At 47.2% G+C, this 118,147-nt stretch overlaps 1 protein-coding gene across 4 annotated transcripts; it reads right to left on the reverse strand.

Annotated features, from left to right (window-relative positions):
- Positions 1-3,351: 3,351 nt before the first annotated feature.
- Positions 3,352-73,874, reverse strand: Syk (spleen associated tyrosine kinase). 4 transcript variants are annotated; one of them, XM_075969631.1, is made up of 14 exons: positions 73,741-73,874; positions 48,078-48,534; positions 46,729-46,889; positions 29,663-29,801; positions 28,166-28,247; positions 27,657-27,688; positions 26,100-26,165; positions 18,615-18,702; positions 17,403-17,580; positions 12,495-12,704; positions 9,373-9,562; positions 8,344-8,484; positions 6,963-7,075; positions 3,352-6,259 (listed from the first exon to the last, which is right to left on the reverse strand). In XM_075969631.1, the coding sequence occupies exons 2-14, from the start codon at positions 48,489-48,491 to the stop codon at positions 6,187-6,189; spliced, it is 1,887 nt and encodes a 628-aa protein (XP_075825746.1). In that variant the 5' UTR covers positions 48,492-48,534; positions 73,741-73,874; the 3' UTR covers positions 3,352-6,186. The 4 variants fall into 4 exon arrangements, with proteins under 4 accessions (XP_075825746.1, XP_075825745.1, XP_075825747.1 ...); XM_075969630.1 differs by lacking the exon at positions 73,741-73,874 and adding an exon at positions 60,047-60,211; XM_075969632.1 differs by having other exon boundaries at positions 6,055-6,259; positions 73,737-73,755.
- Between the last annotated feature and the right edge of the window lie 44,273 nt (positions 73,875-118,147).

Consider the following 118,147-nt stretch of genomic DNA (forward strand, 5'->3'; position numbering starts at 1 on the left):
CTACAAGGTGAAGAAGTAGCCATCCACATCTCCCAAGGGGCAAGGCAAGGTCTCCCTGAGCTTCCTGGGGTAGAGTCCCCCCATTTTGAATGAGGGTAATTGCTCTTGTAAATGATCAAGCAAAATTGACCTGAATTCTGTGGGGCTACAGTCAGGGTTTCTTGTGAGGTCATGGTCTCTCATGATGTCCTGCTTCCTGTGATTGCACGGGTGTGTAGGACAGAGTCAGCTGTAGGTGGTCCGGGACTGGGGTGCTAGCATCGGCCAGACTCTATGTGGGAGGAGAGTTATTGCCATGAAGCCATCCTCAGGATGATTCCATGGATTAGAAGATGGAGTTATTATGGTCCATAGGAGAATTAATGTCAGGTCGGGAGTTTCAGGAACCCAGGATCTGAGGTCAAGGGGTAAAGACTCCTATGCAACAGTTCCCAGGCCCCACGCATGTAGGAATACACTCCCTAAGAAGGAGATATGTGAGCCACACAAACATACACGACACATAGATGTACACACATGTCACATTCACAACATATGCATATAGACACACACAGATGCATATGTCAGGACACTCCACTGCACACAGATACACACACACAGAGACACACACCACACATAGGTAAACCCATATACACAAACATGCATACTACATGGATAACACAGATACACATCTCACACAGACACGCACACACAGGATCACATACCACATACATAGGGGGCCCTTTCACAGCCATCCACATACAAAGACAAGCACACCAAAATAGATACACACAAAGCACACTACAAAAGAACAAAGGCCCAGCATCCCTCTTTAGACAGCAGCATCTCCACATCTCGTGGGCAGAAGCGCAAGTTCCAGCTGTGCAGGTGCATCAGGCCAAACGTAGCCCCACTGCACAGGTCTTGTGTAGGAGGCTGGCTACTGTTTGGGGGTGTCGTGTGACAACTATTTCCAGGGGAAATATGAGCAAACATCTACTCGCCCCAGATAGGGACTCAATGACAAACCATACCACTAAAATTCAGCTTTGTGAACCAAAAGTTTACTGGCACTCCTAGCAGGGTTATGGTAGCATGTATGGGGAAGGGGTTAGTTACGGGGGCAGGGATGACGCAAAGGCAGCTGCAATACCTGGAAGCCCACCCTAGAATGGGTGATGGCTTGCGACAGCTGGAGGCTTGAAGCTCACAGCTCACAACAGCTGGAGGCTTGGAGCTCACAACACAATTCCCAGGCAGCTCCACAGGTTGGAAGAATGTTCTAGGCAGCTTAGCTCCTATGGTCTCTCAGCAGTTCATAGTGCATCTATCAACTAGAAGAGGGAGGGGCCTAGTGTATTTGGTCAGTTTCTGGGACTTCCTGAAGCTTTTGAGCCATCACTTCCTGAATCTTAAGACACTTCCCTGCCAGAGGGAATGTTTTATCAGGGAGGGAATGATGGACGCACATGAGAATGGTGTGATGGGAAGACACCGAGAGAATGAGTCTCCTGAGGAAACACTGGCATGGGGTGTCTGATGAACTTCAAGGGAAATGCATTCTGGAGTGGACATTTGTCTAAACGTTTTCATGGCAGGAAAAACTATCATCCAAGGTGCTTGTGCCATGTTCCTGGGGCTCCATCTCCCAAGACCTGCCTTCCTCCCTGTCGGGAGGCTTGCTTAGCTTCTGGTGCCCACTCTGTGGTGGGCCCCTGCAGTGCTTACAGGGATTGTGGGGGACACAGCAGAGGATGCTAGGGTAGCTATATAAGCAAGTACCGCCTCAGTCTCTTCTCTGTTCTTCACAGCTGAATATCAAAGAAAACAAGAAGAGGGGTGACCATTGTGTGTGTTGGGGGGGCGGACAGTGTGTGAACATGACCTGTCTGGAAGTTTTACAACTGGGAGGAGCCTGCCTGCCCGAAATGCTCCATGAACCTCCAGGTTCATCCTAGAACCAAAACTATGCAGTTTGGTGCGGCGATGCCACCGACTGCCCTGCTTGGGAAAGTTACTTCCGGTCTGGCAGTGTGCTTTTCTAAGTGGTCCCCTCTGCTTCCTCACCTGCTCCACACCCTCTAGGGTGGGGGCCTTTCTGTCCTGCATAAGGGACATTGGGACACGAGGAATTTGAGAACCTGGTCCCAGGCAGCCAAGTCTTCAAGGCCTGTAATCCAAAGGTTTCGTCAACCCCGGTGATTTATAGAAATTGATGGTGTCATCTGATAGGAGGTGTGGGGAAGAAGCTGTCCCAGACACTGGTTCTTTATTTTCCATGAGTGAGGGAGAGTTGTTTATGAGTAGTCTGCATTTTGAACTCTTTGTTCCACGGCTTGATGACAGCCACGGTGGATTGAGTCACCCACAGACAGAGGAGACGGAGCCCCAAAGCCCAAAGCCAGTGACTAATGGCTTAGCGCAACATGCTTAGCCGAGAGAGAGAGAGAGAGAGAGAGAGAGAGAGAGAGAGAGAGAGAGAGAGAGAGAGAGAGAGAGAAAGCAAAGAGCTCTGCAGGCTTCAGGCTTCAAGCTCTGGTGACTCAAACTGGGCGGTGGCAGTAGCTGGTACATCCCAGGGACTATTTTCTGGGTTTGGCAGTGGCGATTCTGGAAGTGTGCTTTCTCCCTGTGGGTTCATTTTGTAAAGTTAAAAACAAGTGGCTGGAAATAAAGTTGAAACGAGTTGTCAAAGTCGGCTCACTAGCACCCTCTGCTGTATACAAATGGTATCAATTTTTTCTCTTTGAAAGAACTGCGGGTTTTATTGCTCTGGGATGTGTCAGAGAGAAGGGAGAGAGGCAGAGAGGCAGAGAGAGGCAATGCCTGAGGTCCTGCTGTGAGGTGATGAGACTTTTAGGAGGCAGGCCTCTGTAGCTGGAGGGATTCGGTGGTTAGGAGCATTTGCTGCTCTTCTAGACTCCCAGAGTTCATTTCCCAGCACTCACGTTGGATGGCTCAAAACCACCTGTAACTAGCGCCTGGGATCCAACACTCTCTCCTGGCCTCTGTAGGAACCCTTTCACACATGACTCACATGCAAACACACCTACACACATGCACAGGCACACACAAATGAAAAATGAAATAATAAACTTGAAGAGATAGGACCAAGTGGAAGCAAAGTCGTTCGCTGGGAAGGGCTTTGAAGGAGTCATTGGGATACAGATGTTCTCTGACAAGATCGGGCCCTTCTTGCAGGCTTCCTCCCGTGTCCGGACTTCACTGTGAGCTCTGGGCTCTGTTCCCACCCACGGGTAGCAGTGTGGGCAAGCACTCAACATTGCGCAAGCAGGCTGCACTCAGGAAGATGCTGGCCAACTCCGGTGGAAGGTTTAGCCCATTGTACCCTACCCACTTCCATAAAAGTCGTTGCAAAACTAATAGTAGATCTTTATTCAAAACAATTTCTGGAATAAACAGGAAACATTCTGTACTGCTACTGGGAGCGCTTGCTGGCACTGACAACCAGGGCTTCACTCTGCAGGGAGCATTGCAATCACAGGGGCTGACAGCCCCATGGAGTCACTGTCTGGCACGCGAAGCAGGGCTGGGTGCAGGGAGGACATGTCCCGGTACACACACAGACAATTTGAAGGATTAGCCGGATTGGGTGTTTACTGGAGAGACATTCAGTTCCACATGAGGTATCTGGTATTTGTGGTCAGTGGGGTGCGGTGAGGCAGCTTGGGAGGCTCCTTGTCCTCTGTTGGCAAAGGGCCATAGGTAAAAGGCACTCACTGAGCCCCGCTGCCAGGCGGAAGGGGTTGCAGTCATCAGAGGAAGCTTGTGAAGAGAGGCCCAGCCAAGGATCTTGGCTGGTTTCTGATCTTGCAAATTGTGAGTATCCACGTAGTCTAAATCATCCAGGGAGGATCTTCTCCCTGTCCGCCTGCCTCTGTGGCCTCAGCGGGAAGAATCAGTCTTGATAGCAAGACATGGTTTTCACCAGATGAGAGCGTCGACCACTGGCCACAGTGCAACTTCTGCACACAAGAGCCTGTTTTGGCCTAGAGGAAGGCAAAGCCTCTGCCTCCATCCTGCTCAGTTATATCTAGACAATGATCAGAAGGAGAGACACTGCTAGGGAGGCCAGAAGGAATCCAGAGACTTTTACAGTGTTCTCACCCGTGTGCTCCCCAACCTGCGAGGTGACCTTTTTTATAGCCCCACCCTGGGGGTAGGGGATAGCGGGAGCAGAGAACTTGCTCAGATGTGGTTTGGAGGGTCCTGTCTCCATAATCAATACTTTGGCTTCTTCCTTTCCCGACTCTAAATCTGCAGGTGGCCTGACCCATGGGACTTCATCAGCAATTCTGTGTTCTGCGGGTCTGCTCAGTGAGCCCAGCATACAGGGATTCCCTCTTTAATAAGATGACTGGCCGTCAGCGTAATTCCAAACACAGTGATGGTGTCTAAGCACTTCTTAGCGATCCTTTAAGAGGCTCCTGCATTGATAGTCTGAAAGGCACTGGAGGGGCCCTCTCGTCCCTCACCCGCCCCCAGTGGGGCTTCCCGCACCAACCCTGCCTGTTTATGTCACAGTGTCTCCGAGGTGGAGATGGCAATTGTGTATATTCGCAGACACAGAATGAAGACTATGCAGCCTTTGCAATTTTAGGGTCCTCAGCGAAAGTGCTAAGAAGGGGTGACACCTTGTGTGTGATCAAACGGCAAGCCACGCATAAGGAGGACAGAGTGAAAATCTCGGGTCGCGTGTCCTCGGCTCGGAATTGTACTTAGCCAGGCTTCTTTGTGGAGAAGATCAAATCTCTGGTTTTATTCTGGATTAAAATTACATTCTTGAGAGGGTCTTGGGCACCATGTTGCCCTCTGCTCCGGTATGAACGTGTCCTCTCAGGGTCCATGTTTAAAGGTTCAGTACCAAGACTTACTAGCACGGTGTTTGGAGATGGGGCCTCTGGGGCATGAGGTGGGGTCCTGAAGGGGACCCTAGGATGGGATCCGGGCTTTCCTAAGAGGAGGGCAGCTGAGATGGCTCACCTGCTCGTCAGGAAGGCCCGTGCCTCATGCTGCACCTCATGGGTGGAAGTTCAGAAGGGACACACACACATCTCACAGATACCTTTCTCTTCTTTATCCATAACCCTTCTAGGTGTTCAGTTATAGCAACAGGAAATGGGTGGATCCTGTTGTGGTTTGAATGTGAAATGCCTCTCCCCACTCCCCAAGGCTCACATATTTGAACACCTGGCCCCCAGCTGGTAGCACTGACTGCCTAGGAAGCTTGTGGAACCTTTGGGAGGCGGGATCTTGGTGAAGGAAGTGGGTCACTGGGGTGGTGGTGGCTTTGAGGCCTTGTAGCCTGGCTCCACTTTCTGTTCATTCTTTGCTTCCCGAGTGTGGATGCCATGTCCTTCCAGCTTCCTGCTCAGACCACCAAGTCTTTCCTTCCGGGTGTAATGTCTTTTCAGTCATGATGGCCTTTCCCCACTGTGAGCCCAAACTGATCCCTCCTCCCTTAAATTTGTCTGTCAGGTCTTTTGTGGCAGCAACGAGAAAAGAACCTAATAGACACGGATGCCATCACGGACTCAGAAGGGATCCTGGCTGCATTCCCTCTGCAGAGGGGAGGGAGTCTGACCCACGCCTGACAGACTGTGCTCAGTGGCAGAGAGGATCAAGGGAGCCCACCTGCCCTGGCAGCCTCCCTCAGCAAGCACACAGGGACGGACTTCAGGCCATTCTGCAGGAAGGCAGGCAGACACCAGGGCCAGGTCGGCCAAGTCGGTGTGTCTCATGCGTGTGGTATTTCTGTCTCCAGCGTGAGAGCAAAACCAGGGTCCAGGCGTGTTGCTTTCCTTACGCGCCTGCGTGATTGCCAGCTGCACTGCTGAGTTTTCTCTGTATTTGCCTCGGGGCACTTTTCCGATCTTCAGGGGAACATTGCAATCCCGGACCCAGAGGAACAGAATGATGAGAAGATGATTTGGAAACAGTTCCCGATTGTGACCATAAGGAAAACCACACAGAGGGCAACAAGAACCAGACAGATGAATCCATGGGCCCTGAGGATTGGCCGCTGCTCTGTTTTGGAGGACCAGACCAGCTGTGAAGGTAAGTCCTAACTTTTCTTAGCTCTCACCCTGGGCAGAGGGAGATGAAACTCTGGAAGCCAGTTCATCTGAATGAAGTTTCTGTGATCGCTCGAGGATCCAAGGCGGCCGGTAACAGGTGCCAGAGCTGTTAGTTAACCACGTCGTAGTAGTAATTGCGAAGTCGCAGCTCCACGGCTGTGAATCCCGGTCTGTTCTCTACCCTGGAGGAGGAAGAGATGTGTTACTCTTTTGTAGGTAGAGGGGTGGAAACATGATTAACTCACTGTGCCCCCTAGTGGTGAATGTCAATCACTGCACCCTGCACCAGTGTGGTCTGAAGTCCCTTCCCAATCCCAACCTGCAGAACTCAAGCCTGCATTTTACAAGATCAGGAGGATCTGTGTCCTTGTGAGCTAGAAGGATTTTGTACTATGTTACAGAGGTTAGTTGTCTCAACAACTAACTTGTCCCTGCGTTGTAGATGCATCAGTTCTTGTGTGTTAACACAGTCTGGAACCACTTGGGAAGGCAGTCTCAGTGAGGGACTGCTGTCTAGAACAGGCCAGCCTGTCAGGGAATTGTCTTGATCATGCTATTTGATACGAAGACCCAGCCTGCCGTGGGTTACCATTCTTGGACTTTCTCAAGGAGGAGAAAGTGAGCTGAGCACAGAAGGATGTACGACATCTTTTCTCTCAGTTTTCCACTGTGACGATGTGACCAAATGTTTTCAGTTAGGGCCACCTTGACCGCCTTGTGACCATGGACTGTAATCTGGAGTTCTGAGCTAAAATAAATCCTTTGCCCCTATGTTAGCTTTTGGCCAAAACATTTTATCACGGCAACAGACATAATTAGGACGCTAGCCACGCCGTCTGCTTCTACAAACATCCAGGCCAATGGAAGGCAGGGTTGAGTACTCACTCATAGGTCCAACAAAGGTTCATCAGGTCATACATCTCTCGGGGGCATCCTGGAGGGCACCCCATACGCTCTCCTTTCTCCAGCATGGTGCTCACCTCGCTCCCCTTCATCCCCTGAGACATGAACATGCACACAAGCTTTTAAACCACCTGCCAACAAACAAAGGATCTCACCCCCCCCCCAGACAGAGGGACACAGACACAGGCTGTGCAACACCAAGTGACATCAGTCACAATGCTAGGGGCTTTTCCTCGGAATCCTACAGTCAGAAGTGGCTGCCTGGTGAGAAGGGTTGGATGTCTTGGGGAGAAGGGGGGCTTTGGGGTTCCTGCTCTGATTCCTTATTTAGGGCCTGGCCTTGTGGGATGTAGGGCCTTCATGTGTGGCAATCTACTGAGTGGCACCATCCAGGAAAACACACACACACACACACACACACTAGTTTCGTCTGCAAAGTGCTACCTTGCAAGCACGAGGACCTGAGTCCAATCCCCAAAGCCCGTGTAAACAGTCAAGAGTGGCAGTGAATGCTTGTAATCCCAGTGCTGGGGGCAGAGAGACAGGCAGATCCCTGGGGTTTGCTGGCCAGCTAGCCTGGCCTATTGGATGAACTCAGGCTAAGAAAGAGACTACCACAAACAGCAAGGCAAGTAGTCCCTGAGGAATGATGTCTCAACACATACATATGCACACACATGAGAACACAAGTGCATATGCATACACATGAGAATGCACACAATATGTATACATGAGAATACACACACATATCCATACATGAGAATGCACAGACATATGCACACACATAAGAACACACGTGCATATGCATACATATGAGAATGCACACACATATGCATATGCACACGCGAGAATGCACAGACATATGCAAACACACCAGAATGCACACGTATATGCACACACATGCATATGCATACATACGAGAATGCACAGACATATGCACACACACAAGAACACACACATATGCATACACACGAGAACACTCATGAGAATGCACACACATATGCACACATATAAGAACACAGGAGAATGCACATGCATATGCACACACACGAGAATGCATATAACAACAGCTAACGTAGTTGATGCTGTCAGTGTCACCATTTCTATTATAACTCTCAAGAAGGATGGTCTGGGGCTGTGTCTGGTAAGTGTGTATGTAACACACAGTGAAAACATGTTCACTTAGCACCAAGTGTCATTTCCAGGTTACTGTAAGCTAAGGTTGCACTAGCTGCCCACTGTTAGAGGCTGATGAGCAACCCCAGGGTGTCCCCAGGTTCTTGCGGCAATAGCCCAACACCGAGTGATGTTTTCCCAAGGCCACAAGGCTGAGACATGAAACACACAGCTGAGCGTGGCTCACCCGATAAGGCTTCTGCCCGTAGGAGAACGCTTCCCACATCAGGACTCCGAAGCTCCAGACGTCACTCTTGCTGGAGAACTTGTAGTAGTTGATGCATTCGGGGGCGTACCACTTCACGGGCCACTTCCCGTGGGTCTGGGCCTGGGAGCAGAGCGAAGTCAGGTGTGAACGTGTCAATGCAAGCAGGAGTTGGGTGGGAGAAGCAGGGCAGAGAAAAACCTCTGCTGAAACCCGTAGTGTCAGCTCGAAGGAAAGGGAGTCAGAAAAATCTTCCAAGATCAACCAGTTCTGAGGCTGAGGACCTGGTTTAGTCAATAGTGGGCATTCATGAAGCCCTCAGTTTGAGCCCTCGTACAGTGTAACCCAATCATGGTGGTGCGTGACTATAAACCTACTCAGTACCTGTGAAACCAGCCTGGGTTGCATGAAAGCATGTCTAAAAAATAAAATCAACTTGTTTGACTTGTATTTATGAAAGTAAGTTAGCACAAGCATTCTATCCTTTTTTTCAAAACTCAAAATTCAGGGCTACCAAGGTGGTTCAGTGGGTAAGGTGCCTGCTGCTGAGCATGAAGATCTGAGTTCAATTCCTGGGACAGACACGGTGGAAGGAGAGAATCAACTCCTGTAAGTTTTCTTCCAGTCTCTATTGGTACATTGTGGCACACATGCCTACAAACACACCACAAGATAAATAAATGTGAGAAAAAAGAAAGAAACAGAAGATGCTAGTCTGAGTAAGTCTTCAGCTGAGATATGTTAAGTACTTTTGGATTTCGTTTCTTGATCAACAGAATTAATCTTAAGACTACTTTCTCATTGCTGAGTGTTGATGGCTCACACCTTTAACTCCAGCACTCGGGAGGCAGAGGCAGGCAAATTTCTGTGAGTTCGAGGCCAGCCTGGTCTTCAAGAGCTAGTTCCAAGGTTACTGGTGAGCTTTCCACAATAATAAAACACAGAGAGCATACACTTATCTTTCAATACTGTTATGACCTCCTGTCACGAGCCTGCACTGAGCTGTCCTACCTTGTAGTAGTTCTCGTCCGCACGAAGGGCTTTGGAAAGACCGAAATCGCTGATCTTGGCATAATGTTGGGTGACCAGAAGCACATTCCTTGCAGCCAGATCTCTGTGCACGAAATTGGACTCTTCCAAATACTTCATCCCCATGGAAACCTGATGAACCAACTCGATGATGTTCTTATCCTTGATGTGCCTAGAACCACAGGCTGCTGTTAGTAAGAGTAGGCAGTGGTCATGGCAAACACACAGCTGTGTTCCCTGTGTACATGTATAAAGAGGGAAGATGGATCAGTGTAAGAACACTTGCTGCATGAGATGAGGACCTAAATTTTGATTCCCAGAAGCCATGTGAAAAAGCTGGATGTGGCCACCTGTGCCTGTAATCCCAACACTGGCAGGGGGTGGAGTTAGGAAGATCCTGAGGTTTGCTGGCTACCAGCATAGCCAAAACAAAACAAAACAAAACAAAACAAAAAAACCTAAACAAAATAGCAAAACTTCCTGTTTTTTGGTTTTGTTTTTTGTTTGTTTGGTTAGTTGGTTGGTTTTTGGTTTTTTGGGTTGTTTTTTTTTTGTTTTTTGTTTTTGTTTTTTTTTTTTTGAGATAGAGCATCACTGTGTGGTTCAAAATAGCCTGGATCTTGCTATGTAGATCAGCAGGCTGGTTCCAAACTCACAGAGACCCACCAAGCTCTGTCTCTCTGGTGTTGTAATTAAAGACAAGTGCTACCTACCATACCGGCTGTGTCTTCAGGGAGCAAAGCAGAAAGTAGTAGAGGACACAGTGTTCTGGCCTCTGCATGTATGCATGGGCATGCACACCCATGCACGTGTGTATGCACACACATTTGCTAGGCACAGACATGAAAAAACAATCACGGGAGGCATGGGTAGTGATGTTTTATTTATGTTTTAATAAATAAAGCTCACCTAAAGATCAGAAGGGCAAAGCTAAGCCACTAGAGGTCATGCAGTGGCGGCTCACAAAGAAGACTCAGCAGACTCAGCCCCTCTCTCCTCCCATTTTCCATTCCCTCTAGTGCTGGGATTAAAGGTGTAAGGCACCATCACCTGGATTTGTTTCTGCATTGATCTTGTGGAGACTGGGGTGGCCTTGAACTCGCAAAGATCCGTCTGCCTCTGTCTCCCAAGTCCTGGGATTAAAGGTGTGTGCCACCACTGTCTGACTCTAGTGCCTTAGCGTCGCCCTTCTGACTTTTAGGCAAGCTTTATTTGTTAAAGCATAAGCAAAGCATCACTGCAGGCCTTAGTGTGGCAGGTCATGTCTCTGCTGCACAGCCATTCCAGACTGAACACCGTTCTCACGATGCTCAATGTGTTTCACTTTTACACATGTACAGAAAGTCATACAGGGCTGCGGAGACAGCTTAGTCGGCAAAGTGCTCATCTTGCAAGCATGAGGACCCGAGTTTGATGCCCAGAGTCTGTGTGAAAATAAAGCCAGGTATAGGGGCCCATGCTTGCAGTTTGAACGCTGGGGAAGTGAAGCTGGTGGATTCTTGGGGCTCGCTGCCCAACCTGTCTGGCATAATCGATGAACTCCAGCCAATGAGAGACCCCTGTCTCAAAGGAGACAGGCAATATTCCAGGGTCCCGGACCTGCTCTAGGTTGACCTCTGGCCTCCACCGCTTGCACCTGCACAGACACTCATAGTCACACACATATACTGGAAATAGTAAAGAACGGGTGTATAAAGTGAGAAGTGGTCATCCTTGGCTCAGAGGAGTCAGAGATGACTCTAAATCCCTGTTTCAAACTGGATAGGTTACAAATTGTGTATTCGGCGTAATAACCAGGCTAGCTTAATATGAAACAGCAAATTTTAATGAAGGGATAGCTTACAACACCAGGGATCCAGTGATAGGCAGGAAATAGAAAAAGGGACCGGCAGGACTCACACACACCAGACGTAAACATTAGCCCGAGGCGAAAACGCGCCCCCCCATTGGGCTGGGCTTACCCTATAAAATTGGCTCTGTGTTTCCATTCCTGCCTGTAAAGAAGGGTTCACACCCTCTTTCCACAGAGTCGAAGGCAACAGCTAAAGTACAAACAATGCCGCAACAGTGTGATGAGCTAAGCCACTGAGTTTGGTTCCTTCTAGGAGTTTCTCTGTGTTGACCACAGCCTTAGAGCAGCTGTGCCTAGACCACTGATGAGCAATCAGTGAACAGCAGCCTGCTCCTGAGATGCAGGTACTCAGGAGGTCAGCAAGAGGAGACAAGACTGGTACCCCAGGAAGATGCTCATTCACGGTGTTTACCTAGGAAGAATGTTCTGCCTGTTGCAGAAGGTGTCCTGCCCACACACCTCGAGGATTTTATCACTGGGCAGAGAATCAAGACCAAATGATAGTGAGAGTTGTTTTTTTGCCAGGGCTAGGGAGATGCTTCAGTTGGTAAAGTGTCTGATGCACAAGGATGAAAGAAGACCTGAGTTGGGGATTCCCAGCACTCAGATAAAAGCCAGGCATGGCAGTAGGAACCTGGAATCCCTGGGGCTCCAGAGCCAGCCCAGTTTGTCTGAATCGGTGCGCTCCAGAGTCAGTGAGACCCTGTCTCAAAAGATCAGGTGGAGATTCTAAGTGATAGCTCAGTGGTTAAGAATGCGTGCTGTTCTTGTATAGGGCCTGAACTTGGCTGGGAGGCTCACAACTGCCTGTAACTCCAGCTCCAAGGGATCTGACACTCTTTTCTGGCCTCTGTGAGTATCTGCATTCATGTGGCACACACTCACACAGGCATATGCTCATAAATAAACAATAATAGGAGGGAGAGTGATAGAGGAGAGAGAATGACATCCTACATTGACCTCTGACCCCCCATACATTCACTTAGGTGTCCAACAGATGTATACACAGGAGAGAGAGAGAGAGAGAGAGAGAGAGAGAGAGAGAGAGAGAGAGAGAGAGAGAGAGAACTGGATCTAAAGGCTGCATCTCCCCTCATTCCATGAGGTTTCTCAATTCCCTGAGCATGGAACAATGTAGGAATGTAGGAAGTGGGGAGGGGAGAGAGAGAGAGAGCTTCCCACAGAAATCAGGACCCAGCACAGCCCAAGGGGGGCCAGCGCACAGCTCCTGTGCACCTGAGCTCCACGGCACCTGTTCTGCTGCAGGTACTTGTTGAGGGGCCCCAGCTCCGCCATCTCCATCACCAGCATCCAGGACTCGGCCTCACAGATTCCGATCATGCGCACAATGTAGGGGTTGTCCAGCTGCTGCATGACGTTTGCCTCTGCTAACAGCTCATCCTTCAGAGCGGGGTCGTTGGCCTCGTTCTTCAAGATTTTCACAGCCACTGTCTTCACAACTCTGTAATACAGATTGTAGCTCATGAGAAACTTTCCAAACTGCCTAGAAGTTCTCTTCCGTGAGGCATGATGCCCGGGTGTGGCTGGGGTCGTGGAATGCACAATGCCAGGGGTTGACCAGGGTGGGGAAATGCTGACACACTCGCTACAGAATGAGAGTCTCTTAAAGCCATCCAGAAAGTGGCCACAGGCTGGGGGGACAGCTCAGTGTGTAAGGTGCTTGCCATGTAAGAGTGAGGACCTGAGTTCAGGTCCTCAGGCCCCACAGGAAGTTGGATATAGCAGCATAAGACTGTAATGGCAGCACTTCTAAGGCAGAAGACACGGGAGAATCCACGGACACCAAGGGGTCAGCCGTGAACCCCAAGAGTCTCTGTTTCAAGCAAGATAGAAAAGTAAGAAGTGACACCCAGGATTGTCCTTTGACCTCTATATTGGTGCTGTGGCAGGAGCACCTGCATGCACCGTGGACACACATACACCTAAGTACACACACACATGCACACACACTTAAAAATGGCTAGTACCATTTTTCTCATTCTTGCAGAAATTTTATCACAGGTGTAGTTTCTCAAATCACACATAGTTAATGCTTGTTCTTTCATTTAAACCACATTTTGTTAGAAAATTTTCAAGAGTTTGGCATGATCCATGTAATATTTTAATGTGAAAATGAAAAATCTATATTTTGTGGAAATGAGGGTGTCTTCTCTTGACCCTAGCTTTCCTTTTCCTTCCTTCCTTCCTTCCTTCCTTCCTTCCTTCCTTCCTTCTTCTCCTTCCTTCCTTCCTTCCTTCTTCTCCTTCCTTCCTTCCTTCCTTCCTTCCTTCCTTCCTTCCTTCCTTCCTTCCTTCCTTCCTTCTTCTCCTTCCTCCTTCCTTCCTTTCTTTCTTTTCTCTCTCCTTCCTTCCCTCCTTCCTCCTTTCTTTCTTTTCTCTCTCCTTCCTTCCTTCCTTTTCTCCTTCCTCCTTTCTTCCTTTCTTTTTCTCCTTCCTCCTTCCTTCCTTTCTTTCTTTTCTCTCTCCTTCCTTCCTTCCTTAAAAGAAAAATTTAAAAAAAAAGAAAAAAAATCTATATTTTGGAAACATGTTGGGACTTGCTTCAATCCAACAAAGCCCAATGGGAGAGACTTTCTTTATCTTTAACTCTGAGGTTTAACAATGTGTGAGTTTTGAACTGGGCATGGTAGTGCACACCCGTGGCCCTCAGCACCCCAGCACCCCAGAGGTAGAGATGGGAGGCCCCGAACTTTAAGGTCATCTTTAATCCCCTCTAAATACAACAGCTGTCATTTCTATCAGATCAGCTATGTCTTTTGCAAGAGAGCAGCAAGACCAGCATTGTCTGTCACTGCTTCCTCCTAGGAAGAAAGGGTGGGGATGACCACTGGATTGTCACCTGGATTCCTGCAGCTCTCTCTGGCACCTCCCAGACGTCTCTATGAGATTCTGTCCTAACTGAACAAAGACTCACGGTCTTGGGAGGTGCTAGTGCACACAGACCGTGAAGCTTAGCAGGAGTGTGTGAGGTCATATGTGGGGGGACTGTGGTGGGTTGAAAGAAAATGGCCCCCAAAGGGAGTGATACTACAGCTTTGTTGGAGGAGGTGTGGTTTTGTTGAACAAAGTGTGTCACTGTGGAGGTGGGCTTTGAGGTCTCATAAATGCTCAAGAGACCATCTAATGTCTCAGACCACTTCTTGTTGCACACAAGTCAAAATGTAGGACTCTTAGCTACTTCTTTACCACCAAGTCTGCCTGCATGCTACCACGTCGCACCATGACGATAATGGACATCTGAAAATAGAAGCCACCCCATTAAATGTTTTCCTTCATGGTGTCTCTTCACAGCAATAGAAACCCTACCTAAGACAGGGACTATACACATCCCTGTGGAAGCCAGACTTCTCGGTGGTGCAGTTCCCGTAAGCAACCCTCATACATGCTCTGAAGTCAGCCTGATAACTCACTAGTCCCCCATGGTGAACTCTGGGGGATTGTACTCTGTAAGTAGACACTTGTTTACATCTGCCAGGGTTAGCCTCTGTAGTAGCCAGGTTTCCAATCTATCGCTCTTTGGTAGACAGAGGAACAATGTCCCACTATCTGTAAACAAGGGTAGCAGACAGTGATACAGAGTATTCCAAGCTGAGGAAAGTCCCCAATTGAAAAATACTAACACAGCTTCTATAAGGTTCACCAGCTATGCCATACATATAGCTTCCAGCAACATCATGTGATTTACTGGCTAGGCTATGTCTATATGCATATGTGAATACATTTGTGGTATTGAAAATGGGTGTCTGGGCCCAGATTTAAGAGCATATATTGTTTTACTTTTTTGTTTGTTTGTTTCTTTTTGAGACAGGGTTTTATGTAATCCATTCTGGTCTCAAGCTTGCTGTAAGTGGCGGTTGACTTTAAACTTCTGGTCCTCCTGCCTCTACCTCTGGGGTGCTGAGGATCACAGGTGGTGCCACCATGCCCAGTTCAAAGCTCACACAATGTTAAAGATTAAAGGCACACTTCTCTCCCAGTGGGCGCTGTTAAATTTAAGCAGCCCTCAAGGTGTTTCCAAAATATATATATTTTTCATTTTCTCATAAAAAATATCACATGAATCATACTGAACTCTTGAAAATATTATAGCAAAATGTGGTTTAAATCAAAGAACAAATATTAGCTATGTATGACTTGAAAAACTATACTTGTGATAAAATATCTACAAGAATGAGAGTGCTTCTTTTGCTGAACCTTCAAACTGGAGAATAAAAACAGTCAGTTAAGGGGCCGTGAGAGATTCTGTAGGTAAAGGTGCATGCTGCCAAGCTTGAGGACTGAAGTTTGATCCCTCAATCCCCATATCTGCATGCGTGTATACACACACACACACACACACACACACACTACAGCCACACACATACACACACCTAAAAAAATAGAATGCATCAAATAACAGAATAAGTGGGATAGACACACCAGAAAAGCACACACGCTAGTGTTGTACTAATTTGGGATGCAGTCCATGGTCTTTACAAGTGCATTGAGACAGTTCAGTTCCTGAGGAGACTCTCTGGGTCCTCTTGGAACCATGAGAGGTTCCATTCTGTCATCTCTAGCCACCTACTTTGACTTTTATATTTAGGTTTCTTGTTGCATCTATGGTGTGAGGTAGGGGTCCAAATTTATGTTTTTAAAAAAAGTCTCAATTCCTCTAAATATTACAAAAGAAAATACCACCTTTTCTAGAGAAGTCCAAGAGAAAGTGATGACCCACTAATTTCATGAGACTGCCATTGTTCTGGTGTCCAAACATTTGTTTATGTTGGCTCAGGAAGAGACTTTCTGAGGCTCCTCATTTTCCAACATTTGGGCTCTTTTACAGACAAGAGAATAAGACCTTATTATAGGAATGTAAGAAAGCAATTGATAACTTTACAGGGTGGTTTGAATGAGAATAGTAGGTACACATATTCAGTTTTTCAAAAGGTTTGTTTTAAATTTTGTATCTAAGTGTGTGTCTGCGTTGGTATATGCATGTTGAGTGCAGGTACCCTCAGCGATGTGGGAATTCCTTCTGTGTGTTGCTTGTTTTGGTTAATGAATAATGAAACTTCCTTGGCCTGAGGGGGCAGAACTTACATAGGTAGAGAAGACAGAACTGAATTCTGGGAGGAAGAAAGCAGAGTCAGAGAGATGCCACGGACCCACTGTTGGAGATAGATGTTCTGAGACTTTGTTGGTAGGCCACGAACGCGTGGTGATATACATTAATAGAAATGGGTTAAACTAATACGTAAGAGTTAGCCAATAAGAAGTTAGAGCTAATGGGCCAAGCAGTGATTTAATTAATACAGTTTCTGTGTGGTTATTTCAGGGCTAAGCTAGCCTGGCAGCCAGGACAAACAAGCGGGCCTTCCTCCTACACCCTCAGAGTCCAGAAGAGGGCATCAGAGTCCTTGGAGCTGGAGTTAAGGGCAGATGTGAGCCATCTGACCTGGGTACAGCAGAGTGAGTTTAGGTCCCATGGAAGAGCAGTATACCCTCTTAACCTCTGAGTCATCTCTCTCTCTCTCTTAATATTCAACTTTAAAAGTGACTGTGATTTAAATACATCTATTTAAAAATGGCCTCTGTGCTTGTACACAGGACGCAAGGCACCAGAAACCAAAGTTTTACAAACATATAAAGATCCAGCAAATGCCTATACCAGGGTTAGTTGCAGGTAGTCATGTTTCGGAGGTACAACATGGTCATATTTTCTTATGAATTTGCTTATTTCTATGTGGCACATACACTAACACAAACATTTCATTACTGTGACTACAGTTAGCACACACAAAGGGTGCTTTCTTTACAAAACAGTCGGAAATGAAGGTGGGCAAAAGGGAAGAGTTGATTACAGAGCTTGCTGCCAAGCCTGATGACCTGAGTTTAGTTCCTGGAACCCAGGTGAGAAAGAGAGGACCAACTTACCTGTCCAGTGACCACATGAGATGAATGTTGGGACATATGTGCACATACACAATAAGACATAATTTCAAAATGAATACATATAATGCTAGTGAAAAAGTACTAAGCCATGCTAGGCTAAACTTCACATCTGGGATTAGATGAACATTCTCAGTGCATTTCTTGAAGTTTTCCATGCTGCCTGCTCACATGAGGGTGACTGACAGTAACACAATGGGTAACTTACTTTTTCATTTGGTAGTATCCCTTTTTCACGGTCCCGAAGTTACCAGAGCCCAGTTCATTGTCCTCCAGGGTTAGCAGGCTTCTGTCTAGGTAGACCTCTTTGGGCCGGATCTCTTCAGGGTCGGCGTAAGGGCTCTCATACACCTCTGTGTCCATGGGCAGGGCCTCTCTCTGAAGGCCTGCAAGGCAATTAGGTAACACATAACTCCAGAAAGGGCGCCTATGACCCCTGCCCTCCACTCCTATGGTCTTATGGGGCATTTACAGGCAAGTGAGAACTGAAGCAAGGGGAGATGGGTCTTCTACACCAGTAGGCTTTAAGAACATTCTTTGTGACCCTTTGTGAACAGTCTTTGACATCCTCCTGTGAAGAGGTGCCACCGAGGACATGATCCTTGCTGTTTTTTTTTATAATTGAACCATGATGCATGTGCTCTCCAAGGCAAGGCTATGAAAAGCCAAAATGCTTAATATTTGAGATGCTAAGGATGGCGTCCCGCTGTCCTGAGGCTCCCAAACTGTGAGAAGGACCGTGAAACTCAACATCTATCCAACAATAGCCTTGATGACATGTGGGACACTGTACCTGACTTTTGCAGTGCTGGGAAAGAAACCCAGGGCTCCCGTACATGCCAGACAAGACCTCTACCGTGAGCCACATCTCCAGCCACAAGGAATAAATTAAGAGAGAGAATTACCTCTTGCTGCTTTAAGCCGCTGGAGGCAATTTATAGCAATAAACAAACCTCAAGCTCACTTCAAAAAAAAATAACAACATAGATACACTCATGAACCCAAGAAAACCAACCAGAGGTCTCAATTCTGGGAGTAAGTCACCTCTGTGGCCTCCCAGTCATCGTGACTGTGAGTCATATCTTCTGTCAAGACCACATGCTCCTCCAAGAAAGGCAACTGGTCTATGGAGTGTGACAGACACAGGATTTGAAGCAGAAGCATGGTGCTGTCAGTGGTGACAACTGTTGGGATCTTGTTGCTTGTTTTAATTGTAAAAGACCATTTTCACTTGACAGACTGCTTATTTTATGGATAAGGGGAGTCTTCTGCCTGTGACTGGACATTGCTGCTGCCTAGTGTTGACCTCACCATAAGGGAGATTTGGAACAGTGCTCTGAATTTGTAAGCTGACTCCACACATTGACAAGCATGTGTACACCTGCTCTGAAGGTTTACTGAGTAAAAGCACATCTCTCACCTCTGTCCGGGGCCCAGGACCCTCCTGTTGGCTCATAGGGGTTGAAGGTCACGGTACTCTCAGGACGACTCCCTTGGGGTGTGGCAGTCTGGGGCACAGGAATGACAGTATGTTATCATTTCTGCACGGATGCCATTATTCTCAAATGATCACTGGTTAGCTTATGCAGGAGACAGAGGAAGAGTTAAGAAGAGGTCAGAAGGCTTATCTCAGTCTTCAGGCAACTGTTTGGACCTGAGAAGGTTAGAGAGGCTCATGCCTTACAGCACCCACCCCTGACATGGCCTCAGAACTGGAGGGAGAGAATCCATTCTGCTCATTCCAGTAGAACTTCCTTCCCAATTATGTGCCCTCTCTGTGTGTTTCCCACCTCCCCGAAGATGGGAAAACCTCGTACGTTCCCCACGGATTTATTTCTGCCTAATTTCATGTGGAAGTTATTTAAAAAGCAAAGTCGAGCTGTGTCCACCTGTTTCCCTTCCATACAGATTTAGACACAAGGCATTGATGCCACAGGGTAGCCCAGGCCACTTAGCTACAAGCCCCAAAGAAGGATGCATCCTGCCGAATCCCCACCCCCACCCTGTGCACTGCTGCCATTGATGATAACGATAAAGTTAGTGAGGACAGGCAGCAGGCACGTGCCGTGCCACAAGACAGCGATGATTGCAGCAGGCATGTGCCAGGCCACAAGAGAAGTTCTCTTTGCCTTCCTGAAGAAGAGGAACTCCTCCTTTTTACCTGTGACTGGTCATTGAGGCAGAAGCTGAAGGAAAGCCTCACTGGCTTGTAGACATTTATATATAGGCGAGGGGATTCTCACTCACTCCATTAAAAGCGATTTGCCCTGTGAAGCAGGTGGAGGGGAAACTCTCCTTGTATTCCTATGGATTTTCCATTTGAAACATTTTTCTCTTCTTCTGACCCATCTCAACCCACAGATTAAAACAAGATGATGGCTACTAAACTTATCTCACCAGCAAACCACTGTTCGGCTTTAACTCTCCTCCCCTCCCCCCATTTTTGTTTATCGTGCACATCTATTTACCTTATCAGATCCACATATTGCCATGAAGAAATGAGACAGCACCAGGTTTGGGGGGATTTAAAGAAACAGAGACACTCAGCTAACATTACACAGCCACTGTCTTGAAGCTCACATTCAATTCTCTTGTCTCACTAACATGACATTCTCACACATCAAAATTTAACAACAGAGTCACACTGTGTCATTACGAGCACAGGGACATGTGTCTCAAGATACATTGACTTCCCAGCTACACAGTGTTTGCCGTGAGATAGAGGCTGGCAATGCCTGCGGCAAAGGACCTTTCCATGAAGTCAGAGGACGTCTGGTTTCAGATGCCATGGAGATGCCACTGGATTCACTTTCTTGTGGTTTGTCCAAACACTCCTGCTGGGTTGTATAACAGGACTAACCACGACAACAGAGCAGAAGTTATGCAAAGGTAGGCTTTAAATCAAAGCTCAGCAGCTGGGCCATGCTGTAACGGGGGCTTAGGAAAAACACACAACACAAGCATGTGAAAGAATGGGTGTTGGGTGAATAGGTGGGTGAATGAATGTGTGTACGTAAGCATGTATGTATGTATGTGTGTATGTATGTGTTTATGTATGTATGTATGTGTGTGTGTATGTATGTATAGATGGATAGAGAGGTGTGTGGGTGTGTGGATGGATGAGTGGATGGATAAGTGGATGGACAGACAGATAAACAGATGGATAGTTGAACAGACGGATGAATGGATGGATGGATGGATGGATGGATGGATGGATGGATGGATGGATAATGGACGGTTTGACAGAGAGATTTAAAAGTAACTTTTCATTAGTGGGAAATGTGAAATGTAAACATGTACAGTTTCAAATGAGTTCTCTCTTGAGTCTCTGCACTCAGAGAGGGAACTAGGTCCAGGTAAATCTCTTATGACCCTCTTAAACTTTTACATATGACTTCAGTAGTGTTAGGTGTTGCTTGGATCCCTCTTATCACTTATACTACCATTGCCCTGGCTAAGGACAACTCTCTTAGCTCATACTTAGTAATTCCTACCATATCTATCCTTCCCACCCTGCTACTCTCCCTCTATAAACAAACTCCAGCCACAAAGAGTCTTTAAAAATGTTTTCAGGTTAGCACAATGACAATTTTAAGTGTTTTTTTAAATTTTTCTTTGTACACAGGAAAATTCTGAGATTCCCAAGACACACTCTGGCCCACCATGGAGTTAAAGGATACCCCAAGATGGCGAAAACAGGTCTATCCCTTCCTATGGCTAGAAGAGTTCCTGCCCTCTGCCCTTCAGTGCCTCGTTCCTGGGCTGCACACAGCCTCTCTAGAATAGTCTCCAAGGCAAGAGGACTTCAAATGGCTTGTTACAATAAACCAGCACCCACAATTTCCTAACAAAATCTGCTAGGGATGTTTTTAAAGCAGAGTTTAGGGACTTAGAAAAATCACTGGAAAAATGGCAGTGTATCAGAAGCAAGTGGGAATGGGTGGCAAGGGACCCAGATCATCCAAGCTCCTGCAGGGAGTTCATATCCACACTGACAGGTGCTATCCCTGTGTCTGTCTGATAGACACAGGAAAGGGCTTTGGAGAGTCGGCTTCCACTTATATGGGTGTAGCACAAGGCCTCATTTCTATTCGACCCATCACAAAGCACCCTATGAGAATGAGCATTCCTGATCCAGAAACAGAGACCCCCAAGACCCTCCAAGGGATACATAACTTTTCTCATCTGGATGTCTCAGCCCTCAGCAGGTCCCCACCACCTTCTGCCTCATGCACAGGCAGAGACCTATTGGATTGGGGCAATAACAGCATCCAACTTGGGGCACGTTCTGTAGAAGGAATGGGTGGTTTTCCACTGGGATAGTTAAAAGAGCAGTTGGCTGCTTTGTGACATAGATGAAGACACAAAGCCACACTTCCAGCTTTCCCACAGTACTTGAGAACAGGCCTTTGCTGGGACCACTGTCATCACTAAACGCCCTGGAAGCAAAGCCTCCAGGACTATGGCTCTTTTAAAGGAAGGAACACAAAGGCACAATGACAACCAACCAAGTATGGGCCAGTGTTAAAACGGAGGGAAATGTGAACTGCAGTGAGGAGCGCACTGCGGGTAGGCAGCCCTGACCTGCATCATCAGTCTCTCCACTTTGTGTTTGGTGGTCTGTCCCGTCTCGGGCATCATCTTTTCTGCATCGAGAACAGCTGACAGCCTCACCTCGCTGCTACTTCCCACCAACTCACGCCTTCTAGGTGTCTCTAGATGGTGTCAGCTACCCAACCTTTGGTAGACAGTTTTCAAGTGCAAACTACTCTGCCTCAGTGCATGAAAATGAGTGATGCATTTGATCTGTGTGCGCATGCATGATATTGTGTGTGTGGCTGAGCAGTTATGTGTGTGTGCTTGTGGGGGAGGGGGCAGAAGTAAACCTTAGGAACCATCCACCCTAGTATTTGATACTGTGTCTCCATGGCTGGGTGGCTGGTTAGTATGCCCCAGAGATCTGCCGGACTCTACCTCTCTGGCCTGTAATTGTCAGAGCTCTCCATCACATGCAGCTTTTTATGTGGATACAGGGGATCAAACTCAGGCCCTCACAGTTGTGTGGTGAGTACTTTATTGACTGCTCTCTCTCCTCTCTCTCTCTCTCTCTCTCTCTCTCTCTCTCTCTCTCTCTCTCCTCTGTCTGTCTGTCTGTCTGTCTATTATATCTATCTATCTATCTATCTATCTATCTATCTATCTATCTATCTATCTATCTATCATCTATCTATCTATCTATCTATCTATCTATCTATCTTTGACTTTGAAATGATTTGAAGAGAAAAGCACACTGCCCTGTGGAGCTGATGGTCTCAGCCCAGCATCCTGCTTCCATAGCCTGTGTTTTAATTCTCAGACCCTGGCTTTTGCTCCCAGCTCCATGCAAGTAGTTTCAGGTTAGACAGCAGCGGCACTGTGGGTGGTAACACTCCCCAGAAACCAAAAGCCTGCAGGCTTCAGGACATGGGCTGCAATCAGCTGGCTGTGGCTTCCAGTCTCAGGAGCTCAGGCCAAGGAGGAGCGAGAACACCCGGATGAGGGCAGACTCTGCTAGAAGGTGGGCTATGGGTAGGCTTGCCTGAAGAGAAGCACATGACCTATATGATTATTATTTCATCCAAATATTCAAAGATCCAAGACCTGGCCCATTCGGGTTACACTTTTTCAAAACCCCGGCCATCAAAATTTATGTTGAATAAAACAAGAAATCCAAGGATGAGTTTCTGTTTAATGGTCTTAGGGAGAGTGTGTGACCCTGGGAAGCCTCTTCATGGGTACGACTGTGGACAGAGGTAACCAACACAACAGCAGGGGTGTTGTGCTCTTACTTCTTAGCTAAGTGTGGTTACATTCTCAGAATATAAAACACATTGCTGTTTTCCAAATTTAAATTCACCTGTCTTGAGGCTGGAGAGGCAGCTCAGTGGCTAAGACCACATAACACCCTTGCTGCTTGCAGATGACCTAAGTTCGGTTCCCAGCATCCACACTGGGCTGCTCGCAGCCATTTGTAACTCTAGCTCCAGGGGATCCAATGTTTTTTCTGCTGTCTGAAGGCAGCTTTACACATGCAGCATATACTCACCCAGTATGCACATGCATACATGAATAAAAATTAATTAAGAAATTGTACTTGACTTTCAGAGTATTTCTCCGTCCTGGTGCTAGAGACCAATTCCAGGCCCTTATGGGTGATAGACACGTACTCTATGACTGAGCAAAATCCACACCCTAGTTTCATTTCTAGTGAAAGTTTCAAACTGATAATCCTAAAAATCAAAGCATATGTTTCCTGGACTCTCAAACTCCTAGAATTCATTCAAGGTGTGGCTGACAGGCTTTGCTGGTGTTGGCTTTTTTTCCATGTGTGGTGCATGTGTGTGTGCACTTCTCTGTGTGTGTGTGCATGTGTGTGTGCACACTCCTCTGTGTGTGCACTCCTCTGTGTGTGCATGTGTGTAGTGTGTGTTTGTGCATGTGTGTACATGTGTGTGTGCACTTCTCTGTGTGTGTGCGCACTCCTCTGTGTGTGCATTGTGTGGTGTGTATTTGTGCATGTGTGTACATGTGTGTGTACATTCAGGGGCCAGAGGCTATACCAGGTATCTTTTTCAATCACTTCTGCACCTTATTTTTTGAGACAGGGTCTCTCACTGAACCTGGAACTTGACTAATTGACGGCCAACCAAGGGATCCTCCTGCCTCTGTCTTCTTTGCACTGCGATGACTGGCAGGCATGTGCCACTGTTCCTGGGCTCTTTCACATGGATGACAGGAACCTGAACTTGGGTGCTCAAGCTTGAATGACTAGAACTTTACCGACTGGGCCATCTCTTCCAGCTGCGGCACTGGCTTTTCAATATGCCATCTGGCCTATCCGAGTGGCCATCACTGAATCATGTGGCAGTCCCAGAGTGAGGCAGTGCTGCTGCTGAGAAGGGGTTCTGCCGATGGAATTACAGTCCCCAGTCAGCTGACTTATGTCATGGAGATTATCCCCCATGGGCCTGGCTCTATCAGGTGAGAATCCTTAGATGCAAGTTTAGACTTTCTGAAGAAAGAAAGGGGTAAGGGAAAGCTAACCGACCCCTACCACGTGGCAGCTTTAACCATGCCACTGAATTTGCACATGGCTCTAGACCTCCCCGTTTGACAATCTCCCCCACTAACATTGTACTTGCTTATCTAGTCTGGTAACTGCATAAGATAAGTTCTTGTAATAAATTTGTGTTTAGATATATGCAGGTAATACATCTGCATGTGTGAGCACCAATATATGCACACAAAAATATACACATTCGACATATGCATGGATGTGCATATATAATGTAACTATAATATACAAATATATACACACAAGCACAGATTTTCCATGCATGGATGCATATATGAGTGTATCATATATATGTTTATGTGTGCTCGTGCACATACGGCATCTCTGGCTGATCCGTCTCTGGTGGGACTCAAGAGACAAAACATGAGATGCTAGGATGTAAGTGTCTCTTGCCAAAACTGTGCAGAGCTGGGGGCTGTGAGTTGGCAACAGGCCTTGGATTAGGCAAGTGGAATGACATACAGGGTGTGGTTGGAAGCTCAGGAGGAGTCAAGCCGAAGAGGAGGAGACACAGGCTTACTCGCTGCCCCACAGAGTTCTGTGAGGGTTGGTAAGTACGGTGTCACATTCAGGACTATGGTGTCTGTGAGTCTAACACCGACCCACAGTGCTGTAGCTGTTGGCCTGAGTGGCCTTTATAACTGACACCTTTGAAAAGCTCCTTAAGCTGGAGAATATTAAGTACCTCAGCTCGTGAGGTACTATGCTCCCTGCTGTCCACTGAGCTCGCTGGATACGAGCATCCCCAGTTCCAATGGGACCCTCCACATGGAGAGTGAGTCAGAATCTGGGCGAGGCTCAGGCTGTGGAGCCAGGGCAGCTGCAGAACATTCTCCAGCATTAACCGTCACTGACAGCGCAGAGCACAGGACGGTCTCCTTTCTCTTTGGCCATCATGTTACTCTCTCTCCTGTGATCTGGTCAACAGCATTAAGATCCTCTAGCGAATGATCAATATAGAGGATAATTACTGAGCAAAATATCTGGGCCTTTATGCCTTTGTTAATCATCTCTGTGTGTCTCTGCATAGCCATGTGCCCACGTGCTTGGAAAAACATCGATACAAAATGAAAACAGCTGTTGATAGAATCAGCTAAGTGCTGGGACATAGCTCAGTGGTAAAGCACTTGAGTTTGATTCCCAAACCCTGAAGAAACATTTTACATTTACTTCTTTAGTATGTGCCTGGGTCACAGCACACACATGGGGTCAGAGGACAACTTACAGGAATTAGTCCTCTCCTTCCTCCATGTGGGTTCTAGAAATCAAACCCAGGCTGTCTGGCTTGGTGGCAGGTGCCTTTAGCATCTGAGCCGTCTTGCCCTCAAGGTTTTCTTTTTATTGTCCCTCGAAATTCAGTCTGATGTCTTTGGGGGCAGAGCACCTCCAGAGACCTCAGTTCCCGCTATTGTGAAGAGCGTCATGTGACAGAGGTGCTAATGCTGCAACATGTGACTCTAGACAACAAGGATGAGCTGACCGTGCAGCCTCTGATGTGAGAGTCAGCGGGCACTGGTTGTCTTCACTGAAATGACTGAATTTATGTGTTGGCAGAGAACAAGGCAACATGGTCTGGCTATGCAGCAGCAGCGATGGAGAAGCTGCACACAAAGCATGGAATGCGCTGTGCAAGGGCGGCTCGGCTCAGCAGGTGCACTCAAAAGCGGGCAGGCGGTGGAGGCATGGAGGCAGAGCTCTGCTGGGTGAAGGGGAGAGGGAGCCAAGCATGGTCTGCGTGGGGGTCTATCCTACCACTTAGTCAGGGGCAGTAAGCAGGGGACGCTTTAGCACCTTTTTGCCAGGCTTTGGGAAGGAGTAGGATTTGATTCTTGAGATTATTCCACCAGGTGACCAAGTCTAGAAACCACAATGGCAGAGAGGAATAGAGCGTTTAGTTTCAGAAAAAACATGCAAGATATTCTTTGTCATGACAAGCTACCTGGCTTTGCTTCTGCAAGTGCACAGTCCAGCCCCTTCACCAGCCCCAGCGAGATTTCCTGCATGCAAATCTGGACCATTTGAGATGCTGCCATTGGGGCAGGGATGTCTAGAATATTCAGTAAATAGTTTCCACTGAAGGCGGCAAAATTAAAGCTGAGACAGGAAGCTGCCATGTTGTCTATGGAAATCTCGTGTGTCAGGCTCCACTAGAGACTCTAGTCACTCATGGTTCAGGGGTGTCTCTGTTCAGTGGCACTGGTTGCAGATGACATTGTCATCTACAAGTCCTGGGACATATGTAGCCCCTTAGGCCACAAGCTGGACATGCCTGAGATGAGAGGGCCAACAGATCTGTTTCAAGGGCACCAAATGATAAATACCAGAGCCATGAGAAACATGGGAAGCCCATGCAAGTGGGGACCCTGGTAGCACTGTATTTTATAGGACCCTCAAGTTCACTGGTGTTTTAGCCAATTCAAGGTCTCTCAGTTTGGTAGAAGGCATTAACCCTGGATCAACAGTGTCAGTACTGAGTGGCCACCTGTCCCCACTGGAGACAGAACACATTTCTGGCTTTTGGTCAGTTTTGTTGTTTAGGAGTTAGCAGGACATAAATCAAGAATCATTCCCCAATTAGTGCTAATGGTCTGGGATGTTCACGCTGGAGTCCCCAAGATATGAGAAGACCAACATCTGCAGAGTAACCAAGTACTAGCTCTGACATCCCAGATGAGAAGTGATTTGAGATCCTTCTCTGTTTGTGGGCAGGGTGATGAAAGGGGTATGCCAACACAGAGACGTCAGGGGTGCAGTCTCATCTAGTGACATGGAGTGGTATGTTGTCTCTGGCCAAGACTCCCAGATTCTTTCCTTCTCTGGACCTTTCTCTTGAGTTCTTACCAAGCATACCCTCCCTACCTTAATCATTGGCCAAACCGGTTTACCCAGGAGGTCAAATCTCTAGTAATTCTGTGTTAATTGATTTGGTCAAAGGAGTTGAGTAGCTAAACTCAAGGAGATACCAGTCTGCCAGCCCTGTCCTACTGACATGCTTGTCAGCAGGCCTGTGGAAGGCTCACACATGTTCATATTGACAGTGCAAGGCTGAGCTTGAACAATATGCCCCCTTTTGCTGCATCTGACAGGAGACCTTTCTGATCTAACAGTGGGTTTCTTCCTCGCTCTGTATACTTCTCTAAAGGACGAAGAGAAAATAAGCCAGTCATGAAACCACAAAAACAGGCTAGCTGAGTAGTGGCCACAGGCAGGTGCCTCCCCAGACTCGCTGGAGTTCCAAGGTCTTCAGGGCTGAGCTTGGAGTCCAGAAGCTGTGCTAACTAAAACGGGACTCCCTGAGTACGTAAATACAACTGCTTCCTCAGCACAGACACCTGTAATAACACTTACCACAGGGTGAGCATTTGAACTTGGTGGGTGACCTGCAAGAAGAATATGCCATGGTTGCGGTTAGACAATTACTGTTGTGTTCTTGCAAACCATCTACTTGTCAGATCAATCGATACGACTGGAACAAACTGAGGAGACAGTAAACTTTCTGTATCAATACTTTGCTCTTTTACTGAATTTTTCACACATTCAATTAAGTAAGATTTTATTTTTTGAGACAGAGTCTCACTATACAGACCAGACTGGCCTGGAACTCACACAGATTGCCTACCTCTGTCTCCTATGCTGGGGTTAAAGGTTTGTGCTACCATCTCTGGCAACACATGCAATTAAATATAGTGATTAATTATCCTTCAACTAATGATTCCTAGAATTGGAATGACATCAAGTTTAATCACATGGTAAAATCAAAGCCTCAGCCTGCTTTAGTTTGGAATAGACAAATCTGACACCCCGCTGATAGTGACCAATGTCCCCCAAACCAGACCCGATGTGTCCCAATCACTCACCTATCTGTGCACCGATCTTCTGACATGGTACAGTGAGGACTCTTAACAGCCCATCCGGCTTGTAGGAGTAATGTTCCACTAGCTGCAAGAGAAGCAGGGAAGAAAGTGTAAGGGTAATGTTCCACCAGCTACAAGAGAAGTAGGGAAGAAAGTGGTCAGTAGAAGGAGAGAAATGGAGACAGTGACAGAGTCATGCCATCACAGACTTTAAAGCCATGGAAACCCCAGACAGTCTTTCCCACAAAGCCCTCGGGGGATAGGCTAAGGATGTCCTTGTGTAGAGCCAACAAACTTTTTTAGCCTTGAAACTGTGAGTCGCATCCAGAATCAAGAATGGAGAGTGATGAATGCATGTTTGCTTACTGTTTAGCTAACATTCTCCACTCTTGCACAGACCAGGACTCCAACCCAGGGAATGGTACCACCCACCACAGCCTGGTCTTCTCACATCAGTGAATGCAATCAGAACAGTCCCCACTGACATGTTCGCGCTCTAATCTTGTCTACACAATCCTTCATTGGGCTCTCTTCTCAGGCCAGTTAGAGTGTGACAAATTGGCCATTAAAACAAACCATCACAGCCAGGTGATGATACACTAGGAATCCATACCATCTCCATCAGCTAGACCTTTATCAGCTTGTTTGTTTGCTGAGACAGGATTTTGCTATGTAGTCCAGGCTGGCCTTGAATTTACTATGTACCTGAGGCTGGCCTTCAACTTTTGTTACTTCTGTCTCCATAGTTAATGCAGCTGCGATCCCAAATTAAGGAAGAAAAATGTGCTTAGTAGCAATTGTGGGGAGTAGGGTGAACAGTGTCAGGGTGCTTCTGCAGGCTTGAGTTGTCTCTAGGTTTACTGACAGCTTGGTTGAGAATGAACCCTTTGCAGAGCAGGCCTGCAGTGTTTCTAGACAGGCAGCTGCCTGGAGCTTAGGAAGTATAAATTTGTTTCCCAAGCTGCTTTGACTTCCCACAGGGACTCTGCTATGAGGATAAGTCCAGATGGTTTATCTACCCTGATGTCACCCTGGCATCTCTCAGTTCCAGGAGCAGCTGGGTCACAAGTCCTTGGTTCTTTCTTTGGTCACCTATGACTGTGTGTGTGTGTGTGTGTGTGTGTGTGTGTGTGTGTGTGTGTGTTATTCCATGTTGTTCTAGACCCAGATGGCAGGGACATTCTGCTAAATTCTGAGCAATGCCCTGAATCACATGATCTTGAAGCACCAAGAACTTAATAGCTCGAGAAAAATGATGGGAATCTCTGTAGCCTCACTGACTTGATAATGGCCTCTATCAACATGTCTCAAACAAGTCATCGGAAATCAGAGAGTGGATTGAGGGAGTATCTGGGGCAGACTGCCTTGTCCCTTCTCTTGCTAGCAGTCCCATGGACCTGCATTGTGCCCTTCAGAGGGGAGAGAGGCAGAGACAAAGACACAGAGACAGACACACAGAGACAGAAAGAGACAGGCACACACAGATATATATATACACACCTGCCAGAGGGTGTCGAACTTCTTCCCCTCGGGGATGGAGAGCTTCCCTGTCTTGTCCTTGTCGATGCGATAATGCAAAACTTTCCCTTCATGCAGCAGGCACAGCGCATAGGAGCCATTGTTGTCTCGGGCCCTGATCCTGGAGAGAGAACAGACCGTATCACCCCATATTCTGACCTTCTGACCCAGGAACCAGTACTCTAGCCACTGTCGGCAACAGGTGCTCACCAGAACCAGCAAGTGGGCATGTGATTGGCAGGCAGCACCCAGACCTCTGGTCCAGGTAAGCTCAGTACCAGAGTCAGCAAGACAGAAAAAAAGAAAGGTCAAGAGAAGGAGCTGGACTGTGGCAAAGGTCCAGCAGGGCTGTGAAGTTCTGGAGATCAGGAACAGAGCTTGGGATCTGTGTAGCTCAGGGCAACAGGCACAGGCTTTGGGTATCTATGGAGCCCCTAGACTCATCTCCATTTTTTTAACCACAGGTGCAGGTGTGGTGTGGATGGGGAATCCAGTGGGCATTTTAACAGTATCTTCTGGAGCACACATGAAAGATTATAAATGCTTCTACTCCCCAAGGTCTTCTTTACTCTCTCACCCTCTCCTGAATACCAGGGCCAGGCTTAAACACTATTTGATATTATCAGATGGCATTGACATCCTGTGCCTGAGAAGGGAATGGTAGCCATGTGAGATGAACCCACAGAACAGCCTGAGGCCCAGCAGGACCTGCAGATGACCTGAGGACTCCATTTTCACTGGTCTCATGAGCTACATGTAGTATTCCAGGCCCCCATGCCAAGTGACAACACACAAGTGCACTCTTGAACCGAGACATGTGAACAGGACAGTCCAGACACTATAGGAGGAAGTGGTACTTCAAAACCTTAGGCCCCAGCCAGGCTGTGTTCCAGGCTGACGTGGCATGAAGGGATGTGACTCTTCCAGATCAGAGCCTCATTTCTCCCCAGCCATGCCATTCCCCGCTTTCTAGTAGCTCATGCCTTCTGATCACGTGATCTGGGCAGGGTGAGTCCCTGGGACACCTCCGTGGCCTCTGCATTTGCTAAAACAAGGAAGATGAGTTCTCTGAGCATTCAACAACACCCAAATGCATTGAGCTTGAGAAGAGCTCAGTCAGGCTAGCAGCCAGGAGTCTATCTGCAAACTGGGGCGATTTGTGCTGCTTTCTCCGGTTACAAGATGTCAAGACCACAACCACAGTTCAGGCTAAGTTGGACCTTGGAACCAGTGACTACACTTCCCTTTCTCCTTCCAGGCAGCCCATCTCTTGGAAGTGGGGGGGAGGTTGCAACTTTAAAATCTATTTCCTTTTGAAATGGTGTTTGGTTGGTGCAGTGGCCAGGGCTCCCTCCAAGCCCCTGCTTGAAGCTCAGGGCAGCTGGCAAGATACACGAATGCAGCTGGTGGAAGATGCACAACCAAACCCTTCCTGGCCTTTGCAGATGGTTATTCCGAAGTTTCGCCTCTATGGAAACAGCCCCTCCAACCTACAGTGAGTCACCAGCATCCTGAGGTGCCAACTCCTTTCAGACAGTCATGTGGCTGATGAAAACCTTGTTGGTTACTGGGCAATGCCCAACCATGCCATAAAACACCATATATGGACAGAGAGTTGGGCCTGTTTTTAGGGAAGCCATCCACAGTGTGTGCTGGCTCTATTTTACAGATGCCAGAGGCTTGCAGAAAGGATGGATAACGTGTATACAAACATACATGTGAGAGGCTGGGTATGTGACTTAGTGGGTAAGAGCACTTGCTGTAAAGCAAACTGGACACAGGCACCTGCACGTGTAAGCCCAGTGTTGGAGGGTGTAGACAGGCAGATTCAGACGCTTTAGGGCTGACCAGCTCAGCTGCAGCAGTGAGTCAGGTCCAGTGACAGAGCCTGTCTCAAAGGAACAAGGTGCACATCCACACACAAAAACAGGCATAAAACACAGTGATGGGGGGAGGGGAGAGTGAGGAGAAAAGAGAAGAAAGGACAAAGGGAGAGGGGAAGGGGAGGAGGAGATGTACACCTACCATCCCTCCAAGAGGAAGTAGAGGCTGGAGGGTCAGTAGCTCAAGACCATCTCCATTATACAGTGAGTTGGGGGCTAGCCTTGGGTACAGGAGACACTGTCTCAAGGAAAACAAAACCAAAACAGAAGCACACAGGTGTCATCTCATGAAGAATTGGTGCATATATTTATAAAAGTTGTTTGGGGAGAAAGATGATCAAAAGACACATCTCGATGTCATTTTCCTGACTGAGAGCCCCTCATGCCTGAGATCCCAAAGTCATGGAAAGAAAAGATGGGGTCTGAAGTCCAATTTCTAAATCCACATTGAACTTGCTAACTAACCCACCTTCTTGCCTCAGGCCTTGGTTGGTTTTCTCTGGCTAAAGTTGACAAGAAAGCTCCAGGCTCTGTGTGGTGCCTACCTCTCACATGCTGGGGTAGAAGGGTCGATGGGAGCCAGGAATTTAGGGCTAGCCTGAGCAACACAGCAATGCTTCTCTGCTAAACAAACAAATCCAATACAGCAGACCACAGGTACTCAGTGAGGCAGAGGTCTAGAGAGATGGTACAACGGACGCTGTGAGAGATCTGGACACTCCAAATTAAGTTCAGAAGAAACACCATGGCACTGTGGACCCCAGCAGTCGTGTAAACAATGAGTAATGCAAATGTTTCCGGGATGGAGCGACTCTTGCCCCTCTGCTGCCAATGGGAGCACACATCAGTGCCGCTGCTTTGGAAAAGCACCTGGATGGGCTCCAGCCACGACTCACGCCACAGGATCAACAGTTCCACCTCCAGGTGTGAGAAACGTGCGGTCAGTAGAGTGAAAAGTCGATACAGCAAACCGAGCCCTGTTTCCTGCCCTTCCTCCTTCCCAAGATGTTTGTTCCACCATCCTCCCAAGGAGCCCGTCCAGTCTCGGAAACTTGCACCTCATGCTCCGTCAAATTTTGTTATTGTTTAAATGCTTTTCCACTTCACACTCTCTACCTGGAGCTGCCGATTCTAAATGCCGGGGATAGCCTTGTAATAATGACTCCTTCTCCATGTGCACCCCCCTTGCCGTGGCTGCTCAGGGTACTTTGGATAATGAGACTTTTTAATAGATTTCATAGAGGTTGGGCAAACATTGGCTAGGAGTCCCGGGGGAAAAGGAAACTGTTTTAAGGCACAGGAAAACATCAACAGAGAATTTGAGCTTACAGCCTCCTTTGTGCCTGTTTGGAGGAAAAACATAAAATAACCTAAGGAAAGTCATTACAAGCTCACCGAAGCAACAGCCCCCACTTCTTCTTCTTCTTTTTTTAATGCACTCAAGAAAGTAAGAAAAAAGTGTATTGGATCCATTATATTTTCTAACCACCCCTTTCTTCCTTTTTTTGTCCATTGAAATGTGTAGGACCCCTGTGATGAAAGAAACAGGAAGTACATGATTTAAAAAAATTCTGACAAATCACAAGGAAAGGGATCCTCTGCTGAATCACAGGTGTGTTTGACCCCAGAAGGTGTTAGAAAGACCGACTGGCTCTCTGTGCTTCTCAGAAGCTGCCCACATTCCCAATGTTCACAAGTTACCGCACAAACTGTCAAGTCCTTCAGCAAATCTATGCATACGATAGAAGGGGCTGTAAAACCCAAGTGAACAAGGGTGCTACACAGGGCACTAAGAAGTGTCACAAACAGGAAACGCACTGAGGTGGGGGCAGGGGGGAGGCTCCACTGGCAAACACCTGCCACACAAGCAGGAAGCCCTGAGTTCGGATCCCCAGGACTCACAATTCCAGGTGTGGGTGGGTGTCTGTAGCTCAGAGCTGAGCAGGTGGGGACAGGAGGATCCTGGGAGCTCACAGCGTACTCAGCCTGTTTGAATTGGTGAGCTCCAGGTTCAGTGAGGGGTTCTGTCTCAAAAGACCAGGAGAGTGACCTTTGGGAAGACAGCCAGTGCCAGCTTCTGGCCTCTGCAAACACCTGCCCCTCCCCAGCACGTGTGCATCTCAGGTACACATACATGTACATACTGCCCCTCCGAACCACACACGAGGAAGCTACTCCTCGATTCCACATACGTGAAGTTCCAGAAGGGCAAAAGCGAAAGATTGTGTTTAGAGATGTAGAGATGTATATATCTTGGTGGTAAAATTGAAAAAGAAAGGAAGGAAGGAAGGAAAAAAGAAAGAAAAAGAGAAAGAGAGAGAGAGAGAGAAAGAAAGAAAGAAAGAAAGAAAGAAAGAAAGAAAGAAAGAAAGAAAGAAAGAAAGAAAATATGACTATTTTGTGAGCATATGTCCCCTGGGGATGGGGTGGGGTTGAGACGGGGGAGGGGCTTCTGCAACTTGGTTCTAGTTCACTTCTTGGCTTAGCTGGTGTTTGCTTGATGGTTATAGTCATTAGACTGGCCCTGCCTAGCTCTGCTGAACTTAGTGTCTCGCTGGAAAAGCAGCATGGAAGATATGGGAGGAAATGGAGCCGGCGGCCTCTTGCTCTTGGACAAGTCTTTCTGCTAAGGCCCCTCTTCTTGTAGCCTCCCCAAGGGGCTATGCATAAGTGACCCTCCGTACTGGAGGCTAAGCCCTCAGGCGGCAGGTAGCCGGTAGCTGTGGTTACCGCCTGGACACACGGCCTGAGCAGTGCCCATGGCAGCTGGGAGGAAATGAAGGCAGAGACGGGAAACCCACAGACTTAACATCTATAAGCGACAAAGACCAGAAGGGCTGACCTCACCAACGGCCAGGCAGCTTGAGGTATCTATCTGCAGGCTGCAGGCAGAGCCTGGCTGGGATTATTTTGAACTCAAAACAGGAGAACTAGTGAGAAAGCTGCTCTCTGGCTTCTGTCTTGGCCGTCTCCTGCTTCTAAAAATCCTGGCAGGTTTCATGGGCAACACCTGGGCCTCTGGTCTATGGACAGAACCCCGAGGTTAATCTTCAGGTTCTACTGGCTCTCGATTGTTCCTAGACACCCTTGACCAATGTTTAACACTGTGTGTGTGTGTGTGTGTAGTGCGTATGTGTGTATGTTATGCAGGTGTGTACAAGGTGTCACACTGAAGTCTGAGGGTGACATTGGGGTCTTCTTTTATGACTCTTCCCCTTACGTTTTTGAGACAGGGTCTCTAGCTGACCATGGCCAGCAAGATCCCGAAAGCCTCCTATCCTGTCCTCAGTGTTAGCATGCCAAGCACGTATGTGAATTCTAGGGACTGAACACAGGTCCTCAAGCTTATAAGAAAATCACCTCGCTAACTTTGCTACCTCCCTAGCTCAACATTTGACGATTTACATCCAACATTTTCCTTTCAATAAGTAAATGAGCGGATTTTTAGTTTGCCCTTATGAAGTCTTGGGGTGATTCCCTGAGGATTATGCTGGGATTTTGTGCTGTCTTTACAAGAGTCCTTGTTCTTCCTTGGCATGCTCTTCCAGAGGCTTGATTAAACACACAGACCTTGTTCCTGCCTTTCCCAGAGGGGAGAGGGGAGGGTGTTACTTTTGCCAGAAGGATCTGACCCCTTTATCCATTCTCGTTTGCCTTCAGGGCAGGAGAATGTGGGGGGGGAGGGGGGGAGGCCAGGCACTGAGCAGAAGACCTGGGAGGTGATGAGACCCTGTAGGCTGTCTCCCTAAGACTCTGCGGATATGGTTTGCATCTGCTGCAAACAGAACAGAGCAGCAGGTGCATGTCCCAGCCCTTGGACCATTCAGTCTCTGTTCAGGGAACCTGTTCATTCCGGGGAATCTGTGAGGGGCCATCAGAGTCAGAGGAAGGAAGGATGTCTGGGTGGGCAGGGGAAGAGAGGAGAGAGGAAAGAAGAAGAGAGGGGAAGAGAGGGGAGGGGAGGAGAGGGACTACGAGGTAAGAGAAAAGGATCCTTACTCAGAGCTAAGAATGCAGTGGCTTTTCCAGGTGGGCTAAGGAAAGAGGGAGAGAGGGATGCAGGAGTAAGTGACACTCTGAACAGAAATATCATGTCCGCCAACACCTTGTACTAGCAACACAGAGGCCCCTGGGTGTCCTCTGTGCAGACCTGAGAGCAAGATGAGTTCCTAAAACAACATATCTGGGGCACACCAAGCATGCGTTCTCCACAGTGTGTCTTTTAGAACATTTCTTCACAAATGTCTCTCCCTGCAGTGTGGAGGTGGTGCACTAGGGAAAGCGCTCGGCATGGACCATGATGCCCTGAGTTCAATCCTCAGAATCCCTATTAAAACAATCAGCAGCCAAGTGTAATAATTTGTGTTTGTAATCCCTGCACTAGGGAGGCAGACACAGGTGGATCTCTGGGACTTGCAGGGTCATTGGACTAGACCAGTGACGCCAGCAAGCCCTAGGTCTGAGTGAGAGACCTTGTCTCAGCAACTAGGTGGATTGATCCAGAGGAATAACTCCTGAGGTTGACCTCTGGCCTTTACACACACTCACTGTGTGGGCATGCACTCATCCACACACCGAATGCTTCTGTGTCCTGGTCTCTCTGCTCCAGCTCCTGAAGGTAGAATTTCTTTCTGTGGCTTCTCCTCCAGCTTCCCAGGACCTCTGAGCAGCAGCAGTGAGCTGATACTGACATCAGTCCACAGCTGTCTTTGAACTTTTCCTTCAGAAAAGCTATGATACTTTTTTTTTTGCTGACCCTACAGGCAAAGCCAAACAGATCAAATGAATGACCTGGCTTTGATCCTGCATGGCAGTGTGGGCAGACTGATTGAACTTGGCTTTCACTGCGGCATAGGAGGCTCGCAACAGTCATGGTTTCATTTATTAATGAACAAAGAGAGGGGTTTCTTTGATGCCTACAATATAATTTTATAATGCATGTATAGAACACAAAATGAGCTGAAACTTGAGGAGGCAAAATTGTTCAGCAAATAAAAGCAAAACCATGGGGCTGGGGAAGACAGTTAAGTCAGTAAAATACATGCTGAACAAGCACGAGGACCTGAATTCAATCCCAGGACTCACATAAATAACTGACATTAGGGGCACATCCTTTAAATCCCAGCACTGGGGAGGTGGAGAGAGGCAGATTCTTGAGACTTGCTGGCCAGACAACCTAGTCTAATTGATGACCTCGAGGTCCTAGTGGATGGCCCCCGAGAGCCACATAAGGTTGACCTCTGGCCTCTATACGCATACACTCACACGTACACCTACGCACAAGTGCATGCACACACACACACACACGAATTGGGTAAAGTCAAACACTACTACCAGCACAGCACTGCAATGGGCTGGAGCTGACTTACAGGCCAGCAACAACATCTCAAAGCCCGGAGAAAAACATTTCCAGTGCAGGACACTCAGCCTCCCCACAGATGAGTATCAACCAATCATGAGCTCAAAAAGATCACCCCAAAAGGAAATAAGCATGAGTTATAATAAAAGAGGCTTTGAATAAGAACAACAACAAGAAGAATAGGACATTATATACCCAGACCTGCTTGATATTAAAACCACAAAGTATGGACTATAATAAACTAGCGATTCCGGGAACCAATGTGGCACAGAAGGGGAGGCAGTGGACATAAAGCGGGCTAGAGAGGATACTGTGAGGAAGTCTGGCATGCTTTCTCTGATGGGAGAACTAGTCTGTGAGTAAAGAGGGGTGGCAAAGGGAAAGCAGGCATTGCTGATGGAGAGATCAATGGGTGTAGGAAGCACAGGAACAACACAACCACCAGCTCATCTCTGAACACGACCCAGTTCATATCACAGCTCAGGGTGGAACAGGACTGCAGACAACGTCATCTATGAGGAACACTCACCACGCCTCCTCCATCTATAGGGAGCACTCACTATGCCTCCTCCACCTACAGGGAGCACTCACCATGCCTCCTCCATGTACAGGGAACACTCACCACGCCTCCTCCATCTACAGGGAGCACTCACCACACCTCCTCCACCTACAGGGAGCACTCACCACGCCTCCCTGAAGATGACTGACACTACCATGTAGCAAACCAAGTACCATATCAAGCACAGCTTCTCTTGGGCATCATTACTCTTCCTCTTGGGCCATTACTAAGCAAAATAATGGCTGTAACTCACAGGAAGGGCAGGAACCAATAATCAGGATGGCTGTGGTGTTGCTGGTGGGTGGGTGGTATTACAGGGTGGGCACACAGGACAGAGGATAATTCTCATCCCAGGATAGAGGATTTCCACCTGGTGCCACATGGGATGGGACAGGATAACACAGGAGGCCATCAAGCTACTCAGTGTGAGTGCATCTAAAACTTCTGAGCTGTTTCTGGAAATTTCCACCTAGCAATTGCAAACTTAGCTTATGGCAGGCAACGGGAACCTGGAAAGTTAAACCACAGATAAAAGGGACTACCGTATTCCTGTTACCTTATTGCTAGGTAAAACAAGGCTCAGAGATTATGCCTCAAGAGGGCTGTCTGCAGCACGGAGCTCATGGTAGCAGGAGAGTCTGGTTTGGTGCCTAGGTGCCTACGTTGCTTACTGGTCTCTCAAGTTTCCCTCAGTTAGAACAGATGTAACATTGACTTTTTTCATTTTTCTCCAACTTACAATTTTTTTTCAAAAGGATTTCTTTTTATTATTGTCACTTATGTGTATGTGTGTCTGTGTGGTGAATGCCACATGTATAAAAGTGGCCTCAGAAGCCAGAAGAGGGCACCAGATGCCCCAGAGCTGAAGTTACACGAGGTTGTGAGCTGCCTGCTGTGGGTACTAAGAACCAAATCCCAGTCCTCTGGAAGAGCAGCAAGAGCCCATGACCACTAGCCATCTCTCCAGTGCCTAATTTCCTCTTTAATACATAGTTAAGTTTTGCCTTCCAAACTTGGTGGTTCACTTTTCTTTTTAGTAGCTTATTGGCTGGGATGGGTGTTGATTTCAGGGCCCCGTACACACTGGGCAAATGTTCTATTACTGGTCCTTAGCCCCTCTAGCAGGTGTTTTTGCAGGTCCCTTAGACAGTCTCATGTGGAAGCATCATACACACTGAAGGTTCATTCTCTCTCCCAGTCAAATACCAGAGCACTTGGATGTGCTGTAGGAATCTCTCCCCGACTATGGTTACAGACCTATAGAGATCTCGTGATGTAGCCTGCCTAGGCATCAGGTGTCTCTTCAGACTCAGGCAAGGCTGTCTGACCACCACAATCACCACAGCCATCATCAGTGCTTTTGGGAACTTGGAAATATGGACTTCTAAGTTGTAATTAACAGCTCAGGGGCTGGGGACCCTCCATACACACCTGCTAAACTTTCAGTAACACACACACATTCATATACAGAGAAACATATTTAGACACTCCCTCGAATTGTGTGTGCACTCTGCTCTGAATACATAAAACAAGGGTTTCTTGGGACTTAACTGAGGCACTAATAAGCTATTATGGAAAGGGAACACGTGGGAGTCCTTTCCAATCACACACACTGATAAAGACCGAAGTGCCAAGGGCCATCCCAACAGCAAGTGACAGGGATGATCTGGAGCTCCCAGGCCAGCTAAGCCCACAGGATGTAGCTCCCATCTTCCTTATCCAGTAACCACACGGGTGCCTTTCTCTGATGAACTTTCTCAAATTCCCCACCTCAATCCCCCCTCCATCACTCAGATATCACAAACGGCATCCTTCTCACCCCCTGAAGACATCTGGATGGGCCCATCTCAGACCTGGTCTCCAACTCCACTTCTCAGGGGTCCCTCAAAGTGTCCCCTCCCAGCAAGCGATCACAAGACAATGGTGGGACCACCTGTTCTTCCACCCAGCTAATCTGCCATCACCTGGGGGCATCTCTTCTACCCATGGTGCTCTGCTCTCCTGGGACCTCCCTCAGTCTTCTCCAAGTCCTCTCCCCCAGTGAGGGAAGCCTGGGCGTCATCAGAATGCTGTGTCCACCTATTTGCTGTGACGGCTGTGACTGCAATCGTCTGTCCTCACAGGGCACTCTCTCCGGCATCTGTCTGCTGAGCTTCCCACCTCTCTGGCTGGAATCCAGGCCTTACCAGGTCACCCCACTCCTGCCACCTCCTTGGACTCCTAATTCACCACCCTGATGTCCGCTCCACTCAGTAGGACCTCAACCCCGGATGGCGATTGAAGTAGCTGCTAAGTTCCACCATTGCCCCACAGGATAACCAGCCAGGCTGTGTAACTTCCTTCCTCCCTGCTCCCTGCCTCCCCCACCTCTCCTTTCCCAGCCTCTCCTCCCACTGTCTCTCCTCCCCTCTGTCCTTCCTCCCCTCCTCCCCTCCCCTTCAGGTAGCAGTCCTTTTGCTCTCTGAAAATGTCATATGGTCAGTCACTTCACAGAAGCTTCTTCTCTGGTCTGGCCACCTCCTTTCCCACGGCTGGTCACATGCAACATGTAGGTCCCTAGGGCTCTCACAGATACTCCTTCTGCTAGGATGCTCCCCCCCAGCTAACCACCTCTTCCTCTCTCAGAGCCGTTTGAAAGTCCCTTGCCTCAGAGTTCCTCCCACTGAGGAATTGTTGTACACGCTAAGATTGTAGCTGTTGAAGACAAGAGCCCAGTCCTTGCTCCCAAGGCACCTAGAATGAGTGGGAATGAGGAGAAGTAGATGTATACACAGATGCAGCAACCAGAATGTGGGGGCAGAAACAGTGTCACTAAATCCTAGAAGACAATAAGCTAGGGAGATGGCTCCCATAAAGTGTGGAGTATACAAGTGTGAAGACGTGAGTTCAATCCCTAGGTGTAATAGTGTGTACTTGCAATCCCAGCAAGTACAGGGGAGACAGAAACAAGGGAATGCCATGGACTTGCTGGCCAGCTGACCTAGCAGAATCAGTGAGCACCAGATTCAATGAGAGACCCTGCCTCCAAACACAAGGTGGAAAGCAATAGAGAGACATTGATTGCTGACTGCTGACCCCACCCAACATATACGTATGTAGATACATGCTCCTAAATATGTATATACATAGACACATATTGGTGAGATACCATGGCAGGGAGTGGCATGTTTTTGTGTTCCGGGCTCTGTAGCATGTGGACATGAATGACATGGTGAGGTGGGAGGGAAGGCCTGTGTCTGTGGTCACCGAAACCCAGATCCCACCGTGCTGCTTGCCGCTCATCCAGTCAGACACATGACTCTCTTGTTGAATGAATAACTGCTTCTGTGCTCTTTTTTTTTTTTTTTTTGGTTTGCACAATGTATGTCCCAAGTCAGAAAATAGGAACTATGGCTCAAACAGCAGTTTAGTGACTTCCTGGATGGATGACTCCACAAATATGACATTTATGGCTCTTGGGATTACAACAGTAGCCTGCCGTCTCCACAGCTGCCCTGGGGATTCCTGTATGTTGTGAGGTTTTGTCAAGAGCTCCTGCAGATTCTGGCTGAAGGCCTGGAGCTTTTATCTACTCATGGATTCTTTGATGGGGAGGACCGTGGGGATGAAGGATGGTGTGAAGAGTCTGGCCTGTCACAGTGGCATACACCAGGGTGGACTCAGCTCCTAGGGCAGCATGGCCATCCTCAAGCTCCAGCCCAGCCCAGATGGCTGGGAGCACAGGGTGTGTGGGGGCAGGGCTATGTGCTTTCTTTAGTGTGAAGAGAGCTTTGGTGGTCTACTCTCGTTGTTTGGGTCTTCCCAGTCATTCTCTGCAGGTAGCTGAGAGATTAGGGTGGGAAGCTAATGGAGTGAGGAAGGAAAGAGGAGGTGGGGAAGGCTTTCAAGTCCCATGCTTACACCTGAGAGAAAGTGGGACTTTACGCTGGTAGCAATGAACATTGTCCTAAGACAGAGGACTTGCTCCCTTGCTACACTGGCTCATGAACATATCTGAATGAGATCAAGGTTGTAATCTTCTGCTTCCACCAATTACTGTGGGCTGCCTGGGCCTTCACCTTGTTTCAGCGGGTACCGAGAGTAAGGGAGGGCAGTGGAGACAAACCATTCTCTGTGCACTAAGTTTCCACACAGCAAGTATTTGTGAACAGAAATGACAGAGACCCCGCCACCGAGTACTGCACAAAGGGATGGAGGAAGGAGGAAGACTTGGGGTCCGTCTTTCTATGAGCAGGGTAGAAGCTGGCACACAGAGCGAGTTGTGCATCCTGTATTGTGCTCTGGGGTCCCCACAGCACAGCCACACACAGGCTACCTTGCCCTCCAGCAAGCATTAAATGCAGCATCTGTACTCATGCATAAGAGGGCAGGATCCTGCAGCCGTGATACCAACTATTCAGTACCTGGGTTGGCATCTAGGAGCTCAGAGCAACGGTTTGCCCTGTTCACCATAACCTATTCAGGACACTAGAGACAGACAGGCCCCACTGAATATCAGGCAGGCCTGGATCTTCCCACACAGGAGGACTGTGAGCCTTCACCACCCTCTTCCTCCATCTCATGCTTCTCATGCTGCACTGGCTATGGTAGGGCTGGCCCGCTGGCCTGTTCCCAACTCAAGGCACTCGCATGTGCTGTTCCCTGGGCAGGTGGCTCCTTGCGCATAGCCTCTAATCCCGTCAGCACAGTGAGGTGGGCATGAAACAGAACTACGACCCAGCCCGGCATGTTCTATGCCTTCACACATCCCTCAGTAAAAGTCAGTGCTCTGTATCTGTGGGCTCCATATCCATGGAGCCACCACTACAGACTGAAATATTTGCAGAGAAAATTCATGCCTGGACTGAACACATGCAGATTTTTTTCTTGTCATTGTTCTCTCGTTCTAAAGACTAACTTTGTTCTGAATTTTGTGTGTGTGATGCAGGCAGCAGAAGACAATGTCAGATCCCCTGTAACTGGAATTAAAGGCAGTAGTGAGCCGCCCAAATTGGGTGTTGGAAACTGAACCCTGGTCCTCTGTCAATGCTCTTAAGTTCTGTCTCTCTCGATCCAGATCCATTATCATTCTCTAAACAAACGGTATGACAACCATTTGGTGGCACTGGCATCGTATTAGATATGTTTAGAGGGGACTCATGGTCCATGGAGAATTCTCATTCTGCCTCTGTGTGCAGAGCTTCCGCAACTGTTTGGAAACAAAACCCGAGGCTGCAGGTGACAGACTACAGGGTCTTCATGACTCAGCCCCCCCCCCTTGCTCAAACATTGTGTGTATGAGGGTAGACTCTTGCAGAACTGACTTCTGCAGTCCAGTGGCCATGACAGGGCCGGGAGCTCTGTTCCTTGTGTATGAAGACTCTACTTATGTTCATCTAGGAGGGATGGGCACACGGAGTGATTAGCAAGTGACAGAAGACACATTCTTTAGGAAAACATGAACAAAAAGAAAAATCTGCCTGAAAAGGAAACAGAGAAGGAAGAAGCCAACAGCTGCCTTAGACCCTTGGCTGTTCCAGGCAGTGCAGGCACTCCTGGGTGACATGCCCTTTCTGAGGACAGCCAGCTGTAAGTGTAATCCAGTTTTGACTTTACAAACTCTATGCCCTGGATGTTCATTAAAAGTAAGGGACATTTTACGAGTGAACTGTAAGTGGGTTAGCTTTGGGTTATTCAATCAAGTTCAAGATCTCCTTAAACTTTGGCTCACTGCCACTGGGGAAACAGGACAGATGCCTGCTATGGATTGGGAGTCCGGGCTGGTTTGCAAGAGTTCTCGGGAGCCTTTGACTCTGTTTCCCATAACATGTGAATACTTGTGTGGAGGAAGGAAGATGGAGCAAGGTTGGGGCAACCTGGGTTCACTGGGGCCCAGGAGTCCCAGTGGATGGTGTCCCACAGGCTACATGCCCTGTTCACACACCAGACAAAAGAAGAGAGTGAGAGACCCATGCCAGAAACAGCTGAGCTCATGAGGTTCTGTAGGAAGCCAGGAAGCACGAGACAGTTACCGAGTCTCAAGAATGCTGCCTTCTATTTCCTCTGTTTAAAGATCCCCTAGATTCCCTCATGAGGGGAATGGCCTGATGCTAAGGGTGGAGAAACCACACAGTCACAGAGAGGAAACTCAGTCCCATGCTGACCACACACTGGGTTGTGAGCTCACATGCACCTTATTTCTCAAGGGCAGTGATGCAGAGCTAGGGATGTGGGTAAGTGGGCAGAGAATTTGTTTGGTATTCATGAAGCTCTGGGTTCAGTTCCCAGTCCTGTGGAAACTAGGTATAATGGTGCACACTGGGAGCTCTTAGGGGGATTAGGCAGGGGACCACACACTCAAGGACAGCCTGGACACACAGTGAATTCAAAGCCGGTCTGTGACCTTGGAAAGCTAGAGGGAGGGAGGGAGGGAGGGAGGGAGGGAGGGAGGGAAGGAGGAATGGAGGGAGAGAGAGAGAGAGAGAGACAGAGACAGAGACAGAGAGACAGAGTTTCAATTAGTAAGACCAGACTTAGAGAATTCGTCCTGGAGAAGATAGTCCCTTAGACTTGGATCCTATAACTGACCTGAAGGGGGGTCTGAAAAAGGGCCCCACTTCTCCATGCATGACTATCACCCTACCTGACGTGAAGCCTTAGCTGAAGTTCCACATATCCAGCCAAGGGCAAACCCTGCAGGTGGAGCAGTAGTAGTCTGGGAAAGACTAGGGCTGGCTTTTTGGCAAGGCAAAGGTAGAAAGGGCAGTGTCTGAAAGGTTTGTGTCTACAGGGGACATTTAGGACAGATGAAAGACCCACTCCTAAAGGGATTTGAGCATGCTGTGGAAACACAGCCACCCAGGTAGGGCCCTGGTCTGTGAGGCCTCTGCATTTTTTTTGAGCTCTGATACTAACTGATAAGGACACATGCAAGCTTTGAGAGTGCCCTGCATAAACTACAAGCCCAGTGTTGGGGTGGAATGTGGCATGAAGAGGCGTGGGATGTCTGTGCAAATGACTGACAGACTGCTGGAGGACCTTCTGCCTTCTGCGTGGGCTTATATATGTCCCTGGGGGAAACATAGGAGTGCAGAACATGGGCAATCTGTGGCCCCAGTACTTCCCCAAAGAGCTTGAGAACAACAGCTCTAGGCAGCAAGAGGGCAACAGCTTTCTGGGGGTCAGCATGTCTTCTGGGTGCTCAACATGGCACAATGCTGCCTGCTACCCTAGGGTATTTGTGCCAGAAACTATTGCTCAAAGATGCGAAGCAGCCGGATCTCAGGAAAGTGCTGTGTTGTGCATCTACACAAGGGGAAGCTGTCTTCCTCCTCCTCCAGCCTCGCTGTGATGCGGCTTCTGTCCCACAGAGCATCACATTCCCGCCACCAGGGTCTGTTGATCTCACCTATTGATTTATTTCTTTTTAAGAAGTGGTTAAGATCATCTAAAACAACTTTCATTTTACTATTTGTTATGTCTATGAATGTTTTGCCAGCATGTATGTCTGTACACCACACGCATGCCTAGTTCATGCAGAAGCCAGAAGAAGGTGGTGAATCCCCTGGGACGGGAGTTACAGACAGTTGTGAGCCCCCACCTGGGTGCTGGGAATTGAACCCAGGTGTTTTGGAAGAGTAGTCAGTGATCTAAGACATTGAGCCATCTCTTCAGCCCCTAAAAAAAATTTTTTTTTAACATCAGAAGTAAGAGGTAGCTAGATGCAAATGCAGAGAAAACACCCTCGATTCTAGGAAGACAGCCTGGTGCTGATCAATGCACCTGACCATGATGTGACATCATTGGTTCAGGAAGGAATAGGGGTGGTTTTTTAGAACCCCAAAAGCCTCTGTGTGGGGACACTGAATGACACCAAACACAGGCATTGCCACAGAATCACCTTGGCAGGCGCATCTTTAGAAGAAAAGGCAAACCCACACAAAGACGGCTCCTTGCCTCTCTGGACCACAGACCCTGCCTAGTTGGACCACGGCCCCAGGACCTTCTGAATTTTGAGCTACTGAACTGGCCAGGCTGAAGCCCATAGACCCATTTCTGCTCAGACAACCACACCCACATTTGATATGAGCAGCTCCCAGGGGTTTGCTCTTGGATGTCTGCATTAGCACGCAGTTCCAAGCACAAACAGAAGTCCAAAATCCGGGGCAGATCTCTGTGAGCAAACTGTGCTGCCTGACTTTTGTTCCGTCACCACATGGTGTCCAGCCTGCCTGCCATTGGAAACAGAATTTGGGTTGAGCAACCCTACTCTGACAACACTAAAAAGATCATGGGAAAAATTACCTTGATGCTAGGGGCCTGGGACGATGGCTCAGTGGGTAAGGTGCTTATCACACAAGCATGGGGTCCCCAGATGATCCCAAGAACCCATGTAAAAATCTGGGTGTGCCAGTGGGTGCCTGTAATTTCAGTCCTGGAGAGGGACAGACAGGAGGAGTCCTGGGGGCTTCTGGCCAGTCAGCATCGACAAAGCAGCAAGCTCCAAGTTCAGTGAGGGACTGTTTCTCAAAAAATGAGTCAGGAAGGGAGGGCCAGAAAACAAATTCATTGGGTAAATATGGTTGCCCCCAATCCCGAAGGCCTGAGTTCAATACTTGGAACTCATGTAAAGGTGTAAAGGAAGAATCAGCTCCATGGACATTGTCTTTGACCTCCACACACACACTATATGGCACAGGTATTTCCCCCACTGACATGCACACACAATAATAATAATGATGATGATGATGATGGGATATTAAGATAAATAAATAAGGTGGAAATAAATAAGATACCAATGTCCACCTCTGACCTCCACATGCATGCATACACACTTGCATTACACACTTACATGCATGAGCAGGTAAACCTACACACACAAGACATTTCATAATCATAAAGTGTTTCTAAAGGTCAATGACTTTCTAGTGCAGGCTTGGGTAAGATCTCATGACATCTCTTTACATATGTGCAAATATATCCTGTATCCAAAACATTCCCAATCCAAAGCACTTCTGGTTCTACCATGTTGGATACCAAACTCAACCCTCATGTGGCTGAACACCGTTTTCTTTAAGCACAATGTCACACTTTATGGTCAGACTAGATAAAAACACATGCTGGGTCACAAACGACAACAACTCCCATACTGGCAGATGGGAAGGTGTGACACCTTCGTGGGCCCACCTGGGTTCTACTCATGGGGAAGCTGTTACCGCTAGGTGAGCGGCCCTGGTGGTAGGAGGAAGGGAGATGGCAGGATACTCACAGGAATTTTCCGTTGATCTTTGATCCTATGAGGACTGTCTGCTCCGACTCATCTCTGGAGATGTTGCCATGGAACCAGGGCATCTTCTCATGGGCAGTGGTAGCGATCAGCTTTTCCAGCTGGGGCTTCTGGCTGATGATGGCTTGTTCCAGAGCCTGGCCCTGCAGTGAACAGAGGGAGAGTGAGCCGGCCAGGTACAGAGAAGATAGACCTGTGTTCCAGGTTCTGCGCAGCAAATCAGGACCAAAGTCTACTCTATCCCTCGCTCATCCTCCTCTCGTGCACTGCCTAAAATAAGGGAACCAGCAGGTCCTTGTAATATTACTTGCATGTCTTCAAGTGTATAAACGAAGGGATATGTTTTGGACTGAAGAGATGGGCCCTTCAGAAAAAAAATTGCATATGTAGGTCATATACCCCTGGAGTCAGAGAATGGATCCTCCAAAGACAGCTAAGCTATATATTCCACCCAGGTTCTGGGTGAAAACACAGTCATTTCCTAATAGGTAAGAAGCCTTGAGATGTGTGTGAGGTTGGGGAAAGTGCGGTAGCTCAGCAGGTGAAGACGCTTGTTGCTGAGACTGACTGTCTTGAGTTTGGTTCCTGGGACTGACCTGGTGGAAAGAGAGGCCGACCCCTGCAAGTTGTCTGCCCTCCACATGCGTGTCATAGCACCTGTACCCTCCTCCCCTGTGTACACACACACACACACACACACACACACACACACACACTACACACGCATGCACGCACATGTGCGTGCATGCTAAAATAATTGGAACCAAAGAAAAATGTTTTAAAGAAGATGCATGTGAGGAAGGCATCTGTGGCTTTCTGTCTGTCAGGGTTCAGCTTTTTCCTCACTCCCATCCTGCCCCTCCCCACCTGCAGGAAATGTCACCAGAGGAGTCACAGGTGAGTGGCCTGGACCACGTGGAAACAAGGTGAAAATAAAAAGAGTCGCCTTAAGAGCTGAGGGGACTGATTTCCTTATCTTTCCCAGTGAGGAAAAAAAATTACCTTCTTGGTAATGAATAGCCAGAGTTTGGTTACTGACAAGTTAAAAAAGAAAACAAAAGCGAATGAACAAACAAACAAAAAGGACAGAATGAAAACTCAGCCTTCTCACATGTGGAGAAAGGAGAACAGAGTGCAGAGGGAATGTGAATATGAGGCTCTGACCACACGTAAGGATGGAGTGGGAACAATGGCCCAGAGAGGCGTGGCCACGCAGGCATCCGGACCGTAGCAGAAGCTGGAAAATCCACTCAAACGACGCAAAGGATTCTGGGTGATTCCGGGACAGGGCTCCACGGTCTCAGGGAGCAGTGGCCACCAGCCAGACTCACCTGAAGGTTCCATGTCTGCTTTACATATTCCCGGATGAGGTTCTCCTTCAGGTCCTCAAAGGGTCCGGTCTTGGGTTGTACCCCCGGCGGCCGGTTGAAGGGCTTCTTGAGGAGGCAGATGAGGCCATCAGGTTCCTGGGAGTGGTAGTGGCAGAGGTCCGCCGGGCTGGCATGGGTCCTGCCGCCGGAGATGGCATAGGTGCCATTAAGTTCCCTCTCGATGGTGTAGTGGTGTGCCTTCCTGTTGTGTGCCACCGATAAGGCGAAACCACCCAAGTAATTGCGACTTTGGCGCAGCAGGTAGAGCCCATCGGTCATGCCTCCCTGGACCAGGTAGTCCTCAGCCTCCTCCCGGGTGATGTTGCCAAAAAAGTAGGGCAGGTGGTTAGCGCTGTCTGCCGCATTGCCTGCCATGTCTGCACCCCTTCAGAATTCCAGGAGGTATGGAGGGAAGTACCTGGGGATAACAGAGATGGGTTAGCCACAGTGAGGAACCCAAACAGTAAGGGGCACTGGCTAAACCCACCAGAACCTACTCCACAGGGACATAAGCCTTTCTAGTTTAGAATGAGCACACTGCCCTGTTCGGCACGGGGGTTCTGTTACTTAATTTCCAGTTTCCCAGAATGCACTGTGGTTAGTTAACCAAATCCATGACCTTTAACAAAGGTGACCCAATTCACCATGATTTTTTTTCTAGTGGAAAAAAAAAAAGAATTCTAAAAAGATACAATGTGATGGTTTGAAAGAAAATGGTCCCCAAGGGGAGAGGCACTATTTGGAGGAGAAGCCTTGCTGGAGTAGGTGCGGCCTTGTTGGAGGAAGGGTGTCACTGTGCGGGCGGGCTTTGAGATTTTTCCTCACACTTCACTCAGTGGGACAGTCAGTAGACTTCCTGTTGCCTGCAGGATGTAGGACTCAGCTCCAGCGCCATGTCTGCCTGCACACCATCATGCTCCGCGCCATAACAATGGACTGAACCTCTAAAACTGTAAGTGAGCCACTTCAATTAAACGTTTTCTTTATAAGAGTTGCCATGGACATGGTGTCTCTACACAGCAACACAAATCCAAAATAAGATAGACAGAAAAGAGAAGTGTATAGTAGTCTTTTGACACAGTGCTCAAGGCACACACACCCTGCATGTGGATGGTGGTACATGGGACAGAATCAGCAAGGACTGCTGACCTAATTCTGGGAGCTCACTGTTACTCCATCTGCTTTGACTAGCCTCTCCCTGTCCCCACCATGGCCCACAGCCTCAGGGAATCACCACTCTACATGGCAATGCAGCCTCCTTCCCTAGTAGGCAGCCCCTTTAATTTTCAGTGGGAAGGAAAAAGGATGGTGTTGGCACTCTCCTTGCCAAGAAGCCATCTTCATTTTGACCTGACTTCTGACACGGCAAGTAATGCATGTGCTGGCTGGAGGGAGGAAGTGCCATGCTGAAATGACAGACAGCAGCTGCTCCTGGCCTGGCCTGGGCTCTAACCTGGAGCATGGATAGCTTCAGTACCTGCCCCCACATGTATATCTCTCCAAGGCTGGCACTCCTCGTGCCCACTCGGGATCTCATCCTGGTCCATCCTCCTCTTAACCAGGCTACCATGCAGTTCTCACGGCTGGATATGGGTCTCGACTCTGCAAGCATTAGCTTGTGCCTACCATGCCAAACTCACAAATTCAGCTTTTTGTGTGGCATGTGGTATACGCTGCCTGTGATTCCAGCTTCGGAAGAGGTCGCTGCAGGTTGGAGGACAGCCTGGGCTACATAGTGATATTCAGCCTCGTTTGGACTACAGAGTGAGACTCTCTGATAAGTAAAATATATAAGTAAATGTAACAGATCACAATAAAAAGACAGAGCAAAGCAACTGTGCTAGTTAGTTTTAACTGTCACCTTGACACAACCTGGAAAGAGTTTTGGTTGAGGAAGTGTCTAGAACAGGCTGGGCCTTTGGGCAGGTATAGGGGGGATTGTACCTGTTTGTTATTCAAAGTAGGAAGACTCGTTCCAAATGTGGGTAGCAGCACTTCACTCCTGGGCCCTGAACTGTCTGTGTGAAGAAAGCTAACTGAACATAAGCAGCAAACAGCCGGTGAGCAAGCATGGGTCCACTCATTCTCTCTGCTCTTAATTGGGTGTGAAGCTTTAAGTTCTTGCCTTGACTTCCCCATGATGGTGAGCAGCAACCTGGAATTATAAGCCATATAAACTCTTTCCCTCCCTAAACTGTTTTTTTTTTGTCAAAATATTATATTATGGCAACAGAAATGAGACTGGGGTACTGTAGTGGTTTGAATAAAAGTGGACCCCATAGATCCATAGGAAACAGCATTATTAGGAGGCGTGGCCTTGTTGGAGGAAGTATGTCACTGGGGGCTGGGCTTTGAGGTCTCAGAACCTCAAGCCAGTTCACCTCCTGCTGCCTGCTGATCCTGATGTAGAACCCTCAGCTCCCTCTCCAGCACCGTGTCTGCCTGCACGCTGCCATGCTTCCCACCATGACGATAACAGACTGAACCTCTGAAACAGTAAGCCAGGCCCCATTGAATGTTCTCCTTTATTTGATTTGTCACGGTCATGGTGTCTTTTCACAGCAATGGAAACCCAACTAAGACAGATATCAACCAAACAAATTCCCAAAGGACCTCAAACAAAAACGAAGAGACTGAGCTTTTCACTTAGTCTTGGCCACAGAAGTGGCACTTTCATAATCCCCACCCCTTGAAGAGTCACCATTACCTGACACATGTGCTCTTCCGGGTGCCACTGAACTCATCACACCTACCACTGTGGCTTTCATGTCCTGTCTGGACTCTCGTCCTCTGACTGCAGGGAGAGTCCACAGCCCGAGATCATTTCAACACCCTCAACAGTATTGAGAACTCTCGCGTTCTTTCTCAGTTCAACACTACATTTTCTTAGTTTGACATTAACAAGTGTGTGAGGCCACTGTATAAAAGCATGAACTTGAGAAAGATTAAAGACCCCAGTCCTAACAAATCACCCCCTCGTTCCTCCTTAGTTCAGCTCTGCCCAGAGTTAGCCTGTACTTACTTCTGTACACTCCTGTCTACGTTGCTCTACAGTAGTGAGGTGTGTGTGGGGGGTGCCTGTCAGAACACAGCAAATCTCTCACTCTCTTGGGGACTTTAGGAGGTAAGTTATACACAAGGCTTTAGAAGTAAAGAAACGTGTGTACACATGCATGTTCATGTGGATGCTCGTGTACATGTATAATAAGTAGGCCAGAGGTCAACATTGGGGTTGTTTTTGAATCATTCCTCACCTCATTCTTTTTGAAACAGGCCTCTCACTGAACCTGGAACTTGTCAGACGGGCTAGACTGGGTGGCCAGCAAGCCCCAGAATCCTCCTGTCTCTGCCTCTGTGCCACCAAGCATGGCTGTTCTGCAGGGGTTCTGACCAATCAGCTCAATCCTGTGCTTGCAAGGCAAGCACCTTACTGACTGAGCTAGCACCCAGACTGAGGGGATGGTTTTTAACATGAAGTAATATTTTGGGATTTCCTTGACTGTTTGTCTCCCCTCCTTCACTTCAATTGTCTCTATGGTCCATCATCACAGGGTAAGATCCCTTTAACACATTAGCAGGGCTGGCTGGGAGGGGCTTGAAAGGGACTGCCCTGTCCCCATGCCTGGGAAGCTCTTGGTGTTTGGTGGAGGGTTATAAAAACAAATACATGAATACTTGATGATTAATGGACATCCAGCCTTACTAGTGAGTCCCTCACTGTGTGTTGGTTGTGTTGGTTGACCCAAGCTCCTTTTTTTTTTTTGGATTTTTCGAGACAGGGTTTCTCCGTAGTTTTTTTGGTACCTGTCCTGGAACTAGCTTTTGTAGACCAGGCTGGCCTCGAACTCACAGAGATCCTCCTCCCGAGTACTGGGATTAAAAGCGTGTGCCACCACTGCCTGGCCCCAAGCTCCTTTTTGATACCCAAGAAATAGCTTGACCTTCCTAGATCCACTCACACTGACCCTGTGTTTTGAGGGCCCATCATATTTCTCCCCACTCTAATGGAAATGACAGCCACTGCAACAGCCAGTCAAGACAGTGCTAAAGGCCTTCTGGAGCCTTCCTTCTCTCCCTTCCTCTATAGTTCATCCCCAGAGTCATGAAAGACTTTGCTCTCCAAGAATGGGCACACACTGGAGCAGAGTTGTCCTAATCTTCACTGATGTGGCCAAGGGGTGAAGGATCTAAAGGGAGGTTCATTGAGCCAGTTTCTAGGGTCCATCTAAGCAGCAGATTTCACAAATAGAATCTCGAGCCACTTGCGCTCCTCACCCACTCCCATCACTGCCTGGGGTGTCCACCACCTCTGAGTCTAACCTGGTTCTCCCCATTGAGCCTCATTCTTAGTCCATTTCCTTCTAGGTAAACACAGTGCACTCAAGATGGCCATATCCACAGCACATCCTAAACCTTCCCCAGCCTACAAGGCCCTCCTCGACCCGACTCCAGTCCACCCAGCTGTGTTCCACACATGGCTTCTATGCCTCACATGCTGGACGCATAATGTCTGGGTTACAGCATTTTCCCTAGTGACTTTCCTCCTTCCCGGGCCTGTGGTCTAAGTTCCTGCCATCCCCTCACATGTTCTGATGATCTGATTGTTAGGTGTCTGTCTTTGTCTGCCATTGCTCCCCACCAACACATTCTTATTGAAATTCATGTAAGTGTATTTCTCTTATACACAGCTCCCACCCTTCCCTTATGCAAAACTGTAAGCTTCAAAGGTCTGGGCGGTTCAGCCAGCTTGATCAAGGTTTACCAGATGGCCACAAAACATGCGCTTAGTGTGAATGTGCCCCTCTTTCATTTTGGAGACTTTACTGCTAGTTTCCTAAATGAAAATGTTTAAAGTCTAAGTTGTCTGAGTCCAGAGGACCCTGAAGCCCAACACCTCAGCTGGCCAGAGGCCCAGCCCTGTGTTTGTGTTGATGCAGCTCACTCCTGTCCTGCATGAGCTCACAGCTTCTTGTGGGAAGGAACCTTCTGTCACATGCTCCATACTTCAAGCAGGAAATGCTGTCTCATCAGATTCCCTGCCTCTTCTCCTCAGCCCTGCTCTTCCTGATACTCCTAGGACACCACGCCTGCTGCTCCCTAATTCCTCAAGGGCCTGCCTGCAGGGGACGTCCTGCCAACGCATTCTTCCTACTCGTCAGTATTTCTAAGGTGCCCATGTCTCCCTAATTCTCCCACATGGCTTCATGTTGGACAAGCCCCTTTCAAATGCACCACTGACTTCCATGTTGCTTTTTTGATCTTCTTGGTCTGGGCCAGAGGTCCACGAACACAGCCATGGATGGCCCCAGCTGTCTATCATCTGCCTGGGGCTTCTGGAGAATGAGCAGTTTCTCTTCCACATGTGGTCATGAGGGCCTTCCTGCCCTCTATTTACATATGAAGACAGCTGCATTGGCACGCTATAACACCCATTAATTTCTCCAGAGCATTTTACAGTTTCATCTCAGAGCTGCTCAGCCCGCACAGTCTTGATGGAGGGGCTGGACGAGTCTTTGGTATGTGTGCTTATGGTAGTAGGGGCTTCTCTTCCACCTGAGCTGATTTAGCAGCATCCCGCCGCCCACACACTGGGTGTCTAGAGCAGTTCATTCCCCAATCATGCAAACCAAAAACCATCTTCAGGCATCGCCAGGTCTTCTCTGGGGCATAGGTGCCCTTGACTGGAAACCACTAGCTTGGTTGCTATGTCATGACCACAAATCTTATATGGCCTGTCTTTGTGTCTTTGGTTTCACCAATACATTAAATAACCAAACATTCCCTTATCTATTTGATGATCATTCTCAACAATGAGCAGACATTGTGGAAATTCCACCTAAAGGGGAAACATAAACAACATTTTCCTCTTCCTCATGAGGGCCCAAAGAATTTTGAGTTCACCAAAATTCACCGTAGAGGACCAATGAGTTCATTAGGCTTAGTTACAGAACATGGGTGAGGGTTTTATGGACAGGAGCATGGATGACCCTAAAGCAACTGCACTGGAAGATCAGTACCCAGCAAAGACGATGGCTTTGTCCACGCCTACATAGTTAGAATATCTATTCTCTAGTCTTCCCCAGCCTACATGCTCCAGCCCCTGCCTGAGATCCTACACCACATGCAACTAGGGCACAACTGCATACAAATGACAAGAAGGAGTGTCTATAGTCAGTCTCACCTGAGGGTTCAATGGCCCCTCCCCACTACCTCTCCTTCTCTGAGGTTGGGTCATGGTTCCCAGATTGGCTTCTGATGCAAGCTGGAACAGCTAATCTGAGGAGGAGGACAGGAGGCCTAGAAGGCCACTTACACATGATGCCCTCCAAACCTAGAAGGCAGCAAGGATAGGATGCAGAACAGAGAGGAAAGCAAGCTCTGCAGGAGTCCCTCCTGGTCCTGCATGACCCTGACACCCGTGCACCTCAGCAGTTCTCCTGCAGCCACGGAAGACACAGTGTCTCATTAACCCTGGAGCTTCCTGACTTGGCTTGCCTGACTGGCTAGGGAGCTCCAGAGATCTGTCTATTTTTCTCTGCTTCCCTAGCCCTGGGATTACAACGCCTGTCACACCCGCCTTTTACATGGGAGCTTAGAAGGTGAACTCATGTCCCCAGGCTGGCAGCACAAGTCCTTGGCTAACTGACAGACTTCTGAACTTCCTTTCCCGTTAGACAATGACACGCCAATTCTCCAGTCCCAGGACTAAGGTGGACTGTGTGACCTTTGTCCTTTCATAGGCCTCTGTGTAATGATATCTTATCAACATCAACATTTCCATAGAGACTGAGCAATAGCTGCACCCGCCCTTGCAGGTACAGTGTTTCTGATAGCCACTGAGCTAATTAAGCAATCACATTTCTCAGGGTGGTCACCGGCAGCTCCTTAGATCCCGGAAAGCATGTATGAAAAATCAGACTGCAGAAGCAGCCAGCACCTGGAAATATCTGAATTAACAAACACCTGGGCAGTGAGTAAGGCTTAAGGTCTGGGTTCCACAGTCAGGAGAAGGCTTTCCGGTGCCCAGAATTTGAGAGAGGAGGAAAACTCACACAAAGAAAATCATCGTAAATGAAGACAGCTCATTCGTTTCCCAACCACCCAGACCTGAATAATCAACAGAAACTATATTAATTACAACAGTTTGGCCAATAGCTTAGGCATATTGCTAGCTAACTCTTATATCTTAAATTAACCGATTCCTATCATTTTATATTTTACCACGAGGCTTATGGTTTGTTACCTCTTGCTCCTTGAGCAGCTACACGGCATCTGTCTTCTTTGGCAGCTACATGATGTCTCCTTGACTCCGCCTACTCTTTCCATATATCATCTCTGTTCAGATTTCCTGCCTGGCTTTACTCTGCTGAGCCATTAGCCGAAACAGCTTTATTCATTAGCCAATAAAAGCAACACATATACCACAGAAGGACTTCCCACATCAAGAAATGCTGACATACACACGCCTGAGGTGTGTTCCAGGATGCTATGAGCCCGCCACATCTTCACTCATTTTCTCTATCTGTGCACACAGACTGGAGGCCAGGGCGCTCTGCCTGGGTTCTGTGAGGCAGGACCATCTGAGCCAAGGACTTGCTGTCTACTGTGTTTGGGATCAGAGACAACTTCAGTGTTCTGGTTAGTTCACTATCACAGGCATCACAGCTCACACGTCCTCACAGTGTCGTGTCTCTCTCTTTTCTCCTCTCTCTATCCCATCCATATTCCTGCCCTTGTCCCTACTTTCTTCCCCTTATGCACGAAACTAAATACAGTTACTTCCTGTGAAGCACAGTAGGTTCTTTCCACAGAGGTGCCCTGAGCATGGAGCTTACAAATTTTCAGACAATGTTTCTCAGGAAACTTTGAAGGTTAAATCCTGGAGATTCCCTGGCTATGTTTCTATCAGCCAGACTACGCACACACAGCCTGGTAGCCGACATGTGTCCATTCAACGAAACAGTTCATATTCATTGTCAATGCCTCGGCACTGACCCGTAGGCAGCATTCCCATGCGTGTGAGAAGCTCACCGAACACGGAGGCTTACTTAATGAAGCGCACTACAGCCTTATTATGCTCAGAGACACTAGGCAGGGCTCATGTTTTCAACCATTTTCAATAGGGATGGCCCCACAAAAACCACTATTAAAAAGTGGCCCTAAAGAGATCAAGAAAACGGGTCTGTTTATGCTGTGAGACAAGAAGAGGACCAATGTCCTGTGATTGTCACCTTGACAGCCTGGAGTCATCTGAGAGGAGGAGCCTCAGTTGAGGGGAGGTCTGGGTCCATGTCTGTGAGAGACTGTCTTCATTGATGACTTATGTGGGAAGGCCCACCCCCCTGACAGGCAGCGCAATCCCTAAGCAAGCAGTCCCAGGCTGGACAAGAAGGCAAGCTACGCCTGAGTCTGAGTGTGAGCCAACAACAGTAATCTTACACATTTTCTGTTTCAAGTTCCTGCTTAAGTACCCACCCTGACTCCTCTCAAGACAGACTGTGACCTGGAAGTGTAAACCAAACCCGCAAGCTGTTTTTTGCCAGAGTGGTTTTTTTTTTTTTTTCACAGAAAAAGAATAAAATCACTTAGTGCATGTCCGCAAATAATGGCAAGGCTGCCATGAATGACTGGGGTTGCAAATACATCTTAGTGAATAAAGTGCTTGTTTGTGCACGTGTGCGTGCATGCATGCACATGAGTGTGTGTGTGTGTGTGTGTGTGTGGACTCACCAAAGGTTAGCCTTAGCTGTTGTTCCTCAGACTCCATCCATCTCGTTTTCTGGGACAGGCGCTCTTACTGGCTTAGACCTTTCCAGACAGGCTAGACTGGCCAGTCAGCCACAGGGATCCACCTGTTCCTACCTCCCAAGAGAAGTGTGAGCCACCACACCTGCTGCTATTGGCATTGTCTTTTTATAAGTGTGCTGGTGTCCCCGTCACTTGGCCACAAAAGCCCCTGGTGTAATGTGAACTGTGGCTGGAGGAAAAACATCACCCAAGGGTAACTTTTGCCCAATCTGGGCTACACAGAGAAACAAAATCAGGAAGATGCAAATACAGGCTTATGACACTTGAAACCACATGGCCACCCTGAGGCAAAACAGTCCCACTGAGTGTACCTGGGAAATTTCCTTGCAGCTTTAAGTTGAGTAAGTTAAGTGCCAGAACTTCATTAAAAAGAAAAACTTCCTCCAGGGGTTAGGGTAATTTTCATAAAAAAGAGGAATGAACCCAGCCTAGAGGGAGAGTCAGTCTCGCTAAGCTAGTCAGGCTGGTTAGTGAGCGAGAAATAACGAAGGAAAAGGAGGTGCCACAGGCCCACCCCACAGCACCGGGCTCTGCAGCTAACTGCCCACGACTCCTCTTCCCGGAGCTGTGAGCATTCACATGGCTTCTCTGTGGGATCTTACCATGCAGAAAACACATGGGCACAGGCTGGGGCCTGAGCAGGGGAGAATGGACCCCAGAGGATACTGGGCCTGAACTGCTCAGGCCAGCTGCTATGGCTTCATTGGCAGTTAGGGGCTTATCCTCTGGGATGCTACCCTGTGGGGGTCTGTCCCCCCAGCCTTCCTGTACCCTGCCTGGATGTCACCATGCACAGATACCTAGCCTCTCAAGGAGGAGCCACACCTCTCAGAGGAGCACCCCCCCCCCGCCCCGTTCTGTTCTGGCAGAAAGCATAGGAATTTTCTCAGAATGCAGAGGCCTGCACTTCAGAGAGAGGGGACACACACACAGCCAAGGCTGGCCTGCAGAGCGTCCACCACTGTTCAGAAATAGAGAGACAATAAAAGGAAAACCCAGAGTGGTGTGAGGCAGCTCCATAGCAGAGAACCCCAGAAACACGCCTGACAAAGGCAGACATCTCGGCAGGCCCATGGTCACTTTCAGAGTCCACAGGCAAGTTCCCTAAGCTGGTCTGTATGCCCACCTTGACGCCGTTAGCACAAGTCCCAGAGGATACCTGTGGTTCACAGACTATTAACTGTTTGCTTACAAACAAGCAGCCAGCCCACCTTATTAACCAGCACTTAATAGGTGTACATACTCTTGTACATGGGGGTGTGCATATGTGTAGAAGCCGGAGAGTGATCCCAGGGTTGTCCCTCGGGGGTCACCACCTTGTATTTTGAGCCCTAGGATTCTGCCTTTCTCCACACTTCCTCGGCACCCTAATTACCCAGTGCCAGCCATTCAGCTTTTTAAAATCTGAGAGCTGGGGACTGAATTCAGGTCTCTGTTCTTGCTTGACAAGCGCCTTACCAACTAAGCCATCTCCCCAGCCTCTGGTGCACTTAATTTTCTAATCTAAATCGCAGCCCTGTCGGATCAACCCGTTGAACGGATACCACAAGCTCATCAGCAAGTGCTGTGCCAGAGAGAACACGCATGCACTTGTTTCCCTGACAACATGAAGGGAGAAGAAAGTTCTGGAATAAAAGGTGCCATAGCCAGGACTACACATACTCTGGTTCTTGAGTGTACTTTTTGCACCTCGTGGCAACTGGCTGACAGGACCTGCAGGTGACAGACACTCCTGGAACAAGGAAGAGAGTGCTCTCAGGCGGAGCTTCTAAGTTCTCAGGGTGTCAGATCCACACACGCTTTTGAATAGCAAAGACTCAGCAAGGAGGCCAAAGAATGGGAAATTGATACAAATGTCTCTCTTGGAGATTTTTAAACAGAAAACTTGTAAACTTCTGCTAGAAGCCAGCATTTTCCTCCTTAACTTGACATTGCCAGTGAGGGAAGCAGGTAGACCATATTCTCCCTGGACTGGCCAGGCAGGTAGAGCAAATGAACAGCCCTTGGCACAGCAGAGAAACCAACCATCCAAGTCCCTCCTCACTTGCATGGAAGCAATATCATTAGTCCCGGTGCCTTACTGTAAAATGAAGGTAGAGACAGGAGAAATCCCTGAAGCTCGTGGGCCAGTAAGACTATATACACAGCACTGAACAACAGAGAGGCTGGTGTCCACTTGGGGTTGTGTTCTGACATTCATACACCATGGCATGTGTGTGTCAGTACACACACACACAGACAGACACAATATATATATTTATATATATATATGCACGCACATATACATATATATCCACTATATGCACATATATACATTCACCTCTCTCACACATACGCACGCACACATACACTATACATATAGGCATATAAATGTCCACATATATACATACCACATAACTCACACAAAAAATACCTATCAGACATTTCATGATAAAAATGTCTTCTAGCTTTCACTGCCACCATCTTAGGGCAAAGTAACCAGGACAGGTGAATAGCCAAGTTAGAGTATTCCCTTGGTTCCCACCTCAAGCCCCAAGAAGCCCTATCCCAGACAACCCCAGCTAGGAGGCCAGGGTGGAGGCCACAGTGGGCACTGTGACCAGCAGGCGCCATTTCTGTTTAGGACGTGGGGGCTTGGCTGAAGCCACTGGAGTCTAGGCACTATTTTTACTTCCCCATCTGCCCACCTCATAAAAACAATCTACACAGGCCTTCAAGGCCTCTACAGAAGCCGAATAACCTAAGTTAGACACAAAGGACACGCGATACCTGCTTAAGGAAACCCAGGTTTTTCTGAAGTTCATGACTATAAAATATTCCAGGAAATTATGATGGATTCCTGAGATTTCATGATTGTATCTAAATACACAAATTACCCCCGAAGCTCAAAGAAAGCTGCAAAGGTTTTGTGTACAGGCGAGAAATACAGTTTTGTCACATGAGAATTACAGTAATTGTCAAGTCCTTCAAAGCTTAAGATGAACGAACATAGTCAGGGTATGGTGTTGGCAGGGAAGCGCGCGCGCACACACACACACTCCGATACTGATGTGTTCCTCCCATGCCAGTGCATGGCGCAGAGCCCTGAGGTCACACTGTTGATCGCTGCAGATCTGACTTACCTTCCTGGACTCACAGAAGGCCTGGGCTCCCAGGCTCCAGGCGGCATGGAGTGTGGACCGCACGAAGCTGGCAGGCTTAAAAACGGGGATGGCTGTAATGGAGAACAGGCCGAGGAGAACAGTGGAGGTTTCCTGCTGTTGACTGGTGTCTGTAACTAGGGAAGTGGCTTTTCCTCAAAGTGTCAGTAAGCAAGACAAGACAGAAAGCAGAAGTGAGAGGCCCCAGGACAGGCTGTTAATTTCATAGTCAAAATGAAGCTCGAGTCGGAAGGCAGGGATCCCGTACAAACACCCGCCAGTAGAGGAGGGTCAGCGGACACGCAGTTCCCGGTCAGGATGGGCATACAGTTTCCCACACTTTCTCCACACATGGTTAAAGCCATGTGCCAAATTTAGGGTATATCAAATTTTTGTCTCTCTCTTTTTTTTTATTGTAAACCATGTTTGATGATTTAATAATTCTGTTGATAATTTTGAGGGCTTGAAGAGGGTTTTGTTAATTTTTGTCTACAGTTTCCTATTTCTGATTATAAAGTTTTCGCCATTGTGGTTTAGGATTAATTTACGAGAATTCCCCAGAGCACCCTTGCCTAAGATTACAGGCAACTGACTTGATGCACTTCTTTTATCTGCTGTATCATCGCGGCGTGGGTGTGCCGCTCAAAGGTATGTTGGAAGGTTGGTCAGGGTGTGGCAGGACTTGTAAGAAGTGGGGTCTGGTCTGAGAGGCCACTGGGTCACCATCCTTGGGAAAGATTAACGGCTACCGAGGGGACTAAGTTAAGTCTCAGAGGACTGGGTCACTTCACCAGCTTGGTCCCACTTACACCAGAACCCCACCATGTTCTTCTGCCACTCGGTGTCACTTGCCAGGATGGCATGACTGAGGCGCTCACCTGAAGGGGCTGCCGGAACGTGGGTTTTTAATGCCCTAAACTATTAGCCAAATTAAACTCCTTTTCTTTATAAGGTACTTCGTCTCGGGAATTCTGTTATAGCCATGGACTTAGATTCAGGAAGTTTCCCCTAGCACTACTCTGGGCATATTCTTAAAATGTTGGTAACCTGTTTTTTAGAAAAGTATTATTTTATGTGTATGAACACTTTTCCTCCATATTGTATGTGCAGCGCACATGTGAAGGAAAAGTATTCACCTGGCTTTTTGAATTTAAACTTAACAGATTCTCTAAGCAAGAGAATTTTATCTCAGTAAATATTCCACGTGAGCGTGAGAGCAATGCATTCTTCTGTTGTAAGACGAAGCATCTCACAGATACCAGGTGGATGAACAGTGTTGCTCTGGCCTCTTCATTACTATCGATTTTCTATTTGATCTATCTATTATAGAAAGGGGAAAACCGAAACTGCAAATCATAATATTGGCATCTTCTCTTTATGTCTTTGACCTTGTTAGGGTTTACCTTATGTATGTTGATGCCCTGTTGATCTGCGTGTGCAGGTTGAGGGTTGCTATGTCTCCTTCTCTTATTGCCTTGAAGCCTTGACCCCTGTTTGCTGCAGAGGTTTTTGCCCTGTAAGGGATTCAGTGAGCGAGGAGAGCTCTGAAAGGAGAAATCCACTTGAGAACTCTCAGCTGGGTGTGGCTCTGATGATGTGTTTTGTCTTGGAGAGTTTGGGTGCTTTCCAAACTTACTGTTCGCTCCCTCCCTGGCCTCTTTCTCAGATCTTCGCTGTGGGAACCGAGTGAGGTGTGTGTGTTAACTACAGCTTTTTTTTACTGTCTTTACCTTCTGGTGTTTTGATAGTAGGGACTTGCTGCTATTAGGGGTATATCCATCCCAGCACTGAGCAATCTTCAGAGAAAGTGTAAACAAATCAACCCAAAGTCCACCTCGAACGGCGGCCTTTATCAGGCTCTCATATGCTGACCTGCTTTTCCTCTGCTCTGATCCCTCTACAGAAGCAGGCGATGAGGGAAGACCCTCTTCCAGAGCCTGACATCACTTTGTAAACCAGTCAGCCCTGGGCCTGCTCGGCTCTGCCTCCTCTTACCCTCTGCAGGAAGCATAGGAAGGCTCTGCTCTGCCGCCCCTTATGTCCTCTGGACTCACCCCTGTGATGTTTCTCCACGGGGCCCTCCAAGGCACAGAGTATCTCTTGTTCTGAGAGATCTGTGAGCACCGATGATCTCCCTGTGATAGTCTGGGTTTGATGTCCTGCTACATCCATGATTCATTTCAAAGATGAGCCCACTGGGAGTCTACGTAGCTACTCAAAGGAAATCAAAGGCGAGAAGCCACAGGAAAAACTAACAGCCGATGGAGAATGTTTGCCCAAGCATGAGCACTACACAGATAGCCAAAGAAGGTAGCTGACCAAAGTTTTAAACTGCAGTTGTCTGTGAGGGGAAAGAGGGGCAGGAATAGAAAGGCACTGGGGACCAACTGACTGAGGTTGTATGTGGAGGGATAAAGATCAGGAAGTAAATAGTAGGTATTGTTCTGAGCAGCAAATAGGACAGATGTTGAGTCTGCAGGGAACCCATGCACGGAGGCAAGAGTGTGAGAAAAAGGATGCGGAACTTAAAAAATTCTAAAAGGCAAAGAAGATCCAAGGTAAAAAACACTGATGTCCCCGAATACAGAATTAAATAAGGAGGCAAAACTCATGTTTTAGTTAGATGTACATTTTCAGAAACAAAAGAGGCCTCATCCCTATGGTAAAAGAAACGTCTTAGCTCCAAAACTAAAGGAAAATCAAATCACCTGACCTCGGCTGAAAATAGGACCCACCTTCTACTTCTGGGCATGCGTCTCAGGGATTTGAAATCACAATGTGGAAAAAACAGTAGCAAGTTTGTTGTTCACTGAAATACTACTCACAATAGCCAGGAGGCAGAACCAGCCTAGGGACCGGCCCACCCGTGGATGAGAGGATAAAGCAATATGGTCAGCATAGACTGTCATGTACTATGTAGGAATGAAAAGGAAGTGAACTCTGCCATTTGTAACAACAAATACATGGACCTTGAGGACATGAAATAGAGAAACAAGACACATCATCACTTAGATGTCATGCAATTCCTTCCTCAGAACTGAGATGCTCCCCTCCACCCGGGGGGAAGTGGGGAGAGGCTCAGAAACTCAAGGGAAGGAAAGCTGGGGAAAGGACACTCCTCTTGGGAGCTGCCAGCAAGCTGGGCAGGGGTCAGAGATGCAGCCTTGGTGATATTTTAGGTGAAAGTGGCTGCCTTTGAGCCACTTGTGTTCCTATTGGCCACCCCCATCCTGCTCCCAGGGTGCCAATAAACTCACTAATTCACCAAGCTAGACTTGGTCCAACTGGTTTCTTTGAGGTGAACAGACATTTGCTCATATCTCCCCAAGAAAGGTCAATGAAACAGAAGTGAAGTCTAGAACACCGAAACTCAAAGAAATGAGATATACTGTGGTTACCAGTCAGGGATGTGACCAGAAGGCAGGGAGTGGTGGTCTTGGGACCTGAGGAATACTTGAGTCTTTGAGGTCATGAATATGATAATTAGCTTGATCTGGTCACTCCTGGCTGCTTAGACACAGCATAACACCACAGGCTTCTCATCTACCAGACCTCAATCTCAGAAGGCAGTGAGCAGTGTCTACAAACAGCCCAGGACATGCTGATCCAGCTAAGCTCAGGGCTGGGCAGAAAGGAACTTTAGAGCTTGGAATAAACTGTATATCTTTATCTTTATTAGGGGATGAAAACGGGCAGAGGAGGGCTGTCTACTGATGCTTCTGATGGTTCTTAGAAATTCAGAGAGCCCAGTGCAGTCTGCAGAAGCAGTCTAGAACCACCTATGCCTGCCAGTGATGCTGGGGACAGCTCCTTGGCACCAGCCAGTTCAGCCACAAGAACAGTTCTGCTCTACCAGGTGTCAGGGTTCTGGCACTTTCCCTACCGTACCAGTGAAGGATCCCAAGCCCCTCAGGATCTTCAAATCTTGGGACTGGACCCAGAAATCAGATTTTCTGTAGCTCTCAGGTGAGGCCCGCAGGCAGCCTGGATAGAGAGTACCTCATTCTGGCGCTCTGGTCTCCATTAGGAGGTTGGGGCTCTGAGCTGACTCCCGAAATTATAGAGCAGACACACAGCTTCTGACTGCAGGGGGAACTGTTCACATTTCCCCTGGGGTTCTAAGGAAGTCCTGTGGAAGCCCAGCATTCAGAGAAACAGTTGAGGTGCTCCATCTTGACTGACAACTTGGTGGACTAGGAGTCACCATGGAAACAAATCTCTGGCACCAGCTGTGAGGGATTCTCTAGATTAGGCTAAGGGGAGAGGATCCATCCTTACCACCGGCAGTACACAGTACCATTCCATGGGCTGGGGTCCCCGACTAAATAAAAAGGAGAAAGCAGGCTGAGGGCCAGCATCTGTTGGTCCCTGGTTCCTGAATGAAGATGCAATGTGGCCTAAAGCTCCTGCTGCCAAGTTCTCCCTGCCATGATGGACTGGATCCTTAAACTGTGAGCCAGAATAAGCCGTTCCCTTTTCAAGTTGCATTTTTTTGGAGGGGGCGGGTGTTTTTGTCACAGCACTGAGAAAAATAACCAATATACCCTTTCAGTTAAAATCCCTCCACAAGGAATCCTTTAGACACGTGGGTCTTGTGAGAGGCTCATTATGGAAGCTGTGCTGGAAGCTGTCACCAGAGCCCTGCGATGGCTGGGGGGGGGGGTGGAGGCAGCCCAGGCAGCTGTACTTCCTGATGCCAGGCTGATTCATGGGAGGGAGGAAGTCTCCTAATCTGCAGGGCCCCTCGGAGCAACACCTCTTGTGGTGTTTTCTCCTCTCCCAAATTACACAGCACAGAAATCCTAGACTCAGGTGATTCAGTCTCTCCTTAGACTCCAAGTAAGCAGGCAGAGGGGCTGGATCCTGAGGAGACTCACAGGGCCCAGTGGGAGGGGTCCCCAGTTCTCCACTCACTTCTGTCCACCAAAAGGACCTAACGATGCTCTGGCCTGTTGCTGGCCTCAGGGGCCCTTCCAGTTCTCTCAGAGCTCATGGTAGTTCTGTCCCAGCAAATAATCTCACTTTTCTGTATTCAGAAGAGCAGAATGAGGGAACTTGCTCAACACGGCCTTTACAGTTTGTCCCCACAAGGGACATGATCCCTCTTAGCACTACATCATTGACTCTCTCACTGGCTTGGTCACTTTGTGTATGTGGCGGGGGGGAGATGCCTGTGTGTGTGTGTGTGTGTGTGTGTGTGTGTCTGTATGGTGTGCATGTGGCATGTGTGTACTACCAGGGATTAAAAACCCGGGCCTCACACATTTTAGGAATGCACTTTACCACCAAGTTCCAACCCAGACCCCAGACCTTGATTATTCTTTTAAAGCTGCATAAAACTGAACAAAATACCAAGAATCTCCCAAACCCCACATCCTCCTAAACAAAACAAAAAATTAAGCTTTGTGAGTGTTCACCTCTAAATGGGGCCCTTATGTCATCATTGTACCCTGTCCCAAAGGCCAGGGAACACCAAGGAAGAGAGGAGGGAAAGAACATAAGAGCAGGGGGATGGGCAGAAACGCTGTGAAACGCGGTCTTCTGGACATGCCATGGCGATCGCATGCAAGAACTCACATCAGATGTGGGTACCTATGGAACCTGCACAGGACCGAGTCATTCAACTTTCCAGTAGTGATGGAGGGATAGTGGGGGCCCGTGCCTTGCTGAGAAGTCACTGGCAGTTGATAGTAAACTGAGGGATGGAAACTTTTCCTTAGGTTGCCCATGCTCTGGTGCCCAGCTCTGCATCCTCGTGTGAACTGGCAACCCTGATGGGTCTCAGTGGGTTACTAAAGGAAGGGGAGTAGGAGATGGAGGAAAGGAGGGTAGTGAGGAGGTGAAGGGGAAGGAGGAAGAGGAGATAGAGGTAGGAGGGGCTTGTTGAGTCAGGGAAATGATGGATGAATACAATCAGAATATATTATATAAACAAGTCAGAAATTCTCAAGGTATAAATAAAAATCCTATTTAAAAATGATACTTCAGAAGCTAAGTCCTGCATAGTATCTGCAAAGGACTGGTTCACAGGCACCCCACCTCACGTAGTACCCAGATCTGCAGCTGCTCGAGTCCTTAGCCGTGTGAAGAACATGCCTGTTGTGTTGGTTACTCTTCCATTGCTGCAAAGAGACACCGTGGCCAAGGCAACTTAGAAAAGAGAACAGTTATTGGAGCCTTCAGTGCCAGAAGGTTAAGTGCTGGTTACAGTGGGGAACATGGCAGCAGGCGGGCAGGGCACTGGAGCAGTAGCTGAGAGCTTGCATTTTGATCCACAAGTAGGAGTGCTCACATAGTCCCCTCAATGGCACGCCTTTCCTGAGCTGGTCCCAGTGGTTGCCTCGCTGATGTCTTACAAATAAGGACCTCACCGCTGAGAATTGTAATAAACCCTCACTTTCTCACCTTCAACAGTGGAGTTGGTTCAGTTAACATGCAGCTTCCTGAAGATGCACCCAGCCTCAGACAGTAGTCAAAGACAGCCACTGTGTCTGTATTGAATATGTGCACATTGTCCTTCATGCCCTAGTTCCCTGACAGTACCATGTATCCAGACATGCGTGTGTGTCAGGTGTCACGGGCAATCTAGAGAAGGATAAGGTGTGTGTGTGAAGATGGGTGTGATGGCTTGAATAAAAATGGCCCCCATAGGCTCCTATGTTTGAATAGTTGGTCCCCAGTCGGCAGAACTATTTGGGAAGGATTACAGTTGTCTGGTTTTGTAGGAGGTCGTATGCTCATTGAAGGTGAGCTTTGGGTTTCCAAAGTTCATACTGTTTCCACTTAGTTTCTCTTTTTTTTTCTCTCTCTCTCTACCTAGTCTTTCTCTCTGTAGTCTCACCCTTCGCTTGTGTGTGTGTGTGTGTGTGTGTGTGTGTGTGTAGAGGAAGCTACTGTGTTAAAGTGGCAAGAATTATGCCTCTGGGTCCCTTCTGATCTGTACTCTGATCTCAGGTCTCTTTGAGAGAGTGACTTAATTACCTTTAATTCTCAACCTGACACACTTGTATTGCACATACATACCACACACACACACACACACACACACACACACAACTTGCTGATGATAAACACAATCATCTTTAATGTGTTGAAAGCTTGCTTCAGAAATGAGGTGATGCTCTTGGGTAAGAGCCACTCTGTATTCATGACCCTCCCACAAGGCCTTGCAAAGTCATTCTGCTTGTAAAAAGATGCTTTTCTCAGTCTCCAGGTGACCAGCAGCATTTTATCCTTGGTTCCAGCTCTCTCCCATTAACGCTTGCAGGGGGTTCATTCTCTGAGACCAGCAGCTCAGATTTGCACAGCACAGCTGTGAGACTGGAAGGGGCTCCAGGGAAGGGGGAGCCCAGCATCACTTTGTACATGAGATAACATAAACCTAAGTAATTGAAAGAAATGGTGGAGTCGGGATCCTGGGTGCCTCTGTCAACTATGCTGCCCTGGGAGGGCCTAGGAAACCACCATGTAGAACTGGACAGTGGCTGATCAAAGCCACAGTCCCAGAGTTCTCATCAGAATGGGTGTGTGACATGTCCTGGGGCTCTCTGTGGTCAGAGCAGCAGTGCAGATAGACACATCTGGACCGAGCAAGTGACCGCACACACAGTCGGCCCATGGCTCACACAGAGCTACCTTCAGGTCACCCTCGGCTGCAGCCTGAAAGGCTCAGCTGTCAAGCCACAGTCACCCAGAAACCATAGCCCAAGCTCTCAACCAGAAGAAAAGCAGCTTGTGTTCCTCATGAGAAAAAAAAAAGCCAGGTCACAGAAGCAGGCACAGAACCAACTGTGTGATCGCAAAGTACTGAACGGACTAAGAATACTGTGAGAAAAGAATCACGAAGATAGAAACCGCTCCAACCAACTTGTGTGGAAGTGGGTGCAGGCGGGTACACGCTTTCTCTCCCTGAGAGTTATTTTATATGTTTTCATCTTTTGTGAGTCGTCTCAGAATAGACTGACATTCACAAACACTCGAACACCGGAAAATTCCAAGACTGGCAGAGTTTATGAACACAAACACCTGTGTACAGAGGGAAGCTGGTTGCCCGATCCCTCCCCCACTGCTCTCTGTCTCTGTTTCTGGCTCTTTCTCTCTCACACATCAAATGGGGAGTGAACTTTCGGGACCACCCAGTCTTTGCAACTAACACACAGAGCAGCCATTATTTATACCCAGCACATTCACCAATTCCCATGCAGTTGAAACTCCCTGGCCTTCAAGTCCGTGCTATTTATCCTGTGAGCCATTCTAAAACAGCAATCTCTCCTGTTTCTCTCCAGTGGCTCCAGGCAGAACAGGGCAGAAGGCCACACCCCAGACCTCTTAGCATCTCAAGATGGACCCGAGCATCAGGGGCCGAGACTGCACATGTGGTAGTGCACAAACCCCTTTGAAAACTGTGTCTGCATGACCTTGGGCCATCCTCAATCTCTGGAAGCTTTGGCCCTCACTTGGGGCCAGAATTTTCCCAGCTGTTGTGACAAATGTCATTGATTCAAAATTAGTTTCCTTCCTGGTCCACTCACTGCCCATTCTTCCAATGAAACCTCTCTTTGTTGTTATTCTCCTAACTTGAAAAAGGTTCGCTTCTAGCCATGTCAGGTTTACACACTCAGAGAAGCAAGCCGAATGACAATGGCTATTTCTCCATGTCCTTCAGATGAGTTCTGCTTGCTAAACTTCATCCTTCTCATGTCTTCCGCATTGGTTCAAAGACAGTTTTCTGAAGGTGGTATTCACAGCCCATGATGGTCACCTTAGTACAGTTAAGAGAACTGACAGGAAGGCCAGGCCTGGGCTTTCCAGAGAGACCACCATTTCTCTCTCTCAGATAAGCGCACCAGTGATTTAGAATGTAGATATCTAACCGCTGCATTGGAAGTGAAAACAATCTCTCACATAGCATGACTGAAAAATACATTCAGATGGAAGAAACCATAGAAATTCTTCTGAAAGTAAAAAAAGTAAGCAACCACAGAGATAAAAAGATTATGGGAACTGTGGTCAGCAATTATGATAACAGATTATGGTAATACCATGTATCTACTCACTGACCTGGATGTTTTTAGGATCTATACAAAGGCCTCCAAGATCCAAAACAGAATTCAGTGAGTACCAAGAAATATATTTCATCAAAAAACTCCTTAAGGACCTTCTTCAGCTCTTAACATATGTTCTGCCAGACTGAAGAACATCTGTCAGTCTGGAGCAAGACAGGAGATAGCTCCAGGGGGGGTTAAAAAAAAAAGAAGAAGAAAAAAATGGAACTGAGAGATAACATGGTGTATTTTTGACTATGTGGAAACTTGTGTCAAATGAGGTTTCAGTTTTATGTCATAAGTTGAGAAGAAAATTGTATTAGGTTCTGTGCAAACTAAAAACAAACAAACAAACAACAACAAAAAAAAAAACCCGCCAAAACAAAGTTTTGCCCTAGGAGAGCAGAGGGGACAAGGGAAGAACGAGAAAGGAAATGGCAGCGCACAACGGCCTCTCTGCTTCTTGTTGCTATGAAAATAATACCTGAAGCCCAGTACTTGGTAGAAGTTTATCAGGCTTGCATTTTTGGGAGCCCAGGACAGGGTAATCCCATCTGTTCTACCGTTGGTATGGCTCTGTGAGCCACAGAATGACATGGCAGAAGGTATTCTGGGAGGGGTCACGAGTGAGGAAGAGATCCCATGTAGAGACAGGAGCCAAAGAAATCAGTAGCCTGGCTAGCTGTTTCACTCAGGGTCCCTGAAGACCTGTGCTCATCTTCCTCTGAGGACATTACTCTCACCCCAGCTAGGACCCACTTCTCAAGGGTACAATTGTCTTTCAACACCCACTCAGGGTTTAACCCAAGCACACAGACCTTCTCAGGGGCCATAGGCAAACTATTCAAACCTCAGACTACCCAAGGGGTCCTAGCGCTTGTAGCTGGCGAGGCTGCCAACCCCGAGGGCTACACAGGAGCACTGAAGAGGGAACACACTGGGGAAGGCCAGTGGACTCTGGCTGGGTCGTCAGAATGGAGATGCTATGACAAAGAAGAGACTCATGAATGGCAGTAAACAGCATCAGTAAACACTTGCTGTAAACTGTTAGACACAAACCACAGACCGATTACCGTCAGAAGGTATGGGCATCTGGCTTCCCCACTCCTCATTCTCAGACACACTCTGAAACTGAATCATGAAATAAACTCATCGGAGAAATAAACTCTTGTGCTTGCAAGAGGAAAGGAACAGCTTCCAAAATGAAAAGCCTACTTCTTGGAAGCGGGACTATGGGGCAGAAAGACAGGATGCTGAGTCTGAAGGAGGAAATTTTTCAGTTAAATTAAAATGAAGTAAAAAGACAAAATTAACCCGGGTCACACTAAGACATTTCCATGGCAACGCCACAGGAACTGTCAAGTGCATTCACATGAGGCTGCTGTAGCTAGAACAAAGGTCCATTGGTGAAGCTAAACCTACAGAGAAAGGCGGCAGTAAGCGCCACAGCGGGTATTTCAACACTTTCTATAGGCATGCTGAATCCACCTAAGTTCATCGATATTGAGATTATGGATTTCCCTAACTGTGCTGAGCCCTTCTTTCTCTCTGCACTTGGCACCCAGATCTGCCAACCCGGGCGTCTGTCCTGCCTCTCCTAGCTGACCTCCTCCAGCAGGGTCAGTCTTCCCCACACCTGTGTTGCCACCCAAGCCTGAAAGCTGACCCAGAAGTGCGGGCACACCACAGCTTCCAGAGTCAGGACTCTATATGGGGGAGCAAGGGGTTCTTCTGTTCTTCCCTCCTTGCATCTCTCTCTCCCCATCCCAAGCAGCCAGGACAGCATCCCAACTCCCGCACGCACCCCAAGTTTCCATGAAATGAAGGGCGAAGAAGGGCCACTTTGGTCTATTAAACTGATCGCAACATAAATGAAATATGCTTTTTTTCACAGCTTTGGTTTTAACCATATTTCATGGTATTTAATATTTAAATTCAGTCAATGAGTTTTAAAGAATACAGAGCAAAAGTTACATAGTTTTATTTTTATTTACTCATTTTTTTTATGAGACAGGGTCTCATGCAGCTCAGGCTGGATTCAAACTGGGAACATACTAGAGGATATCCTTGGCCTTTTGATCCTATCACCATCAAGTGTTAGGATTATAAGTCTGTGTTATCACATATGATCTATTTGATATTGGGGATTTTATGCACACTAGACAAGTATTCTATTGACCAACTTACAACCCTTGCTACTTCGTGGTATATTGTTTTCTTATTAAAAACAATGTCTTCTTTAGGCTGGTCTCAGTCTTGCTATATAGTCGAGGATGACCTTGAACTTTTGATCCTTCTGCCTTTGACTCTCAAGTGTTATGGTTACAGAAGTATCACCACACCTGCCTACATAATTGATTCTTTTCTAAAAGTTTGTTTAATTGTGTGTGCGTGTGTGTGTGTGTGTGTACATTTGTGCCTAATTACGCAGTGCCTGTGGAGGCCAGTAGGGGGAGCTGGAGCCCCCAGGGGCTGGAGTTACAGATGGTTGTCAGCCTCATTCAGGGTAGATGCTGGGAAAGGCACCCACCCCAGTCCTCTGCAAAAGCAGTTAAGTGTTCTTACCAGAGGAACCACCTCTCTCCCGTAATTGATTCTTAAAAGAAAATATGTAATATGTATAAAAAACTAAAGCCAAAACAAAGAATCCTCAAACAGATCCAAGCTAACATTTTTGTCAAAGTTATAATCAAATGAAAATTGTGCCTAAAATATATCAAAATTCGGAAATCTTCATAAAATCCAATCAACCTAGTTATTATTTTAGTCTTTATGCAGCGTTTCCGTATGAAAATCTCTTTTGCCTAGTGTTCAAACACAAGGGTAAAGATTGTGGCGATACCTATCCAACTGAGTAAGCAGCAATTGAATTACATCTTTGTTAGGACTCTGCCTTCTAACATAAAAAGAAAAAAATCCAACCTGTGTTTTTTTCCCCCCACCCAGTTGTCACGACACCAATCCAAAAACAAAGAAAATGGCCAAAGGCTGCAGACGAGGGTAAAGGGGCAGCTGGGGTAACTGGGGTAGCTGGGGCAGTGGGGCAGCTGGGGTAGCTGGGGTAGCTGGGGCAGCTGGAAACAGGTCCATACAGCGAAAGCTGAGAGACTGTACACTGACTTGGGCAAAGAGAACAGACACAAAGGTTCAATAATAGTGGGAGCAGGAAATCTGTCTTCCAAGAACTGCAGCTGTGGGGGATGACCACGCCCCTTCCTGGAGTGACTTTTGCTCTCTCCCGAAGTCGCAGGATGATGCGACTTTATCTCTATCTTTGAAACTTTAACTCTAAAGGATGAACCGCCTGTTACTTGGGTGACTAAATGCGTGGACGTTTGGTGGACCCTTGCTGTTTCACGCGCCCCAACAGAGGGGAACTGCCCACTGAGTACTGGAAGGGGTGAGATGTCCTGCTGCAAAAGCACTCAACTTTCTCAAAAGCACGCGATAGTTTGAGGAGTCCAATAAGGCCCCAGTCCTTGAGCCCCCGCTATGAAAAACAAAGCTTGTTTTTCCTTCCTCTCTCTAAGTTTTAAGGAACCTCATCGAACGACACCACCTGGTCTAAACTGACAGAAGCTATTTATAGTTGGTATCTATTCCCCTCAGAATACAGACACTTCTGTGGGAAGAAAGAATGAAGCCTGGGATAACAAAACACTGCCCAACAGTGCCGGAGTGGTCACAAGCAGCGGTGTTTCTGTATACAAATACCCTTCGGAAGTCTAAATGTAAACCTTAACTTTTGAAAACTCCTAAATCCCAAACACACCTTGAATGATGAGGGACAGTTTGCTGGGTAAGTAAAACCAAACCACAGGGATAATGCCTACATGTAGAATATTAAATACGGCCCTGAAAGGACCAAATAACTGTCTCATGCAAGCCTAGCAACAAAATAAAACTTTCTATCAGTTTCACCTTCCAGATGTGAAATATGTTTCAACATATATTCCCCATTTATTATCCTAACTTAAAACATTTTTCAAAAAAAATTTCGTTTTTAAGACTTATTTTTAATCTGATATATTTAAGCATTTCAAATACAGAATACAAATAAATTTCTGTTTGACTGTAAAATTTTCCTAAGTTTATTAAAACCAAATTATTCATTTGGATAGAACAAAATGACTTGGTGAAATAATCCGAGTGAAAAAAATTGTCACTTAAAACACCTGATATTGTGTAAGTATTTAAATATTTTTAAATATATATATATATATATATATATATATATATATATATATATATATATATATAGAGAGAGAGAGAGAGAGAGAGAGAGAGAGAGAGAAGATACCAAGGAAAAGAAAAATACCCATCGTGGAGAATTTTACTTAAATTTGAACACAATTTTGGTCAGGCAGGCAAAACTCAAAAAACCCTTCCAAGAAAAAGGCAAGCTGACCGACCTTCCCAATTCTTTTTACTCCTCAGACTTTGAAAGAAGTGAGTCTCTTTTCAATGACTTTTAGGTGAGGTTAAGTTTTAGGAGCCTTACTGATATACATTCAAATGTACACTTTAGTGCCTAAAAGAGTTTCCAAGGATTTGGAGTCCGCCAAGCAGAGAGAGCTTGTTGGTTTGGGTAGGGGTTCAGAGTTTGGTGAAACTGCTCTTGCTCTCACCTACCGCATTTCAGAGGCTCTGGGACTCTGCATCGCTTGGGGGCGCGCACAGTGTCAGTCCCGGGGTTCGCCGAGTCGCCCGACGAAGTGCGCAGCCGAGAGGCGGAGCTCCCGGCTCGGCCCCGCTGCCAGCCGCGCTCCCTGCCCCACGCGCGCGCGCGCGTGCTCGCCGGAGTCCGGTGCCGAGTGTTGGGGTCGAGTGGGTCGGCGCTCAGCAGCAGATGGTGGAGCCAATCCGAGGTCCAGCCTGGGCTAGCCAAGGTCTGTCGCCTAGGGGAGGCCGAGGCCCTGCTCTAAAGCGCGGCGGGGCGGAGTGGCTTCTACCTGGGCAGGTGGCCTCGTCCTTCAACCCCTTCTCCTCCTCCCCACTCCTGTTTCTCTTCCTGCTCCTCCTCCCGCCTGGTGCACGCGGGTCCCCGGTTCTTCCCGCTGCCCGGCTCGCCGCTTCTTCCTCAGGGGAACTTCCTCAAAGCGCCCGGGTAGCGCCCGGGCAGCGTCCGCGCTTCCTCCGCCACCCTGAACACCCCGCCCAGAACCCAGCAGAGCTGGGCAGCGCCCCGAACAGAGCCGCTGTAGGAAGTACCCCAAGATCCAGCGTAGTTAACACCCAAAGCCCGAGCTAGAACAAAACAGCTCGCTGAACCGTGCCTGAAACAATTAAGACCCCGAACGTGGACGGGGCAGTACCCCTAACCGAGCCTGAGATGAGCAGTACCTTGAACCCAGTCAAGTAGCACCCGAACCTGAAGCCCAGATCCCCAAGCCAAGCTTCAACCAATTATCACCCTGAACCTGAGCTGAGCAGGGCAGCATCACAAACAGAGCTAGTCAGCGCCGTTGATCCTGAGCTGGGCACCATCACAAACTGAACTGGGGCCAGGCAGCAACCCTAGACAACTGGCCTTCAGTCCCCTGGCACGACATATCCAGAGGAATAGACCATTCTCCAGATCTGGAAGTCCCAGGAACCAAGGCCACTCTTTGCAGAAAGGAGGGTTTCCCAAGCTCAAGCTTCTCCCTCCACCACAGCCCTGCTCATCAAGCCCAAGGCTGAGACTGCTTATGGAATGATGTGTTTAATGTCAAAGGACCAAGATGCTCCTGCCAACATCATTGTGATCTGAAAGGTGGCCCCAGAGGCTTTTGCCTGCAAAAACCCTGTTTCTGAGGGCGTTACCTATTGCCCACAGTCTCCTTTATCCTGGTCTGAAGTTCTTGACATGTTTTTGGTTTTGTTAGTCTGTTAATAAATAGCATCAGAATCGAAACAGTCACTTTTGAGCAAACTCTAACCAACGATAAATAAATACAATGAGTATTTAGATACAGTAAATAAACAAATACAATGAGACAAAAAGATGCTGTTTGTGGGGAATTGAAACGAGCGGCATCCTGTCGAAGATTTCCTGGAAGCACTGATTATTTAAGTGCCTATTAAAAACTGTTCCCTAAGCCCAAGCAAAGACTGTAATCACCACCAAAGAAAATGCAGGGATGCGGGCTGTTTATACTCACTGGGAGCCCCTCTGCCCTTTGTGCTTAAAATGTTCATAGGTTTCCATTTCTATTCACTTTTCACCTTTAAATATTTTAACTTGAATGGAGGATTTTTGTTGCTCATCATTTATTATGGTTAATAATTTGTCAATCATTAGACTTAATTTTGTTTCAGTGAACCAGCAGAATAGCCATTTCTCTTGAAGGAGGCTGCAGAGTCCATAGGTGTTTTCAAGGGTATGGATTTTTAATGATAGCTCTCTAGGGAGAGATGAACAAACATCTACTCACCCCAGATAGGGAATCAATAACAGACCCAAACAGCCACACCATCAATATCAAGTTTGGTGAACCAGTTGTTTATTGGGGTTACTTTTACGGGTGACGGGAGCAGTAATGAACAAAGACATCTTCATAATACAGAGCCCAGCCCAGGAAGCTAAAACTCTGCAGCTTACTTTATGACTGACCTGTAGCTCACTCAGCAAGTCCAAGAGTCTCTCTTCTAGGCAACTTGTCTGGTCTGCAAGTGTCTCGCAACACTCTTTGTTGCTTATATAACCTTAGGGGGAGGGAAGGGAACAAGTGTATCTGGTCAGTTTCAGGAACTTCTTAAGGATTCTGAATTTACTTCCCAAGTCTTAGTGAGCTTCCCTTTAGGACACTGTGCATCCCTCAAAGACTGAATGTTTTAGCTCAGAGGACTTTGCAATCACAGCAGTAAAAAGGTGGAACATGGGACTTGGAGCTGTGCGTGCAGAATAAATTCAATCTTTTTCAACTGGCCAAGTCTCTCTGGAGTTTCACTGAGAGCACAGACAAGGTGACATAAGGGTCCTTCCCACTTCTGAGTCTTCTTCAGTGTTAACTGCCACTGAAGTTGATCACACACATACCTAAAAAACCAAAATCTTCTTGACAGTCAACCTTTGCCCAGTGTTTCTACACCCAATAGGCTTCCCCCTTACACACCTGCATTCTTGTGTGTGAGTATGCTGGCCCTGAGAGCCATCTGATAATCTCTACACCCGGGACTTCCCAGCACCGTGACTTAAAAAAAATCATCTGTTTTTTTACTTTAGGGTCTTTAATAAAGCTTTAAAAATAGCACATGCAGTATAGCTGTTTTCAATGCAAATTCTGACTCATGAAGTCTTTCCATGTCTGGTTATTTTGTGTGAGTATTTCGGCTGTTTCTTGCTCATGGCACCTTCCCTTCTTGTGATCTCAGTGGTAGTTGATGGTGAGCTACTCATCACCCCTGAAAAATTGTTTGCGGGAAACGGGTGAAGCCAGAAAGAAGGCATTTTCATTCAATAAGAAAGAGCTTTTGTCTCTGACAGAAACCTATGTTCTTACTAGTCCCCTAACAGTTTTAAGGTACATGTTCATCTTACGTGTTTTTAGTAGGCAGGGGATAAGACTTTGGATGGTAAATATGAGAACAATTTCCTTTGACTTATGGGCTACAGTTTCTCGGAGAGCTATTTGTTTATTTATTTATTTTTTTGAGACAGGGTTTTTCTGTGTAGTCCTGGCTGTCCTGGAACTCACTCTGTAGATCAGGCTGGCCTTGAACTCACAGAGATCTGCCTGTCTCTGCCTCCCAAGTGCTGGAATTAAAGGTGTACATCACCACTGCCTTGGATGCACTAGGCCTTACAAGTTCATGTTTCTGTCTTTCCAACTGTGGTGACAGATGTTAATTTGTTTAGTTATGGCAATTACTTCAGAAACACCACATTGCGCACTGAAAATGTACATCATTTTTGTCAATTAAACTTCAATAAACCTGAAATTTTTTAAAATAAAATTTCACAGACAAAATTTAACATTTAAGTGCTGGAGAGACAGTTTGGCAGTTAAGAATGCTTGCTGTTCATGGCAGAGGACCAGGATTTGGGTTCCCAGCACCTACACCATGGCTCACAACAGTCTTTAGCTTTAGTTCCAGAGGTCTCTATGGGTACTGCATGCAAGCAAAAGACCCATATACATTAAAAGTAATCTAAAAATAATTTAACCTTCCCATAAAAGTAAAATAAACAAAATGCCTTGCCCAGATAGTCTTTCATTTCCTTCTAATAGTTCTTTTTATATTTAGATTCTTCTTCCTTGAGATTTATTTTAATTTAACTTAGTATATGATATGATATGATTGGTATGATATGGTATGATATGTAAAACTAACAGTTGTCTTCAAAATGAAGAAATAATGAAACCATTTGGTTTTTAACCCCCTTTCTCTCTCTCATGTGTGTGTGTGAGAGAGAGAGAGGGAGAGAGAGAGAGAGAGAGAGAGAGAGAGAGAGAGAGAGAGAGGATGTGTTCATGGGCACACACAGTGTATATGTGGGATCAGTTCTCTCCTTCCACTTGTATTATTTGGGGGGATGAAACTCAGGCATGTGGGGCAAGTGCCAAGTGCTTTTACACACCGAGCCTTCTCACTGGCCCAATAATATCAGTTGTAATCAACAATCCTGCCCTGAGCTGAGAATGCTGGTTTTCCCCCACACAAACTTTAGTATTCCTACACTGAGTCTATTTCTAGGTTTGTTGCATTGATCAATCAATGTTTTTTTTTTAAAATAAAAATGCATGGTTTCTAAAATAGTTACTTGTTGAACGACAGCATCAAGAGAATGAGAGGAGAAACAAACCAGGAACAAGATCCAAAAAGACAAGAGCAGACAGTGCTGCTGTGCAAAATGTACAAAGAGCTGAAGACATTGGTAGGCAGAAGTTTCTGTTCTGCCCACTAGTTCCCAAATAACCGATACAGAGGCTTAATATTAATTATAAATACTCGGCTGATAGTTCAGGCTCATTTCTAACTAACTATAATACATGTAACTCTCATTACATAACTAACTCTTATAATTTAAATCAATCCATTTCTATTAATCTACATTCTCCCACATGGATGTTACTTCTATCCCATTTTTGTGTGTCTGACTTGTTCTGCTTCTGATTGGCTGCTCATTTGACTCTGCCCTTCTTCATTTCAACCTCCTTAGTTTGGTCGTCCTGCCTATACTTTCTTCCTGGCTACTGGCCAATCAGCTTTTTATTAAACCAATCTGAGCGACAAATCTTCAGTGTCCAAATGATTATTCCACAGCACACAACAGTAAACTCAGACTCTGATTTCAAAGGGTCAGGAAAACTTCAGTCACCTCACCAAGGAAGATGTAGAGATGGAGAAGAACAAAATGGGAAGATGCCCCCCCTCATTTGTAAACACAGATGCAGAGTAAGGCAGTGATGAGCATCCGCTGTGGGCTATTGGACTGTCCAATATGCAGATGCTGACACTACCAAATGCTGGCCAGGGTGTGAAGCCACAGGAGCTCTGTCAGTGCTGGCGAGAGCAAACTGGGGAAGTCACTTTGGGGACAGACTTTATTTGCCTAGATATCAGTTTTTCTGAGTGCCTAGAACTGCTCAAAAAGTTGCCTCCAATTTTGCTAGAATTCCTGGAGTAAACAAAAGTACAGAGAAAATAGAAAGACTCCAGACTCAAGACATTTACCTAGGTGACTCTTGTAGTTTGTTCTCAAAAGCTTGTGTTTGAATACTTGGTCTCCAGCCCATGCCCTACAAGTTAGGAGGTAGAGTCTCCCTAGAGTGGGTCCTTTACTGTGTGGTGGGGGAAGTGGGGAGGGGAAGGAAGGGGGGCAGGCTTGAGGACTTAGAGTTGGGACTTCTTTTTGTCTTCTCTCTGCTTCCTGGTCACTTCACACTCCTGTCACCACAGCCACAGGCCGTTCTTGCTGTCACACCTTCCCCAACACATTGATCTGTAGTTTCTCAGAATGAACCCTCCTCCCTTCAGCTGCTCTTGTCAAGTCTGCGTTCACGGCCATGAGAGCAGTAATAGAGACAATGACCACAGAGTTCTCTTCCCATGTAGACCCTTGGCAACAGCCTTGCTTTAACTAGAACACTCCCCTATCTATCCTTGTATAAAATATAACAGTTGAGCTTAGCAGGATAAACATATAAGATGTGCTGATTGTACAGATATGACTGTCATAAATAAGCTGTTGTTTTGAATTATCTCACTACACTTAAAGGAAAAGAAGCAGCTTTAGCCCTTTTGTTGGGCAGTCAGCTGGAATTTTAGAGTTAATTCCTCTGTCAGACTTGCAATAAGTACCTCTACCATGCTGCTGCTACCTGATACCCCCCCCCCCCACACATACCCTGTGATGCTTCTGAATGAGTTTTAGATCCCCAACCTCTCTGTTTTCAGCGACAACCCCTCAGCTGTTTATTCTTAGCTCTGGAGTTCAGGGACTCTGTTAACTTCAGGGTCTTTTCACCAGTGTCTCTGTGAGGAGTTAGCAGGGAATAAATAGGCAGCTGGGGAAGAGACGGGAGGGAGAGATAAGGTTCCCACACAGTAGCTTAAACTGTGAAGAGAGATGACACTCCCCCCCCCCCCACTGCTCTCAAGTCTCCTTACTCACTGTGGTTTTATCTTCCTGGGCCAAGGACAGTCTGAAGGAGGAGGTGACAGAATAGAAGAGAAGAGGAGGGAAGTGAGAAGGAAAAGAGGGGATAAAAGAGAGGGGACCAGCCTAGACCACTAGTTCACTGGTCTGGCAGTTCTGGGGATTCCCACACTTCCTAATGGGGTGACTTCTGCTTCAGTAAATGCCTGTTGTTACCTTTTCTGGGCCTTGACTTTCATTGTTTCTGGGTGTCCAATTCTTTCTTTGTCCACCTCTAGGAAGAACCCCAACTTCTGGGCAGCCACTCCACAGCCCTGACACTCATGATACAATAATTCCCATGTCTAATCTCCTTATCTGTTCCACCACTGATCCCACCTTGGATGCCCCAATCTTCTCAGGTTTCGGGGTGCTGGTGTGTTGCCATCCGTGTGAGGAGGAATGGCAGCAAAGGCGGGACTAACTGAGTCCCTTGCTCTGAGCTTGGAACACTGAGTGTTGTTTTGAAGAAAGCTGAAAATAACCAGTCTTCTAATTCCTTACAACTTGCTTTTTTATTCTGTTTTCTGCCAATGTAACCAGATACCTAAGACTGCGAAATTACTTGATAAATTATTTAGTTATTTATTTGTTTTGAGACAACCTGACCTCAAACTCATTGTCCCCCTGCTTCAGGCCGAGTCCTGAAATTATAGCGGTGCACCACCGCACCCCACGAAAATAGTTGCATTTGCTCATATTTTTGTTGACTGGAAGTCCTACTGGTCCAGCCTTGGACATGGGCCTCATGGAATCACAACTGTGGTGGTGTATACACAAGAAAGGCAGAGACAGGAACCCAGAGAGAAGCTTGAAGCCACGCTTACCTTTTCCATAATATTCTGCTCTCATAAAAATTAACCAGAGTCCTAGAGACTTTATTAATTCCCTTCTGATGGCTGCTTTCCAATGACCTAACTATTCCCTCCTCTACAAGGCTGCACCAACTCAGTGCCTTTGGGGACTGGGCCCCTAGCACATGGACCTTTGAAGTGCATACAAACGACACGCAAGCCAGCGCAGGTGTGATGGCTGGAACTCTCCCTTTACACACATCTGAGCAGCTGCCATTTTACTGTCCCGCTGTCAGAAATGATAAGGGCAGGTACAAGTCACAGCTTCGTGGCTGTTCTCAGGGTTTTTGAGTGAGATTAAAATGCTGGACTCACAGAAGAGGGCGGGAAGCCATCTGACCTCACCCTATCCTCTCATACGTACTTCTCCTTTTCATGGGAGCTGCGGACTTCAAGCTATAACTCGCTGACACTTCTCGTTGGCTTATTTTCTCCGTTCTCCTTCTTTTCATGGGGTAGATAATTAGAAAAGGGGGGGGGGAGCTCTTCATGGTACTCTATGGCTATTTTGCTACTCTTATCCAGAATTTAACAGCATGTCTTTTTACTATAGGGTCTCACTGCATTTTTAATTCCCCTCTCCCTCCCTCCTCCCTCCCTCCCTCCCCCCCCTCCTTCCCTCCCTCCCTCCCTCCCTCCCTCCCTCCCTCCCTCCCTCCCTCTCTCTCTCTCTCTCTCTCTGTGCAGGCGCATGCGTACCATTGTCTGACTTGTCTCTCACCTCACCTTTGTCTTGAGGCAGAGTCTCTCGTGTCTCTGCCATCAGTGGTGTAGCCCCCACTAGCTGGCCGGCAAGCTTCGAGGGAGCAGTCCTCACAGCTTGCTGCTGGACAGTCTGGACATTCCTGTAGTTCCACAGCTCAGTCTTCTCCTCCAGCTGCCGACTACTCCTTTCCACGCTACTTAGGAAGAGCTGTGAGTCACTTTCAGTCGGCTCTCACAGACCTGCACCCTTTTGTTTACGCCTGCCCTCCTATCATAGCTCACTGCCATTCTGTTTCCCCTTCACCTTCTCTGCATTGCCGCTCTCTCTTCGGGTGTATTTCCCATAGTATTCCAGAGAAAACCCAGGAACTAAGGGATATGACTCACAAATAGATGTTGTGTGTTGTGTGTTGGGGGGGTGTTAGAGAGATGGTTCAGTGGTTAAGAGCACTCGCTGATCTTCAGAGACCTTAAGTTCAGTTCCTCGCACCCACACGGAGCTCACAACCTTCTTTAACTCCAGTTCAGGGAGTTCTGACGCCCTCTTCTGGCCTCCACGGGTACTGCATACACGAGGCATACAGCTGTATAGGCGAAACACCGATACACAGAAAATGAAAAAAATATGGATATGAGCAGGGGATTTGCATAGAGAGTGAAGCTCGATATGTTGAGTCACCGCGGTGGGTCCTAGTTTTATAAGCAGCTGGGTCACGTTTTTACAGTGCACACTGAGGGATTTTTTATGAACTCCTGCTTAGATATTGCTTTAAAATACTACAAAGAAGAGCGTGTGTGCAATAGTGTGTGTGTGTGCATGTGTGTGTGTGCATGTGAGAGTGTGTGTCTGTATGTGTGTGCATGCATGTGTGTAAGTGTGTGTGTGTATGTGTGTATGCATGTGAGTGTATGTGTGCCTGTGTGTGCCTCTGTGTGTGTATGTGTGCCTGTGTGTGTGCGTGTCTGTATGTGTGTGCGTGCATGTGTGTAAGTGTGTGTGTAAGAGTGTGTGTGTGTGTTTGTATGTGTGTGCATGCATGTGTGTGAGTGTATGTGTGTCTGTGTGTGTCAGAGAGAGAGCTTGTGTGCGCGCATGCATGCATATGTGACAGCCAGCAATTGACACTGAATGTCTTCCTCAATTGCTCTCCACCTTATTCTTGGCTCTGGTGATCCACACTCAAGTCCTATGATTTGGCAGTGAGTACTTCACCTAGGAAGTTATTTCTCCAGCCCTGGCAGGCAGAGATTAAAATTAGGTTTTATGGGTGTTGTTAACTGTTCATTCTGGGAATGGGAACATGGACATTCATTTTATAGACCACACACATCATAAGGTACTGTTAATCCCACTGTGTGAGAATAAGACCACTGCCACAATTTTTGAGCCACATTTAAGCATGCGTCATTAAATACTGGCCAGAATGACGGATATTAGCCAGGTCCATACCTGGGATTCTCAAGAATGGCCACAAGATATTTAGTCAGGTGCTTATAAAGGCAAAACCCACAAGGCTATGTACTTCCTGCCTTCGTCCAATCAGAGACAAGCATACATCCTGACATACTTCCTGCCTATGTACCTCCCTCCTGTGGTCAAGCACATCCTGTGCAGCTGCAACAACTGACCTTGTTTACAGAAGTGAAGACACTGGGTTTGTTATCTCACGTGAGCATCAGCCCCCAACACTGCAGGAAGTTGTCTGTCCGTGGGCAAGTGGGACTCACAGGCTAGAGGCGTTTTTGTTTTATAGCTTTCTTAAGCACAGTAATTAAAACTTAAAGCATAACTTCAGCCCTCACAGTATTTCAACACGTTTGTTTGGGGCCAGATAGATGGCTCAATGGTAGCCAAGTCTGAGGACTGATTTTAATCCTTGGGTCCCACATGGTGGGAGGAGAGAAGCAACTTCCCAAAGGTATCCTCTGAACCTCTGTACCCATGCAGTAGCATGCCCACCCTTGCATTCATGTGGACCTGCACACTCACACATAAATACATATAATTTTAAGATTTAAGTGGATGTTTCAAGACACTAGGATTGGGAGTGAAGTCTTACAAAGATACCCAAGAATAAACAAGTCAGACCGCAGTAATGTGCAGGTACTCCTCGGCTAGATGGACATGTGGGTCTTGGTCCAAAAACCAAGATTAAATGTCTATGGAACATTGTTTTATTTTGTCCTGCTTGTGTTTGTTGTGTATGTCCTTCCAAGTGTGCATACAAATTGCTAGCATGGCCCTTATGGCTCATCTTTGCATAGCATTGCCTACACTGTGTTTACACACACACAGAAATAGGGCAGCATCTAACTTGTACTCAGAATCTCCACAATTGCAGTTAGTGTTTTGAGGCTCCAGGGTGCATGGGTGTTTCGTTCTTTCCAGAGCAACAGACTCGCCCTGCGGCACTAGCTTTACATTGTGTTTTGTTTTGTGAGCCAATGAGTTTACTAGTTGGTCATAGGCTCACGGGTGAGGGGTTACCTCTAGGAGCATAGGTGTCACTGGGGGTGGGCTTGGAGGTTTCAGGAGTTCAAGCCAGGCCCGGTGTCACTCTCTATAGCTGCTGCCTGCCCATCTAGATGTAGAACTCTCAGTTACCTCCCCAGCATCATGTCTGCCTGTGTGCTGCTGTGTTCCCCATGATGATGTTAATGAACTAAACTTCTTAACTGTAAGCTAGCCCCATTTAAATATTTTTTCATAAGAGTTGCCATAGTCATGATTTCTCTTCACAGCAATAAAACCTTAACTAACACAATGGGTGAGGAATAACTCATAGGAGTATGGATGAGGAACTACAGAGACGTGTGTGAGAGGTAACTCACAGGGGCGTGGATGAGGGTTTCCAGGGGCGTAGGTGAGGGGTTCCGGGGGCGTGGCTGAGAGGTAACTTACAGGGGCATGGATGAGGGGTTCCAGGGGTGTGAGTGAGAGGTAACTCACAGGGGCGTGGATGAGGGTTTCCAGGGGCGTGGGTGAGGGGTTCCGGGGGCGTGGCTGAGAAGTAACTTACAGGGGCATGGATGAGGGGTTCCAGGGGTGTGAGTGAGAGGGAACTCACAGGGGCATGGGTGAGGAGTTCCAGGGGCATGGGTGAGGGATTTCAGGGCCATGGGTGAGGCGTTCCAGGGGCATGGGTGAGGGGTTACTGGGGCGTGGACTTCCCTCTCTGGCCACTGAGAGCACCCGACAAACACCAGCTCTCATTTTGTTTTTACGCTAAGGGTCACAATTCAAGGGCGACCCCTGCCAGCAATGAGTAGCAGCTAAACTCAGTTCCTCCTTTCAGGGCTCAGTTCCCCTTTCCCAGCTTAACTGGCAGCGTTCTTCCCTCCTTCTTCTGTGTAGAGCCCCCAGCAGACTTTGCTCGGAAGAGACACTAAGTAGACGTTTAGGAGAGCTCCAAACACCTTTATTTAATCCCTTTACATGGGCAACCTGGTTTTCTCTGGTTCTGGTCTGTGAAGTAGGAACGGTTACCTTCTGTTTCACAGGTGGAGGAGCCAAGGGAGAAGAGGTTCTTTGTCCTGAGTGACACAGGAAGTTAGAGAATCATGATTTGAACGCAGCTCTCCAGGTCTCTAGAGCTCTGGACTCCAGAGTGCTCTACTGTTCCTGAGAGTGTAGACGCATGGCGCAGGAGTCCTGTGAAAAGTCTCCAGGTGCATGCATATATATGTTTAGACTAACCACATGCCAGCTCAACATATAACAAGATTGCCACTGTCCTTTCCAAACAATAAGAAGAGAGACAAGAATACAACCAGGAGCCTGTGACCACACTTGCTGTTGTTACACGCTCAGAGTCTACTGTTGCTGGGGAGTTCGCCAACTGGGAAACACCCTGGTTCATAGGACGCTGGGCAGCCGGATCATGACCTTCTTTGACCTAAGGCAAAAACCAGAAATGATCCTTGGGCCCAGGAGGGTGTGGTATGAGAGTAACTGTGAGAAGGGAGATGATTCTTCTCAGGGACATTAGAGAAATTCAGAATCAAAATGATTTCCATGCTATTCTCTCATGCTCCACAGCTGTTTCCGTGGAGCTGCACAGAAACCGTGCCGGGGAACCAGTTTTCTGATGCACCCTCCAAACCTGGAGGCGCCATCTCTGCACTGGGGGCGCCATCTCTGCCGTGGGGTACTCACACTGCTGACAGGCTGTTGTTCTCAGTGGCATCTGTAACCTTGTCGCTGGGTGTTCCTGATCCTCTAGCTATTGAGCTGAGTTAAAATGATATCAGATAATCTACTAGCTAACTTTTCTAGATAAACCCATGTCAATCAAACACTTTTAATTTCATTCATGTATTTAGATCCTGGGTCTCACTGTGTATCCCGGGCTATCCTGGAGCTCATAGCAAACTGCCTGCCTCTGCCTCACAAGTGCTGGGAATAAAGATGGGCTCTGTTATGCCTTGAGTTTTTGTTTTATTTTTCTTTTCACTTTTTAAAAATCTTTAGTTAAAAAAACATTTCAAGTGCAACTGATCTTTAGTACAACCAAGGCTTGTTTCTTTATCTTAATATAGAAGAATCAGAAGTTCAAGGTCACGCTCAGCTGCAGAGAGTTTGAGGTCAGACCTGTATACTTGAAACCCTATAAACAAATAAATAAATAATAAATATATAAAGAAAAAAGGAAGGAAGAAAGGAAGAAAGAAAAAGAGAAAGAAAGAAAGAAAGAAAGAAAGAAAGAAAGAAAGAAAGAAAGAAAGAAAGATGGAGGTGATGCTGTTTATAAATTTTGGCCATTTTTTTTTTTTTTGGTCAAAAATGGCAGCCAGAGACACTCTCTTGGACAGAAGGTTGCAGAGGCAGAGTGAACCATCGAATGCCATATGCACTAAATTACTCTTAGGGACACAACTTTACAGAGAATTTTGAGAGAAGAAACTTCCAGTTGAAAATACCAAACTGAAAAAAGTGAGGAACTCTCAAAGCAGAGAGAAGCCCACGCTGCTCTCACCTGGCACTCATTGCAAGGCTGCTGAGTCTACACTACCAGCAGCTTTCTCCACGGGCCCCAGACAATGGGTTAAAGGGATGGAAGGAGGAGAAAGGCAGGAGAAGTAGAGAGTGGTAAAGGCAGGAGGTGGGGAGACACCTCGCCATCAGCAGCACTGAGTGCGGAGAGGTTTGCACATGGGGTCTGGATCTTTGAGCTGATCACCTCATTCCACCCCACAGCAGATTCTCTGCATAGAGAAGTGGGTGTCAAAAAAGCTGCTCTGAGAACAGTTGTCGCCAGGCTGGTGAACGGTGTTCCCACGGACCAGATGCAAAATCAGATGGTGAATTACTCAGTTACCCAAAACCTGCAAAGGTGTGGCGACGACTTGCTGACGGGGAAGTAGAAATCCTGGCTCCACCTATGGGCTTGTCTTCCTTGGGACAGGTGGCCTTTGACTCTTTTCCTGGAGAGCCTGATGAGATGATCAATCCCAACAAAATCTTGAGCTGATCACCCGGGCCTGTGCACCAAGGAAAGTGTGTGGCTGCGTACAAAGGGGCTCTTCGGAGGTTGGAAGGGCGGGGAGTTGGCAGGGCTCAAACCACAACCAGCAGCAGAATAGAGCAAGAAGAAACACTTCGGAAGTGAAGTGTATTGGAGAAAGCTTCAAAAACGATTTTTAAAAAGAGCCTTGTTTTTCACCTATCAAAAGAAGAAACTCCCTGTAGGGAATCAGGCCTGCTTGCAAAAATTTATATCAAAAGTTTTGTAAATGCCAAACTTTGGATCATCGTATATACTTCATGGTAACAAGCAGTGAGAAGCTGACCCTACACCCTGTGCTAGGTGTATTGCCAATCAACCTGTTCTACGTGTGGAGTGCCTACAGACCTCAGGCTGTGTTAAAGCTTTGGTGCTATCATCCAGAAGGTCTCTGTCCTTCTGACGCTGGCAGCCTGATGGGCAGAGGGGCAACCCACCGTGACTTTTCAGGTAGAGGTAACGCGCAAAGAACCGTGGCGTGAGAATGGCAAGCAGACAGGGAGGTGTCTGAAGAAAACCCAGCTGTGATGGAAAGGAGTGAAAAAGCTAATACGTTAGTGATCCTCAGAAAGCTATGGAGAGAGAGTATTCCAGAGAGAAGGCTGGCCGCCAATGGCTGCTGATTCGATCAGTCATGTGTAAGTGATATAAAAGAAGCAAAATCAATCTGCCCGCACAATTCCCTTTAATGAGGCTTATTGCAAGGAAACAATCTCATGGCCACAATTGGGTCTCAAGGTGAGAGGGAGAGCTAGACTGAGGCACACAATATACAGTGATCTTAGCAAGATAGGGCCTTGAGGGAGGGACTAGCTCCCATTTAAGTCTGGGGAGGAGCTTCATTAAGAGTGAGAACAGAGAGCCACCATGAAAGAGCTGTGGGGCGGAGCAGGGGGAAGGGGGCGTTAAAGCCTCTTCAGAGAGCCCACCTAAACAGTCCTCCCCAGGATTCTTCAGACCCAAATCCCCTGAACCAAGGAAATATCCGACTCTTAGGAGCTTTCAGTGTTGGCAGGAAGTGTAGTATCACATGATTTAGGCCCTAGAGTAAACCTGGCAAAGGGCATGGAAGGGCAGGGTGCCATGGTTGAGGGCTTCCAGTTCCAGCACAGAAGCACAGACAGCTTCTTAATTCTGTCCAAGAGAGCTTCAGCGAGGTGTGGCCCGATTCAGATGTGGGATCTATCCTAAAGGTGCAGGCCTCAAGGGGACCTCTGTGGACGTCTCAAGGCCAGGGTTTGGAGCAATTCTGGGTTAGTGAGCATGTGGGATATTTGGATGATAGAGACCAAGCTGGGACCTCCACTGTCTTCTATACACCTCTGGCTGTTCAGCTATGTAACAAATTTCATAATAAATGCCAAATGTTTTCCCAGAGTTCTGTGATTTACCGTTTTCAGTCATGTAACTCAAGCTGAGGTGTGATGGCAGGGACTTATTTTGTAGCAAGTTGATCAGAAGTGTAGGTCCCAACATAAGGTTTGTGAGTCAGTCTCCAGGGTCTCTGCCCCGACCTGTATGTGGGATATTCTTTAGGTAGCTGGTGTTGAATAAATTGAACTGTAAGATACCTGGCTTGGTGTGGGACACTGTTCCCGCAGATGGACACATGTTGAGTTGCTAAGTTTACTTGTTTTTCTACTACAGTTGTGTGTGTGTGCTGAGTCTGTGAATGTGTTTGTGTATTGTGTATATATTTTTGTATTGTATGTATGTATGCAGTGCATTGTGAGTAATCTATGTTTGTGTCTTTGTGCATGTGTTTATGTGTATGGTACATGTTATACTTTGTGTGTGTATATGCATGTGCTTGTGTATTGCATGTATATCATGTATATGTTGTGTGTAATGTGTATGTATTGTGCATGTTGTGCGCATGCGTGCACACATAGTTCATACATCTGTGTTGAAGCTGCTTCTTATTTAAGGAGTGGGAGTGAAGCTAGTATGAGCATTCTTATGTGGATCTTATAAACGTGCTGTAACACGTGCTGTAACAACTCTCTTGGTTGAGAGCCTGGGATATGCAAACACACCTGCTGAGTCACAGGAAACTGCCCAAGGCTCCAAAGGGCTTGTACCAGCTCCTAGTCAGGAACTGCCGAGCAGGAGGGCCCAGCGCTTCCTGTCCCAGCCTCTATTAGCAGGAGGGCCAGCCCTTCCTGCCCTTCCTCCATCTTCAGCTGTTCTATTTAGGTTGGAGTGCCACCACACTGAGGTGTGGGTTGCCTTGATGGCCAATTGAGCTGAACATATCCTGTATACTTACAGAGTTGTCTATTCTTTTTACGGAGCGTATCTAATGGTGTGAGAGGTCCTTTTGTCTATGTGTTGCTTTTATTGGTTAATGAATAAAAGATCTGCTTTGAGCCTATAGCAGAGCTATAGGGGAACAGAACTAAACGGGGAAAAACTAAATGGAATGCTGGGAGGAAGAAGGCTGAGTCGGAGAGATGCCATGGAGCCGCGACCAGAGTCAGACATGCCAAAACTTTGCTGGTCAGCCACTGCCATGTGGCCTTACACAGATTAATGGAGATGAGTTAAATCAAAATGTAAGAGCTAGCAGATAAGAAGTTAGAGCTAATGGGCCAAGCAGTGTTTTAACTAATATGGTTTCTGTGTTATTATTTTGGATTTAAGCTAGCTGGATGGCTGGTAAAAAACAAGAGGGCCTTCCTCCAACAATCTAATATGCTGCCCAATATTTTCCTCAATAATTTCTATAAAAATTATCCTTGGGTTTTGGGTTTTGACTTGTGTTTGTCTACTTTGAATTATCTTTTGGTTATTACTAGTTTTGGAGCTGCAGGCTGGATCAAAGCCTGTTGCCAGGCACACAGGGCAAGTTGTTCCCTCCCAAGTCTTTGCTCTTGTCTTATTCTTGCCTTTTAATGAGCAGAAGCTTAAATTTAGTAAGAGATGAGAAAGGAATGGTAGTGGTCATGACTTTGTGACCTCTCTTTTTTAGTTCTTTAAAAAAAGCCCATTTGTCCATTGTAATAAAACGAATATATGTTCTTCCTTTCTTTTCTATATTAGGCTAAATATTTAATGAATAGAAAGTAATTAGTATGGTTTTTTTTTTTTGAGACAGGGTTTCTTTGTAGCTTGGGAGTCTGTCCTGGAACTAGCTCTAGTAGACCAGGCTGTCCTCGAACTCACAGAGATCCACCAGCCTCTGTCTCCTGAGTGCTGGGATTAAAGGCGTGTGCCATCACCACCTGACTTTAGTATGAATATTTTTACATGCATTCTTGTGTGTGTGAAGTGAACTACACAGAGTCCATTGCATGGGTTTTTATTAACTGTGAAATACCAATGGCCACCGTTCATAGAACAGCCATGGTCTTTATCTCTACTACTATCCCTAATTTTTGCAACAGTTCACAAACTTTGTACTCCTGTTCCCAAGGTCCAAGGAAGACTGATGGGCAGATTCTATTAAGAGATGCAAGGCAGTGCGAGGGCCAAACTTCAGTTGTTCTGGAGTTCCACCAGCAATGGTGATACGGATCTGTACCTCCCTGGCACTGTGTGGTAACACCTCCACACTCTACACCAGAGACATCAGAAGGGTCTTCATTGATGCCCACCCAGAACATGTCATTCCCTTCAGAATGTATGGGATGTTGGTGACCAGAAACTCTCAGTGTGAGCCTTCCACCTGCTCAAACTGTTTACTGGAGGGACTGCATGCTCGGCAAGGTCTTCTGAAAATGCCTTTGCATGGCGTTGGTCACACAGCCTTGGGAGCGTGACGAACCTCAAGAAAGAGGAACAGGTCCACCCAGCAGGTGCTAGAGGGCATGACAGCCTGACAAAGGCTACTGACAGACAGGGGTCAGAGGCCACTGACAGACAGGAACCAGAGGCCACATACTTTGCTCTTCTTTGGCATGGGGGTCAAGAGGTTATGCTCAGTCTGTGCAATGTCCACTAATTACTTGGGAATGAGTGAACAAATGAAAATGAATGAATGAATGAACTTCCAGTAATATGTTTTATAGCTCATGGGTTCATGGCTTCTCTGCTGGGATCTCTGCTCCATGACTGGCCTGCTACTTCTCGGCTGGTATCAGAATGATTTTCTTTCCTCACTTTGAAAGCTCCTGGATCTCCATTCTGTTCCTGGCCCCTTTCTGATAAACTGCTCTGCTGGGGAGAGCATTAGGCCCAGTCCAAGTTACCTGGTGTAAGGCTATTGAGATTAGTCAGCCAAAAGACCCAGCAGAAGGCTCCTCTATGATGAGCACCGGCTTGGGACAAGGGTTAGGGAAGTTCTTCAGAAGCCAGGACACCCAGAGCAAAGTGGAGACTGCAGCCTGGGCTTCATCCCTTCTCTAACCCTGAACAGACCTCGGCTCCCTTACCTGAGGTTTTCAGCCTCTGCAGCTTTAAGATGGAGGTTGGAGAAATGATGGCGACCAGCGTTTGTTGAAGACTATCTTAGTTAGTGTTCTATTGCTGTGAAGAGACACCATGACTACAGCAACTCCTATAAAGGAAAGCATTTCATTGGGGCTGGCTTACAGTGAGAGGTTGGGTCCATTATCATCATGGTGGGAAGCGTGGCAGCAGGCAGACATAGTGCTGGAAAAGCAGCTGAGTGTCCCATATCTTGATCTGCAGGCATCATATGCTCAATATGGACCATATTGAGGAGAGTCTGAGTGTAGACTATACGAGACCTCAAAGCCCACCCCCATAGCAACATGTCAACAAGGCCACACCTCCTTAATAGTGTCATTTTCTATGGGCCAAGCATTCCAATGCATGAGTCTATGGGGGCCATTCCTATTCAAACCACCACAATGGCTAAGTGAAACCCTGTCAACAATTTACATGAATTCCCATTTATAATCCTCGAGTCTCCAACCCTTGAAGTAGACAGGACTGGACCTGTAAGCCTAGGGCCTCTATCTGAACTCTTTATAGCTCTATACTTCATGGTCTCTACGGTATCTCCAACTTCAAATGTTTTCAGATATCCCAGGTTTGTCTCTGGATAGTTAGTTGTTTGTGTGCTTGTTTTTTTTTAAACTGTAACAGGCTTGCTTGTCTGACCGTGCAGATCTCTTCATAATTCTCATAAGCTTTATTTAAAATGAGTGATCTAGGTTGGGGAAACAGCTCAGTGTACTGAGAGCTTGTCGCACACGGACGTGGACTTGAGTTCAGTCCCTGTGCAAAAATCCAGGTATGACCACACAGGCTTGTAATTCCAGAGCCAGTAAGATGGAGATGAAGGTGGAGACAGGTGGATTCCAGGAGTACCAAGCCTGCTTGGCAAAGGGCTGGCCCAAGAGAGACCCTATTTCAAACAAAAGGGCAGGAGGCATTTGAGAAATGACATTGGAGGGTTTGCTCTGACTTCACATGCATGAGCTCACATGTACACACATGCTCCGGCACACACATGTATGAGAGAGAGAGAGAGAGAGAGAGAGAGAGAGAGAGAGAGAGAGAGAGAGAGAGAGAGAGAGACTATATCCTAGATTTTTCTTGCCTGACCTGACTTTTGATGTCCAGCAGAGGGCAGCACAGTGCCAGCCAGACACCCTCCTTCTAAGTTGAAGGAAATCTTCTAAGAGGAAATCTGACAAAAATCTAACAGTTTTAGCCAAAACCAGTCTCAGCTGGACCAGGGCTAGTCCCTTCAGAAAGGAGGTTAAGAAGGCACAACAAGGACTTGGGTGAAATCCCATCCCAGGTAGAGCCAGCTTGGACGCTGTTCCTCGGAAGGCATCACAGAGGCCTGGTGTTCTTTAACACAGAGTCCTCCTTGCATTTCACGCATGAAGGGACATGGTAACAGTTTTTCATCCACTCCCCACCTCTATTTATAGCAGTTATTAATGTGCCTGTAATGGAAGCTCTTCTGCCCTTGGGGACCTGACTGGGAGGCTAAATGACAGCGTGATGACACCCTTGGCCAAGCATTAGGCATGGCCTGCTGCCTTAGAAATTACCCATTTAGAGAGCGTGCATGTCACAGGTTGGTTTTAAAATCCTTAGGAAAAACAATGTATAGCCACAATTGCTAAGATTTAGACATGAATCTCAGACCATCATAATGGTCTAGTAGGGATTCCGCTTGGCCCAGGGTTAGACCGTCCTTCGTTCTGAAGGTGACCTCCAAGTCAGGTCATTGATTGCATAACTTTCCCTGGTTTTCTGAAGTGGCCTCTATGCACAGTGAGTGTTTGGTTTCCATAGTCACTGTGGGAGTTTCCCCATCGACTCTATGCTCTAGAGAATAAGTTATTGTCAAAGGCTTCCCAGCACCCACTACTTTAGCATTTTATGGGGTTGGGGAGCTGTTTATAGGCTAAGACTGGGACTGGAACTCAATTGGTAGAGTGTCTGTGTAGCATTCATGGAGTCCCGGTTTCAAGCCCCAGCACCACATAATGTGCTGTGGAGGGGTGCACACCTCTAATCTCAGCCCCCAGAAAGTGGAGGTAGAAGGATCAGAAATTCCAGGTCATCGCTGGCTACATATTCTTGAGGTTAAAACAAAAGCAATTGGATAAAAGTGAGCAGTGTGGGCTGGGTGTTTTTAAGCACACCTCCATGTGAGCACACAAACTGCCCATAACAGAGCACTTAACACGGGAAAAGCTGGAGAGGGTGCCCCTCCCAGTCCCTTCCCTGACACACCTGTGCTGGCAATTAGCAGCAACAAGCTTGAAAAACTGGTTATTTGGAGATGCAGGGTTAGGCTGGCTGTCCTCTGTGCCAAGAGATTTGCACCTATCTGCTTATGTAAGCAGAGGACGCAGATAGGAGCTAGTTCTGCGTAATCTCCCTTTTCTGAGTAGCAAGGGCTGACCACAGAGAAAGTGACATCAACTCTATCATAGGCAACCCTGGCTGGCTGTGCCCCTTACTTAGCCTCTACTGCCCAATCCACCAGTCCTTTGTCATGTTCTGTGTGAGGGTTGACTGTCTTGCCCCATCTCTGAGTCTTGAGATAAATGTGGTTGGCTTTGGTACCATCAACTGAAGTTCAGAAAAGATCATACCTGTATTAAACCTTTTCCACAGTTCACTGATTGGGGCCTGAGTGGCTTGACAGTTACCAGGCCAAAAGCAAGATGAACTTTGGCCGCCTCGGCCCCTTATCTTGCTGTGTGTTGCCCATCACTGGAGTATAACTGGACATTGCCAGCTGGACTGGATGAGGAGGAACTCTTCGGAGAAACTGCTACTTAGATGCAGTTGAGATCCGACTTCCTCTGCAGAAAGGAATTTCAGGATGAGTCCGTGAATTGAAGATGGAATGTATTCAAATAAGTATGTGACATGCTTATGCTACTGGATGCCCGCCAGAGACGACCACCCAGACAGTTATAGCCAACTGAAGGTCTTTATTCCAGTTGTCTGGGACTACACTCATGGAGTTGGAGACCTGCCTGTATCCCTGGGCATTTAGACCAAGGGGCTTTTAAAGGCCAAAACTACACCCTGGGATCTCACTCTGTAGCTGCAGGGGGGGTGTGCACAAGCAGTCTGTTTAACAGAACCTAAGCTGTATCTTGATTTGGATTCTTAGGATAGAATTGGGTCATTTCCCATGGGAGTTTTCATCAAGGGATCAATTGTGAAACCTGAAATGATGTCAAGAAGAGCACAGATGTAAATGGAGACTGTGTTTTCATTTCCCGGCCATCCAAACCTGAATAATTTTCATTTCCTGGCAACCCTGATGTAAAAATTATATTAATTACAACACTGTTCAGCCAATGGCTCAGGTGTATTCCTAGATAGCGCTTACATCTTAAATTGACCTGCTTCTATTATTTTGTAGTTTGCCACAAGGCTCATGGCTTGTTACCTCACATCTTGCTTCGTGGGTAGCCCTGTGTCATCTGTCTGACTCCGCCTTCCTTCTCCCTGCATTCAGTTTAGTTTTCCCGCCTGGCTATATTTTGCCCTGTCATAGGCCAAAGGAGCTTCTTTATTAGCCATTGGCAATAAAACATATTCATAACATACAGAGGGAAATCCCACATCACACAGATGGAGAAACCGATGCACTGTCTTGCCCTGTCACACTCAGACATACATGATGTAATCACATGCATGGAGAGAGGGGGTGGGGAGAAAAAGAGGCTTAGAAATAGCTCTCTGTATTATTTAGAAGCTTTTGAAGTTACAGTGGTCAACAGAGGTAATCTATATCCAAGTTTAAAAAATTAAGTAAAAATATTTTGGTATACTATTAAGACAGTCTTTTTAAACATTGTGTGAAGATGTGTCTATGTGCTTCCTCACTTGCCTAAGACACCTTATGATTGGTTTAATAAAAAGCTGAGTGATCAAAAATAGTGAGGCAAGAGGGAAGTTGCCTGCTGCTCAAGTCCCCACCTAAGCGCTCAGCTTTTGGTCATACTTGGACACAACCCAGCTTGTGCAGGACATGTCACCACCCCTTACCTACAACCCATAAAATCTCCCAGCTGTTGTTTGGGGTGTGACTTCTTTGACCTCCATCTCTGGAACTGGAGAACCCACCTGGGAGTTGCTTTGCTCAATATGCCTGTTCTTATACTTTTTCAATTCGACTTGATCTGGCTTTCTGTGTTGTCAGGGAAACCTATTATGGAAAGGGTGGGCAGAAAACCTATTAAGATTATAAGGTGGTTCATTGTATAGGTTTACACATAACGAAAGAGTGCTAATAGGTCCCGTATTGTCAAAGGGCCTTCTAAATATTTATTTATGTCCACGGATCAATGCCTTTTCTGAAGAAGCCTCTTTCTGCTCTGTGCCCATGCTATATGATGATTACCTGGAGAGCAGGAATCCTGTGAAGGCAAAATCTCATTAAAGGGATAATTATTCCTCTCATCTCCTTAACATAGCTTATGCAGAATCAGCCTTCCTGAGGAGTGGTCCCTCGGCCACGGGAGTGACAGCACAAATGGATTAATTCTTGAGGGAGGAGACAATGACAAGTCTCTGCCCAGAGGTAGACGCCCTTCTTGTCCTTAACACCCGATCTTAGCCAAAAGGCGAGAAGCAGTATAAGATGTCCTTTAAGAGTGCTTCAATGCTGTGTAACACCAGCCTAGTCACTGTAGTCAGTGGGACTTTTGCATTAAAAACTTTAGGGACTAAATCCCCAAACTAATCTAGGAAACTTCATTGCTTCTAAAAAGCAAAGCAATGGCTCAGTCTTGCCCAGACCTCTGAGTAGCTCCTAATTAACTGACTCTAGAAAGTGACCCTGCCAGCTGATCCCTAGCTGCTGTAGTCCTACTTCAGGGGAGCTGGCAGAACAATTCTGCATTGTTATGATAATAGCAAGGCTGCCGTTCCTTTGCTATGCAAATTGTACATATTTTGGCCGAGTAAATACTTCCTGTCTGCCTGCAGCATTGATTTGAATAACAAAAATATGAAAAGTTAAGAGTGGGCTTCTGTGGTTAGAAAGAGCTTTAGATAAAGAGAAGGCTCTCTCTGCAAGTGGCTTACCAGCTGCCACAGTCGGGTAGACTTAGATGAAGCTTGGATCCCTTGCAACAAAATCCAATTTTCTCGTTTGACTGACAGGGGAAACTTGGAAACGTGGGAATTCAGCTCTGAAATTCTTCCTTTCTGCATCCTCCTCTTCTTCCTCCTCCTAGTTTTAGTAAAACATAGGCTCTATTTACTGAAAGGTTTTGGGTTTTAGGGGACAACTGAGACAAATTGTCCTTTGGGTAAGAGTCTTATTAGAATTATTGTTGTCATAGCTAGACCGGCAGACAGCATGGCAGGGGGTCCAAGGAGAGTTATGTTCAATTGGCAGAGTAAAAATTCCTTCTAGTAGGTTTTGTAGGAGTAGGGTGGGAAGGGGGAAGAGTGGGAAGGGAGAAGGGGGGGGGAAGGTGGGAAGGAAGGAGGGTGGAAAGGGGAGGGTGGAAAGGAAGTGGTAAGCAAAAGAATATCAAGTGATGGGCCAGCACCTCTCTTGGCCTCCTTTATTTGGGCTTGATTGTAGAGAGGGCAGGGATTATAGAGAAACAAGTTTCTTGAGTTCTGGGGACCAAATTACGTTGATTTGGTGAATTGTTGCAGTTCAACCCAAACATAGGAACTTTACATAATGGCATGGCCCTGGCTGGCCCGCACCCCCAGCCCCGGCACATGTGAACGTGTATGGAAATCAAAAGCACTGCTCGTTGGCAGCAATGGTCACCTTACCAGCAGATTAAAGCCAAGGGGTTCATCTATGCTTTAATAAAAGTAAGTCTTAAAAAGTTAGAGCTCTAACTGTCTCTCCCTCTGACGGAGCAAGAGCACCTATTGTCCAGACTCAGACCCTGGGGAATAATCAGCTTTCCTTCACATGCCCATAGTCTGACCACTCTCTCTCATAGTGGCTTCTCTTGCGAAGGAGACGGTCATGGAAATGCTTTTGTCTATGGACTTTGCACTCAGAGTGGGTGTGGCGGAACTCAGAAGTCACTGTGAATGCTGGGCTCTGCTCTCAATTTTGTTCATCCTCCCTTCACATCAATGTGGTCTAGAAAGTTTGGCTCATTTGAGAACGACTTTGCAGTTGGCCCATGTGCCTTCCTCTAGCAAGCTATAGCAAGTGGCTCTACTTTCTTTCTCTTTAGGTATCCTACATGCACACATATATCTCTACATGTTTGAGTACACCTGTGCAGGCGTTTGTATGCATGTGGTAACTTAGATGAACCTGATTATTTTTCCTGACCTTGTATGCATATCTTCCTCATCTGTTCAGACTCCATGCCGTTCCCTCTCCTTCTTCTTGTCTTTTCTTTCCATGATATTAATTTTCATAATGACTCAAAGTGCATCCTTGTTTCCTAACAATGAAAGCTGTGAACACCTTGGCCTTTGAGTGGTATTTACTGGTCTGTCTGTCAATATCCTCCATTGATGCCTTCATGGACTCTGTGTGCCAACCACTCAGGGCATTGATTTCTAGTTTTTCTTTTCATTTGCTCATTTATTTTGATTGTCCTCATTTTATGAGGCGCACACCTCCATTTCTGCTAATGGAGCAGTCTGGGAAATCATAGAGCTTTCCCCTCATCCAGCAAATGCTTGGTAATGTCTAGGCAAGCTTTTTAAAACTACAGTTTAAAGAAGTATACGGATTATCTAGCAGAGTAAGAGAACTGTTTAAGAAGAGAGAAGAAAGGGAAAATCCTTTAGGCAGACATTCACAGGTGCCAGAACCTTCCTTGGGGCATAGACCAGTCTTTGTTCTCTCTCTTGGTTTTTTTTTTTTAATTTACATTCACACATGTTCTCTGTATAGAGTGATGACTGGAATGGAGGTTTAGGACCACATATAGTGCCAGGTTATAATCTTGGGTTCTAACAGGCTGGAAGTGTTTGCAGAGGATGGGGCCTGAGCTGGGTGTTCCCAGGATCTTGACGGTATTAGTCACTTTCTATTACTGTGATAAGACAGCAAGACCAAGGTAACTAATAAAAGAAAGCATTTAATGGGGCTCACCATTCCAGAGTGTTCGAGTCCATGATGGCATCAGCCCAAACAGCTGGGAGGGAACTCACACCTCCAACTGCAAACAGGGGGCAGAGAGCATGCTGGGAGCAGTTCAAATCTTTTGAAATGTTAGAGCCCACTCCAGTGACACACCTCCTCCTACAAAGCCACACCTCCTAATCCCTCACAAATGGTTTCACTAACTATGGACAGAGTCTTCAAACATATGATATTTTGAGGGCCACTCTGATCCAAACCACCGTACTGGACTCTGACTAAAAGAGCTGAGCAAGGGTGGTCACTACGTGAGATGGAACAAGGCAATCTCACTCAGAAGTAAAGCAAACAGAGCAGAGGGCATGCACTCAGGTCATACTGACCACATGGATCAGGACCTCAAAGCCCCAGTGTTATTTGGAGTTTTCTTCTATGAGTTCAAGAGAAGGAAGAGTTGGCTACTAAGGGAGGAGTTTGGACTATAGTTTGATTGACAGGTTAAGGGGGATGTCTTAGTTAGGGTTTCATTGCTGTGAAGAGACACCATAACCATGGTAACTCTTATAAAGGCAAACATTTCATTGAGGCTGGGTTACCATTCACAGGTTTAGGGCATTATTATCGTGGAGGGGGGACGTGGCAGGGGGCAGGCTGACATGGTATGGAAAGGTAGCTGAGAGCCCTACGTCGGTATTAGTAGGCAATAGGAAAAGAATGCCACACTAAACCTGGCTTGAGCTTCTGAGATCTCAAATTCTACCCCAGTAACACATTTCCTCCAACAAGGCAACACCTCTTAATAGTGTCACTCCCTATGGGCCTATGAGGGACATTTTTATTTAAACAGTCACACTATATATTCATTTTTCCTAATATGAATGCCCTTTTTCATAAAGCATCTGATTTTGATCAGGTGCATGCCCAATTATGTGTAAGCATGGGGGTCTTCCTTAAAGTTCTCTTGGCAGTTTTGTCTTACTGCATATCCGCCCCAAACAAGTTCAGACTGGATCATCATTTTTATTTCCTATGTCCAGATATGTTAAGAATACACTTGAATACATACTGTCTAAATTTAGATGTTGCTAGGGACAGGGAAATCTATACTAGTGTGCCGTGGAACAATGGTCTTGTGCCGTGTAAAGATTTGTTACTTGTATTTTTAATAAAATACTGATTTAACCAGTAGCCAGACAGGAAGTATAGGTGGGACAATGAGAACAGGAGAATTCTGGGAAGAGGAAAGGATCAGTTTGCAGTCATAACCCAGACACAGAAGAAGCAAGATGAGAATACCTCGCTGATAAAAGGTACCTTGCCATGTTCTGAGGTTGCTAGGGGTATTGTTTGAGAAAGATGTGTGTTCATTGTCCTTTTGGGTGATGGAATTACTCTGCCAAGCACATTATTATGAGTAGGGTTGTATATAAGAAAACTCAAATGGGGTCTCAGATAACTAAACTGTCTGCTGTATTTACCTGCCTCAGGAGGGACAATTCACCCACAAATCAAAAGCTCCTGTGCTGATACCTGTCCCAGGTGAATACAAGATGAATCCAGCCTTTCCTGGATGCCAGCTGCGTGTACATCATGCCTGCCTTGACTCTGCACTGGAGGAGGAAAGGAATGGGAACTGTGTTTGAGGGCTCCTGACACAAACTCTCTATGTGGGTTTGGGACTTGTCTTTAAAAGGACTGCCTGAAAAATCTCAAGGGAAACAAAAAGATTATAGTCAAGCTTCTGGTATTCCAGGTGCCTAGCAACAAATGAAACTCTCTTCAGAAGAATAGATTTTAATTCAAGCCTTGAGGAATTCCAACCCCAAGAGCTCCCCCAAAGCCAAGACACACAGATTAGGGAATGGAAAAGAGCTGGGGAAGGGAGGCACCCAGAGGAGGATCAGCCTAGTGGCACAGATACACTCAGCCATGAGGGCAGGTGCTGGAATGGCTATCTGGGAAACACAATGACGTGGGATTAAAATTATTGAAGGAGCACATGGAAAACGATGAAATGGAGAGCTAGAAATATTGTATGTCGAGCAAAGTGTTCTCTAGGCAGATGTGAGGTTCTAAATATCGATTCCCAGAAACCTCACAGAAAGGGGTTGCAAACATATGTAATTCTGTATGGGGAAGGAGGAGACAGTGGACCCCTGGGTCCAGCTGGCCTAGCCTAATGGGTGAGGTCCCAGCTAAAAAACCAACGTGAACAGTCACTGAGGCATGACATCTGAGAGTGTTATCTGACCTCCACACACATTTGTCCATACACATGCATGGAACTGCACACACACACACACACACACACACACACACACACGTGTGTACACCAAACATGCAAATCACAAAGAGAGACCATGAAAACAGCAAGGGAGGGAAGAACCAATTAGAACACACCAACTGCTCCCATGAAGATTTTGAAAAGTGAAGAGGAATGGGGGCCAAAGGGAATAATAAACATGCAACCCGTGTAAATAAACATACCAATGAAAGCAGATAAAGAAACCAAGACAGATGGTGAACCAACAATACAAGTCCATGGGTGTGGAGGGCAGATATTGCAACTCGAAGACCCTAAGGTCTTTGTGCCATTTGGGAGGGTGGAGTTGATGTTGACGGACTGTGGAATGCAAGACAACTCACTGAAAAAAGGGGACAAGCCACTTACAAACTCCAAAGCAGACAAGGGAGGAAAAAGGTGGAATGAGTGGGTGAAATGCCATATACCCAAGGGATAAAAGAAGAAAGGAGAGAGGAGAAAAAAGAAATAAACAGAAAATGGACAATAAGATGCCCCAGTGAAAGAATCTAAATAAATATGAGAAGACCATCAGTTGTTGGGAACGAGAGGGAAGGCACTGTTTGGGAGTGGTGGTTTGGATGGGGAATGTCCCCTAAAGGCTTATGTGTTTGGACACCTCTTCACCAGTTGGTGACACTGTGTGCAGACTTGGGGGACCTTTAGGAGGTCTCGGTCTTGAAGGAAGATGTGAAGTGGTGGCAGGTTGCAAGGGTTTAGAGCCTGCCTTGGGTTCAGGTCATCCTCCAGAGCCTGTCTTGGGTTCAGGTCCTCCTCTAGAGCCTGCCTTGGGCTCAGGTCATCCTCCAGAGCCTGTCTTGGGTTCAGGTCCTCCTCTAGAGCCTGCCTTGGGCTCAGGTCATCCTCCAGAGCCTGTCTTGGGTTCAGGTCCTCCTCTAGAGCCTGTCTTGGGTTCAGGTCCTCCTCTAGAGCCTGTCTTGGGCTCAGGCCATCCTCCAGAGCCTGTCTTGGGCTCAGGTCCTCCTCTAGAGCCTGTCTTGGGCTCAGGTCATCCTCCAGAGCCTGTCTTGGGTTCAGGTCCTCCTCTAGAGCCTGTCTTGGGTTCAGGTCCTCCTCTAGAGCCTGTCTTGGGCTCAGGCCATCCTCCAGAGCCTGTCTTGGGCTCAGGTCCTCCTCTAGAGCCTGTCTTGGGTTCAGGTCCTCCTCTAGAGCCTGTCTTGGGTTCAGGTCCTCCTCTAGAGCCTGTCTTGGGTTCAGGTCCTCCTCTAGAGCCTGTCTTGGGCTCAGGCCATCCTCCAGAGCCTGTCTTGGGCTCAGGCCATCCTCCAGAGCCTGTCTTGGGCTCAGGTCCTCCTCCAGAGCCTGCCTTGGGTTCGGGCTCTCTCAGCACCATGCACCACTGTGCCTACCAGGCAAGAAAACCATTTTCAAGGCTGCCGGCAACCTCTGCAGCACCGCAGATTTCTCAGTACCTGCCACAGGCCTCTGGCTTCCGCACTTCCTCCTTCTGCAGATCCCTTTTCTGAGACGCTGTGATATGAATGGCTCTTCTTCTGCCTCATGGGTCAGTTTCTTATCTCTGGCTGCCAGCAAGGCTACCTACCATTGCCACAGCCCGGGTCCTGCCTGAGTGAGTCCCCCTGATCCCGCTGCAGGGAAGGTGGCCTGTTCTGATGGCATTTACAGTTCTGTAAGAATGGGATGTTGAATTCAGCTGCTTCTCAGGCCATCACCCTGGTGGCAGCCCCTCCCCTCTCACAGACCTGGGCCAGCTCCCACTGAATCACTGTGAAATCTCAATCTAACAGATTTGTAGGTGTCTAGATTTCTTACCACACACCCAGCTTCCCACCCCTTTCCATGTTTTCTACTTGGGAATCAGAGAGCCTGACTGAAGGCTTATGCTATGAAACCACCTCTGGGCTGGCTATTATTTTTTTTCCACTTGACACAAGCTAAAGTTATCTGAGAGGAGGGAACCTCAAGTGAGAAAAATCCCTCCATAACCTTGGCCTGTAGATAAGTCTATGGGACATTTTCTTAATTAATGAGGGGCATTTAATTGATCAATAATTGATGTGGGAGAGCCCAGCCCACTCTGGTGGTGTATAAGAAAGCAAACCTAGCAAGCCTAGGGAGTTAGTCAGTAAACAGCTTTCCTTCCTGGTCTCAGTTTCAGCTCTTGCCTTCAGGCTCCTGCCTTGAGTTCTCCACTAACCCTTCCCTTAGTAATATAACCTGGGAGGTGTAAGATATAATTAACTCTTCCTTCCCCAAGTTGCTTTTGGTTTTGGTGTTTTAACACAGCAATAGAAAGCCTGACTACTTCCTCCCCAGGAAGCTGGAAGACCCCAACTCTGCCAGGAAGGACAGATTCTGCTTCAGAGTCCGCCGTTATGCTGCCTCTGGTGCTAGGACCTGAACCCTCCTTAAAGCCACTGTCACTCTGTTGTCAGTTTGTCTGTCTGTGGCATTAAATCAACTCCTTAATCCCCAACAGTCCATTTCTGTGTTACTCAGAAATCCCACATCTGAGCCTTACATTTATTTATTTGTATGTGTGAGTGTGTGGGGGCACATGCGTACCACAGTATGTATAGGGAAGTCAGAGGACAGCATGCAGGGGTTGGTCCTCTCCTTTTACCCCATGGGGCCATCAAGGAAGAAAGTAAATGAGGAAAAGATGATATGTGGGCAGTCAAGACGACCTGCTTGGTTTGGCAGACTCCACCAACCTGTGCTGATGCAGCAGGAGAGAGTTGGTTCTCATGTCATCCACCCTGGACTTCTGAGTTATCATTACAAATATCTTCTGCTCACTTTGATAATTATGTCGTGTTGCTTCCACTCTGCGTCAGGGGGCTCAGGTTGCCAGACTCTGGAGAGTCAAGGGATTGGTGTTACAATGGGAACCCCTTAACTAGATGTGCCTCCCCCCAGACTCCCTCTCCTTCGCCTGCAGCCCAGAAATCAGAGATAGCCTGGCTGCAAAAGGCCCTACAGAGTCAACAGCTGTGAGTTTATCTTCACCTCACCATTTTAAGGAGGTGGACCTTCAATTCTAACAGCCAGCATCATTTGAAAACACAGACGTTCATGGGTATCATATGAGGCTTCATGCCACACAATGCATGACTGATAAAAATAGATTTATTGAAAATACTGAGCATGAAGCTCATCAGGAGAGAGACCTGCAGCTTTGTCTTCACTGGCTCAGGTTTGTTTTCTCATCTCAGTGAGAAGTCACTTCTACTGCAGTAACTGAGCTCAGCAGCCATTACAGAGCAAAGGGATGGGGATGCCTGTTTCTGTGGGCTGTGCTCATCTAAAAGGATCCTCCCAAGGTGTTGCTGGGTCTTGATATTTGCACACCCATGTTTATTGCTGCTCTATTTATGATACCAAGGAAACTGAACCAACTTAGATGTCCATAAACAGATGAGCAAATAGTGAAAATGTGGTATAGAGACAGAGCAGAATACTAGTAAGCTGTAAAAGTTGGAGTCACAAAATTTGCAGGAGGAGGATGGACATGGACAATCTATTGCTAAGCGAGGTGACCCAGTCTCAGATGCGGATTCTGCTTCTAATGCATGTGTGTAGAGATGCAAGCGTGGCTGTAGAGCAACATCCAGAAAGGAGAGCAAGGGAGGGTAACGTCTGGTGATGAAGGAGAATGGGAGCCAGGCAAAGGGACGTAAGTCCTGACCGGAGATGCAATGCTTTTTGCCTTCTAGTTTCTGCTCTGTCATGGATTCTTTTTTTCTTTATGTGTGGTGAACAAGTGAACAAAGATGAAGTTGATGGTAAAAGTGTAAAATTCTAAGCTTCCGAATGGCTGTTCTGACTGTATGGATGTTCACTGAGACGGTTAGGGCCTGGGACTGGGCGTGTGCTTGAGGGGCTTCTTTAGACCAGCTGTGATGGCAAGTGCCTCTCCATCTTCCATGCAGGAGAGATGTCTAACGAAGCGAGAGGCAAGGCGATGCCAGAGCACATCCGTCTTATTGTCACACGGGCACAGGTGACGAGAGCAAATGCATTTCCATTGGAGATAATAAACCCGTTTTTCAAGAGAAGATAAAGCAATTAATTATTCAAGGGCAGTGGCTTCTCCTTCCTTCATTTCTACAGACTGCATTTCCCTCAGCACAATTAGCTGCTTGCACTTGCTTCAGAAAGGAGCCCACTGCCGTTCCACTCACCATCTCTTAATTTAAGTTTCCCTAATTCTAAAAGGACTGTCCTAGGCAAGGGAAGGCACCTGGATGCCTGCCTTTTGATGCCAATGGTGGGACCTGCTTCAGTCCTCCAAGGTCTGGGGACAGTGATTTCAGCCCTTGGGGTGCCAGCAAATGGATGCCGTCTCCCCTTGTTATTTTTCCTAACCACCATGGTTCCGAGGTCCTGGGTATATTGCCTAAAGACAGGATTCTTTTTGTTATCTGGAAACTGAGCCCAAAATCTCATGTTTTAGGCACTTGCTTTGTCATTGAGTTGTAGCCACAACCTCTGCCAGACTCCTTTAGCTGGGTCCTTCTTCCTGCCCACTGATGCAGTATCTGAGTAGGTTAGCTGGGATCTGAGAGTTTAGAGATGTCCTTGATGCTGTATAGACACCACTGAACTCTGGGAAGGCACGGGGTCTTCCATACATTCTCTAGGGCTTTGTGTCACAGAATTATGTTAGATAAGTGCACGTGTGTGTATGTGTGTGCATGTGCGGATGTGTGTGCATGTGCGCGCATGTGTGTGCATGTGTGTGTATGTGTGTACATGTGTCTGCGCATGTGTGTGTGCATGTGTCTGTGCATGTGTGTGTGCATGTGTGTGCATATGTGTAAGTGTGTGCATGTGTGCACACATGCCAGTGCCTTGCACACCTGCACATATATGTGGAGGCCAGAGGACAACCTCAGGTGTCATTCGTCAGGTACCATCCACCATTTGTGTTTTGAGGCAGTGTCTCTCACTGGCCTGGATCTCAACAGACAGCCTTGACTGACATAGCCAGCAGGTTCAGTGTACCATCCTGTCTCTTCCTCCCTGGTGCTGGGAGTAGAAGCACTTGACATGATTTCTGTTTGTTTGTTTTGTTTCTTAACATGGGTTCTAGAGATCAGACTTGGGTCTTCAAGCGCTTTGCCAGTTGAATTCCCTCTCCAGTCTCATTTTGTTAGAAAATTCTTTTGTTTTCTTTTAGTCCCAAATGCAGATCTACACTGATTGTAAAGCACAGACCTCTGTGTTAGTGAGGCAGAGGAGACCAGGCTGTACTCCCTGGGATAAAGGAGACACCAGGTTATACTCACAGGGATAAAGGGGGAGACCAGGATGTACTCCCTGGGATGAAGGGGAGACCAGGCTGTACTCCCTGGGATGAAGAGGGAGACCAGGTTATACTCACCAGGATAAAGGGGGAGACCAGGCTGTACTCCCTGGGATGAAGGAGAAACCAGGTTATACTCACAGAGATAAAGGGGGAGACCAGGCTGTACTCCCTGGGATGAAGGAGAAACCAGGTTATACTCACAGAGATAAAGGGAGAGACCAGGCTGTACTCACTGGGATGAAGAGGAACCAGGCTGTACTGCCTGAATTGAAAGGGAGATCAGGCTGTAATCAAGGGAATGAAGGGAGAGACCAGGCTGTCCATCCTTCTCCCAAGCTCTACTTTAGCCACCAATGTTCTTTACAGAAGCAGAACCAGTAGAGATGCATTCATTCATCCATCCATCCATCCATCCATCCATCCATTCGCTTATTCTCTGGCACTAGCATAATTAACCTGTAGGAGGACTGACAAACTTTAAACCAGGCCATCTCAGGATGGTGCAGCTTGGCCCCAGGTTGGCCAGCTCCATCCTCAGAGGAAATGTGCACCTGTTCAAAGCTAATGGATGGACTATGGCAGTGTCCTGGTTCACAGGCCACCAGGCAAACAGTCACGAGGTAGCCACCTCGTAGACCATTCACGGTTTCCTCCTCCTCCTTAGCTTTCTCCTTTTCTGGGAACCTGCTCTTATGCAGAACCTCTCTCTGCCTCTCCCAGCTGCTCACCGATATTTCTTTTCTGCCTGGAGTTCATTTTTATTTGACCACAGAGTCCTCGTTTGGGATTTAGGAGAAAGGGGAGAATGTCCAGCTAATCTCTCCCTTGGGGAGAATTTTAAAGGCGTAGAGAAGCCGTCTTCAAAACTGTTTTTGATTGTGGCTAAGAACGCTTAACTTCAGATGCCCTCTTGGCAGAGGCTGGGAGTTCGATTCCCTGTTGCACATGGGCACCTTGCTAAACCAAGCTGTCTGCAGAATATTCACTCCCGTGTAGCTGAGACTTGACATTCAGTCACCACTTTCTTCCAAACCGTGGTTCCTTGGTTAGCCTTGGCTTTTAGGGAGGAGCAGGTGGTACCTGCATTTCAATGAGCAATGTCACTGCTTGAGTTTGTACCTTGACCTTTCAGCGATGGACATTGACTTGTAAGGTGAAATATAAACCCTTTCTCCCCTAAGCTGCTTTTAGTCAGAGGGTTTCTTCACTGCAGCAGAAGCAACCAGTACTCCTCAGGAGCAACACGGGAGCCCCTCAGGTGATCCACCTCCCTACTTAGCCTTGATTGGTCATTTGTTTTCACCTTAGCCTCCTATTTGCCCTGTGCTTCCTAGAGGTTTCCGTTTCGAATTTCCTAATGTCTGGAGAGAAGCTCTCCATTTTCTGAGAAAAAAAAATGCCAGCTCAGATTCTTCTCCTTGTCATTTCTGATTCTACTGTTGGCTCTCGAGAGTTCTTAATAAAGAGTTGTCTCGGGATCTGTAGAGGATTAACCCCAGAATCCCCCATCAATGTCAACATTTGGGAATGTTCCAGTCTCTTACATAAAATAATGGAATATTCACACCAGAAGAGTTGACATCATCGCTGAGTTACTTGTGATGCCTAATACCATTGAAGCCCTATGCAACAACTGCTATTCTGTCTTGTTTAGGGACTAAGGACTAGCGAAAAGTCTGGGGATGGTCTAGTCTCTCCTACTATTTCTTCCTCACAGTTATTGAGTTTGTGGTGTTGAATGCATGCATATAGAAGGTTGCCTGTATACTGTATACAACTTGTTCATTAACGTTGTGATTCACAGATATTTTCTCCAACTTATGGCTTGTCTTACCAATCTCTTAGCTTTCCATTGCAGAGACTCGATGTCTTACCTGGCCCATTTTCTAACAATACACTCCTCAGCAGAGTGAGCAGAACATGGTGGGCAGTGGGCATGCACAAGGCTCCAGACAGGGAGGAGTTGCCATGTTGAGCAGGAAAGCCTGACTGATGTCTGGTGAATGGAACCCCTGCATTGTGCTAGAAAAGGAGCTACTCTTCCCAGCCCTCCTTCCCCTATACAGTGATTTTTTTTTTCAATAAACCCCACATCTTCTTTCTTGAAATGCCTCGAGCTTCATTTCTTATCTCCAAATATGTCAAGACAGCATATTAATTTTGGGAAGAAATGTTGAGTCATTTTCGAACGATTAAGCACAGGGAAATGCCAACCATCCAAGTGCCTGCAGCAAAAGCATTGGATGTCACTTGATATTTTGGAAGAAAATTATTACTGCCCAGGGGAGTTTTATATATACTAAGCTTACTTTAGGATACTCCAAATCTGCCAGTGTGGAGCTTTCTGGCAAATGCTAACAGTTTCCATGACACTCTTCAGGCTTCAAGAAAAAGGGTCAGAAGAGAAGGGACCGACTCTTCTGCTACTCCTCGTCTAATGAACTTTAATCCATGTCAGCACCTACCCAGAGTCAACCGTGAATCTGTAGATGGGCTGTGAGCCACGAGTTTATCCTGCCTTAAAGTCAAAATCCAGTCTGATATGTTCACGTATGTATCCAGCTTTAATGGGTCAAAGTGATGCTTTCCTTCTTCCTTCCTTCCTCCCTCCTTTTCCCCCTCTTTCTTTTCTTCCTTCTTTACCTCTCTCCCTCCCTTCCTCCCTCTCTCCCTCCCTTCCTCCCTCTCTCTCTCCCTCCTTCCTTGTTTTCTAGTGGCAGCAAGGTCTCATAGGTCCTAGGCTGTCATTGAACTTACCAGGTAGCAGAGGATGCTCTTGAATTTCCCATCCTCCTGATTATCTTCAGTACTGGGATGGCAGGCATTCAGCATCAGATTTGGGTTTTGTGGTGATGGCATCCAACCCAGGCCCTTGAGCATGGCAGGCAAACATTCTACCAACCATGCTTCTTCCCTAGCTGATCATATGTAAAGTGAGATAGGGAGCCCATGAGAGGGAGGCGTTCTGCTCATCCAGCTGTGTACACAGTGGTGCTGATGCTGCAGAGGAAGAGGATTTGCCATCTCTGTCCGCACTGGACCTGCTAACATGGGCCTTTTCATACCCAGCGTCAATTCTATTTTCTGAAGCAGGAATATTTCTATTTCCTCATGGCTCAGTTCACTGTGCAGTTCAGGCTGCAGAGACAGGGAGCTGTGGCCGAGACTTGTCAGCATGGGCAGCATGGCAACCTGGTTTGTGGTTGGTCTAGAAGATGTGTCATTTTAAACGAAAAGAACGGGATCAATAAATGGACATAAATAACTGTGACTTCATTCAGGCAATTGCTCCATATACTTCCTAGACATCTTTTAAAGCTTACACGCGAGGGACGGGGCTTTAGGGAGAGGTTGGCCCAACACGTCTCTAGACTCTTCAAGACCTTTTAGAGCCTCTTGCCAATCTCATGAAGCTTCCTATAAGGTCCATAATTCTGTCTCTAGACCCTTGCAGCTACAAACATCCTCAAGAACTGCTCTGGGTAGCAAAGGAGACTAGGCAAACATCTTTTGAATGCCAATTGTGCCAAGGTAAGATCAAATGCACCTTGAAGGTTGTTTTCGTACAGTGGTTAAGCTCCACATTTATAAGCTGGGTGACTTTGGGGCAAGGTTGCTTCACCTCTCTGTTCCTGGTGTTCACATTAGTAAAAGGAGACATCATTAGTAGCCTCTTACATGAGGTGTCATGAAATTCCTTCAACATACTAAACCGTCAGAACAACATCCGAGCAGAGTAGGCATGAGCAAGCCTCAGCGTTTCTCCTCACTCCTCTCTGCTCCTGCCAAGAAGGTCTCTCTGAAGCAGTCACAATCACCAGGAGCTCTCTCCATTGGGTCCTCATTAGCTGGAGGGATGCTCCAAACTAGTGTAGGAAGCAAGAGGCAGGCACCCTTATGCCAGAAGGGTGCTGGGAAAGGGAAGGCAGACCCCAGGCATGCCTATGTCAGCAGGGTGCCTGGGAGGAGGAGGCCAACTTCCCTGCTTTTCTTATCTGAACTCTGGCCAGAGGCATCATTACAAGATGGACTTTTTTTGCACACACAAAGCCTCCTACCAAGCAGAGACGCCTTTGCATAGACCAAGCTTCAAGCTTCAGCATGTAAAATCAGCTGCAAAGAAATGGCTGACATGTACGCCTGTCTGTAAGTACACCGGGAAAAATACAAATAGGGGCAGAAACGCAGCACAGACCACCCCTTCAGCTCTGCAGCCACTGAAACAGCCTTTCAGCTCAGCTGCAGCCCGTCACTGAAGCCATGCAGATGGCTGTCTCGTTCTGTGCGTCTAGTTATTTCCACTAATGCCGACTTTGAATGCTAATCAGCTTTTACATTTTTCCTGTTACTCAAGGCAAAGTTTAAAATGAAAAGGATTCAGTCTGGGCTCTGATCAAGTGAGTGAAGTGCAGGGTACACAAAGCCCCTGTCAGTGCTGGAAAAGGAAACCAGAGGATGAGGCCTGCCTGGAAGGGGACAGGCTGGACAGACTGTGGCCAGGGACAGCACAGGCCAGCCAAAGGGAGCCAGCAGCTGGCACCTAAAGATATTGGTGCCAGTACCGCCCATGGCCAGAGCAGTGTGCTGGGTTGCCCACTTTGCAGCTGGCATTCCCTTGCTCAGATCTTGGATCTTAGAGAAGTGACACGGATCGCTGTCATCGCTGTCTCCCACCCAGACATCTTGTTAGGACACAGGAGTTGTTGTACTGTGGGAAGAGCCACCGCAGGGTTGCTGGATCCTAGAGGACCAGGGTTGTTGAGTGTATTTTCTGCCAAGAGATCATGAAGAAAGTGAGTGTTTCCGGGGCCATTAATAAAGCACAAAGCGAAAACTATCCAGTGTGCCCATGGCACAGCAGCAATTCCACAGCCTTGCAGCATTGAGTGTGTATGCATTTGTGCATATATGTGGATGTGTGCATGGATGGATGTGTATGCATGTATCTCTATGTGTATGTATATGTGTACATATATGTGGATGTGTTTGCAAGTGTATGTTTGGATGTGTGCATATATGGGTATGTATGTATGTGCCTGTACATGTGAATATGTTTGTGTGTGCATGTGTGTGTGTATGGTTATGTGCATTCATCTGCATGTGTGCCTGTGTTTGCATACACTTGTCTGGGTGTGTATGTGTGTATGTCTTTGTATATGTGCATATGTGTATATGTGTCTATGTATGTGTATATGAGGATGAGTGTGTGCCTCTATGTGTGCTGTGTGTGCTTGTGAATGTATGTGTATCTGTGTCTCTCTATATGGATAGATGTACATATGTTTATGTTGTATGCATGTGTGTTCTCCCATAATTGTGTTTCTATGCACATAATTTCTGCCATGGGTCCTTGCACACTTGCATCTCCTTTTGGTGAGTCAGTGGCCTTGGGGAAAAGGTTTCTCTTCTGTGGTCCTCGGAAAGCAGAGATGAGCTGGATTGCTTGGTTCTCAGAGCCCCGGGGCTTGCACAGTGTGGGGCCCCACCTAATGCCTCCACAGGTGGAATTCTAGATTGTGACCAGTCTGCTGTCCTAAAGAGCTAACTACAACCAAGCTTTCACCAAGCATGCACCCCACACAGAACATTCAGCATATCGTCTTATAACCAAGGCCTCAGCACTGAGCTGAGGGTGCCGGAGGCCAGTGTGGACGATGGAGAGTTAGGAGAATCAGGTCCGAGACTGGCTGCTTCTCAGGCCTCCTCTGTGTCCAGGTTCTGCTCTGTTGGAAAAGCTGCAGGTGTTTCTGGGAGTCAGGATTTCTGCTGAGTGCTGCCTTGGTGCAACTGTTACTGCAGTGGCTGTTAGAAGCTGGCTTGCAGGGTGGTTCAGACAGCACGGAGGCTCACTGCCCTCTCCTCTGGCTTGCAGGTGGTTCGGGTAACACAGAGGCTCTCTGCCCTGTCTTCCTCCTTGGTCTTTCTGACACTCCGGACCACAGTTCTTCTTGGAAGTCCTCAAAGATTTTTTTTTGACTCTGTCTATGTTTTTGTTTATTTGTTGGAGACAGGGTTTTATACAACCAGGCAGTCCTAAATGCACTAGACAATCAAGGATGCCCTTGAACTCCTTATTCTCCTGCCTCTACCTCCCAACTGCTGGGTTTCAAGCATACACCACCACACCCTGCAAAGGCGTAGCTGGTAGTAGCTGTAACCTCATTATCCTTTCGTTTCCTCTCCCTCAGTTTTTGCTTACCATCGTATACCACCAAAGGGACCTGCTTTTTTCTTTGACCTCGATATATCTTGCCGTGAGTTCTCTTACAAAGCTGTACAAACCATCAGCTCTACAAATGGCTGAAGTTGGCCTGATGGCTTGGCTTATATGGACAGCCTTCATGCCTCTGATGCTGATTTAGGGAGTGAACTGGGAGCACTGGGGCACAGTGGTCCCCTGCATGCCCAGGCTTGGGCAGACTCAGATGTCTGGAATCGGTGTTTTTTCCAGATACCTTTCTGTCTGACGGATGACGGCAGAGTCAGCCAGGAGAAGCCTCAGGCAGAACCATGGACAGGAGGTTCTTCAGGGAGGCGTGGGTCCTAGCAGAGTGAAAGAACCATAGCTCAAATGCCTCAGAACACTCAGAACACTCCAGAGTTCCTTTGAGCCTACCTTCTGGGTTTCCTCAATTCTGCCAGGCTCCTTCAGCTTACCCACAAGTGATTCCCAGACTGGGGGCTCGAATCTCTGTACCACAAGGTGGGTACCCTGATGGATGGATGCATCCTCCTCTTTGCCCCATTCCAAGCCTGCCTTGAATCACTGCCTTGCTTTGCATGGTGTGTCTGTTCTCTGCTGTCTGGGTATTCATTGAACTTCCTTACTCTCCTCGGTATTCTTTACCCCAGGCCTCCACTCAGCAACACAGCTGATTCAAAAAAACGTCCCAAAGGGAAAGAGTTACTGACCTTCCTGCTTCATTGACACCATTGCTATTTATTGATACCAAAATGATATTGCAATCCCACCAGTTCAGATTGGGTTTGTAAGCTTGCCTTGATGCCCTACGGTCTGTGTACCTTGTGTACTTCTGGCTGCTTGCTTGTGTCTAATTTCGTTTTAGAAAGGTTTGAATCTTTGTCTGGCTTTAGAAAGATGACCTAAGCCTTCATTTCTTTTAAAAATTAATTTTTAAAAATGTGAGTGTGTGTGTGTGTGTGTGTGTGTGTGTGTGTGTGTGTGTAGGGGGTATGTGCACATGCATGCGCTTCCTGCAGAGACCAGCCGAGGGCCTCAGAACCTCGGAGCTGGAATAATGATAGCTAGGAACTGCCTGACACACGTGCTGAGAACTGAGCTCCAATCCTCTGCCAGAACAAGTGCTGGCACGTGTGGAGCCAGCTCTCCAGCCTCCTCAGTTTCTTGGGTCATGAGTCAGGGTGTCTGACAGGGCTTCCTGGTGATGGAGATGAGGAAAGAGCCTAAGAATTCTGCCGTTTTCTCTCCTGATCTGACCTGCAGTTTAATCCTCATACCTGAAAGAGTCCGAACCATTTTGTAGTATGTGCATGTCTTCCTGTTAACCATGTTTCCTGCACAGCACAGCTCGCACCCTACTGTCCTTATTGTAGTTTTCCCATGTTTAGCCTGGGTCTTGGAGTTCCCTCTTGAAGAAGAGGTCATAGCTGCTGTATTTGAGTTTGTCTCTGTGTGGGAATCACACCGGTGTTACCACTTTCACTCTGTGAAGTAAGGGCAGGTGTCTGAAGGAACGCTATGGATCCAAAACAAATGTCCGCCCAACGTCTAAGTGACCTCTCCCAACCGAATCCACAATGCCATGCCCAGATCCAGCCCATCTGAGTCACTACTTCACTGTCTTTCCTGAGGTACAATGATGGGCAATCTTGGTCATCAGCTTGAATGGACTGAGAGGCACCTAGGAAATCAGTAACCCTGGGTACATCTGTGAGTCCTTGAAGCAGGGACTCAGGGCTCTCAGTACTGGCAGATGCCTTGCTGTTTGTGATGTGGCTCCATGGGAAATGTCCCCACCCCAAAGTGTGGGTAGAAACATCTCTTTGGTCAGACGAGATAAAGCTGGAGAAAGAAGTGAGCCCTGAGAGTGCAAACATTTCCTTATTTGGCTTCCTGTCTAACAAGAAGGGAGGTGCTCTTCAGTGCCTCGACGGCCATGATGGACTGAAATTGTGAGTGGAATACATCTTTTATCTTTTTAAGTTGTTTTTTTCCCCACTACGTCACAGAGGTGAAAAATCAAACTAACATGGTTGTACTCAAAGCAGGGAGCAGATCAGCCTTACACAAGGCAGTCAGGAGAGGCTTACTTTATATGCATGTGTGTGTGCATGTGTGTGTGTGTACACACATTCAAGTCAGTGTATACATGCATGTAAGTGTGTATACGTGAGCGTGTGTGCCTGTGTATGTGTGCACACTCACGCATGTGTGGATCATTGTCCTGTGTATCTATCTGTGTGTGCCTGTGTGTGCACACTTGAGACTTTATGTGCATATACCTGTATGCATGTGGATATGAATGTGCAATATGCACGTGTGCATGCATGTGTGTGTGAGCCTGGGTGTGTTACTTGTCTTATTGCTGTGACAAAATATTGACAGAAGCAGTGGAGGGAGGGTTGCTCTTGGCTAACACTTCCCCAGTGCAGTCCACCGTGTCCAGGAATCAGATGGCAGGCCTGTGAGGCAGCTGGACACATTGTTTCTGTCCAGAGGGAGGAAGCTAATAGAAGCGAATGCTGGTGCACAGCTCACCTTCTCCTTTTTATTCAGCCTAAGGCCCAGTGCTGCCCATACTCAGGGTGGTCTTCCCACCATCATTAACCTAATCTAGAGAGTCCCTAGAGATAATGCACAGCGGAGGTTTGTTTCCATGGTGATTCTAAACCTCATCCACTTGACAGTCACCATGAACCATTGCAGATGGATAAGATCTTGACGATGTTTCTGTGTGTAATTCAGGTGGACCTGGGTAACTACTAGATGAGCCTTACAGGAGGTGGGGACAAGAAACTCCCCCAGATTATAGAGAGCAGATGTCAGCTTTAGCATCTGTGGAGCTCGAATAAGCTGCAACGATTAAGAACAGAATGCCAGCATGGTGCCTCCTCCTTAATGGAACATACATAATATCCAAGGAGGATCAGGAAAAGATTCCAGAGTCCTCATTAGACTTAAAAGCGTCCAGTGTGTTTGGACTGAACCCAAAGGGATAGTCAAAAACACAGAACCAGGACTGCCCCTGATGGAGGAAGGTCATTGGTTAAATAAAAAGAAACTGCTTGGCCCTCATTGGTTAGAAGATAGGTGGGAGGAGTAAACAGAACAGAACGCTGGGAGGAAGAGGAAGTGAGCTCAGACTCCACAGCTCTCCTCTCGGGAGCAGACGCCTCAGAGAGATGCCATGCTCCCAGCTCCCAGGCAGACGCACGTGATGAAGCTCCGACCCAGGATGGACATAGGCTAGAATCTTCCCGGCAAGCGCACCTAGGGGCACTACACAGATGATTAGAAACGGGCTAAATTAATATGTGAGAATTAGCCTAGAAGAGGCTAGATAGAAATGGGCCAAGGAGTGATTAAATGAATACAGTTTGTGTGTTGTTATTTCGGGCATAAGCTAGCCAGGCAGCCGGGGTGTTGGGGACGCAGCCCCGCCTCCCTTGTTCCTACATACCCCTATATTCTCAGTGAGAGACCCACCTCAGAAACCATTCATCTGTAGCCATTGTCCACTACAAGTCACGCTTGACAGAGGTTGTGGGTGCAACATCTGCCATTCAAGACTGAACTTGCGTCCCTCAGCACTAGGGTCTTTATGTAGAAGAATGTCGCTTTTCTGGGTATTGTCCCCTGCCAAGGAAAGGCACTTTGCCCGAGATTATATCACAAAAGCAAAGGAGGAAAACACTTTTGCAGAAGTGACTCCTTTTCCACACCATGGGCCAGATCCGGATGGCCAGCCCCATTCCAGAGTTCATGTTGTGGAGCTGGGGAGCTTGCAGATGAAACTCAAAGAGTACCCTGATTTCTTCTCTCCATCTGGAGGAAGCATTTATGTCTGTCCCCCAGTGTCCTGAGCTCTCTGCTATGCAGAGCCCAGGCGTTAGTTAGCTTGTGAGGTCTGGCTCCTCCCTGGCTATGAATATTGACACAGTCACTCCAGGCAAAGGGGCACCTGGGCGCATCTAGGAGTTCGAAGAGCTGCGACATTTTTTGAGCAGACTCCTCCATCCATATGCGATGGAACCTTAGCAGGAAGGGCTGCAGGGACAGCTGCCAACCACTGTGATGCTGCGAGAATCTGCTGAGTTCTTCCTGCCAGACACATTGCTGGGGTGTGAGTAAGTTGCTGCCCTGAGTACATTCCCTCAAGATGGTACCTTGCAACAATTTTTGGGGAGATATGTTATCTGCAGGGGGATAACGTTCTGAAAAGACAAATTTTTGTGCAATGTGTTTAAAATTCTGCTGTGTGTCAGGAGCTCTTGGATTGTTTGCTAAATAACAATGTTGCACCGAGCTGCAGAGCATCGGTTTCAGTGTATCTAAGGTGAAGCTGGAGGGTTCTCACCTGTCTTCCTTCCTTTTTCCCTCCCTGTTCCCTCCCTCCTTCCTTCCCTCCCTCACTCCCTTTCTTCCTTCCTGCTTACCCCACCCCCCACTGATCTCCAGGATCTCCTGAAGCACGGAGCTGGCTTCAAACTCAGTATGTAACCCAAACTTACCTTGAACTCCTGATTCTCCTGCCTCTACCTCTCAAGTGCTGGGATGACATAGGTGAACCTCCGTGTTCAGTTTCTGTATTGCTGGGATGGGACTTTCTTTGCACGTGTGGTGTGGTGAGCACTCAGCCTCAGCAGGAGCCTTGCATGTACATTTCTAACAGTTTCCCACAGTTCCTGAGGCTGCTATCCCTGAAAAAACCATGAAAAGAGGGCAAACTCCAAAGAATGCCATCAGAGGAGAACAGCATCAGAGGTGCATTCTCTCATTAACCTCAAGTGTTCTCTTTAAACAGCCATGGCTCTCTTGTTTTCAACATTTTAATGCACCACTACTCCCCCCCCCCCCATTGGAATCACTTCTTGCTGGCTGCTTAGCAGTACACTGTGGACTCAGGTCCTGCCTCGGGTGAGTTGATAGCCTTCATATAGATCAGTAGAGAAGCAGGTTTCTACATAGCCTTGAGAGGTCTAGTTTGTGCAGAACCCAAAGATGACCCAGCAGAGGGCGATAGTGGGGCAGAGATGGCTCAGATGAGGCCTTCATCAGCCTAGATGTCTGAAAGGGTCTACACCTGCCTAGAGTCCTCCTTCCTTCAAACCATGCATGTTTGGTTGTGGGGAGAAACTATGCCTTCTGTTAACATGAGCATTGGCCAAGGGTAAGCTTGCACAGTCCCAAGTTCTAAGAGCAAAATGCGGAGGAGGTATGAAGCCTCTTTTAAAATATACCCAAGAGCCCTGCAGTAAGGCAGTAAAAAAGGGCAGGGTTTTCTCAAAATTATAGACACTGGATTGACAAGCTATGCCGGTTTACACTTGCCATGGAGTGAGGTGTTGAGAGAGCTGGGGGCCGCTTCCCGCCGCCCAGCTCCCAGCCACCGGCTAGCTTAGCCCCAGAATAATTACACGGAAACTATTCTTTTAAACACTGCCTGGCCCATTAGCTCTAGCCTCTTACTGGCTAATTCTCACATCTTGCTTTAACCCATATTTAGTAATCTGTGTAGCACCACGAGGTGGCTTACCAGGAAAGATCTTAACCTATGTCCATCTTGGAGAGGAGAGCTATAGTGTCTGTCTGTCTTCTTTCTCCCAGCATTTAGTTCTGTCTACTCCACCTATCTAAGCTGCTGTCCTATCAAAGGCCAAGCAGTTTCTTTATTAATTAACCAATGAAAGCAACAGATAGACAGATGACCCACCTCCATCATTTCCCTCTCTGAACTTAGCTCCTTCTAGAGTTTTGAAGGTTGCTTACAATGCACTTCCTGTTAACTTAGGTAATATTATATCCTGCTGGGGTCTTTGAGGGAGTTGAAAAATAGTTATAATAATAGTTTTTCTTAGTTATGGTAAAAGATGACATAGATATAAATATTGTTAACTACAATTCTTGCTTGATAACTGTTTTGTACATGTGATTTTACTATGTTAAAGTTAAAACCTTCTTTTATATTTAGACAGAAAGGGGGAGATAATGTGGGAAGTCCTTCTGTATATGTGTTGCTTTTATTGGTTAATGAATAAAGAAGATGCTTAGGCCTACAGCAAGGCAGAATAGGGCAGGG

The sequence above is a fragment of the Microtus pennsylvanicus genome, chromosome 4 (assembly GCF_037038515.1).
Source record: "Microtus pennsylvanicus isolate mMicPen1 chromosome 4, mMicPen1.hap1, whole genome shotgun sequence".
Lineage (NCBI taxonomy): Eukaryota > Metazoa > Chordata > Mammalia > Rodentia > Cricetidae > Microtus > Microtus pennsylvanicus.

Excerpts from the sequence above, each read along its gene's own strand:
- Syk (XM_075969631.1), bottom strand. The coding sequence starts at position 48,491 with ATGGCAGGCAATGCGGCAGACAGCGCTAACCACCTGCCCTACTTTTTT. Across the intron at positions 46,890-48,077 it reads AGCAGACATGGAACCTTCAG|GGCCAGGCTCTGGAACAAGC; the intron begins GTGAGTCTGGCT and ends TGTTCACTGCAG. Across the intron at positions 26,166-27,656 it reads GTTCAAATGCTCACCCTGTG|ACTTGGTCACCTGGTGGAAT; the intron begins GTAAGTGTTATT and ends TGTGGTTTCTAG.